At 45.5% G+C, this 112,735-nt stretch overlaps 36 protein-coding genes across 36 annotated transcripts in view; 20 read left to right on the top strand and 16 right to left on the bottom strand.

Annotated features, from left to right (window-relative positions):
• The window catches only part of F4813DRAFT_381069 (uncharacterized protein), a gene marked incomplete at both ends in the record, with an annotated part of 4,370 nt that extends 3,501 nt beyond the window's left edge, over nt 1-869 (top strand). The window contains one exon of the mRNA XM_049245633.1: nt 33-869. Within this exon, the coding sequence (XP_049098960.1) occupies nt 33-869 (837 nt within the window). The remainder of the gene's footprint in view (nt 1-32) is intronic.
• Nucleotides 870-2,580: 1,711 nt separating this feature from the next.
• On the bottom strand, nt 2,581-6,943 carry F4813DRAFT_87755 (SNF2 family N-terminal domain-containing protein). Its single transcript, XM_049248990.1, has 2 exons — nt 4,396-6,943; nt 2,581-4,343 (listed from the first exon to the last, which is right to left on the bottom strand). The coding sequence occupies exons 1-2, from the start codon at nt 6,850-6,852 to the stop codon at nt 3,030-3,032; spliced, it is 3,771 nt and encodes a 1,256-aa protein (XP_049098961.1). The 5' UTR covers nt 6,853-6,943; the 3' UTR covers nt 2,581-3,029.
• Nucleotides 6,944-7,333: 390 nt separating this feature from the next.
• On the top strand, nt 7,334-8,468 carry F4813DRAFT_361236 (uncharacterized protein). Its single transcript, XM_049243510.1, has 3 exons — nt 7,334-7,664; nt 7,805-7,896; nt 8,038-8,468. Exons 1-3 carry the CDS (start codon nt 7,558-7,560, stop codon nt 8,169-8,171), a joined length of 333 nt encoding a protein of 110 aa, XP_049098962.1. The 5' UTR covers nt 7,334-7,557; the 3' UTR covers nt 8,172-8,468.
• A 719-nt stretch (nt 8,469-9,187) lies between these two features.
• On the bottom strand, nt 9,188-10,565 carry F4813DRAFT_389967 (uncharacterized protein; the record flags this gene model as incomplete). Its single annotated transcript, XM_049246936.1, has 3 exons — nt 9,188-9,990; nt 10,046-10,129; nt 10,199-10,565. The coding sequence occupies 3 exons, from the start codon at nt 10,563-10,565 to the stop codon at nt 9,188-9,190; spliced, it is 1,254 nt and encodes a 417-aa protein (XP_049098963.1).
• A 1,277-nt stretch (nt 10,566-11,842) lies between these two features.
• On the bottom strand, nt 11,843-12,403 carry F4813DRAFT_87864 (uncharacterized protein). Its single transcript, XM_049248991.1, has 2 exons — nt 12,140-12,403; nt 11,843-12,048 (listed from the first exon to the last, which is right to left on the bottom strand). Exons 1-2 carry the CDS (start codon nt 12,220-12,222, stop codon nt 11,880-11,882), a joined length of 252 nt encoding a protein of 83 aa, XP_049098964.1. The 5' UTR covers nt 12,223-12,403; the 3' UTR covers nt 11,843-11,879.
• A 1,354-nt stretch (nt 12,404-13,757) lies between these two features.
• Nucleotides 13,758-16,478, top strand: F4813DRAFT_87904 (HSF-type DNA-binding-domain-containing protein). The gene is made up of 7 exons (XM_049248992.1): nt 13,758-14,201; nt 14,288-14,304; nt 14,389-14,461; nt 14,522-14,662; nt 14,722-15,609; nt 15,671-15,866; nt 15,928-16,478. The coding sequence occupies exons 1-7, from the start codon at nt 14,142-14,144 to the stop codon at nt 16,440-16,442; spliced, it is 1,890 nt and encodes a 629-aa protein (XP_049098965.1). The 5' UTR covers nt 13,758-14,141; the 3' UTR covers nt 16,443-16,478.
• Nucleotides 16,479-19,570: 3,092 nt separating this feature from the next.
• F4813DRAFT_88035 (nucleotide-diphospho-sugar transferase) lies at nt 19,571-22,103 on the top strand. Its single transcript, XM_049248993.1, has 3 exons — nt 19,571-19,766; nt 19,848-19,904; nt 19,964-22,103. The coding sequence occupies exons 1-3, from the start codon at nt 19,665-19,667 to the stop codon at nt 21,992-21,994; spliced, it is 2,190 nt and encodes a 729-aa protein (XP_049098966.1). The 5' UTR covers nt 19,571-19,664; the 3' UTR covers nt 21,995-22,103.
• Nucleotides 22,104-22,604: 501 nt separating this feature from the next.
• F4813DRAFT_361258 (prim-pol domain-containing protein) lies at nt 22,605-24,912 on the top strand. Its single transcript, XM_049243511.1, has 4 exons — nt 22,605-22,988; nt 23,045-23,242; nt 23,308-23,754; nt 23,831-24,912. The coding sequence occupies exons 1-4, from the start codon at nt 22,711-22,713 to the stop codon at nt 24,462-24,464; spliced, it is 1,557 nt and encodes a 518-aa protein (XP_049098967.1). The 5' UTR covers nt 22,605-22,710; the 3' UTR covers nt 24,465-24,912.
• F4813DRAFT_389971 (YggU-like protein) lies at nt 24,679-25,256 on the bottom strand (the record flags this gene model as incomplete). The annotated part of the gene is made up of 2 exons (XM_049246937.1): nt 24,679-24,846; nt 25,050-25,256. 2 exons carry the CDS (start codon nt 25,254-25,256, stop codon nt 24,679-24,681), a joined length of 375 nt encoding a protein of 124 aa, XP_049098968.1.
• Nucleotides 25,257-25,815: 559 nt separating this feature from the next.
• Nucleotides 25,816-27,711, top strand: F4813DRAFT_389972 (uncharacterized protein; the record flags this gene model as incomplete). Its single annotated transcript, XM_049246938.1, has 3 exons — nt 25,816-25,903; nt 25,973-26,020; nt 26,081-27,711. The coding sequence occupies 3 exons, from the start codon at nt 25,816-25,818 to the stop codon at nt 27,709-27,711; spliced, it is 1,767 nt and encodes a 588-aa protein (XP_049098969.1).
• A 901-nt stretch (nt 27,712-28,612) lies between these two features.
• Nucleotides 28,613-29,473, bottom strand: F4813DRAFT_381079 (uncharacterized protein; the record flags this gene model as incomplete). Its single annotated transcript, XM_049245634.1, has 4 exons — nt 28,613-28,707; nt 28,801-29,001; nt 29,074-29,193; nt 29,272-29,473. 4 exons carry the CDS (start codon nt 29,471-29,473, stop codon nt 28,613-28,615), a joined length of 618 nt encoding a protein of 205 aa, XP_049098970.1.
• A 1,197-nt stretch (nt 29,474-30,670) lies between these two features.
• F4813DRAFT_389974 (Metallo-dependent phosphatase) lies at nt 30,671-31,636 on the bottom strand (the record flags this gene model as incomplete). Its single annotated transcript, XM_049246939.1, has 1 exon — nt 30,671-31,636. One exon carries the CDS (start codon nt 31,634-31,636, stop codon nt 30,671-30,673), a length of 966 nt encoding a protein of 321 aa, XP_049098971.1.
• Nucleotides 31,637-34,193: 2,557 nt separating this feature from the next.
• F4813DRAFT_389975 (cysteine proteinase) lies at nt 34,194-38,105 on the top strand (the record flags this gene model as incomplete). Its single annotated transcript, XM_049246940.1, has 5 exons — nt 34,194-34,287; nt 34,352-35,769; nt 35,828-36,221; nt 36,275-37,383; nt 37,443-38,105. 5 exons carry the CDS (start codon nt 34,194-34,196, stop codon nt 38,103-38,105), a joined length of 3,678 nt encoding a protein of 1,225 aa, XP_049098972.1.
• A 396-nt stretch (nt 38,106-38,501) lies between these two features.
• On the bottom strand, nt 38,502-39,399 carry F4813DRAFT_389976 (uncharacterized protein; the record flags this gene model as incomplete). The annotated part of the gene is made up of 2 exons (XM_049246941.1): nt 38,502-39,103; nt 39,195-39,399. 2 exons carry the CDS (start codon nt 39,397-39,399, stop codon nt 38,502-38,504), a joined length of 807 nt encoding a protein of 268 aa, XP_049098973.1.
• A 1,057-nt stretch (nt 39,400-40,456) lies between these two features.
• F4813DRAFT_361275 (kinase-like protein) lies at nt 40,457-44,505 on the top strand. The gene is made up of 4 exons (XM_049243512.1): nt 40,457-42,922; nt 42,976-43,250; nt 43,306-44,003; nt 44,060-44,505. Exons 1-3 carry the CDS (start codon nt 40,680-40,682, stop codon nt 43,905-43,907), a joined length of 3,120 nt encoding a protein of 1,039 aa, XP_049098974.1. The 5' UTR covers nt 40,457-40,679; the 3' UTR covers nt 43,908-44,003; nt 44,060-44,505.
• A 411-nt stretch (nt 44,506-44,916) lies between these two features.
• On the bottom strand, nt 44,917-47,040 carry F4813DRAFT_88267 (uncharacterized protein). Its single transcript, XM_049248994.1, has 4 exons — nt 46,594-47,040; nt 45,894-46,545; nt 45,188-45,845; nt 44,917-45,135 (listed from the first exon to the last, which is right to left on the bottom strand). The coding sequence occupies exons 1-4, from the start codon at nt 46,874-46,876 to the stop codon at nt 45,031-45,033; spliced, it is 1,698 nt and encodes a 565-aa protein (XP_049098975.1). The 5' UTR covers nt 46,877-47,040; the 3' UTR covers nt 44,917-45,030.
• Nucleotides 47,041-47,100: 60 nt separating this feature from the next.
• On the top strand, nt 47,101-49,370 carry F4813DRAFT_88289 (uncharacterized protein). Its single transcript, XM_049248995.1, has 3 exons — nt 47,101-47,568; nt 47,638-48,200; nt 48,263-49,370. The coding sequence occupies exons 1-3, from the start codon at nt 47,167-47,169 to the stop codon at nt 49,047-49,049; spliced, it is 1,752 nt and encodes a 583-aa protein (XP_049098976.1). The 5' UTR covers nt 47,101-47,166; the 3' UTR covers nt 49,050-49,370.
• Nucleotides 49,371-49,688: 318 nt separating this feature from the next.
• F4813DRAFT_361284 (uncharacterized protein) lies at nt 49,689-50,871 on the top strand. Its single transcript, XM_049243513.1, has one exon. The coding sequence runs from the start codon at nt 49,967-49,969 to the stop codon at nt 50,588-50,590; it is 624 nt and encodes a 207-aa protein (XP_049098977.1). The 5' UTR covers nt 49,689-49,966; the 3' UTR covers nt 50,591-50,871.
• A 949-nt stretch (nt 50,872-51,820) lies between these two features.
• F4813DRAFT_88294 (ferric reductase NAD binding domain-containing protein) lies at nt 51,821-54,038 on the bottom strand. The gene is made up of 3 exons (XM_049248996.1): nt 53,735-54,038; nt 52,163-53,680; nt 51,821-52,092 (listed from the first exon to the last, which is right to left on the bottom strand). Exons 1-3 carry the CDS (start codon nt 53,893-53,895, stop codon nt 52,059-52,061), a joined length of 1,713 nt encoding a protein of 570 aa, XP_049098978.1. The 5' UTR covers nt 53,896-54,038; the 3' UTR covers nt 51,821-52,058.
• A 3,181-nt stretch (nt 54,039-57,219) lies between these two features.
• F4813DRAFT_389982 (putative glutaryl-CoA dehydrogenase) lies at nt 57,220-60,789 on the bottom strand (the record flags this gene model as incomplete). Its single annotated transcript, XM_049246942.1, has 8 exons — nt 57,220-57,359; nt 57,412-57,595; nt 57,750-57,779; nt 57,941-57,986; nt 58,221-58,339; nt 59,396-59,436; nt 59,484-60,509; nt 60,576-60,789. The coding sequence occupies 8 exons, from the start codon at nt 60,787-60,789 to the stop codon at nt 57,220-57,222; spliced, it is 1,800 nt and encodes a 599-aa protein (XP_049098979.1).
• A 756-nt stretch (nt 60,790-61,545) lies between these two features.
• Nucleotides 61,546-62,273, top strand: F4813DRAFT_389983 (uncharacterized protein; the record flags this gene model as incomplete). Its single annotated transcript, XM_049246943.1, has 2 exons — nt 61,546-61,844; nt 61,898-62,273. 2 exons carry the CDS (start codon nt 61,546-61,548, stop codon nt 62,271-62,273), a joined length of 675 nt encoding a protein of 224 aa, XP_049098980.1.
• F4813DRAFT_88580 (uncharacterized protein) lies at nt 62,128-64,418 on the top strand. The gene is made up of 2 exons (XM_049248997.1): nt 62,128-62,555; nt 62,609-64,418. Exons 1-2 carry the CDS (start codon nt 62,340-62,342, stop codon nt 63,872-63,874), a joined length of 1,482 nt encoding a protein of 493 aa, XP_049098981.1. The 5' UTR covers nt 62,128-62,339; the 3' UTR covers nt 63,875-64,418.
• On the bottom strand, nt 64,379-66,588 carry F4813DRAFT_361314 (Adenylosuccinate synthetase). Its single transcript, XM_049243514.1, has 6 exons — nt 66,358-66,588; nt 66,275-66,285; nt 66,119-66,193; nt 66,021-66,051; nt 65,555-65,969; nt 64,379-65,511 (listed from the first exon to the last, which is right to left on the bottom strand). The coding sequence occupies exons 1-6, from the start codon at nt 66,390-66,392 to the stop codon at nt 64,804-64,806; spliced, it is 1,275 nt and encodes a 424-aa protein (XP_049098982.1). The 5' UTR covers nt 66,393-66,588; the 3' UTR covers nt 64,379-64,803.
• A 409-nt stretch (nt 66,589-66,997) lies between these two features.
• On the bottom strand, nt 66,998-68,364 carry F4813DRAFT_88656 (integral membrane protein S linking to the trans Golgi network-domain-containing protein). The gene is made up of 3 exons (XM_049248998.1): nt 68,307-68,364; nt 67,680-68,229; nt 66,998-67,620 (listed from the first exon to the last, which is right to left on the bottom strand). Exons 2-3 carry the CDS (start codon nt 67,925-67,927, stop codon nt 67,227-67,229), a joined length of 642 nt encoding a protein of 213 aa, XP_049098983.1. The 5' UTR covers nt 67,928-68,229; nt 68,307-68,364; the 3' UTR covers nt 66,998-67,226.
• Nucleotides 68,327-69,818, top strand: F4813DRAFT_88732 (cytochrome oxidase c subunit VIb-domain-containing protein). Its single transcript, XM_049248999.1, has 2 exons — nt 68,327-68,964; nt 69,052-69,818. Exons 1-2 carry the CDS (start codon nt 68,725-68,727, stop codon nt 69,163-69,165), a joined length of 354 nt encoding a protein of 117 aa, XP_049098984.1. The 5' UTR covers nt 68,327-68,724; the 3' UTR covers nt 69,166-69,818.
• A 1,290-nt stretch (nt 69,819-71,108) lies between these two features.
• F4813DRAFT_361328 (SAICAR synthase-like protein) lies at nt 71,109-75,215 on the top strand. Its single transcript, XM_049243515.1, has 3 exons — nt 71,109-72,652; nt 72,703-73,675; nt 73,742-75,215. Exons 1-3 carry the CDS (start codon nt 71,475-71,477, stop codon nt 74,486-74,488), a joined length of 2,898 nt encoding a protein of 965 aa, XP_049098985.1. The 5' UTR covers nt 71,109-71,474; the 3' UTR covers nt 74,489-75,215.
• A 2,743-nt stretch (nt 75,216-77,958) lies between these two features.
• F4813DRAFT_88767 (uncharacterized protein) lies at nt 77,959-78,808 on the bottom strand. The gene is made up of 2 exons (XM_049249000.1): nt 78,502-78,808; nt 77,959-78,412 (listed from the first exon to the last, which is right to left on the bottom strand). Exons 1-2 carry the CDS (start codon nt 78,659-78,661, stop codon nt 78,048-78,050), a joined length of 525 nt encoding a protein of 174 aa, XP_049098986.1. The 5' UTR covers nt 78,662-78,808; the 3' UTR covers nt 77,959-78,047.
• A 298-nt stretch (nt 78,809-79,106) lies between these two features.
• F4813DRAFT_88770 (uncharacterized protein) lies at nt 79,107-81,246 on the bottom strand. Its single transcript, XM_049249001.1, has 3 exons — nt 80,759-81,246; nt 80,301-80,707; nt 79,107-80,252 (listed from the first exon to the last, which is right to left on the bottom strand). Exons 1-3 carry the CDS (start codon nt 81,170-81,172, stop codon nt 79,451-79,453), a joined length of 1,623 nt encoding a protein of 540 aa, XP_049098987.1. The 5' UTR covers nt 81,173-81,246; the 3' UTR covers nt 79,107-79,450.
• Nucleotides 81,247-81,341: 95 nt separating this feature from the next.
• F4813DRAFT_88792 (uncharacterized protein) lies at nt 81,342-83,113 on the top strand. Its single transcript, XM_049249002.1, has 4 exons — nt 81,342-81,719; nt 81,772-82,173; nt 82,222-82,384; nt 82,438-83,113. Exons 1-4 carry the CDS (start codon nt 81,428-81,430, stop codon nt 83,075-83,077), a joined length of 1,497 nt encoding a protein of 498 aa, XP_049098988.1. The 5' UTR covers nt 81,342-81,427; the 3' UTR covers nt 83,078-83,113.
• A 588-nt stretch (nt 83,114-83,701) lies between these two features.
• On the top strand, nt 83,702-84,942 carry F4813DRAFT_88799 (L-xylulose reductase). Its single transcript, XM_049249003.1, has 2 exons — nt 83,702; nt 83,791-84,942. The coding sequence occupies exon 2, from the start codon at nt 84,014-84,016 to the stop codon at nt 84,812-84,814; it is 801 nt and encodes a 266-aa protein (XP_049098989.1). The 5' UTR covers nt 83,702; nt 83,791-84,013; the 3' UTR covers nt 84,815-84,942.
• An 824-nt stretch (nt 84,943-85,766) lies between these two features.
• On the top strand, nt 85,767-86,508 carry F4813DRAFT_361337 (uncharacterized protein). The gene has a single exon (XM_049243516.1). It carries the CDS (start codon nt 85,837-85,839, stop codon nt 86,395-86,397), a length of 561 nt encoding a protein of 186 aa, XP_049098990.1. The 5' UTR covers nt 85,767-85,836; the 3' UTR covers nt 86,398-86,508.
• Nucleotides 86,509-86,638: 130 nt separating this feature from the next.
• On the top strand, nt 86,639-87,176 carry F4813DRAFT_361338 (uncharacterized protein). Its single transcript, XM_049243517.1, has one exon. It carries the CDS (start codon nt 86,763-86,765, stop codon nt 87,114-87,116), a length of 354 nt encoding a protein of 117 aa, XP_049098991.1. The 5' UTR covers nt 86,639-86,762; the 3' UTR covers nt 87,117-87,176.
• A 1,290-nt stretch (nt 87,177-88,466) lies between these two features.
• Nucleotides 88,467-92,274, top strand: F4813DRAFT_381100 (DNA-repair protein rad2; the record flags this gene model as incomplete). The annotated part of the gene is made up of 10 exons (XM_049245635.1): nt 88,467-88,596; nt 88,704-88,725; nt 88,783-88,880; nt 88,976-89,569; nt 89,632-89,866; nt 89,919-89,973; nt 90,031-90,128; nt 90,185-90,388; nt 91,137-91,698; nt 91,759-92,274. 10 exons carry the CDS (start codon nt 88,467-88,469, stop codon nt 92,272-92,274), a joined length of 2,514 nt encoding a protein of 837 aa, XP_049098992.1.
• Nucleotides 92,275-94,307: 2,033 nt separating this feature from the next.
• Nucleotides 94,308-98,303, top strand: F4813DRAFT_396556 (S-adenosyl-L-methionine-dependent methyltransferase; the record flags this gene model as incomplete). Its single annotated transcript, XM_049247836.1, has 1 exon — nt 94,308-98,303. One exon carries the CDS (start codon nt 94,308-94,310, stop codon nt 98,169-98,171), a length of 3,864 nt encoding a protein of 1,287 aa, XP_049098993.1. The 3' UTR covers nt 98,172-98,303.
• F4813DRAFT_88869 (uncharacterized protein) lies at nt 98,304-100,824 on the bottom strand. Its single transcript, XM_049249004.1, has one exon. It carries the CDS (start codon nt 100,669-100,671, stop codon nt 98,437-98,439), a length of 2,235 nt encoding a protein of 744 aa, XP_049098994.1. The 5' UTR covers nt 100,672-100,824; the 3' UTR covers nt 98,304-98,436.
• Nucleotides 100,825-106,666: 5,842 nt separating this feature from the next.
• F4813DRAFT_389998 (glycerate dehydrogenase) lies at nt 106,667-107,791 on the bottom strand (the record flags this gene model as incomplete). The annotated part of the gene is made up of 1 exon (XM_049246944.1): nt 106,667-107,791. The coding sequence occupies one exon, from the start codon at nt 107,789-107,791 to the stop codon at nt 106,667-106,669; it is 1,125 nt and encodes a 374-aa protein (XP_049098995.1).
• Nucleotides 107,792-112,735: the final 4,944 nt, after the last annotated feature.

Raw genomic sequence — 112,735 nt, forward strand, 5'->3', positions numbered from 1 at the left:
GGTAAGCATGCTCTGATACTGAACTTTTATAGGTAACTGCAACGACGACTACGGCGAACAAAGAACAGCGGGAACAAACGAGGCAATACGACCAAGTGATCAGCACCATTTTCTCCAAGCATCTTGCCGGACTGGTTAAACCTAAGGATAGCCTCCCCTCACTGGAAGATACTCATGCCGTAACCATCATGGTCGTCAATCTTTGGTTCCCGAATCCAGATCTGCTCGCAGGCAAGCGCGGCTTCGGCTACCTTGTACCAACATCGACACCTGACAACGACGAGTGCATACTAGGCGTGCTTTTCGATTCGGAAATCGAGATGTGCGACGAGCCTCCGAACACGAAGCTCACCGTCATGATGGGCGGCCACTACTGGGACGGCTGGACTCATTACCCGACGGAGGATGTGGCGCGCGCGATGGCTCTACAAGCCGTCCAGCGCCATCTCGACATCCCCGTGGATCAAGAGTCCATCTCGTACGCGCGTCTGTGCCGCGAATGTCTGCCACAGCACTACGTCGGGCACCGCGAGCGCATGAGCGCCGCGCACTACGAACTACTCTCCACCTTCAAGGGCCAACTCACCGTCGCCGGCCCCAGCTACACGAGCATCGGAGTGATGCCAGCCATGCGCGCCGGCTTCGAAGCCGCCATGCGCGTCGCACGCGGCCGCGGTCCCCCCTGGTTCGAGCTCGAGGACGACGCCCTCCGCGCCGATGAGCGGAACCCCGTCATCAAGGTGTCCGAAATATTCCCCAGCGGCATCCCGGACCACGTCGGCGCTACGGGGCTCGAGAGCTTCACCGAGCCTTATCATAAAACTCTAGTCCGCGTGAGCCGAGTTCCCTTGAAAGATAAGATGTCCTAGAAACATGATGGCAATTAGATGCGGGGCTAGGCTAGGGCCTTGAGATGGATGGGTAGATCGACACGCGGATACTATTTATGCATGAGTTGAATAGCTTTGGAAATGGGGCCGGGGATTAGTGGTGTGTTATACGTGGAGAAATGGTGGTATATTGGGAGATGAGAATACCATATGTGCCCACGGGCTATGATATGAATATCAACAGTAGCATCATACCATAGCGAATGGGAAAACTCGGTCAAACGAGGAGTTTGGCCTACATACCTACCCCCCCGAAGTAGTTCATTTCTATGCGGTTTTGTACGATCTCTGGTTCTATTTCGTAGCTAAATCACCTTGGGTTGGGCGATGTAGATATAACCACCCACATATGCCTCTAGTCACTTTTGCAATTACATGTTACAGACGTCACGACTTAAGATACACGTCACAAGCCTGATGAAGATAGAAGATTGATGGAATTGATTTTTTCAATTCAGAAATTTGCTCAGTGGCAATTTAACCCTGCCCTCAACGCCTAAGCTAATGCTGTATGTATGCACAATGCCGCACGGCATGGCCGTTGCCCTCTATGTCTATGATCTATATGTATGGGGTATCATTGTACAATCCTATGCGCCTCCTTTTTGTTTCTTTCTTTCTGTAACGCTGGCAAAACCGCAATTCTTACGCTGATTGTTTCTCGCGCTGGATGTGTATGTGTCCGTATTCCGGCTTTAAAGGTGGGCTCATTATGTCGGTGCCCCTTTATCCGCTGTATTATATATGCCCAAGTGTCGTGGCGTTAACAATGAGAGACCGTGGTATCTCGTATGGCACGAGAATAAGGTGGTGGTTCTCGATATGATTTAGGTAGGCCGTGTTGTATTGCCGAGTATAGGTATATATTCAGTCCTAAACTCATCCAGAAAAATTGCCCTTTACCAAAAGATCTGGGCGGGAACTCGGAGTATCTTCTCCGGCTTCGTGACGCCGTGGCGATATGCGGCTATTCGTGGTATTAGGGTAAGGTAGGTGTGTTCTGTATCATAAATGGGTCGGTATTAACTTAGAGTATCATACTCTCTTCTCGCTCATAAGGCCAGTGCAAGTATATACTGCAAAGACAAACAATGGTCTGGAATATAGACATAGCTCATCCGGGAAAGTAGGCCCCCCAACCTAAAATCCTGACAAAGGTAGCACTCTTCGCTACCGTGGTGGATAGGTATTCCCTCGTGGAATATTGGTAAGTAAAAGTACACTGCACTGTTGAAAAACATTCTGAACAGTGATATGTGTTGATGGATGTGGTCAGGGCAGGTGTATGCTGTGATGACGGACGACGATGCTAGGCTGCGCTATGACATGGCGCGTCGGGTATTGGTATAGGATATCTTGGGTATCAAAGTATGTAATAGGCCCATCAGGAAACATATACTTGGACTAAACATAGGCGAATCGTGTATCATCGCAATCTGAGTAAGTGCGTATCGTAATGAGAAAAGATGCGGTTGTTCGGGAGAGGAACGGCGCTATGATATGATGTTTGAGTATCAAGGTATCCATTTGTAGGCCTTCAGATAACAGAGGCCCCCTAGCCAGTGTATCTTGATGGAAAATAGCGGATGTGCTTCGTATGCTCGAATGACATGTTGGGTATGTGTGCGAAATACTCTTTATCGCGGGATCTGAGTAGGTACGTGTTGTGAAGACAAATAATGTTCTTCCGATATATCGGGTATCTCTGATCAATAGGGTCAATACAGGCACGGTACTGTAGAGACAAAGTTGCTCTTTGAGGTATCGATCCTCTTAGACAATGGTGTCTGCTCAGGTATATGCTGCTGAAGCCAAGAAAAAAAGTTTCTCGGCTAGTAAGGTAAGAAAGATGAGGGTATGTCGTGTACTATGCCTCGACATGCGCGTCGCAGGAAAGCTTTTTTTTTTTTGCCCTTTTTCTTTTTTCCGGGGCTTTCTTCTTCTTTCTTACTAGTTGGAAAGAAGTGAGTTGTCAGATAAGCCGACAATCATATCGACGAGGAGACATAATGACAAGAGTCAATTTCGAGAGCTAATGGTGTGTATGCATATCATGCATCGTATGATCTAGCAAAGGCCTTTCTAAGAAGGTAAGTCTGCCGCTCAGATGAGTGTGGTGGTGGGCCCGAACTGGGACTGCTAAGTAGCCTCGGATGCTCCAGGTGCCTCAAGTGCTTCAAGTACTTCAGGTAGGTCGATCGGCTTATATTCTTCGTCTCCCAGGAGCATACGCTTCTTGCACTGCTCTTCCACAGATTCTTCCTCCTCTTCTTCTACGCCCCATACTCTTTCGACGCGGGCAGCAAGAACTAACTTCTTAACGCACGAGTTGTAGATGAGGCACTCTACCGACTTCTCTGTGATGAAACGGATTATCTCTACTGGCCTCGTCTGTCCGATCCTGTGCGCACGGTTGGATGCCTGAACGTCTTCTTGCGGATTCTCCGATTGATCGAAGAGGATGATCTTGTTCGCCGCGGTAAGGTTCAGTCCAGTGCCGCCGGCCACAGTGGTAATGAGGAAAACGGGGATACCCGGGTCGTTCGTGAAGCGCTGAATCTCCGGGAACCGATCTGCCGTATCGGTGGCTCCTGTGATACAGCAATATGGGATATCTGCATAGTGTAGAGCCTCTCGTAGGATATCCACTACAATTTCGAAACGGCTGAATACCAATACACGATCTCCGTTCTTCATATAGCCGCGTACAAGTTCTAAGAGCTTTTGAACCTTGGGGCTGTCCTCCCATGATCGATCAGGAACATCAAAATGTCGGATTCGCTTGAAATATTTGCAATCGAGATGCAGTTGGAAGTCGGTCTTGTCCAAGAGAGTATCTGCGAAACGTGTCTTGTAGCGTTCGTCCTTACTCTCGACACCGAGTTCATTAGCAGGGTAGTGCTTCCACAAAATCTCTACCATCTCCGAGATCATTTTATCGGTAAAATGATGGCGGAATAATTGGTGATGGATTGCCGCCTTTCGGAGTGACATCCATTGATGTGCATCCTTCTTAGCTTTCTTGACGCCGTTCGGTAGTACGTATTTGCCTTTAATCGAATCATAGATCTCTTTCTGTGTTTCATGCATCCCCACGATTTCAAGGCGCTCCGTCTTAGGAGGTAAAGCGAGCACTTCTTCCTTTCGCCTCTGAAGAATGAATGGAGCCATGACCACGCGGGCACGTTCGACACGTTCTGATGCAAGCGCTGCAAAGTTTAGGACATCTTTGCTGGGGACCTTGGCTTCGAAGATTGTATTGAGCGCATTGAACTTGTCCTTGTCGAACATACCGGGTTCGATAAAACGAAGGATGGTTAGGAGCTCTTTCAAATTGTTCTGTACAGGCGTACCGCTGAGGATAAGGCGCCATTCAGTCGGTACCCGCATCATCTGCTTATAAATGAGGGTACTCTGGTTCTTGAGCTTATGGCCCTCGTCGAATATGGCGGCCTAAATACTAGTTAGTCAAGCTCGTGTATATAAATAGAATGAGTTCACAAACATATGGCTCTATAGCTTGGAGGAACTTAAGATCCTCGCGCTGTCTTTCAATTTGCGGATAGGTTGTTAAAACGACGTGGTGCTGCTTTGCGGTTCTAGGAGAGATCCCTCTACGGCTTGAGCCTGTGTACGCCAATACCGAGACACCGGGAGCAAAGGTTTCGAATTCCTTTATCCAGTTCTCGAAGGTACTCGACGGCACAACTATCAGGTTCGGCCAAGGCGGCCTGGAATCAGGCTCACGCTCCGACTTGACTAGGTGAGAGATGAATGAGATGACCTGGCAAGTCTTGCCAAGGCCCATGTCGTCAGCGAGAATGCCGCCGTAACCTTTCCTGCGCAGCAAGTCCATCCAGTTGAGCCCAACCATCTGATAGGGCTTGAGTTTGATGCTCTCGCCCATCAGCTCGGGCTTCTCTTCAATCGGTAGTCGAGCTAGAGTGGCTGCGTCATCCTTAGACTCGCCATTCTTATCAAGATTCCAGGTGGACATGATACTATTGATCTCTGCTCCTCTTCTATCACACTCGTCGATGACGGCCGTTGCTGCCTCGCATGCCTGTAACCAGGACTTTAGCTTCTCTACGATGTTCTCGCCGATATTGATCATTCTAATCTTCTTCTTTGATTTGGCCTTGTCTTGTCGCGAGACTTTCTCGGCGTCGGCAATGGAGTTAAAAGGGCGGGATCTGTTCATCAGCTGGGCATCCGCTGTAGAACCAATCATGCGGCCCAAATTCTCAACGGTGCAAGTGTTGAGATACTCGAGGACATTAGAGAGATCTTCAACAAGTTCATCGGGGTCAGAGCCCTCGTCAGAGTCCTCGTCAGAGATTTCATAAACCTCATCCTCTTTAAACTCATCACGCTCAAGTTCATCATCAGCCTTACGCTTCTTGGGTGTTTCAACTTTTGTCTTCTTGTTAGGAGGGGTAGGAAGGTCGGAAGCTTCAGGCTCTAATTGATCCGAATCTCTCTTTCGCGATTGAATCTCGCTCTTGTCGACCTTAGACTTCTTCATCGGGAGCAGGTCTTCTGCACCCGGTTGTCTGTTACGAGATTGAGCAAGTCGGGCTACGGAGGGGAGTGAATCTGACTCGGAATTTGAATCAGGATCGGGAGTCTTCTTGCGACGACCCTGCATGAGTCGACGACCACGAGGCATTGCCTTAGACGCGGCCGCCTGAGCAGCGGATGACCTGGTCTTCATATCGAGACTGTCGTTTGGCGATGGCTCTCTTGACTGTGTTAGACTAGTAATAGTTGAAGTAGGTGAAGATGATATAGAAAAGATTGCAGATGGTGTTGAAGAATGTTTTCGCCCTTGTACAAGACGTCTGCGCGGTGGGTTGTTGTTAGATGTATTCGATGTAATTGAATTGCTTGAAAGAATTGAGTTGCTCGAACTTTGTGTGCGAGAAAGTTGTACTGAAGTTTGAGAAGAAGACTTGGTTGAATTTGCAGAGGGCGGAAGCTTTTTCAAAAAAGTTTGCAAATTATTTCGAGGGGCATCGCACCCTGAGGTATCTAAAGAGGTTGAGGTCGATTCGAGATATTCACTATCGTCAGGTGCACGTTTAGTGTTTGCAGTGCTACTACAGGTGTTGTTGGACAATGCACCTGTAGCTTTCGGCAGCGAGAGAGCTTTTGTTGGCCTTCCCGTCAATGAATCCACCGCTTTCGAAACTTGCCAGCCAACATCCTTCTGCAATGCTTCCTTGCAGGCTCGAATGGTAATTCCAGGTACAGCCCTTTGGACGATCTTGTAAACTTGGCCGGTCAGGTGCCGTAGTCTGATATCACGAATATCGTTAAGAGAGATGTCTGCATTCTCAAACCACGCAGCTCCTGTTCTTGACGCCGGGAACGATGGGTTCTTCGCAAAAGATGAAGGGCGTATATCCCCTCTAGTAGGCGTATCGTCATCTGAGCTATCCTGCTTTTTATAGTCCTCTAATAGATCATCATCGGAGATATCTATATAGTCTCGTCGGCCCGCAGGACCGCCAGCTTTCTGTGGTGGTTTCTGCATCGTAGGTGGCCTAAATGACGTTCCCGCTGGTGCGATTAATGATCCTACTCTACTTGCTACGCCAGACTTCTTAATTAGCAGATCCGAGGGCTTTGCCCGGCTCTCGGCCCGGAATGGAGACGAAGCAGGCACTTCAATAGTCGCACGTGGCGTATCAGGCACTAAAGGAGAGGATGGCAGTTGCGGAGCTCGGTTTACTATTTGAGTAGGTTGGGTAGCTCTGTTAACTATTTGCGTTGGCTGAGTGAAGTATGGCGAAACTCCGTCAATAGCAAGCTCGTCGATATCATCACCGTCATCTATCTCAATATACGCCGCGCTGGAGCTCCGAGCTCGACAGCTGGGCTGGCCTTTCCGACTCAATCCTGGAGTGCCAGGGATTGGAGTAGAGCCTTTGCCCGAGATGGACGGAGATGGCCGTCCCATTTTAAAGAATGGATACCTAGAAGCAATAGATCGCACTGGGGAACGGTAATATCAATGCAGATATCTGGCTTGAGGTTTGAGATAAGAGAGTATAGGTTTGATTGGGTATCGTGAAGGAAGGATGATTCTATGAAGAAGAATGGGCAAGTGCAGTCAGGCGAGGACTCATAACAAGAGCTATATTAGGTATTGTTAGGATGAACAGTCTTTATGTGGCCGATACGAGCCTGCAAACTGGAGGAAGTTGGCACAAAGGATATTAAATCGAAATCAAAGCAACTTTTCTTTTCGTTTTTCTTTTTCAACGTTATGGAAACGCACAGGAGATAAAGTGGGTTCACGCGCCTCGACGCGGTAAATTGTGGGTTTGAAAGCACTAAGGGCGCGCTATCAGCTGACGGGAAAAAAAGTTTAATTAATTCCGTACTCAAGTTAGCTATAACAATATACATACGTAACAGCTACCTTAGGTACCTAAATACATTGAGGACCCCACTTATATCCATCAATTGCTTAAGCCTCTTTGATGCCAAGGCCCGTGTCCAGATGAGCCTCAGTACCTACCTACCTACAACAAATAAACGAACCACAATAAGATTGTTGATTTTACATACAACTAATAATCCTAGCACCAGTTAAGCCACTGCCAGTGTTAATTATCAAGTCAACTCCAAGAAAAGGAAGAGGAAACGGAAGACGAAGACAATGGCTACTCGTCGTATTATTTCCACAGAGAAGACTCTCCTCGACAAAGATGACGACGGTACCTCCGGACAGGAGCAGTCGAGCAGTACCGCGCCAGCCGTCCCGATGTAAGTAGGGAAGTACAGTCCATCGAAGGCCTAACCACCTCATAACATCAACCCTCTTGTCTTCTAGACTTACTCCTTACTCTCCGCTCCCTCCCTACTACCAAAGTGAAACAGCTTAGCCAATCTAACACTGCCAATAGCGGTGTAATTATTAAGTTGCTAGCCTTCACCTTTGCCATGGTAGTCGTACCAATCGGGTCTTATTTCTTAACGGTGAACACCATCTTCAGAGGTAAAGCCGAAGCGCCCATATTCTCCTCTATTATAATATTGCTATTTTCCTCACAAGTTTGCAATCACTGCATATTACGTGGCCACGTGACGCATCATCTACCCTATTACTCATTCCAAGCACGCTAACAAGTATGACTAGGAAATTCCACGTACGCGGGAGCCCTTGCAGCTATCATGGCAAACGTTGTCCTTCTAGGCTACGTGATTGTTGCCATGAATGAAGACCAGTCAGAACAGCTGGCAGCCAAGAAGAAAGAGGGAAAGAAGGACTAATCAAAGACATATATATGGGAAGTTGTTCTCACTGTAGGTTGTTATATTTGGAGGCCTAGGTTTATTAACTAGCTGCGTAAACATGCCAGGAAAGTAACGGCGGTCTGTGTATTTCCCAAAACCATATCTCAGCCCGGGGAAATCGAGGGAATCATGCCTGAGGTACATATATATATATATCTTAGGTTACAAGTATTTGGCATATAACATGCTAGTATCACTACGGGCGATACTACTTCAGAAATGAAAGCACTTTTGTTCGGAATTCCTCCTTAGTATTACATGTTCATTACGTGATCTATCTCGTAAGCATTGTTCTCCCATAGATTTGATAAGCATTCACGTCTAAATGAGAGTACACCATACCATATTATGAAGTTGACATTGAGTCAAATGTGTCATTTGTATTCTAGCAGATGGCTCCTGGTAGGCCACTAAGTGCGCTACACCCTTGCCTGTCCGACCCCTTTTTCACATACCACATACCACATACCACATACCACATACCACATAGGCCTCGCATATATCCGCCCGTAATGGGGCCATGAAGAATAGGGTCATTAAGGATAAGCAATGGACTATGAGACAAGGAAGCTCGCCCGGTCCTCCAAATATTCCTAACATCGTGAACATAACCTTCCTCCAACTCCAACTCCACTTTCTGATGCTACCTTATTATATTTCACCACAGCCTCCTCCCATGCCCACAAATGCGACGTTTCAATATGAAACACCATACCAGATGCTGAATGTCGCAAAATTCGTCCCTATGAACTTCATCTTCGAACCCTGCTGAACATTCAGGGGACACATATCCGGGTCAATTCATGACCTCTGGTCCATTATGGATCGTCAAAACTGTATCTTCTAGAATTGCATCCCGATCGGGGCTATTAACATAAAAAATGATTAATGGAAATGTCGGATGTCGTAGGGACAAGGGGTATCTCAAAGAGGTATTAAGATGTGCGAGTACTTCCATCGCAGAAGCAATATCGACTCGTTCGTTAATAGGCCTAGGCTTTACTCAATCGTTTAAACCAACTCTTTCGCTTCTCCACCTGCGGCCGCTCTTCCGAGTACCCGCTAGGTACTGCAACTTTTGAAGGCTTCCTCAATATTCCATTCTCTTTACGTGGATTAGGTGGTGCGAGCCCCAGGTTTGGGGTTTGCGTTGCCTGGCCAAAGCTGATGCCGTAGTCGTTCACTGGTTCCTGTCGTTTTGGTGGCGAACGGCGATCGATTGAGCTATTATCGCTACTAGTGGGATCAGTCTGATATCCCGCCGGTTCACCCAAACTTCCACTACCAGAACCGGACGCGACCGTCTCATACGAGCGGTGATTGTTCGGCATGGGGTAGACGTTCTTATCGACAACCCCGCGGTGGTTCACGTACGGATCGGTCTGTATTCTCGAAAATCTATTTCTCGGACCCGGATTGCTATGGCTATACGGAGCGTTTTCATATCCTTCGTGGTAGCTTTCTCGGTGATTGATCACGGCCTGTCTAGGATCGTACATAGTACTTTCTGGTCGGAACCCAGAATTTGGTCGACCTCCGTAGTAGCTGTCTTGGGGAAAACGCGGGCCGTTGTCTAATGATGTCTTCTGTGAGATGGTGCACACGTGATTAAGTGATAGTGATGGAGAGATGTATTGCTTACTTCCGTAGTAGCTTCCTCGTCTGCTAAAATTGGCTACAGACGCGGTATCTGATTGGCGGCCATATGCGCCATCAATGGCAGCTTCGAAAGCTCGAATGGTATCAAGAGGCCGTTCCAATCGGCTTCGAGTAGGGTTCGATCGGTCGGGGTCGGCTTAAACGACGGTTAGCATTGTAAATAGATATATATATATAGACACTATACTGACTAATTGGGTTGCCATAAACATCCTTGTGTTGGAAAGAGCGTAGGGAAGCTGGATTAATACCCCCTTTGGATTGCGCTTCCATAGCTATACTTCAGGTCAGTATACGCCATCAAATGTTTAACTATACGGTTCGGGTAAGATATAGTAACGTACATGGTTCTAGTTCGGTCATAGCTAGTGTAGGATCAGTTTTGCCGTGAAGTCGGTTGGCTTGCTTCTCGGCCGATGTCTCATGAGAGTTGTTCTTATTATGAGAGTTCGAGCTCCTGTGAGATTTCTCGGACCGAAAACTAAACGCTCTTGACTTTGGTCGGGCCCGCTCTGGTTTCTGCGGCTCGGAAGGCTTTGTGGGTACTACTGGCTGCTGTCGTGGCTGCTGCCTTTGTTGCTGCTGCCGTTGCTGCTGCTGATAGAAATGATGTGGTGGAACGGGAGCTTGTTGTTGGTAAGATTCGTCGCGGTATTGCCCTTGCTGCGGCGGCGTGGGCAGAGGGTGATGGCTGTAACTTGTAGACGCCATTGTTTCGGACGGGCAAAGGCCAAATGTTTTATCGCTCTGGATCCCTGAAAAGGATAGTCCACTGGTGGGGACGGAGAAGCTAGAAACGATAGCAAGTGGATCGGCGCTCGATTGTGATATGCAAGGAAGCGATCGTGGAGAGCGTAATCTTGAATTTGACCGTCTTGTCTTATCGCAGACGGCGCAAGTGGGCTTAGGAAGGGTCGGGAATAGATAATTCTGGGCTGCTCAGCTGCTGTGGCCGGCTGATGTAGGTACTTCTTTTTGTGGTTGCGATAAGAGCAACGACCCTTGCAGGCTCAAAGTGCGGTAACTTGTGCGGGTCTCTCAGGGTATCTGCCAGTTAAAAGACCAAGATCTTCTCAGACTTTAATCGACACTGTGCTAAGAAAACGAAAGTGGTTTGATATCTGGAAAGAATATCGGGGCCCGGAACCTCGGGTTTTGGCTGTTTTTTTTTGTCTTATCAGAAATATTGATGCAGGAGTCCTGATTTACAATATGTATGGCGTCTCTGTAATGGCTGTGCGTAGTGTCGTGCGACCTTCGCATTGACAAAGTAGAGTACTTGTATGCAGGATCAGGCGGTGGTTGCTATGTTTTCTAGGCGGATTGCAAGTTCTTAATGTCAACAGGACTTGGTGGTGGTGGGTGGTGGTGGGCGGTAGGTGATGGATCAGGTACCTCTAAGCTTATTAGTCGTCTCAGGAGGGGCCAAATTCAAGGAAGTGCGGTTTCGCGTGGCTGGGATACAAAGTCCAGGACAAGGGTGATTAATGGCGTTTCTGGGCAGTGCCAGCAATTACGTTGCCTCGCCAGACGCCAGTGACTTTGACCAATAAAATATGATCAGAACCTGACCGAACAACAATTTGACTACCAACCAAATTCACTCGTTATTCGACTGTCGTATTGCACACAATACGTAGGTATGTATCAACTCCGGCTCCTTGGCGATCTCTCTTCTCTTTGTGTGGGCGGGTATGTACCCGTATGTGGTATTCAAACGACCAGATGTAGTATGTAAGTGAATCCCCAGTGGCACGACGGAGGTCACTTAACTAAATGACAAGCCGAATGATTGGATGATTTATTGGATGATTTTAACGATTGAATTTTATAGATTGAGATCTCCTTTGAAGAGAGTTTGCATCCGTGGTACCCGTTGCTGCCGCTGCCGAACTTCAACTGAGTTAGATCAGACGATTCTTCTTGCACGGCTTACACGTGCGTGCGATTGAGAATGGCGATGAGGATGTAGTGACGTCAATTTGCGATTTCCCGCTCTCATCAGTTCTTAAATAATGGATTGTTTCAGAAACGATCGCCAAAGGTAAGGATTCGCTCTGTCCTTCCGCCAGTTATGCGACCTGGGGAGGAGGGCTGAGAGGAAAATCGAACAGTGGATCGAGCGGCTGCTGTCGAGTTGTCACAACTGACGCTTACGAGTTGGCTTGTTAACTTGTCTATCTGTTTCGTAGCTCTGCAAGCCTCGAGTAAGATAGATCGCCGATTGGGTATTGTAGATATTGTAGGTATTGTACTGAAATTCACATAAGCATTAGACGACGTACTGGGGTACTTTGCAGAAGCCTTGAAGCCTTGATAAGTGAGTGAATACTAGGTAGAGATAAAGCGAGTGTAATAGACAACACATTTGCTAATTGCCATGCAGCAAGTGAAAGGCGTAAATGTGTGGTAAAGAAAGAAGTAGTGTAAGTTGAAGTAGGACGGGAAGGTATTGCATTAAACGACCGATCTCGTCCCAGTCTCACGGAATCTTCCAATACCTGATGTCTTTTTTGATGTGGCCCTAAAGAGGCAAAGATGCATGTCAGTGTCAGCTTTGGGTGGCCTGACAAGGGTAGACGAATGTTTCGAGTTCAATTCCCATATATGGTACGTATCTCGTAAATCTCAGCCTAGGATAGGTCAAGGTACATAGACTATGTACCTACCTAATGTACCTATGTATCGATAGCGGAGACAGTGGACTTCCATAGGTACATAAACAGGGATAATGGCTGGGCAGATATCATCATCACTCCACCAACCAGTTTATTCAAAAAGAAACTACTTCGCTTCCTGCAACAACTTTATGGTCTTTAAATTTGATTATCTATTTACACGTAGAAAGCGCTTAAATCTTTTATCATCTGCCTACCCCGTTACTACCTAGGTAAAACATACCCAAGATCAACTTCGCCTCACAATATAAAATTCAGATCAGGAATCTCTTTTGGAACTCGTATTCAGGCGAAAGGTGATTGTTGTTTTTTTCGTCATAACAATCCTCAAGTGCACCATTGGCTATATGAGGGAGCTCTGTCACCTATAGAAAGAAAGCGTGCATGCAGATAGATACGGTTTCTACAGCAGTAACAGTGGACACATGCAGTAAGATGATGTAGCTTATCTGTACCGACATTTCTTTGTCATCAAAAGCGGGAGCTTCGACAAATTCAATTAGTTGCAGTCCTGCCCCCCCCCCCCCCAAAAAAAAAAAAAAAAAAAAAAAAAAACAAAAAAAAAAAAACAAAAAAAAAAAAAAAAAAAAAAAAAAAAGAGCTATCCCTTGGCTCACACCCCCGAGCTGCCGTCAGCCATACCATCTTATTATCTTTCTCTTGGTATGTGGTATGTGGTATGTGCACTTACACCACGAAATACCTAACCTGGTGAGGTCCACTATCCACCCATTATCCACTACATACCTATCCACCAAGTCCACCTCTTCTCCGCTGCCAGGATTTCTGCTAGGACACCCCCATATTATGTATGAATTGAAGCATTCTCTTTTTTTATAATAATAATAATAATTATTATTATTACTGTAACCTCGCACAGCTAGCCTAGCCAGGCAGCCCCCAAAAAAGAGAGAGGTGTACCCAAATTCCGCCCACCCACCTTATCCATTCAATTCATTCTCCATTTAGGTAGTCTTCAAACATTTCCCAGTTCGGGTCAGCTCGTCATGGTTTTTTTTGGGTTTTTATTTTTTGTATTTCATATCGAGTCCTAGAAACCTTTCCTGCCAATTGAGTGACACAACCTAGTTCTATAGGCGGACACCATCATCAGTGCTTGTTCAGCACCAAAGGAAGACACTGACAATTAGCTGGTCGCCTGCTGCATTGTCCTTGGCGTAGTCTATTGCCGGAATATCAACACCCGCGGAAAAGGTGACCGACTGCAAAGAGTCGGCTATTGTTATCGTGTGGATTGCGTGTCTGTACGGTACTTGGAGATACAGATATAACGGACAGCGCATACCATCACAACCTCCAACAGCTCGACACAACCAACCCCAGAGGGGAAGTATTCCAACATCACGAATCACGAACCACGAACCACGAGCCACGAACACGAAAGCCAGTACGTAAAGCGTAGAGCAGCTGTCGTTCCAGATCAGGTTGCACCGTCGTCAACGTCGTCCTCGTCTTCCTCGTCGTGCCACCGTCCGAGCTTCTTCCTAACCTCAATACGGGACTACCCATCTTAACGCGCGCCCAGACATATATTTTACCAGCTGAAGACGGCATCATTGCCAACTGGGCTTTAGGCCAATCGCCCAACATGCCCGAACCCGACATGGCCGCTGTGGCCCAGGGCGCAGGTAATAACTCGAGCGACTTTGTGAGTTTTGATAATCATGGTCTCATATTCGAGTCTGCAGTTGCCGGCTTGTCGCATATGCAACCCGCTAACCTACCCAACTCCAGGTTCGCAAATTATACAAGTAACTCGCGTCTTTTTCTACATGATTACCGGGCGGCCTCGACCTTCTGCTACTCCGTACTGACCGTGTATATTTTTATTGTAGGATGCTAGAGGATCCGGCCTACAGTGAGGTAGTCAGGTGGGGCAACGAAGGCGACAGCTTTGTCGTTCTCGAGGTAAATACGCGGTTTTTAATTCATGTCGTTTGTTGTCGAATGTTAACTTCTAGCTTGTAGAATGAAAAATTTACCAAAACTATATTACCAAAACATTTCAAGCATAGCAACTTTGCGAGTTTTGTTCGACAACTTAATAAATACGACTTCCATAAAGTGCGGCATAATGAAGAGAATGGACAATCCCCATATGGCGCATCTGTAATACTTGCCTCCCTCGGTGTAGATACTAGCTCGGGACATACTAACGGCGTATATAGGCGTGGGAATTCAAACATCCCGAGTTTCGGGCTGATAGGAAAGACAACCTCGATAATATCCGACGAAAAGCCCCGGCACCTAGGAAGGCTCAGGCCGCGGAGGAGCAGTTCGGGGTTTCTAACCAACAGGTCCTTGTTCTTAGCGAGACGCTGGCCGCGACACAGCAGCAGGTCCAGCAACTTCAGGAATCGTATCACGAGATTGTGAATGCGAATAAGATCTTCGTAGATGAAATACTTCACCTACAGAAGCTAGTCCGTGCGCAGAACCAGGTTCACAACGAACTCATCAACCATTTAAACAAGGCCGAACAGGAAAGGAAAGACTCTCGAAATCCAGGTCACTCAGCAGGCGGATATTCTTCTAACACCTCTAATCTCTTGTCAGACGGCTCCGAGTCGCCTCTCGAGCTACGCCGAGCCCGCGATATTCTAAACAGCCTCCAGGTAGATCATGTTGCAGACCGGGATCTGAATCGAATGTCTGTCCAATTACACCAAGTAGGCGGTTCTCCTGAATCTGCTGGATCTTCGGGGATGATGGGACCGCCTGGCGTAGGTGGTGTAAATCCATTCCTGCATGACCCTCTGAATGACATGCGGCATCTTGTATACCCCGTTGGTCAAACAGTAGGTATAGACCCCTTCGCCGCCGAGCATATTAACAACCTTCCGTATAATCGGCCGGTACAGGACAATGCGATGGGTCCTGGCCACGAATTTAACGGCCCGTCTATACACTCACAAACCCCTCCGGGAGCTGCATCGCAAAATGGTTCGCCTTGGGGGTCTAAAAAACCGGTCGTCCTTCTCGTGGAAGATGATAGAACATGTTCTCGAATCGGCTCTAAATTCCTTGCCCAGTATGACTGTGGTGTAGAGATTGCAGTACGTAGTTGTAGCTTTCGACTCGTGTAGTAGTACGTGTTTGGCTAACAGTTCGATGCAGCGCGATGGTCTCGAGGCTGTGAACAAAGTTAATGCGAAACAGCATTACTACGACCTCATTTTTATGGATATCATCATGCCGCAACTGGACGGTGTCTCGGCAACTGCCATGATCCGCGAAGCACAACCCAATACGCCAATTATTGCCATGACTTCCAACATCAACCAGCAAGACCTCGAAACGTACTTTCATTGGGGTGAGTAGAATCTACTTTTGACCGTATGTTTTCGTTGCTGGGATACTAACTTCATGCCCAGGTATGCGAGACGTACTTGCCAAACCATTCACTAAGGAGGGAATGATCGGTAAGCTCAGGAAGCATCTTGCTAATTTCCTGCGGAATCCCCCTCCGGAGAGTATGATGGACTCGATGTATCCAAACGGAGCTCCAGGCCAGCCACCGACACCTGGTCCGTATTCAAACCAGGGCATGGGAATGGCGCCGTTATCGGCAGCGTCATCTGGCCCCGTTGGGAAGTTTGATACTACCCCGATACAGTCGCCGGCCACGAGTGCTTCGTGGCATTCCCCGGGTCAGATACCGCATGCTTCGCCGACGATGGCCCAGGACCAAGGGTACCTCGGCGCAGGTAGCGGTTCGCAGATGGTATTAACGCCAGGCGGGACTCAGAAACCGCAATATGCGAATACGATGATACCCCAGATGGGCGTGCCCCCTCCGCAAAGGATGCCTGACGGTATGCAGCGCTCGGACGGCCCACCGGAGAAGCGACAGCGATTATACGCGTCACAGACGAATTATAACCAATAACTGCTTTGGTAATTTCCCATCGGTATCGTGATTCCAACTTGTATATATTCCCAGCATATTTTGGTCATTCTGTTACCAGGCCCACTGAAATACGGTCGTCGGTGCGTCAAAGAAACGAGGTGCCATTAGCGTCGGTATCGCTGCATATCTTATGCATGGGAAGCATCTGGCTGGTTGCTGTGTCAAGTCTGTTTGTCGCAATCGGAGTGGAATAAAGCTCCGTGATAGATCATGGAATACCCCTTGAATGTTTCTAGAACGTGGTTGCATGTGTATTAGTAGCAGGCTGCCAAGAGATGGCTCCTGGAAAAAGATGGAGGAGGATGTTGGAGAGTGGTTTGTTTGAGGCTAGATTGGGCATGTCGGGGGGTTCCGTGATGTTTGATGTTTGGGTAGCATGAGTCCATGCCTTTTTCTGTACGAAAGTCATGTGAGAACTGAGAACTGATCATGTTCAGCATCTCAAATTTGCTTGGGCCCTAGCGTCCAAAGGAAAAGTTACATGTATCTCTGAGCCTGGGTACCTTTTTACCTGGATGACGGGGGGGGGATCGTGGATGAGGGTTTCTACCTTTTGAAAGGTAGCGAAGTCCGATGAACGACTCAAGGATAAAGTGTAGAAGAATAATGAAACATTCTTTGATCGATAAGCATCAGTATCTGCATAGGCAAACGCCTATAATATCGCTAGCATCATCATGTAAGTAAGGTCTTTCTTTTTTCTTTTTTCTTTCTTTTTCTGTGAGATGAGAGATGAATGCTGAAATAAAAAGTGGCGTTCAGGTTGTTGAGTGAGCGAAGGAATAAGACGGCGCAAATCCAATGTAGGTGAAACACATTGAACTGGGATCATTTGTACCTGCCTCCTTATCCTTTCCAGGGCCAGAGTGCTTTCCGTTTGTGTTTGTTTAAATTTTGCACTTGCAGTCTGCTAAGATCTAACGGCAGGAACCCGCAAATAATACCGGAGGAGTGGCACATACAGGAATGGAAAGAACGAAATGTCAAAGGAACATTATATACATACCTAGGTAATTATAGACGTGCTGTTCCTCATGTACTTATGTATCAAGATAAGAAAACAAACGGGATTTAAACTTTAGAGAATTAAACATTAAAAAGTACGGAAAGCAAACCTTAGGTAGATTAGGTATTGAGTCATCCCGGGCTTCCGCTAGATGTATTAACCTTTTTACATATGTGAACTCATATGTGATAGTATCTTAGGTGAGTTTTTAGTATTCCCATATGTACCTTATATGTATGTACGCCGGCAAACTTGATTAACTTGTGACAGCAAACAATCGAACGTTGCGAGAAGAAGAAAAGAAAACTAGCCGATCTTCAAAAAATATATTATGATAGGCAGCCCCTAGGTCAGCCTACATAGAATGCCATCGAATCCACGTATGTAAATATTCGTTGGCTTTAGAAGGGCCCCGTCCCTATTTCCCTGCACGTGGTGACATGATCTGCTGATCTAGACGCTCGATCTTAAGGAACGAGACCCCTATGGACTAATAGGAAGATCTTATTAATACTACTTTTGCGGTTTAGCCTCTGGGAAACATGGGGAGAGCCCCTGAAAGTACATACCTAACACTATACACTACTATGTATATACTACACACTACACACTACGAAAGCTTTGGTACAGATCGACTCCCTGAACCTTGTTCTTTACATACATACATACATTGTATGTGTTTGCGTTACAGTTTTTCCAGATTAATGCACCGTACTCTAGTTGACGACGAGACTCTCAACGGGTTTAACGCCGGACTGGAGTAGATCACATACGGCTAGACCTACTCGAAGATATAAAACGTGATTTATGGGCACGACCCCATACTTGGGCTTACAAGGGGTCAGCAGTTGCGATTTGCTTTTAGATCTAACCGGGTTCCATGGAAGACCATAGGGCTGATGGAGATATATGTACATACATTAGGTACATACATACGTCGGTATGCTCGGTATGCTCGGTAGGAATGGTTCGATACGAAACAGATGAGGCTACTCATTCATAAGCTGGCAGCAAGAACGCGGGCAAATCCCAAGCCGGGTAGCTTAACTATATTTCCTATCTAAGCTAGGTCTACAAGATCGAGACCCTAATCGAGACCTTAAAACATGCTGGTACCCTACGTACATACATACATACATGCCCATACATACACGACACACATCACATGCGCCTACATACACTATGTATGTATGTAGGCATGCAAGCCGCATGAAGTAACGGTCCGAGCTGCGTCTGCGGCCAGGGGGTTAGCTGACGAAGTCTGATTTGAGGTCTGGATTCTACATAGAATTCTACATAGCCTAGACCGTTGTCTGTTACACGGCAGTCATTCTACCCTGGCCCACTCTTACTGTTGTCCCCTGCGTCGCCTGGCCTAGACCGTCCCTGATCCATGGTGGACTATACACCCGGACATATATGTATGCCAGGTATGCATACATAATCACGCTGATCAGCAACACATGTAGCCTTTTCGTATCCTAACTCAGAAGTTGGCTATTGGAAGGTAAACCTCCAACATCTACAAAGGAACGTATTGGTTAACAGATCGGCCTAGAGATGCCGGGCTGATAGCTAGGATCCAATATCATCGTACTTCGTACCTTAATATTGTTTGCTATTGCTAGGTATTTAAGTAACCATCAGGTTATACTGCTTCCATTGCTATTAAACCTCGAGCGTTCCTGGGTATGGGTGATATCTTAATGATTGATTCGAGGGCGAGTCATAGTTCTTTGGTGTATATACCCGATTATGCGGCCTGCTCTTCAGCTTATTGATAAAGGTGCATGGATATGACTAATTTGCAGTAGGAAATTTTAATTATGAGATAGGTTCCCTAACATACCTGTATACCTTATCTTCAATGTTATGTATTTGTTAGATTTCAGGTTGTAATTATTAATTATATTCAAGATGACAGTCAAACGGGACTAGCAAAACGTAAAAATGCATTATAACGATTGTACTGAAGATCCGCATGGTCCCGCATTTATGAAAAATCATAACCCGATATTGCTATATGATTAGATATCATAATAACCAGTATAACAGTACAAGCGTAGCTGCCCCTCTGCCCCTCCATCGATCAACCGGCCTTTGACTCATTTTCCATTTCCAAAAATTAAAACCGAAATGAGCACTTTCGAGTTCACCATCACAACACCGCCAACAACAGTGCGAATTGGGCCGCTATGTCGCAAAATAAAGCCGCACGAGGCGGTGCCGCGACAAAAGGGAAAAAAGCAAGCAAGCCAGGAGCTGAAGACAAGAGAGAAGATGTTCTTCAAGCCGTGGTATGTATTTCCCAAGCATCGCGGGGCATCGATGAGAGCTATCATAGGGCTAACGCGGTATATGCGCTTCTGTCTGTCTAGCTCATAGCAGATTCCTTTCAGACCCGGTTCCTCCCGTTCTCTGTAGAGAGGCCAAGAGTATGTACATTTTACTAGGTTAGTTTTGCTTGTTTTTGATCATTAACTGAGCCCGGCAGTGTCTCCTCCCACTCGCCAATACGCCTCTCATTGAGTACACCCTCGAGTTCCTTGCTATGAACGGCGTGCAGGAAGTCTTTATATACTGTGGAGCCCATCATGACCAGATCGAGCGATACGTCCACGACTCGAGATGGTCCCCTAACTCAAGGTCCTGTCCGTTCTCCAGCCTTGAATTTATCCGTGTTGCCGATGCTAGGTCTATTGGCGATTTTCTTAGAGATCTAGACAAGCGCAACATCATTGGAGGGGATTTCATACTGGTACATGGGGATCTTGTTTCCAATATTTCCCTTGATGCAGCTTTGGAGGCGCACAGGGCTCGCCGGGAAGCGAATCGAGACTCGTGTATGACTCTGGTGCTGCGCGAAGCTGGTGAAGGGGAGCACAATACTAAGACCAAGGGGCTAACGCCGGCATTTATAATCGACCCGAACGCCAAGCGATGCTTACACTACGAAGAGATACACCCGTTACAGACTGATCGCTACGTTACCCTCGATCCTAGCATACTTGAGAACCGTGAAGCAGAAGTCCGGACGGACCTGATTGATGCCGAGATTGACATATGTACACCAGATGTGCTCGCCTTATGGTCTGAAAGTTTCGACTACGAACTCCCCCGGGCCAACTTTCTCCACGGTGTACTGAAGGACTGGGAGCTGAACGGGAAGATGATCCACACCGAAATTGTTAATGAGGGCTACAGCGCGCGTGTCAGGAACCTTCAGATGTACGATGCGATCAGTCGAGATGTATTGAGTGGCTGGACCTATCCGTTCACACCTGAATGTAATCTCCTACCAGGACACTCCTATCAATCGCAAGGTAATAATGTGTATCGGGAGGATGACGTCGAAATTGAGTCTGGAAGCAAAGTGTTCGATTCAGTCCTAGGAAAGGATACCCATGTTGGGCCCGGGAGCGCTATACAAAATAGCATCGTTGGCCGGAATTGCAAAATTGGTAGCAACGTTCGAATTACCAACAGCTTCATATGGGATGATACTACGGTTAATGATGGGGCTATAGTGGACCATGCGATTGTAGCTGAGAGAGGAGTGTTGGGTAAGAATACCTCCGTCCACGAAGGCGCGCTGGTATCGTTTGGGGTACACTTGGGGGATGGTACGGACGTCAAGCCTGCTACTATGTTATCCCTTCTTTCTCGTGGTGGACAGCTCGTATCAGCACAGCCCGAATTTGTCGGTTCTGGTGGCAAGGGGGCACTCTTTGAGGATTTCGAAGATGACGAGACGGACCTTGATGACCCATCGAGATTGCAAAAATCACTTATATACTCTCTCGAAGATCTTGACCTCTCCGATTCTTCTATCTCGACGCTCGCGGATGACGATGATTTGTCTGACGATGAGTTGGGCCCAATATCGCCCAGTGCTAGTCATCCTACCTCGAGATCGCGACTTTCCTCCTTCGCTTCCGATGATTCAGGAGGCCAATCATTTTCCTCTTTTCATTCGGACGCTGTTCATGGGCTGCTGGATGTTCTCCGCGGGATATCGGGCAACTTCGAATCAGAGAAACTTGAGTTCATGTCACTGCGACTTGCCAACAACGCGTCTGATACCGCTATGAGGAAGGCGGTTGCGACGGCCTTTGTTCGTCGCGCGGTTGAGCTTATAAATTCCGAGAATGACGCTTTGGAACCGTCAAAAGCTGCTAAGCAAGTGCTTACTTCACGAGAAGGTGCTACAAGCTTCGTCTTGGAGGTTGGCGTTGGTGATCATTCCGTATCAGAACAAGTCGAATTCGCGCTAGCAGTGCAGAAAGCGTGCGTGAGTAGTTCCAGATTCGTTGAAGTTTCTAAAACTGGCAATCTCCTTGCTGCTATGCTGCAGCAGATGTACGATCTTGATATCCTTGAAGAAGAGGGTATCCTAGGTTGGTGGGAAGATGATAGGGGTAAGGAGGACGGCTTGATGTCGGAGGTACGGGGAAAATGCCAGGCACTAGTTGAGTGGCTTGAAAACGCCGACGAGGAAAGCGAGGAGGATGACGACGATGAATGATGCACATAATTGTAATGCCATCATAATATCATGTGAGGTGAACTGGACCGACGCTCTTTTTATCGGCACGCTGAAATACCTTAGGGCGCCAACAGTATGCTATACTAAGCAACGGGGTTATGGCCTGGGACTGCGCGCCGCCTCTAATATTAACCCATTAGCTTTGGGGGTGATCATGAATCCTACGAGGATATGGTTTAGGGTCATCCGGGGCAATGCTAGGGGGTTCGTAAGGGATTTAGGATTGCGTTGAAATATATGTATGGGATGATTAGCAGCGAGCTGCTATCGGTAGTCATAGCAAGAAGTTGATATATGGTTCTTCTATTCTGAACATAGATTGAGCCATGATGAGAATAGAACAGTAAAATTGCAAACTTATCACCGTAGGGATAGCAGGTACATAACTTGGGTGACATATACATTGTGGTTTTTGAGCTTGAATGTTCTGGGTTTGGATGTTTTGAGCTTGGAAAGGTTCTATGCTATTGGCGGGGTTTAGATGTTAGCACTATAAGTTGGTACGCGTTATGCGATTAACGCGAAGACGCGTCTTAACGCGCTTACATCCCAATCTTTCAATTAAACAATTAAACAATTAAACTTGCCCCTCCATCTATCAATTTATATCCATCCTTATTAGACAACAATGCTGATTGGAATAATGACCGCGTTGAATTAAATTTATAAAGTGTCGTCAAGTTAATTCTACCGAAATGCCTCACTCAATATCGCCTGAGACCGATAACCAAAATCCCACCGCCGAAGAGACCATGGCCGACGCCCCTACTGGAATTGACGAGAGTCAAGACACTGACAATGATATTACTATGGCGGAAACAAATGCATTGCCAGTTCCCGTAAAGGAGGAGGACAAAAAAGACGTCAAGCTAGATGAACTATTTGCGGACGTAGACTCGGACGATGAATTCCCCAGTTCACGGCCAGCCGAAAATAAGTTCTCGAGCTCCCCAGAGGCTCCAGCATCGCCCATGTGAGATAATCGAATCGCCCCGACTAGAGGAGCACGTACGTTAACAGATAATGTAGCGATAGGGTCGTATCTATGAAGGCTTCAGACCCTGAGATCATGCGCATGTTCTACCAACGATTCTTCCCTTGGCGTTATTTATTCCAGTGGCTTAATCATAGCCCGACTCCTACCAACGATTTCGGTCATCGCGAATTTGCCTTCACTTTACAGAATGATATATATTCGCGATATAACTCCTTTCCTAGTGCCGACTTGTGAGTAGCTTTCGATATCGATTTATCTCCATCTCCTACACTGCGGCTCATCGTGTCTGCTGTAGACTTCGAAAAGACGTACTACGTCTGTTACCGTCCCGTTTCGAAATCGGACCTGTATACACTACAAACCCTCGTGAGCGCAAGACGTTGCGGAATTCGAACGCGTTTAAGCCGCTGTCTAAAGAGCTGTGCTTCGATATCGATTTAACAGACTACGATGACATCCGAACGTGCTGCGATAAGGCGAACATATGCAATCGCTGCTGGCAGTTCATCACCATGGCTATCAAAGTAGTGGATGTGGCCCTACGCGACGACTTTGGATTCAAACACATCATGTGGGTTTACTCAGGACGAAGAGGCGCGCACGCTTGGGTATGCGATAAGAAGGCGCGGACGATGGACGACCAGAAGCGTAGGGCTATTGCGGGATATCTCGAAGTAATCCGTGGTGGCGCGCAGAGTGGGAAGAAGGTTAATATATGGCGGCCACTACACCCGCATCTAAGGTACGTCTACTTCTGTCCTTTTTCAAACCCATACTGAGAGTGAGAGTGAGAGCATCTACTAACACTTTCTCTGCAGTCGGAGTTTAAATATTCTAGCCCCCCATTTCCAAGAAGACGTCCTAGAGGCACAAGACCCATGGGCATCGCCGGAACGGGCAGAGCATCTCCTTTCCTTGCTCCCCGATAAAGCATTAAACGACAGCTTACGCAAGAAATGGGACTCTTCGCCTGGCCGTGCGAGCACTTCGAAATGGGCTGATATCGACTCGCTCGCCCGTTCAGGGAGCGGTGGTAAGAACCTTGATACGAAAGCGCTGCTAGATGCCAAGCAAGACATAGTTCTCGAGTACACATACCCGCGCCTCGATATCGAGGTTAGCAAGAAACTAAACCATTTACTGAAATCACCATTCGTTGTACACCCGGGCACGGGTCGAGTGTGTGTGCCGATAGACACGCGGAAGCTGGAGGACTTCGACCCGCTCGGAGTGCCGACGGTGCAGGGACTACTAGAGGAGATCGACACGTGGAAGACTGATGACGGGGAGGATGGCTCTGAAGACAAGGTGAAGAACCTTCAAGACTGGGAGAAGACGAGCTTGCGGCCTTATGTCGAGTATTTCCGGAGCTTCGTGTTGGCGCTCATGAAAGACGAGCGGGACCCAAAGATTAAGCGCGAGAGGGAGGAGAGCGAAGCGATGGAATTCTAATTAGGTACCTAGGTAGGTACCTAAGATAGATGCCTGTTATAGGAGAGATTATAAACTTGATATTCTCAGCTATTTTGGTTGTTATGGTTTGTTGGTAAACACTCGGCACTATGACATAGGCATGGAGTTTGGGCATTTTACATTATTTGAGGCTGGGGCATGAATCATACCATCAAACTGTTGGTCTTTTTGACGCCCTTGTCGCAACTTGCGTTTACGATGCTTCCTGGCCGAGGAGCTTCTGCTTTACCATAGCTATTAGGTCCTCATCGCTCTCCCCGTCCTTGTCCCGCCGGAAGCAGGCGCTTGCGATGCTAATGGTCTTATCCTTGTTCTTCATCCCATGGGTGATCTGCAAGTCCGACTTTGCGACGCCTAGGATCTGGAGACGTGTTGTTAGATGAAGTCTTACCTATCAAGTATAATTAATACGTTCTATATTGATACAACAAGAAAATCTTATACTACAGCCTAGAGAACACAACAGCCCAAGAAGGCTTATAAGCTACCTACCTACACTGCGTATATACAGGAAAGAGATATGATATTTACACCATGTGGAAAGTTGTTCTTGATATCGCTTACCTCGCTTAACATCTCAATAACGGCCTTGTTTGCCTTGCCGTCCTGCGGCGGAGCGGCTACGCACAGCTCGACGGATTCATCTGTGACGGCGGCAACTCCCTCCCGTACTTTGCTTGCGCCGGGCCGTATGTGGCACCGCAGCTGTAGTATCTCGGGCGAGGAAGGCTTGGACTTCTGGATCAGGGTTATGGCGTTGCGGGCGGCCATGTTTTCATTGTAGCTTTGTAGCTGTGTTCTGATTGATATTGTTTTATTTTTTTATTTATTTTTTTTGTTGCTTGGTTAGAAAAGGTCCAAGTTGAATAGGTAAATAATGTTGTATCACAGGTTTGACGAGAGATGGGAACTGCTAGTGGACCTATCACATGTGTTTATGCAAGTAACCAAGTATATTTAAGGAGCTTAGGCCATTCGATTTATGTACGGATTATTGTATGTACAGCTTGACAGCTGCAAGGGTGCTTTTAAAAGTCTGAGATAAGAATGCGATAAGGCTAGGTACCTCCTAAGGTACATGCATGTACTTTGTAGTCCTTGACATATGTAATTGCGACAGGTCAAATATCATTTCAAGACTTGCAACCGGCAACAACTTCGGTTCATTGCATTCAAGTACCTAATCGAAGCATCTCGCTTCGAGATTTTTTCCTTCTTTTTTTTCCGAGTACATCTTTAATTGTAAAACTCGAAATGCAATCATCACTTTAATTAATTGTGTATGCCGCGCAGCGTCCGACTACCCACGCGCCTACTATTACGCTTCAACATGGCGCTCGAGCAAGCTGGCCGCGCTGGTCACGGCTATACCCTTACATCTCTTAGTCGGTGGTCTATTCAGAATAAGAAGCTGCCTCGTACGTCTCCAATATATACCATGTTTATATACCGTGTTCATAGTGTTTCCTGCTAACAGTAAACCCCAGCCGTTAATGAAATTAATACTGTCCACGTTTACGACTTTGATAATACCCGTTCGCCTTCCCATACATTCACCTCCTTGCCCTTCTACAACTAACTATGAGCGACTCCAGTATTCCAAACCCCACTACCAAACCCCAAGATATGGAACGGCTCGACTCTAGGCCTATTAGGCACCCCTGATGTTTTTGTCAACGGCGGCTGGTGGCACGATTCGAGAATATTAGCTGCGACTGGCGAAGGCGTAGAGCATGAAGAGAAGCGAGCTTGGGATGGTTGGTGGAACGAGAAGATTGTGGAGCTGGTCCGTCTGAGCATGAAGCAGAGCGATGCTCTCTGTGTCCTGTTGACGGGACGTTCTGAGCATGGGTTCTCCCAACTCATAAAGCGAATCGTTGCGAGTAAAGGTCTGGAATTCGACTTGATTGGTCTGAAGCCCTCCGTTGGACCCAACAACGAGCGATTTTCGAATACCATGAACTTCAAACAGACCTTCCTTAGGGCGGTAATGGGAACTTACAAAGCAGCGATGGAGATACGCATTTACGAGGATCGCCCAAAACACGTTACCGGCTTTCGCGACTTCCTGGCCGATTACAATGCACAGCGAATCAGTCTTGGTCAACCTTCAATGATCGCCGAGGTCATCCCAGTTACCGAGCTGTCTACTACTCTCGACCCCGTTGTCGAGGTAGCCGAAGTCCAACATCTTATCAATGTTCACAACGAACTGGTCAAAGCCCGAGCGGGAAGTGGGCGCAGTGGGCGTCTAGCCATCAAGAAGACCGTATTCTTCACGAGTTATATGATTGCGCCAGCCGACACGAAACGGCTTATCGGGCTTCTAAATTTGCAGGTGCCGGAGGTTACAGATTTGAAGTATCTTGCTAACACCATTCTTATCACTCCACGTCCCTGCCCGAAACCCATCCTCGACAAGATAGGCGGCATGAACTCCAAGATGAAGTGGGAAGTTGTTGATATTGGTTCCATCCAGGGTAACATCTGGGCGGCGCGCGTGAGGCCTGTGCCTGCCAATGCTACTTACCACACGGACAACCCATCGCCCTCTGTCGTCCTAGGCTTGAGAAGAGGGGCCCGCCCACCAGACGTTAATAAAATCCGGAACTGGCAGCCAATACCGCCCGAGAAATCCTTCGTCTTCGAGACAACGGTGGGCGAGAAATACATGCTTCGCATCGAGCGCGAAGACCAAGACAGAGATCAGTACGACAGCCAACAGGAGAGATTCTCACACAGGGGCTCGAAGCGCAAGTTCCCGGGTGACGATGACCGCCATTCACGTCAACACGGTGGGAACTTCAGTAATAATTCTCGTGATTATCATACTTCAACCCATCAAGGACGAGGCGGAGGAGGTGAGAACCGTGGTCGTGGCGGCTACAGGGGTGGCGGTGCCCCTAGAGGTAACCGCGGCGGTGGTCGAGGAGGGTTTAAGGGACCCGGAAGAGGTGGTAGAGGTGGAGCACATGGTTATCGCTCCTTGGACGACGTGGAGACACGTGAGAACCCCCAGAGTGGTTTCAACTCGTCGACAGTCTCGTACGATGACACTTTTCCCTCGTTACAAGGCGGCCCGCCTCAACTTCAACCTCCTCTGCCGATTGCTCCGCAGTACGGCCAGCCATTCCCGCAGCAAGGACAATGGTCGGCTCAAGGAGGACCCCCGACGCAGTCGCGGCCTGTGGGCGGCCCCGGACCAGATTTACAAAGTTTCTATTGAGTATATCTCCAACCCTCGTTACAATGTGTTTACTTCATATGCTTTGGAAGAACTGCTTCCGAGGATTGGTCCAAGTTGGGCCGTATGGAATAGTTACGATAATTTTACTGATTTTTGGGAGTTTAATAAGTCGCAGGACCAAGTGGTTCCAAAAGGTTCGCATGACATGCAGCTACGTGCAGAAATGCATAACGGAATAGGGTTTTTGGTTTCTCTACAGAGTAGCTTGTATATAGAATTGCATACCCTCTTGGAATTATTTTACGAGGACGATGGGCTAGCTAGCATTTAAGCGTTTGTTGTTTTGGCAGGGATTCCCTAAAGTCGGAATGTGAACAAACCAGCCAAGAGGCATTAATGAAAATTACTATTTTTTGGTACCGATATACAAGCACAAAAGGCATAAGTGATCTGGAAACGTGCCCGTTAGCCTCAGTTCCACATAGCAGCTTCGAGTAACAAGAATTTTGCGTGCCAGACAATAATCAGGAAAGATAGAACAATGGTGTGTTGGATGAATCATATTCGTGAAACACGAGTCATAAACAGCCTCTTAAAGAGAAATTCATCATAGAAAGGCGGCATAGTAAGAGAAAATGAGAGGATGGTTGACTTACCACAGGGTCAAGGGCTGTGTCTTAGCCGAAGACTAGTTCACCAATGTACCATTTGTAGTATGGAAGCGGAAGTTGGTTAGAACACATGAGGATATGCGATTCTATATGTACAGGTATCCCTCTTGTTTGTGGTCTTCTATACTTACCTTAGAGCCCGTATAATAGCTGTCGCTTTAATAATAGGAGCGACTTGTCAGCAGTGTTTTCAGGTGAGCTCCTCAGTACATAGGTAATGTCTGCTCCTAGGCGTTTGGCCTGAATATATGATTGCAGGATGTATCTGCTTATTGCGTGTTTGCTGAAACGGGGTTGATATCAACGCCGTACTTCTCCTTTAGACGCTGTCGCCTGCGCTCCTCGTAGCCCGGAGGGTTGATGCCTATGAGGGTTGATTTTGTTAGTGTGCTTCTTCAGTGATAGCCGTACTATGATAATATAGCAAGGCGTGGCATAGTTTGGTGCAAGTAGGTACCTCTTCCTTCTCCAATATTAGAAATAGTCTCCTCGATTGGCCGCCGTCGGTTCTTCCGCAGGTACTCCTTGCGGTCGTACTCATCCATACTGGAGACCTCGGTGCGGGGCCTGCCGCGTAGGCTACCGCCTGTATATTCGAAGGCGGACATGATGATAGAGAAGGCAGCACCAAAGCCGAGGATTTGTGGCATGCGGCCGGCTAATTATTTCAGCGAAATTAGTATGGCGAAGAGGACAATTGCAAAACATGATTAGGTGGTGAAAAACGCACTCCTAAGACCGATCGTGGCACCACCGAGGAAAGAAGCGATCGTCACGTTCAGTGTATCATCCTTCTCTCTCAAGTTTGCAGCAGCATCTTTAGAGAATGTGTATACGGTACCGAGGGCAGCTATGGGGGTTTACAAGTCAGCTTCCTATTCGCGACAACAGCTCTCTACTAAGCAATCGGGCCAGAAAAAAGACGTACTAAACATAGCAACAGTGCTACCAGTCCTGCTAAAGACGCCCCAGACGCCGACGTTGCGCTTCGCGAGGGAATTCTGCACGGCCGAGGTAACAAAACCGGCACCTCCGCCGATCAAAGCGCCTTTTATGCCCGACTTGATGGCATCGCGCTGGTGGAAGTGGTGCTCCTTCGGTTCGGCCTGGACGGAATGCGGATTCGCCATCTTGACTCAAGCCCGAAGGAGGCTGGTTTCGGGATGGGACTCGAGGTTGTAGGAATGGTTGATGTAATTATGTAACTATGTGAGGGAGAAGACCTCAGGTTATGTGATGCAGCTTAGGTCGTTGACTAGCGGCTCTTAAGCTTTGAGCTTGATCGGATTGGAATCTTCCAATTGTTCCGGGCCTTTTCCCCCGCCAAGTGGGCCGCACGTGATTACTTCTGCTAATTCGATAACCGATCCACGACAAATGGAGCGCTTACAAATGTACTCCGAATCTTCTTCACTACATGTACAAAAGCTCTGGCAATACTTGACCCTCTCTCGCTACACTTATATACCTAACCGACGTAATCTTGCATAAACTGCGAATAAAGTATGTACTTGTATCTACCTTTTCATCTTGTTAGAGCACGGGGATTCGAATGGCTAAGTGGCTGGTGATGATGACGATAATGTTAATGTCAATTGCTGTTATAAGCTAGGTAGCTACAGCGAGCGTATCTAGCGCCTTAAGACGTCTAGAGTACTTCTTTCAAGGGAGATAGAACTATAGCTTCGCTTGTCATAAGAGACCCTCCACTTCTTACCTCGGTATTCCATCTCCTCCTGCTTATAGCATCCCACAGCCCCTACCTACCCATAGCATTACTATATCTGGTTTAGTGCCGGCACCGACGCCAGGTAGCCAACTTGTTTCGAAAGTGTAGTTCATTCTCAAAGAGGTGTTTGTTGGGGGCCTGAGTTTGTAAGTGTGGGTTGTTGTAAAAACTAATCGAAACCTCAAATGGTTCGATGGCCGGTGTCATGTAGGATGCGGGAGATTCGTGAGTCTTCGCTGAAGAGCTTTGCTAATGATGGTGTAATAGTCCCGAACCAAATGATAATGTAGAGTTATCGAGATCGAAGGGCTATATGAAGTAATTGTAGACTAGACGTCGTAGTCGTATTGCTGACGAAGAGGTAGATATATGTCGTCTCAGTTTACTAGTGCCTCACGGCACCATCCCGTTTGCTCCCTGATGAGTTAGGGCCCTTTGGCGTCTGTGACGTAGGGCCGGTGTTCTTCGGTCTCTGCCAGATTGATTCGTTGTCCTCGTTGTCCGGTGGGATGTGTCTGGGATGCCTACCACTTCTCCGAGATTCCAAACCAAAACGTGTGCAATATACACGCTCTTATAATTTCTGTGTACCCAATCCTTATAAGAATGACTCTGGTATTTCAAGGTCGACCAACCAGGGTACATGCATAGGGTATTCTTCAGTCTCTCCTTGGATTGTCGCATTAACAAAGAGTGTCTGTGAGCCGGCCCTAAGGGGATTCTCATCGCCGGTACAGTGGCTGGTCTTGATGCATCCTTCGCGGCTAAGAACCGCCCTCTCCTTCAATTTTTCCTCCACTATTTCGGGGGTATCGAACTTGGAGCTGGTTAGATTTGATAGCTTCCCGATTACTGCCGATTGTTCGTTGTCGATGTCGGTAAAATGCGATGGTACCTCGCTGGTTTTCTCTCTCCAGGTGACCAGCTTCGCCCCCCATCCTTCGTGAATATGACCAAAGCAGTGTAGCTTTGGGCGGGCTCGAGCAACAGCACCGAAAAGTTGGGGACACCCTGCCCTGCGTCGCGAGTCGGTGAGATCCATTATCCCATGGGGTGGGCCGTGTGTTATTGATATATCAACCCCTTTCTCGATAGAAAAGTTATGTCCTTCTTGAGGACTGTATTGGAAACCCCAGTCACTTAGCGACGGTGTATAGGGGCTGGCGTAGACTGTTAACTTTGCTCCATTTCCTAATTCGAAGCGATGTGTGCCTTCTTCCAAGAAAACCACCCCGTCGCTTTTTGCGTCCTCGAAAAGCTGATGTATCTCGCCAAAGCCCCCATAAAACCTTTTTACTTCCTCTGGCTGTAAGTCTGGATTTGAGGCGACCTTGTTCTTAAATAATGGTATATCGGTAGTGAAGTCGTGGTTTCCTGCAATTACTAGCTTTAATGGCGCGTTGATGCTTCTGAGAAGTTGAAGAGTAGTTTTGAATTCGTCGATTTTTGATTCTTCGGTAAGGTCGCCGCAGTGGATAGCCACATCGGCACCAATGTGTTGTATGTTGGACACGTTCTCTCCGTGCGTGTCAGAGAGTATTAGGAAGCGAGTTTGGATAGCCATGATGATCTTAGAGTAGTAACAGGTATTTAACGTGTTTTCGAATTGAACAAGTAAACGTTTAGTGATTAATTATAGTAGCAAATTAACCAGTTGAAGTTGATGTGATAGATAGTCGATACAATGTCTTAGGCTAAAATCTGTCGCGTTTTTGAGTTGAATAGATGAATGAATACCTAGAAGGTACTTATATAGTTGTGATTTACGGTAAAAAAGTGATATTGATAGTTGATGGTTAATAATTTGTGTAGGTGGTGGTTTACAAAAGTTCTTCATACAATCGGGGATGTGGCTTCTATTTTATAATTTATAGGTTCATACGTAAGTACCTAGGCAAGCTTCTAACCTAAGTTGTTGGGAAATATATAAATATTAAGCTACGCGCCACGCAGGCTTTGGTAACTGAGTCACCAACAAGACAACTACGTATTTAACTCCCTTGGCTCTCTTTACTCTTTCCGCTTATTTTACTTCCAAAACTCAAATATACATGTACACTAAAACATGTATCTACCTAGGTGTATATTACTCGTTGCCGGAGCTTTGTCTCTACTACATACCCCTTTATGAAGGTTAGCTACGTTAGGTAGACTATTTGGTTATGTTATCTTTTCGGCCGTACAGTACTGATATATAATAAGTTTTTTTATGGTCGAATAAAATTATCTATTAGTAGATATGTAGCCAAGTACTTCCAATATTATAAACCGTAAAGCCTCAAATGTATGTAGATAGCTGTAAGAAGAACGTATAAGATTCTGGTTAGGTTTTCACCTGTATGTAGGTAGTATTGATTGTCCTAGGGGAGATTTATACATTAAATGTATACGTACACATATATCCAGTGTATACTGGCTCTGAGTAACTAGGCTTGAGTGTAAAAGAATTCATATCATATCGAAGTTGACAGCTCCGTATTACCGGAGATTTACCGATTGGTTTAATGTTTTATGCGGTACAAGGGTGAAACAAAGGTGGACGTCAGGTAGACCCGCCTGATTGATTGTTTTGGTGGCGGAAGATTCTGGTACCCGAGATAAGCGATAAGCCCCTCCAAACCCCAAGCAAAACCCCAAAGCAACATAATGCACGGTCTTCTGGTACATAGGTACCTCCTACCTACCTTGGAGCTGCTTTGGTAATCCTCAGAAAGCTTACTGCCCAGATGATGATCCTAACCTAATAACTAGCGCATTACTCAGTTGCCTCCAAAATCGAGGACTACGCATCTTTCCTTATGGAGTTTCCTCAGCTTTTTCTGAATAATCACTAAAGCTAAAACCTCTCTCTATCTTACGCGCGCCTTCCCTGTTAAGGACTGCCTGGAGCATCGTTTACGTGCGTTTTGCGCTTTGCGTCGCAATTATTTCTTTGGTTTTCTTTTTTTATCCCCCCCGATTCTTTTTTTAGGCCCCTGTCTTGATTTGACTTAACACCATTGATCGTTGATCGAGTGCACTGGGATGCAACTGTGAGCTCATGCTTCTATTATTCCATGCCTCTATTCTTCTTGTCTCATCCTAATTCTAACGCCATCTTTGTGACCAGTTGGACCATACCCCTTTAGTTATGAGAACACCGAATCCTTCTGTTCAAGGTAAAGATATTCTTGTTTTTTTCTTCTTTTTTTAATTTTCTTTTTGTGTTCGTTACTTTTGTGAGGAGGCATAGATCCCCTAACCTAGAGCATTGTCTATTTCAACTCTTAGTCACAGCTCAGTTCAATACCTTCGGTTGGAAACTGGAGACTGTAGGTCTACTTTTAACTAGGATGGCTTTATCTCCAGGTTGTGCTCTTACAGCTGCCTAGTGAGTTTGACTTCGGCATGAGCTCATGATGGTCGTCCGGAGGTGTTAAACGGTTGGCACCTATCCTGAGATCTCGGTATCGGACGTTGGCCTATCATAGACGAACTCCATAGATCAGTATTGAGTTTGGTCTATCTGTTGGAAGGAAAAGGAGACATAGTCGAACTTAACCCCTTTCTGTCATGAAAGCGGCCATATACCCCAGACTCCAGATCCTAGATAAGGGCTAAGGGAACTATGTATGGAGCTTGAGCGTACAAGTGTACTCGAGGCAAGGAGGGAGTACTTGGACCTGGACTCGCTTTTACTTTAATCTGTTACCATATATATAGCTATGTCCTATGCTAATGTACATGTTCTAGGGACTGCGACCAGCCCTACTCGCCTCCGATAGCTATACCAACAGGCTAGGGTGACGGCGCTCTAAGCTAGAGATAAACTTTGCGTTGCAAGTAGAGCACTCATGTCGACTCTATTCTAGATTTGCCTATATTTACGAGGTTGGTCTACGCTTTTGATATTTCTGCATCTCCTCATGCCTGCACTTCAGTCGCTGCTTGCTACCTAAATTCCCAACGCTCTCTACTCTTTTATAGCAATTACTCTCAAGATGCCTTTTCTGACATCCAAAAGTAAAAGGCGCCCACGGCGTAAAATCTTGTTCAGCAACGCGCTTAGATTAGACCAAGCCGTTCATTTTAATCAACACCCGCCTGTTAGATTACATGCCTTCGAGGGATTAGTTGATACCATGGCCCCCATCAACGAGCTAGATGATGCGGTAGAGCTCCGCCAACTCCAGTCGGTAGCGATACGTAGTCTACAACATCTACCGAATCCTCAACGTGAGTTTTTATACGTGCCCGTAAAGCTATTTAGATTTGATGAAGCACTGCTGATAAGTCTCAGCCCTCACATCTCCTCGCTTATTTCGTCAGTTCCTCGGTTCTCAGCTACCGGATCTTGACTTCAACTTTCATTGTACAAGTCATGAAATGCAGTTGGTTGCAACCCAGTCGTTCCAAGGCCAAAAAACCTGCTTTGTTTCTATTGTTTGTTGTCGATGCCGCTACCATTTCCACGTTCAGAGCAATTTCAAGCCTGTTCAGCCGTATAATGACCAGCATCGCCATCATATGCTCGTTCTTTGTTGCCGAAAATCTGCGGATGACCTTGGGGAAAACCGGGTAATTTACGATGATACGGTTGGTTATGCTCGCTACATCTGTGTGGCTGATCGATGCCTATTCAACGTGGAGATATCCGTCCTACCTTGTAGGATTCCGCCGGAAGATGTAGCTAAGTTCTATGACAATGACCGAACTACACGAAATCTGATCCTTGCAAAAGAGGGGGATCCAGAACGATACTCGGACTTCAACGAAGTACCAACCATGAAATCAGAGACTATACTCCGCAGATACCTTTCAGACTCACTCCAGTCTACCAGTGATCAGCCGTTGAGGATTAACAAGCGCAACAAGAAGTTCTCTGTGTGTATGGGTAGTGATTTCGATGATCTCCTGAAATATTTAGGGTTTTGCGAGGGAGAAGACGCAGAGACCGGCGAGCCATGTTGGCTCATTACCCCCCCTAACAAGGAACAGAACCCGACCCCAGTCCGAACGCTACGAGCCCGAATGGAGGATGCGCAGATAGAGCTCGACATTATTAATAGCGAGGCAACAGTCCCTGCATGGGATAAGCTGCTGCAGGTATTCCAAGGAGACTTTCCTAACGGGCCTGTCGACGCCAATATCTCCACAGTCACAGAACCAGACTTGGCCCTACTAGGCTGTTTAGCAATGTACCCGCCTTTATATTTCAGCTGGGCTGCTATTCTCCTAGCTGGACTGCGCCCCAGGTACCGTGACGAATATCTAGATGCCGCTCTGCGTTGCATTCAGAATCGTAGTGATGATGCATCGACTGAGATCATCATGTACAGGTCCCGATTCGACGAGACATCCCCTATTGACATGAGGGTGCAGGAAGCTTTCGCGTTCTTCCATACCTCTCCCCACGATGACACGACGTCGGATTGGTTTTTGGACAAGTACTATGAGATGGCTAAATATGACAGGACTGATGAGTTTAAAGCCCAAGCCCAACAACACCTCGAGGCCATTGGTAGCTACCTGGGAAGGGATCTTGTGAGGGCAATCGACCTGAAAGCTTCGGGGGCAACAGGGGAGTCGGGACTTATGACATCGCTTCCTAATGTTTTAGGGAGAAGAATGAGCATTTCCTCAGCAACAAATCTCCTGGGTGTGGAGTCAGACTGGACGGCGGAGATCATTAGGGGCTTTGTCCAACAGCGGGTGCAGGTAAGTGCCTTAGGTATTTTTGATGCTTCTACCTAGTGTCTTTCTAATATCACACCAGGACGAAAACGCAGACAAAACTAAGATCGTTGAAGCTATCGATGTCCTATCTGAACTTAAGCGACAGCAAGATAAACCTGAAGAAGCCGCAGAGCTGCAGCAGATTGCCGAATTTGTCAAGATGACTGGGTATGCACCGATGCTAACATCCCAACTTCATGCATCACCGATACTAGGAAACTCCGTTAATACACCTCCTGGTCTAAAAAACATCGGCAACACGTGCTACTTAAATAGTCTTTTACAATATTTCTACAACGTCAAGATCATACGCGACATAGTCTTGAATTTCGACTCGGTAAAGCTTGACCTTGACGAGGAGACGGTTGGACAACGTCGGACGGGAGGAAACGGCACTAGCGTTAATATCGAAGAAGCCATCGTCGCTAGACAATGTGAGCGACTCCTCGTTTGCTATATTTGTTAGGAGATGCTGACCTATAGACAGTTGTCGAGATGCTTCAGGTGTTATTTACCGATTTACAAACAACTGCCGAAGCCGCCGCGCAGCCTTCGCAGAAACTTGCGAACACTGCACTATCGTCAGCTAGAGACATTCTAGACCAGCGATCCCAGAATATACCTCCGCCACTGCCAGCACGCCCGTCGCCAGCACCCCCGGTGTTCTCCAAGGATAATCCCGATGCAGCAAACGGAGTGACTAACGACACGGTGAGCATCACAGTGGAGTCGGTAAATGATAAACTCGAAATGGCTAGTTCCCGGAGTTCCCAAACGCTTGTTGACGACGGGGGAGATGCACCGATGTCGTACGCTCAGTTGGAAACCCCGGATGACAATGCCCCCGTTCTGCAGCCACAAGACGATGTCATGATGCAAGATTCAATCGAATCCTGGACCCTCGATGATAGAATGGCAGAAGTTTCGCGTCAGCTAGAACGCTCGGATAGATCAGGGACAGAGCAGCAGGATGTCGGGGAAATTATCGGCAATATACTTGAGCATTTCATGCGGGCAATTCGTCCGGACGGCCCCATGCCGGAAAAGCCGGAATTACAAGCAGACAAGATTACGGAGACGTTCTTTACTACAATAGTTAATTATACTGTTAAGACTAGGAAGGGAAACCCGGCTAGCGATCTGGTCTCTCACCTAGAAGAGGATCCGTTGAACGTCGAGATTGTTCCGGAGCGGTGGATCACGGCATATCCCGAGGAAGCCATTCAAGCGCCAGAGGGGACAGCTGGTAACACGGGCGGAGCAAACAATGTGCGATGTACATTGTTTGCCGCTTTGGATCGGTACTTCGCTTATGAGCCAATCGACAGCGGGGATCGCGCACGTTATAGTAGCATCAGATCCCTCCCTCCCATTCTGCACATCTGCATCCAAAGAAGCACACCGAAGGGCAAGAATAAGAACCCTGTTATCATACCGGAGACTTTATGCCTCGATCGTTATATGGAGGCTGAGAAGGGATCGCCGGTGTGGCTTGCTCGCAAAAGGTCGTGGGCGTTTAAGGAGCGCATAAAGGAGCTTGAGGCGAAACCCTCGCAGGATGTTCGAGATGTCCCTACACAGTCTCAACAGTATAATGTTCGTGATATTCCCAACATATAGTTTAAAGCGTGATGAGAGTGCTAACACGGACTAAGCAATTTAAGGAAGCGGATATTGAGGATATAACGACTATGGTAACATCGGCCCTCGACAACGCCGAGGACGCACATGTGCAACAAGCATTCTCCGATGACTTGAGACTGAAACATAAGCTACCTGAACTACTGGAATATGGAATATCCAAGAAGATAGCTACCCCGGCGTCATTTACTGATTATTCGTTCTGCGACAGAGTCGCTGATATGTCCTGGGAGGCCACTGAGCCTTTTGATGAGATGACTAGAAACGAACTTCTCTACCTGCGTCAGAAAGAGGAGACGATTTTCGACGCCATGCAGAAGGAGAAATACAGTATCCACGCTGTAATCTGTCATCGCGGTGGTACATCCGCGGGGCATTATTGGGTCTGGATTCGAGACTTTAAACGCAATGTCTGGTATCGATACAACGACGAGACGGTGACGGAAGATAACCGCGGCACAGAGGCTGTGCTAAGCGACCTGAACGAGACGGGTGATCCATATTATGTTGCGTACGTTCGAGATGAGATAAAAGATGACCTGGTTGATGTGCCGCAGCGTCATAAACTTGAGGCCAACAATTCCCGGAGCGCGAGTCAGGATTTTGAGATGATCGAGGGTGTAGCGTTCGACTCGGCCGAAGCGTCTCCTATTAACGGTGGGCAAGCTTCACATTAGTACTGATGGGTACCTACCATACGATCCTGATATACCCCGATTTCTTGCGTCGTGGATTATGAGACATGGTTGCATTGGCGGGGAGTTTATTGCGAATTAGTTGGGTTTACAATACCTCAAGGTAGACTAGGACCTAGGTAGGCCGGCAAGGCATATATCTGCTAGACGAGCTCACAATTGATTTTGATTGGCTTGGTAGTATTTGCATGCACGCAAAATAATAAAGTGCCGTTGATATTAGTACCTGTGTAGGCAAATCTATACGCGTTTCTGTAAGTCATTATGATGCTTCACGACCCGAACAAAGAATTATTTCACAGTTGCAACGTAGTAGTAACCCCCTCTAGTAAGCATGGGGAAAAGTGACAGGAAACAGATCAAGACAGTACCTTGCGCTCACCCTTGGATACTGCCACCGCTGCCATGATTACTATTACTATCAGCAGGGCCAGTAGGCGAACGGCTCAAATCCGGTAGCACAGCAGCTCGAGACTTATCCAATAAATCCGGCAGAGCGGCAGCGTTGTCCTTGCAGTAGATCTTGTCGTGCCGCGGGTCGATCCATAGGAACTTAACGGTGGACCCTAACATCTTGAGCCCGGCCTCAGACCACACGGGCACAAAGGTATCGAGAACAACCTGCCGCGCCTCCCGGTTTAGGCGGCACAGCAGCCGCGCCGCAGGCTGTCGGTGCTCGAGGTACTCGCGCCAGTGCGTCTCCCAGTGCTCTGGGAATACCCCCGTGACTAGCCACGGATATTGCGGGAGCTTCTCGACCCACCATACGCAGGACAGCGGACGTGTCGCGGGAGCACACGTCAGGACGAGCTGCCAGATGTAGCGCCGCAGCGCGGGCGGCAACCGGTCTAGAGACGATGCGGTCTGCGGCTGGAGCGTCTCCTGAGGACTGTTGCTCCGGGGCACCAGGGCCGAGTCCTCCGACGCGAAGCCTTCCGAGGAGGGGCCGGCGTCGTCGGTTGCGGAGTGGTCTTTGCCTCCTGTGATTGGTCAGTACCTAACTGCCTAGGTAGGTATATAACATAACTACCTAATCTACATAACCTAAGATATCTAAGGGGAGGGGGTTACCTTTTTTGGGACGGCCGGAACGCGGTGGGATGGCGGAGGACTTGGCGCGGATGGCGGTGCGGATCTGGCTGAGGGAGTAGCCGGTTACTTCCTCGATGCGCTTCTTGCTCATGGAGGCGTCGTAGTAGAGGGTCCGGACGCGGAAGCGCTCGCGCTCGGTGAGGTGTTTGGTGTGGATCTCTCTTGGCCGGTTTCCTGGGCGCATATTTTTATTCTTTTTTTTTTTTTTCCTTCTCTTCTTTATTTGTCTTTTTCCCCTTTTTTTCTTTTTATTCTTTTTATGTCTTATTTGGTATCTGATGTTATACAATCGACTGATGAAGATGGCTGATGAAGATGACGACGACGACGACGGGCGTAAGCTCGGGATGAACTGGGGGAAAGAAGGTGGAATGAAAGTTTTCCCGCGGTAGGCAGTCGCTGATCGGCGGACTTCTGGGCGGAGATGCGAGACAGCAGCGCTTCGATGCCCGTGCGACGTTCCGTATCGGGTTAGCGTGTCTTGGTGATACTCGACAGGGGTGTAAAACTTTCTGCGCGTTATTGCGATATCGACTTAAACGGCCTCAGATTCAGGGGGGAATATAAACGAATATAAACTCATACGTCGGATACGTATCATGCTTCCTATCACGTTTGTGGTTTTAATATGAGTATTACCATATTGTCCTATTTTCTATAGATATCTAGGTAAATAAAAATGTAGAATTAGGCATACTTCGCATTAGATATTAATAGGTGCCTACTAAAGTCTAACTTAGATGTTACAGTCCTACATAGAAGTAAATCCTCATCGTGAGACTAAATATATTTAATTTTAGCCCTAGGAACCAACATATTGTCATCGAGTAACGCCGAGCCGCATATATCTTCCTCAAACGAGGGCGTGTACTATCAAATAGGACATAATACATGTAATAATTAATCTAGACCGCTTTCTGCGTCAGAGGAAGCCACAAAATCATATTAGTGCTCCCGTGTTGAACACAGTGGTATGACATAAAGGTGAGACGTGAGATGCTCGTCTAACTAATTTATCAAAAATAGAATATCAACTGATCCGCTAAATGATCCAATAAATAATACCTCGGGTTAGGGATCGGGAAGAAGTGTATGCTTAAGGGTGATGTTATAATCATGATACGGGACTAAAAGCCACACGAACAACGAATTTCCGCACGTTTTATGTAATAGGGCGTTGTACTACACACATGTTGGGTTGCATTGCATAACGCCATAACTCGCGAATGAGAGTTATAACATGCATGAATGCATGTTATGGTCCGCGTTGTCCCGGAGAGGTATATTGGAAGGCTGTGAAAAACGACAGAGAAATAAAAGGGGGTTTAAATGCTGTTTAGTATCGCTCTTGCGATTATACTATATATGGTTGACATGGGATTCGGAGAATTTCTTTTACTTGATCCAAACCAGCTTAGCACCGATCTTTTGGTGATATAGCATTTCTCAAACACTAAGCTGGGAATGGAATCATGGGTTTACAAGGCTGTTACAGAGGGTACAGCTATGGGTAGATCCTATGGGAAATATACCGACCCGAGAAAAACCTTGACACAACCTGTGAAGCCTAGCCTCATCCGCGATATCTTTTTAGCTTCATATTCGAGGGCGACGGTCTTTGGTAGTCTACCATGGGAGGATTCACGTCATGCCATTCCCATCCCCGATTTACCCAACAATATACAAGACAACATCGAGGACCCTGAGAGCGATATAGAGTCCGCTCCGGGTCACAGTTTCACTTCAACACCCCTTTCATGTTCACCGTCGTCCTCTCTAGACAGGTTAGTCGAGGTAGACTGTCCTCCTACTGCTACCGAGTCTTTTTCCGAGAGGGTCAGTAATACGCCATACACCTCACAAATGAGGATGTACCGATTTCTGCAGAAAGTGAATTTCATAAACTGGAATCCCCTAATCGACAGTTTGAAGCAGGGTGTTCCAGGTGATCTACGACATCAAAATGACAGATGTCAACTAATCGACTACGGTGGTTCGAGTTCCGTTTGGGGTGCCGCATTTAGTGTAAAAGGGGATTTCCTAGTAGACGCCTTGGCTATCAAACTGTTTCGGGCGGATAGGCAGGAAGACTCTAGCGAGCTCCCAACGGAGTTGCAAATCATGAAGGGGTTAGAACACAACCACATTGTCGCTTTCGTTGGCCATTTCCAACGATCGAATCACTTTGGCGTCATCATATACCCGCTTGCGATCTGTAATCTTGGTCAGCTCCTAAAGAGCGCATCAGGAGCAGAGCCAAGACTGACGATGGAACTCCATCAGATGCTATTGACTGCTATCGGCTGCCTTTCGTCCGCGGTTATGTATTTGCATACCTCGAAAATAGTCAAGCACAAAGATATCAAGCCGGAAAACATACTGGTCGATAAATTTGGATCTGTTCACTTGGCCGATTTCGGTATATCGAAGCAATATGAGGACGAGACTGTCACAGGAGGCCACACACCATTCACCGAGAGATATGCGCCTCCAGAAGTCGTGAGCCAATGCGATCGCGATCTTTCTTCTGATATCTTCTCCTTGGGCTGTGTCTTCCTCGAAATGGTCACTATTATCCTTGGGAAAAGCCTGAAGGTAATGCATGGGGCTATTTTCGACCGACAGCCAAAAGGTTACTATCAGTCCCTTTACAAGGTTAGAGGCTGGGTTGGCGATCTCAAAGAATCACTTCGCAGTGACACAAGTTTGGTACCATTATCGCACGGCTCTTCTGGCATTGCTGAAGATCAACACCTCTCTACCGAGCACTTGGATCTCATTCTTAGCATGATGGCCGAGAGCCCAAAGGAGCGGCCTGCTATCGATGATGTCTATGAACTATTCAAACGTTTCACGTGGAACTGTCTTGATTGCAGGAATAGCCGTGACATCGATTTACCTGCCTCCCAGAAGTTAAAAGATAATAAGGGAGAGCTCCCGGCTAATTACTACGTCGCTCTGCCGGCCCCCCTGAGAGACTTACCTTGCCCACAATATGGCCGTAATGTTCATACAACACGAGATCCTCTATCTCCCGGGGGCAGTGGTAAGAACTGCGCAGCGTCAAACCCATCAATTGGACCTGTATTGATGGAAGATGCATGTAGAAAACAGTCACAGGAAAACCTTGAGGAGATATACTGTCAAATGAAGCGGGCTGTAGAGCAAGTGATCCGGGAATTTTCACCATCCATCCGATCATTCGGATATGAGCAAGACAGTATTACTCTAGAGGGTGTTCAATCTAATACCGCCACCGCAAGGCTTCCTAATTGTACACACATCCAAGACCAGCAGTACGAAATGCTTGATAAATTGAAGTTGCGGATCACCGAAGTGGTTCGTGAAGTACTCACCAAGTATCCAACTCCAAATCCCCCTGTCGACCTATCGAGATTAATTCAATACTGCGGCCCAGACCATTCTGCTTCACACAATTGCCACCGAGGCTCCTCGTCACAGGGCCAGCCAGCTAAGAGAGGTCGAAACGGGCATGGAAACCGCGTTATACGTAATGAGGATGATCACGACAGTGAATTAGAGGATGAGCCTGCCGATGGTAATGGGGGTAACGGCCATGGGACACAGGCAGGGTCATTGGAACAGCCTTTGAGCTTCGCCTGTCCATTTTACCGACGGAACCCGGAACGGTTTGCATCGACTGTTTCATGCTGCTTCAGAAGCTATAGGAAAATTTCTAGACTGAAGTACGTTGAATGGAATGTGCTATCTATATTGATCCTACTAATGCTAGAGTAAGAGAGCACCTTGAACGCGTGCACAGAATATTTCGGTGCCCAAGATGCCAGCAAATTTGTGAAAAAGAAAAGGCAGTCGACGAACACCTACAACAGGACGATATCTGCACTAGACAGGACCCTGTTGTCTTTAACGAGTCGTACGATTGGAGCCAAGGGTATGGTCAAAAGCAGGCAAGTGACCTTAAGTCTCGATGGAGAAACCTCTCAGATCATGAAAAATGGAGAAATATTTACAGAATTCTCTTCCCCTATGATAGGAATATTCCATTCCCTTGTAAGCTAATCAACCAACCATTTCAATCCTACAATGCTAATATCACCCATGGCAGACGCTATGCAATCCGGATCATCGTATTTACTAAGCGAACCTGACAGTACCCCGGAGCAAGCAACGTCTCCAAATGACCCAAGCAGTCTGATATACAGAGCTATCTGGGGTGGGTTCGTTGAAGGCGTCAACGTAGGGTTCAGCGGGGGAGCTGAGACCGGTGTCAATAACAGTGACCTACCTTCGAATGAGCCCCGAACAGGGCTTCCAGGATACTATTCCACGCTGCCAGATTTACAAATTTACACAGATTTACCTAGCTCGAACATGGATAACCTAGCTCAACCAGACTATTCGATTTATGGACACAGGGCTCCTTATTTGCCTAATTCATACCCTACGGAGTTGTCGCCGCGATCACTAGAGTCGTCAAACCTCACGAGCGACTCGACATATTACACAAACTTTGATGTATCTAATGCATCATCGCAACAAGTAACAGCATTCGATACAACGAGAGGGCAGGCTGCGAATGGCGATGAACTCGAATGCCTGACCTTTGACCCACTGGTTGGTTCCTGGGACATTACCGGGAATGGATACCCGCGAGGAGAGGAATACGCAGAAAATAATGGCATGTTTGATATCCCTCAGAGTCATTGAGGATAGCAACTGGGGACGAGTATATTCTTCAGCAACGATTATCTTAAGGGTGTCTCCTTGGTTTATTTTATGATATATTTTCTCACTTACCATGTAGTCAGTAACACCTTCTTTCCCAACATCTCAATATAAAAACTTACCATATAATGGAGAGTTATCCACAAATATTGTAGAGTGATAACTTAGGTACTTACTTGGAAGTGACAAATGTTGGAATTAGTATCTTATACGAGGTACTCTAGAGTAATGTCGTATTCCCCATGGAGGCTACTCGGTTTGGTAGATATTGCACCGGTATTTCCCTTTGGAACCATTCGTCCAGCATGTCCAAATCAAAGACTAAAGAGATCGAGGAGATGAAAGTTGTCCGAAATACGTAGACCGTACTTAAAGCCTTTAGGGGCTAGAATGTTTATTGTAGCACACTTGGCGTTGGATGAAACTGGTAATTCATAATGTATCGACTACCTATATGTATATATCATATAAAGATGTACGACTAGGGAGTGGTGGGTGGTACATATGGTCGCCTACATTATAAAAATCCCGATTCGATAGGGGTCTACAGTTGATAGTGGCCAAATCCAAATTTCAACCCGTCTCCTGGCGATTCCGTAACATGACGAATGAGGACATCACCTGACGCGACCCCCCTACCGGGTTCTGTTGTCAACGTCGCCGTTCGTAGCAGCGCGATAAAGTGCTCGTGCTTCATTTTCAGCGCCAGGATCCGCTCCTGGTTTCCGTCCTTATATGAATATCCGGCGCGGCACATCATCTAGCACCAACTGGGTTTAATCCATGTCATACAGGTAAGTCGGAACTCTGGTGAGGCACATATCTTTTGCTTATTGACGGCTGTAGAAGCGATTTCATTGTTTCATGGTGAGAGTCAATGTTGATAGGAAGTAAGCTTGAACAAGATATAAACCCCTACAAACGTAATTTTAACTCCTCTAACATCACTTCCGAATAATTGCAAGTCACAGTGATTACCTAGGTAAATATAGGATATCTTTATTAAATAGCACACTTCTCGTTATATACGAAATTTAGGTATCGTTTGGAAGTCAATGGGTAGATTAAGCTCATGGTATTTCATTGTTGTGCCTTAGGCAGTCACTTATCTCGGCCGCCAGGTGTTACAACTTGAACATCTCAAATGCCCACAATGTAAACAAAATTCGTTGTATACAGTTGAGTTCATGCCTGTAAAAGCACATTCGCACTTTGTCGACGTTAGTTAAAAGATCAGAACATTGCGAGGGTTACCAACTTACGCATTTCCAGCGCAACTCTGAGATTCCTCCACCTCCACCTCCACCCCCTTCCCATCCCGTCCTAATATCGATGCTACGTCCGTATGAGGTATGGGTTCCTTCGGTTACAGGTAAAGCTAAATCCTCTGACACCTCAGATACAATGTCAGTTGGGGCTTCTGGGGCGACCAGCTCATCTCTCTTTGAACTTGAAGTACTACTTTGGTCCACCCCTTCATCGGACCGCGGTATAACGAAAATCGCAAGTTGTTCTTGATGAGTAGCGATATGCCTTTTGAAGCGAGACATTGAAACAAGCGAGTTGTCATCAATTTGAGAATTAGACCTGTTCTTTATACGGCCTTTCTCTTTTAAGCCCTCAGCCCACTCGTCGCAAAAGGGGCAATCTTGGGCTTTGAAGCGAGTCGGTGTCTGCCTACCTGCCTCGGTCAATCTGGAGATTTGCTCGGCAGAAAAGTTGCAATGAATCGATTCCAGGTGCGATTTTAAAGACGCTACGCCATCAACCTCCGTTCTACACACAGGGCAGGTATACTTTGACCGATGGTTTTTTAATTCGTGTTCGAACCACGTATTTCGACTGCTAAACAACTCGTCCTCACAGCTTGATCTTCCAACTGTGCAAACGTACCCTTTAAGGTCACTAAACGCATGAGCCCTATAGGATATTAGTCATGAACAGTTAACATGGAGTAGAAATATTTACTTCCAGGCTGTCTCAGCTGTGAATGATTGGAGAGTGAAGCAAATAGGACATTCAAAAGACTCTAATTCAGGTGATAACTTGTCTAATGTCGGTAACTTAAGACAGTTTTTTGAGTCAAACATCGTTGATGCAGTCGTCAACGATATAGTTTCTTCCTCTAATTCGGGTCCTTCGATTGGAAACATAGTAGTGGCTTTGCTTTCCGCATCTTCGCGGTTAGTATCTGATCCTCTATCCGTTTCGTCCGGTATATTGCCTAGTCGTGTTCTATGATCACGACAATATTGAATATATTGTCTCCTTTGGGCATTCGCTTTTCCGATCCGCTCCGCTAGCCATTCCATATCATTCTTACACAGCTTAGGATGCTTGTTTTTTGCATAATCAATGTCAAAAGCAGGTGGGAACATAGAGTCTGACCGCCGGAGAGCCTCCTGAAATCGATCCCGTGGGACTGCTTTTCGAATTAATACTCCAACCCTAAAAAGTGACCGGATGCATTGAGATATTTCCTCGAGAAGACTTTGAGCTTCGTATGATGAAACTTGTTTAAGTGTGTATGATGTTGCATCCTTTGAACCAAGTTCAGTCGTATCATCGCTCAAGCCCAGAGACTCTAGATTGAGAGTGCTGAGAATACTTGCTTCCGTCACTATAGTATTAATTAGCAGCGAGGGTAAAAAAGAGTATCTCTCCTTACACTCTTCAATGGATAACCGAAGGTCATCGAGGAATTCACATATCTGGTCTCGGATCTCTGGCGCCGCCCTTACGCGGTAGTCAAGAGAAAGCTTGTTCTCCGGTAAATGGAGAGCGCCCAAATTCCCGGACCATAGTAGAAATCGATCTAAAGCATCTTCAATGGCTTCTGGACACACTTGAGACGGCACACCACTAGTATCGTCCTCTAGTCGACTTTTAAGGTCAATAAAAAGTATCTTCACCTTACGACTCCGCTCCAAGATGTTATCATTTTGCGACATTTCGACTCGATTATCAAGGAGCACTTTGCATAGTAGCTGTATAGGCTACCAATGTTAATATGCTGCCAGATAATTGCTCACGGTAGCCGGCTATCTTTCTCGGCCCCTCCCCCAAATCCTTTGATAGGTACCAAAGATTGCATATCGGCAGTATGTGATTGGGCCTATATGCATCTGTACTTATGAGGGGTGAGTTTGCACACAAAACCCCTCACAGTTTCCAGGCCCGATAATGGCTGCAATCCCCATCTACTCAGCCTTAAAGGGAAGATAAGGTTCATAACAACTCAATGTCTGGCTTTGAGATCGCCGGTGCCGTACTTGGCGCTCTCCCGATTGCTTTTGCCGCCTTCGGGAAGTTCCAAGAAGTCGAGGACAGTTTCCATGTCAGAAGAGAGTATAAAGAATGCGAATATAACCTTAGATGTTGCAAAACATTTTTCAGGGCCCGTCTCAGGCTATTATTATCAGATTTAACTGAAGATCAAGAGAGGATAGGAGAGTTGTTATCAGACCCGGGGGGTCACGGTTGGCACGACAAGGATATTACAGATGTCCTCATGCATCGATTGGGTGAAGACTCATACAAACCTTTCATGGATTGTATAGAGCATACCAGAAAGACCCTGAATGATTTTGACGACGAGCTAGCTTTGGAAGCGGGCGTAATACAAGAATTTCTCCAAAAGCGAGTAAGTCACTGAAGAGGTTATGGATACTCAATAGGTACCTACCTAGTTATTAGAACTAATCGTGACCAGAAAACTCAAACGTCGAAGACTCGCTTGAGAGAATTAGCTACGAAAAATAACCTTCGATTCCAGGCGTATAAACTAAAATTCAGTAGCAGGAGGAGCATTCGCTCGAGACTGTTTGAAAAGCTGAAGCTGTATGATTCTCAACTAGAAGGATTGCTGAAAATGGGTGAAAAGGAGCCAGCTGCCGTTAAAGATCGAAAGATGGCCTTGAAAATTGATGGTTCAGCCTTATGCAACTTTTGGATACAAGCCAATGTGTTTTTCAAAGCTCTTGCATCTGCATGGTGTTGCAATTGTCACGATCCACACATTGTAAAGTTGCTGTTAGAACATCGAACTAGCAAAGAAAAGAAGTTCAGTGTCCTATTTGCGACACAGCTACACTCATGCTGGGATATACAGAAGGTGCTAATGGTTGAAGGTAATGATAATCGAGCCCAATCATTGCCCGCAAGTCGTTCTGTCGTCACAAGTCTTACTGTACACGAGCCGCATCATAAAGCTAGCATTCCTATAAGACCAGCAATGGGAAATAGTGACCCGCATGGCAAAGAAAAGCAAGGACGGTATGTTGGAACTACGCGGTAGTAATACATATCGCCTAGACTAAAGACTAACTTGTCATCAGATCAAAGGCAGTTCGAATGCTTCCTACGTCCGAGGTCCATATTGATCATGGAAATCCAATCTTGAGCCTCTGTGAATCCCTAGTCCAGGGAACTGGCGATGTTTGTGGCTATCTCTCTGAGGATGACAACCGATACTACGTGTACAAGGTATCTCAACAGCAAACCGACAGTTTTGTCACGATAGATCAAATACTTCGGAGGGAAGTATCACCATTTCCTAGCCGTCGAAAGCGATACGAACTCTCCTTCATTTTAGCATCTTCGTTTCTACAGCTTGTTGGCACCCCTTGGCTCCCCGAGGCATGGAAAAAGTCGGACATTGTCTTTATCGGTAATGACAAGAGCGCCCGCACGATTGTCCTCGACCAGCCTCATCTCAAACGCGACTTTATGGACAATGTTAGATCTAAGGATGATCAGAATCTACAGAAATTATCATCCAACATAAATACGAATGGCAGAAGTATAAAGGCTTCCCGATCACTGGAACTACTAGGCATCATTCTCCTAGAGCTATGTTTCGGTAAATTACTCGAAGACCAACCGTATCGCAAGGATGATTGGCCCGTTGGAGAGAATGACACACAGAAAGACTTATTCGATGTCATTGCCGCCCAGAAATGGAACGACGAAGTCAACGAGGAAGCGGGAAACGACTTTGACCAAGCAATCAGATGGTGTCTCGAGGGACATCACAGCACCCCGCCTGAGAAATGGAGGCATGAGATGCTGAGACGGGTCGTCCAACCACTTGAGAAATGTCACAAGTACCTTTCTCAAGGATGATACTTTTCCAAGGTTATTCGAGAAGAAGCGGTTATATACGCAGTTTAACTGGCTCCTCGATGCCCTTTTGATGAGATTATAGTGTATAAGAGGGGAAAATATATCTTGTATGATATTAACTATGTCATCTCAAATATATAGCTGCCTAGCAGGAGAGTACTCAAGTATCAAGTCTCAAGTGTAGCGAAGACCTAAGTTGCCAAACCTACATCCTAGTGAAGCTACCGAGATATAGCCGTCTACCTTACTAGAGTAAAGAAAAAAGAAAGAGGAGAAAGAGAAAGATGAGCACCTAACTATAAGGAGATGAGATAAGTTTCGTCGACTGGTTTTCATGTCTAGAGTTCGACGACTTGCATTATATTTATAAGATCTGATATCAAAACAAGATGTAACGGAGGCTCTCGATAGCCCTGGTATTACGATAGAGAGCAGCAGGGAGGTAAAGCGTTGGGAACTGTCCCTCATTGGCAAAGGATTCGGGCTTAAAAACTAAACTCCCTAGCCCGCATTCACCACATAGGGGTCAGTGCTAAGAAATAAGCGCGTAGATTCAAGACTAGAAACCTATCAAATCAATAGCGAGTAACTAATACCAGATGAACGAATGTGATGCAACGCATATACATCGTGTGCTTAGCATGGATTGTCTTTATAGGATATCATCTGATATTGAGCGAACATGATCCGCAACTTCAGGAAATCCAATATACGCCAATAACTAAAGTGCCTGAGATGCTACCGCAGCCCACCAGTAATATTTCCAAGTCTTATTTGAAATCCCTCCTTGGGATAGGTTCACCAATTAGGGCGCTCAAACCGCCACCTATCAGCCGCTATTCCGCCAACCAACTGATCACCATCCGTGTCAGACCTTCATCCATACGTTTCATCATCGTAACACCCCATCTAATCCCATGTGCCAGCGAAGACGTATTTACTGGGCTTGTCTACACGAGGACGTCAATGTTACTCCGCCGTCGCCCCTGCTCTATTGCGCTAAAGCTACGCTACGAACGGACGGTGGCAGCAGCGACAGCGACAGCGACGGAAATAGTTACCGCCATAACGATCTTAAGCCATGCGCCCCCGTCGATACACTTCCGCTCACTGCAAAGCACGATCTATTTAACGCGCTTATGCATGTGGAAAGCTGCGATGTCTGTACCGCTGATAGCACTAATACCGACCTATCCGGCCAAGAGACAATAACGGTTGACGATGAACTGTCGATGAGCGATGGCGGAGCTAATGATATAGAAAATGCCCACCAGGATGTGCTAGGATTCTCTGACGAAGATCTAATCGATTTAGATTGGATCATGAACGATCATCTGGTTCAAGAATCTCAAAGGGCATCTAGGGAGGTGGTGGTCGGGGAAGAACAGCCTTTCGGCTCCACCGACGGAGCCTGGTTCCCGGATGCGGGGCCTGTGTCGGAGGGAGATTTCCAACTTTATGATGATGATGATGATAGATTCGTAGAAGACGATATGAAGGATATTGGTAGCAAGGACGGACATGTGACACCGTTGTTATAGCATTACGCGTCCGTGGTGTTGTTATGGTATCAAAGTTTGGCATTACCAAAATACTAGTGCCTCTTTTTGCGTACTCCTTGAATAAAGGTCTCGCCTAGCTAGCTATGGCACGATGTGGCCTTATCTACAAAAGTCGGGCAAGGGGGAAGTAAATAGTCCAAAGGATCTCACCGACACTACCTCCTGAGTAGGAGACGAAGTTACTAAATATTAGCAGGATATGCCTTCAACTTGAAGGCTTCAAATGCGTATTTACAGAAATAGTTATTTCCTAAATATCAACGTTAAGTCAAAGCACATAGCAACTATATTTCCGCAATTATTAAATTTGCCTTGCCATGTCTCCTTATTATATCCGAGGAACTCCTTTAGCAACGGAAATCGCAATTTCCACCCAAGCAGAAATGAAGTAACAACAAGCCATCAAGAACAAGCGAAAAGGAACGAAAAAAAAAAAGGCTTACGTATGTCTTCTTAAGTATCCCACACCTCGAAACGACATCCAGACCACGCGCGTTTCACCGCAGCGCGTCCTGCTGGCTTGTTGCTTGCGCGCATGTCAGACCCACCGGCTCTCAGGGGCCAGCCAGACCCAGATGCCGGGATCATTTACCAGGAGTCTAGGGACGAGGTCAGAGCCTCATATGTATGTAGTACATAGGGACGGGCGGTAGTCGATCAGGTGCCGAGTCCCGAATAGGAGTGCCGAGTTAGACTTCTAGGGCAACCTGAAGCGAGGAATGATATTTGAGTCAGTCCTGCCCTGAACATTTCCCTTAGTAATTCTCAGTAATTCTTGGCATTATTGACTAATCGTAAAGCATATCTTGCCCACGCGGTGCGGCTGGAGTTGTCATTACAAGGTTATCTTTCGTTTCGTCTTGACTTTATTGTTTGCAATAAACTATGTGAAAGAGCCGCGCATCGAATCGTCGTTTAAATTATGCTGTGCATGTGTTGGATGAGTAGAGAAGTCAATATCATCATTCATCGAAGAATCACCATCAATGGAACCATAGACAGCAAGTATAAATCTAACTGTAAAAAGATATTGCAAGTTTGGCTAAAATAGATACAAATGTATATATGGTATCAACGTCTACTGTAGCTCCGAGTCTCCAACTTCATCTCCGTATATCGTAGACACATCGCCGGCAGCCGGAATCTAAAGAGGTATCCACCGAGCCCAAGAGTTTAAGTAGCTATATATTAATTTATCTCATCATGGTTGGTCCGGCCAGGTCATAGAGTATGGTTTGCTTGTCGAGCTAATTAAGAGTCCTGGCCACCTTTAAGTCTAAGTGACCAGTCCAGCAAAGAACGCACTCTACCCCGAGCGAAGGAAAACCAGAAATTGCCTCCGATTAATACACAAATACAGCGGCCATCTGCGTCCGGCGCCGGTGATAGGGTGATGCTTTCGAGGTTTATTGGCACAGTGTCGGCCAAGTCTTGTATGGACACAAGTTTAGAAGTTTTCTTTGCCCCAGACGAAGGAGAAGCTATCGAACTAGGTTAGCTGGCTGTCCGCAGAAGAAGCATTTATCAAATTATAATCACGAAATTACGTACCCAGGTTCACTATACTTATTACAGAAGACGTGGAGTGAACTACCAAGACCCTTAGGTCCACAGAAGAATACACCCGCCTCAGCCGGCGAATGTAGCTTCCTGATACCTCGGAAGATCATATCCCAGTTAGGACGTCCGAAGTTGGTCGGGCTGCGCAGTCCAGTAATTGTGTCCTTGTCGGCGTTGGCGTCGTTGATCATGATATTTGTCGCATCGTCGGCCTTGATCCTGGCTGTGAGATAGGTATGGATCTCGATTCTGTTGTCAACATCCTGGGCTTCGATGGCCATCAGTAACGAACGGAACCATTCGAAAGAACCGAAATCTCTGCAGATCCAGAAGAAGTATACCTTCGCAAGGCGGGTCTTCTTCTGCGGGTAGTTCATCCGATACCAGATCGACTTGAGGATGGACGCGAACGGCGTGACACCAATACCGGCGCCGACTAGCATAGAAACCTCGTACTTGAACACATCTTCTGAGGCAGAACCGAACGGACCGTCGACATATACCCGGGGAAGAACTCTCTTTAAGGCAGGATCAACCTCGTTGTTCTGACGGTCAACACCTACAACTGTCGATGCGTCCTTCTCCTTCCTCTCGAAGTCACATCCAAGCGCTTTAGCCACACCCTTCGTGAAATCACCAACCATACGGATATGGATCGAGATGTAATCCTCTTCGGGAGCGCTTGTTAAGGTGAACGGGTGGTACTGCCAAAGAGATACTTCTGGGCAACAGAAGAAGATATACTGTCCAGCCTTGGTCTTGGTGTTTTCCTTCTTAATTTGGATTTCGCAAACGTTGCTCGGGTGCTGGATAACCTTGGAGATGTAAGTTTTGTGGCGTCCACGTAGTTCACGGGCAACTCGTTCGGCCAGATAGGTAAATCCTCCGACCATCCAGTACTGCCAGAAGACACCAATAGCGGAGGTACCGACCGAGATACAGAACGGCGCGATATCGGGTTGAATCATACAGAAGGCACCATGGAAAGACCAGAAAAGGAAGAAGACGATGAACATGTGGTGAGTGTACCAAAATCGTTCGTAGTTTGCTCGTCTCGGCTTCTCATACGATGTCAACACCATGCCTGTGAGCGCTACCAACATGATATAACCCGTCCAACCCGGACCAGATACTAAGTTGGCGACCAAAAACCCGTAGATTCCCAGGTTGTTCTTAGCAGCGATTTGCGCCAAGTTGTTCCAATGAGCGATCGTGTGGACCCAGGAAAAGAAGAAGATGGACCAGGCAGTAGTGATATGGAACGTAATGTTCTTATCGAACTGGATAATTCCGTTGAGAGGTGTCTGTCGCGCCATGGAGATAAATGTCCTACAGACCGGCAGCAGAATCATGGCCACATCCACGTGGAGAACCAACGCCGACGATCTAGCAATCATGTAAGTCGGCCCAAAAGTATCTCTCGCTACTTGTAAGTTGTCCTTGACGGCGTAGTTGACGAAACCGAACGCGAAGACTAGGGCATGGAGAACCATGAAAACGAAGACAAAACTAGCTGATGGTTAGTAAAGAATTATATCAAGGAGACTCACGGTTGGTACAAACAATCTTCGGTAGCCTTCGTTGATCATCCACTTATCGAACTTTTCTCGCATCGTCAACTCCTTTTGCCGCTCCTGCGTCATCTCTCCCGACAGCAACATTCTTGTTAACGGCGTCCATCTTGACCTCTCCGAGGGCTTCTCGCCCATATCGTAGTACGACATCTTGGTCGGAGGGCGTTTATACGAATTAATTCTTTCGCGGTCGTTTGTGGAAAGTCGCTTTTCGAACAATATCTCTTCACCTTCCGAGTCCACTTGTATCTCCAAATACAATCACCAACCCGACACCACTAATGCCTCCTCTTCTCTATTAGATTTTTTAATTATATATCGGAATCGCTTCGCTAGGTGCGAAAAAAAAAAGACAGGTAATACTAATTCAGAACCTGCTGAACGGTCAAGAAGCCATAGAAGGAAAGAATCGGCAAGGTGACGGATGAAAAGGACGGTCAAAAAGAAGGTAAGGTTGGCCTGAAAGCCTGCTATAGCAGTTGCCGGTTAGCCAACGCAAGAATCGAATAGCGCACCTACGAGAAGGAAGACGGAGGGGAAAGCGTTTGTGAGTAAACGAAGGGAAAGGAGAGAAGGGTTCCGAAGATCTCATGCAAGAGACAGGAAGGCGGTGGATATTATGGAAGACTGCCAAGAATAAGAAACATCAGGCCATTCTCGTAGATCATACCTGGGTACAGCGCCGCAACGAGGTTTTACTTAACGTCGATTTTGTTATAGCCCCATCTGGTATGTACATATGTAGGCCACGAAATTGTCTAGAAAGCTTAGGTACGAGAGAGACCCTGGGAGGGTTTATTAAAGAGAGGATAAGGGGAAGACAAGTATGAAACTATGTACTGGTAACTTGTGATGGTAGCATATCCAGGCATATGCAACCAGGTACATGTAACATTCATCAGGGGTTCTTAGACAGATGGGTCCTAGATCTGGCCGACGAGTGACAAGCGGTTACAGCCTTACCGCAAACGGTTTCGAGGCATTTGAAGTACGAAGGAGGCTCAGGACGTCCACGTTTCTAGGTTGAATTGGACTAACGGATTTGGGTGCAAGATCCGAGAATTTTGCATCTTTATGATGCTAGAATGATGGCGAATGAACATAAGTGCTGAGATAAGTGCTGAGATAATAGAAAATACCTGCCTGGCAGAAAAAGAACAACACTTGCTGCAGTTATCAAAAGTATTCATCAAAGAATCTTCGTCCATGACATAGTCTGGCTCGGCAGACTGTCTGATGTTCGGATCCTCGTCTAGGTCCAGGATAGGGAGGTGGGTAATGGCACCACTTCCATCGCGGCAACACGTCTCGATACAAGAGACACACAAAAGGGCCTGCACAACCCTCGGCCAGGCTAGAACTAGTGTATCTATCGTAGCTGGGGGCGGAGGTCACTTGGTGGAAGGGTGAGGAAGTAGGAGGTACAAGATGAAAAGGAAAAGAATATGAGGGGAATCGAGCTTGGACTGGTTTGGAATGTGGATAAGTCGATGAAGATATCCGCCTTCTTATTGGTCAGTATTCGTAATAACCCCCGGCGCCTGTGCCTCAGATTGTTTCGTCAGGGGTCCTTAGACAGCATTCGAGACTTGAATTGCCAAGGGCCCCGTAGCAAAAGGAGCAAAGCGCCAGCAGAATATTATGCCCAACCCACCTTGAGTATGTACTTGTCACGAAGCGGATGAATCAAATACATAGAAGCTATAGAAGCTTCACTTTTTCTTCTTTAGGACCTTGCAAGTCGCTAGGTTAGAGTATTAAAATTCACTTTTACATCCTTTACATAGTAAACAAGGTTGATTTTCTCTATAAAATCCTTGACTACCTAGGTAGACATTTTACAACACAACTTACATAGTAGTAATTGTTAAAAATACGTAATTTAGGGGGAACACCAAGGAAGCGCTATGCAATTTTGGTATTACTAGATAACATCAGCTAAGCTTAAATATATTAAAAATTCCAGGAATAGTCTCATCAGCCGCTTGACGCCAGCGAAAGCCGCTTACAGCCAGACAGCGTAGGTCAAAAATGTAACCACCAGATTATTTCTCTAAAAGCAAACGGGCAACCCGATAAATGATCACATCACCAACCTAGTGACGATTTAATTCAACTCGAGCCAACCTAGTCTACAAATAAACATCCTTACCGTCACACGATGCGGCTAGATCCTGGAGTAGATCTCATCAAATAGTAAAAAGATCGCACATCTATGTATGTATAATACCTACCTATGTATGTACATAGACCATTATATCCCGCGTATCGGATCGATATTCTTTCACATCCCCAAAATTATCTATATATCTTAATACCATCCGTCTTTCGCCCTACATCGATATCCTCGTGACTTAACGCCGCACGAATCCAAGTTAGAAAAGACTGAGCGAATCCCTCCAGATCCTACAACCCGGAAGCATCTAGATCCGGATATCAAAATATCCCCTTAACGTCTATATTTGTACCCTCCTCACTTGACGAAGGATCGTGTATGTAGGTATGTAGATGCAACGATATACCCGAATAAGTGTCTTACTATTTAAACCAATACATCAACACACCATCACCGTACGACCGGCGGTGAAAACATAAGTTAGATAGAAGATATAAGACCATTGTTTATACGTAATCCGTATTTTAGAGAGGTTAGGTACCCAATGTACCTGGATTCGGCGGCTAAAACAAGGGGTGCATGTGGGTAAATGCATACGCCACGTTTTCATATATCTCACTTCCTCTATTACATGCACCTAAACCAAAAATCGAAACGCCGTAGTTGTTCTAAAATATCTTTACTAGGTAGGTACCTAAGGTATTCAAGAAAAAAAGGCCCCCAAAAAGTTGGCTCGGGCTGATCCTAGCAACTTGGACTGGTCAGCTTTTCGTTAACGTTAACGTTACAGATGACTTGACTTATAATGGCAAACCCTAATAATCCTTCTCAAGGCTTGACATTAACTACAATTCATAACCGTATGGGCTGTCAGCTGTCACCAGTTTGGATAACTACCTAGGTAGCATTTATAGGAACCTGGAGGGTTCTGCAGACTATCCAGGCCATAGCAAGCCCCAGAGCTTATTAATAGATGTCACAAGTAGTATACGAGAAAGGGGAAATGGGAAACGTGAATGCATTAAAACAAATCTGGGATGAATGTAAAGGAGGACTAAAATGTAAAGCCAGAGAGTTCCTCCAGATCACTCCAACATATCATGTCTTTCGTAAAACTTCATCCTCCTTAGCAAGTCATTCTCATTCCACTTCTGAAAGCATGTGCTCTCATGTTCACCGAAGAGGCACACTAAACCATAACGACGGATGGACAGACACTGGTGAATGCAGATCGTATTGCCTAGGTTGGAAGAAAAAAAATCCATGTCCCTTCCAGTATCACTACCGATAAGTGCTATGCTCACTACTTCCGGTGCCAAGCGTCATTCTCCGCCAGCGAATTCTCCTTACTTGTTATCTTAGATAGCATACTTGCGAGTCCACTCGCGAGCCGTAGCTTCATATCTTGCCCGGTCGGTCTTGTAAACGTGGGCGATCTCGGGGACAAGAGGGTCATCGGGGTTAGGGTCGGTAAGCATGGAGCAGATTGACAGGAGCACTGTGCAAGGTTAGAACTAGAATATGTCACAAAATTGGTATACGATATTTACCTTTGGAGATGGTCAACGCCGGGCTCCATTGGTCCCTCAGGATGTCCAAGCAGATGCTGCCATTAGAGTTGATATTCGGGTGGTAGATGCGAGTTGTAAAGTTGACCTTAGGAGGCTTGAACGGGTAGTCTGTCGGGAAGTGGATGGCGAGGAAGAAGACACCTCCAGAGTATGGCGAGTCACCCTACGACCTTCAGTTAGTACTGTGAACTGATTTACAATATATACCAAGTTTGGCTTGAAGAGCCACCACTAGCAAAGTACCAGTCCATAGCATGCACGGCAGCATGCGCGCGCAAAGGAATAGGAAAGGCGAGGAGATTGGAGGAATGGCTTACTGGTCCCATAATCGTCGCTTGCCAGTGGAACTACACAGAAAAACAAGAAGTTAGCAATAGTTAATGACGTGAGGCTTCCTAACAGAAAAAGGGATCCGAAGGTATAATTGCTCGTGCCCGACCAAGTCACGCAGCGGGTAGATAGTATCGACGCTTATTATTTTTTTGGTGGTGGGGAAGATGATGCCTACCAAATCTTCACCAACAGGACCAGCAGAGCATGATGAAGGGGGGTCACTGAGAGAGAGAACATTAGCAAAATGATCAAGGTATATCCTCCTAGTAAAAAATCATCCCTAGAGATGGTGAACGAGTATGAAGTTCTCCTTGACGAGGCTGTATTGTATCAAGATCCCCGCCCTGCCTTTCCATGGCAGCCCCACCTTGGGCACGTTAAGGATACAAACCAAGTACCATCGCCAAACAAACATTCAGTATGATAAGATCCAAACAAAAAAAAAATCGACATACCGGCCCAGGTCTGTGAGTTCCTTGTTGATTCGCTTCAACGCCATTTCGTAAAGGTGTAGGTTGTGAGTTTGCGGTTTCTTGTTTTGGCCGGCAGCGGTATCTCCTCCTGAAGAGATCAACTACTTATACTTGCGGTCAGTATGGAATGCGGGAGAAATGGATAGAGTTATAAAAGGCTAAGGTTTGTAGCCGTAAGGAAAAGGGAAAAGGGGGTTTATAAAGGACAAATATAAACTTACTAGAGTGTGGAAGTCTGAATGACTACGGCCAGTGTTGAGGATATGAATGAGGTCAGGATGTGGTGTCGTTGTTATTATGATTATGGTTGTCGGAATGATTGTTTGATGGTGACTGTAGATACGAAAGGGTTTGGTACGAAAAGGTTTGGTAGCGGGGGAAAAGGGAAAGTCAGGCAAGTCTTTCAGGTGACGGAATGAATGGAAATGGAATAATTAGGTCAGCACAGACCAGTCGTAAAGAAACGGACAGGGCGGGTAGGCGCTAACACCTTTTTTTTCTTCAGTCCAATCAGTTTTGCAGTCCTCTTGCTAGGTGGTCTTACATACTGGTCTTGCTGTACTTGCTGTAGCTAAGGTTCTCTAAAAAGGAGTGGCTTAGCTTGCACTGCTACCTAGGTACCTAGGTACGCGGTTCCAACTGGTACCTGGTTTTGTACTGGATGTGTACTGGGCTGACTGGTACCTACCTGATCTAATGAGTCTGACACAAATCACAAAACCGGCAAGACAAACCATGTTCGAACCAATTGGAAGGAACCGTTTTGCTTCCTTTGAGTCCGAAAAGACGGCACCTTAGGCTTGTCTGGTTACACCGAAGCACACAGTTCCCCACACCGCCACCGTACCGCCCAATCCTAACCTATCAGGCCAACTAACCGCGCCTGCACTTCCCTATCTCTACCACTTACAGCTCGTTTTTGCCTCAGCTGTCAGCAATTGTCACGCTTCACTGCATTATCCACTGCATTATGACTTGTATGGGTCTGTTCGGATGCCTTGACTCTCTGCCTTGACTCTATCGTCTAATAAACAACATCTTCCCCGTGAGGACCGTGGCTAATATTTACGACTGCTTCATATTGGAAACGCTCAAATACTTCCCAAGTCAGCTTCATAAGATAACTCGCTAAATATCCAATAGCTACGCTGCTATACAAAAGCCTGAAGCCCAGTTATGGCTCTTCCGAGAATAAGACCTGTACCAGGTTAGCAAACGTTATCAGTTTTATGGCGGCTAACTCACTGTGAATATCGCTCTGTCCTTCATAAGTCTGGGTCACAAATAGGTTGGCTACATGCCTTCCGATTCCGTACTCGTCGCTAACCGCATTACCCCCGAAGATTTCTTGTAACGCCCTCGCATTCACAAGCGCACGGTCACAATTTTGTCTTTTCACCATGCTAATCATCTCTGGTGTAACTTTCCCTTCATCCTTAAGCCTACCAACCTGTATCGATGCGAGCACGCCATACGCAGCATCCGTCGCAGCGTCCGCCAGTTTTTTTTGCACCAACTGATACTTGGCAATAGGGTTACTCTTGAACTGCTTCCGCTCTAGAGCATATTCCCGCGCCCGAGCAATACAGTCTTCCAAGGCGCCCATGGTGCCAAAGGAGATACCATACCGAGCGCTATTCAAGCATGTAAAGGGGCCAGTCAAGCCCTCAACATCGGGGAACATGTTTTCTTCCGGTACTGGGCAGTCGTCCATATGAATCATACCCGTAATACTAGCCCTAAGTCCGGTCTTATTCTTGATAGCCGGTGTCTCCAGGGTGCCGGGAGGGCAATCCTTTCTATCTATAAGGAATCCCTTGATTTTGCCAGTCTCCTGTAACTTTGCCCACACCAGAAGTACATCGGAAATAGGCGAGTTGGTGATCCAAGTTTTGGAACCACTTAAAAGTAAATAGTCCTTTTTTGTTGGATGCGGTCGCGCCGTCGATTCCATTGATCCCGGGTCGCTACCGTGATTGGGTTCTGTGAGTCCAAACGCTCCAAGAAGTTTACCCTTTGCCATATTGGGCAGATATTTCTCTTTCTGCTCCTTAGTCCCAAATTCATAAATCCCACCCATAACTAGCGAGGATTGCACCGACATGCCAGATCGGTACCCGCTATCGACTCGTTCGACGGCCCGAGTAATTAGGCCTGACGCTACGGTCGATGCGCCAGCACAACCGTAGCCATGAAGATTCGCGCCGAGAAGGCCGAGTTCACCCATTTCGAGCAAGATAGCCGGATCATAGTATTCGTCACGATACGCCTCTGAGCAGTATAGTCAGCGGCTAAGCTATTAGAGTATAAAGACGAATTGTCACTAGAATAACTCACGTAAAACCCGCGGCAGTAATCGCTCTTGGCAGTATCGCTCTGCGGTCTCCGAGATAGCTAATTCCTCCTCGGTGAATAAGCTCTTACTCGCTAACGGGTCTTCCCAATCAAACGAAGACTTCGGGGTAGAAGCATAGCTTCTGCTAAAGACCCGACATTGCCTTGTAGGCCCGGCTAATGGCCTCGAAACGCGAGATATTACCGGACGAAACATGACTACACTCTCAATTAGGAAGAATTGAGGTGAGCGCAATGGGGATTCCCTACCTGAAGCTACCTATCCATGGCGAGAATGGAGGCGGTTGCGGAGCCAAGATCGAAAGCAAATGAATCCAAACAAAAATTAGTGGAATGGCGCTCCGTTCGGCGGCCCTCGGCATTCCCAGAGCGGCGGGAATACTCGGTAGTGACTTCGGCTAACGGCGGATTCTTACGCTAATGATTACCTAAACTCAACACCGGAAAATGCACAACCTTAACATTACCTCATATACCTACCTAGGTTAGGTACATAATGTTATGTATCTGCATTAGACTTCATGATATGTACATATCTGAAGTACATAAAGGAGTAAGCAGAAAGATCGTTTCAAGGACCGAACCTTCTATACTCTGAGGTCCTTGAAGAGGAAAGTAGTACAGATACCGTCTTCATGCCATGGAAGCGACTGGAGAATATCATTTCAGTTTTATTCCTTCAATTAGATAACTCATCATGTCATCTACATTTTCACTTATACGAAATCATTCCTAATCCTTCTCTCATATTTCCTTATCAACTTAACGACCCTATACCTAAACCGACACCTAGAATCATGCCCTTCGTTTTTACCAAGTGGCGATACATTTTTAAAGCCTTTTGGTTCCGTATTCGCCATCGCCTATCGTCTCTCTCCAAGTATATCAGCTCCTATTTCGTGAAGCAAACTCCTGAAGAGTCATGATACCCTCGTTATGCAAGCTATAGATTATGGGTATTCACTGCTCACCGCAGAGCAACATCTATTGTCCCCCAACTCGACAGGACATTCCCATAGCGGCCAATGTCATCCTCATAGATGTCACTCTCATAGATGTCACTCTCATAGCTGCAAATCGGCCCCCGCCGAACAACGATGGGATGAGAACAATCGAGAATTCGAAGATGGGCATTGGCTATTCTCTCCTAGACCGCATACACTCCATTTATGCCCAAACATCACCGGGGCATCTTCCTCTTGCCAGGCGCGTCGGGCCCCCGAAGCTTGTAAAGATCGGCCCCTTACGCCAGTCAGCCCGAACTCGGTCGGCTCTGAGGACCTTAATAACCAATGGGAACATAGCGCGGACGATGAATTAATTTCAAATTGGCTGTCGGGTGTTTCTTATTCCAACTGTCCAAATGAAGAGACCAGCTTGACCGGGCAAACTACCCCGGTTTCTTCTCCAGATGCGCCGGACTCGGGGGGTAAAGTCGACGTAGGTCCAAGCTTCACGTGTCCAAGCATCGTACTACAGCCTCCCAAGCAAACCCGATCGATCGCGCAGTCCGGGACTGGCCTTGATGGTCCACTTAGTTCTGAAGGCGATAAGCTTTCAAAACTACTCAGGGGTGGGCTTAATGATCTAAAAGAGTCTAGTCGAAGTGCACATCTATCCGGCGGCTCTCAGAAGCTCGAGTCTAATACATCTGGATCTATAGACTGGGAGAAAAGCTAGGGAAAAAGAAAACCCCGTCGGAAACATGATGTATCAGAAGTGTCAAACTCCGGGTTTCCTCATCGTATGCGTCAGGTCGATCCTTCTCCGGTTGACAATAACCACAATGAGGACAGCAGCAGTGGTAGCAGTGGTAGCAAGGATGTTTCTGGTGAGAAGCCATGTTTATACCTTTCACGGCCTAATGCTCAGCTCTACGTTATTCAAAGACATGCTCATAACTCATGCCCTGAGTTTTGTCGACAATTGGATGATTTTCAGGCACCGCCATCAAGGCTAGAGGTATACATCCCTATCTATCGTCAACTCTACCTGCTGACTAGTTATCAATCTAGGGTCAAGACTCCCAAGCGCGGGTTAATAACTTCCGTCCCAATGTTGACAAAAGTCGATATCGGCGTCATTTACGTGTCCGTAATATTGTCACAAATCAATTCCGGTCTCTTGGACAGAGGATTAGGCGCTCAGGCTCTTCAACATTTTCTATTCGATCTGAGTTTCCTGCTCCACGGCATAGTAAAGAACGCCGGCTCTTGGCTCGAGACCCCGTGGGTACCTGGCCGCCATCTGGCGAGGAAAGTCCATTGTTTAATACTCCCGAGTCTAATGCTACTAACACCAAACGCATTTCTCAAGATATTGGGCGTTACATCGACCCATTGGCTATAGCTAGTGTGATGATTGCCACGGCGGAACTCGACCGGCTCTCGTCGAGGACGAGTCTTGACTTAGTCTCTAGAACGTCTGGCTCATCAACTGGCGTATCGGGGAATTCTCCTACTTCACATACACTGTTCTATAGTGGTGCCGCGAGTCCCAATGAGATATCTGCATCAAACCCTACAGCTCTTGATATGCCTCCAACTATTCCATTCAATACGCCCTTGTCGTCGGGTCCACAATCTGGCGTTATAAGCCCAGTGTCTAAATCGTCACAGCGGCGCGGAAAGCGACGAAGGGCACAGCACAGTCGTTTATCGGAAGTTACAACACCAGATAATATTGTGTCACCGGCGGAGTCTACCGAAGAATACAACGAAGGTCTTCCAATTTCAGTTACTCATATTGAAACTCTACTAGAATGTTCAAGTGTTCCTAGTAAGGGAACAGAGGAAAGTCTCTATCCTAAGCCGTTATTCACCAGCCACAGCGGTCAAGAAGAGACTGATTCACGCATTGATGATACTTCAAAATATGCGCAAGAATATTTCCCCAGGTTCGAACCTCTTGAGCCTGTCCTTCCCACAGCTGCCTCGGGGAATAAACTCAGTACCTTGCAGCGACTCTCGAGTTCTTTGGTTTCAGATGTAGAAGACGTGATTCCGGCTCGCGTCTCATCAATTGGTGAAGTGTCTAAGACTGGTGGCAAACCATTACTATCAAATATGCCCCTTGGGCTTGGATATACTTTTCCAATGCCGACTACAGCCTCCAACCTAACAATACCAATAACGTCAAGAGAAACATATAATATCGACTCAACCTCTATCGCCAATATAGAAGGAGATATCTCGGTTGTAGGGGCGGTAATTGACTATACGTTGGAGACAGGTCAGCTAGATAAAGTAGCGGAACCCGATTCCTGCCACCCAGATACCTAGTCGGAGTCTCAAGGCGAACCTGGAAATTCGGATCCATTTTGTCCTGTTGATTGCCTTGAAACTAGGCGGAGCAGCCAAGATAGTCTTCCGCGACCGCTGACGCTAGCGAGATAGAACACGGATGAGACTGTACACAAACTGAAGACAAACGAAGATGCGGCATCTACTGGAGAAAGTAGCTTATAGGATACGGAATAGTGCTAGGATAAGGTAAGAAACTTGCGGGGATGGAGAGAAGGGCAATAATTAGAGGCTGGTTTAGATTGATGGTAGGGCTTGACTTTGCGGTTGCGGATACATAGACCTAGACACTATATCACCTTAAATAGGGTAGAATAATATGTTATGTTGAACTTTGTGTACCTACCTAGGTACCTAAGTGAATAGCCGTTCTAATGAAAGTTTTCATAGAATGTCGGATCTTACACTATCTTATATGGAACTAAGTCTCTAAGTTAGTCGTTTGCTCAGGGATTTGATTCTACCTAGTCGATATCGTTCATAGGCTTTATTGCTCACACATACATTTAGGGTAAAGAAGGGGACAAAAAACTAGAAACACGGAGACATCTTCTCTTTTATCTAAATAAGTAAGAATTCTCTCTAAGATTGCTAATCTCAAGTTGCTCCGACCAAGTCAAACGGTCTCCTCACCAACTATAGAGGCTGTTCCACTACCCCAATTTTCGTACATTTACCATTTCGTCAACAGGCTTAGATCTATGCTATGATCTGGCACGAGTTTAGCTGCTTAGCCAATCTGCAAGAAAAATATTTTTTTATAAACCTTTAAGTTAGATAAAGAAACAGCTGGTTTTGTTAGGGGATGCCTGATACTTCCTCCTAACTCTCTATCAACCACAGTATATCGGGTTACGCGTGTAGGGAACAGAAAGAGATTTATGTAAGAAAATAGAATTACTGCACAATCAACGAGTTAGGATGTCTTCTCGCTTGGGTCCGCATCCAATCCACTTGATCTTGACGCCGAGGAAGTCTTCGATGAATGTGACATAGTTCTGGGCCTCCTTGGGCAGGTCTTCAAACTTCTTGGTGCAGGTTGTCGTGGTATTCCAGCCTTTCATGGTCTTATACACAACCTTGACTCTAGATAGGAGCTTCGCGCTGGCGGGGAAACCTTTGATCAGCTCACCGGTATCGGGATGCTTGTAGGCTACTGCTACCTGGATCTCTTCAAAGGTGTCGAGGACGTCGAGTTTGGTGAGATTCAAAGAGTCGTAGTGATTAACGCTATTGGAGTACTTTGCCGAGACTAGATCCAGCCAGCCGCAACGACGCCTGCGTCCCGTAGTAACACCGAACTCGTGTCCTATTTCCTGGAGCTTGATGCCGACGTCGCCGAAATCTTCCGTCGGGAATGGACCGGATCCGACTCGCGTGCAGTACGCCTTCAGGACGCCGATAACGGAATCTACCTTTCGGTAGTTGAGATTCAGTCCGGCCATTACACCACCGAAAGTAGTGGTTGTCGATGTTACATAGGGCCAGGTTCCGTACGTGTTGTCTAGCAGGGCTGATTGCGCGCCTTCGACGAGGAACTTTTGTCCTTTTTCTTGGGCCTCCTCGAGAAACTCGACATCGTCCACGGGAAAGGGGCGGAGTTTTTCACGGAAGTTCTAGGGGGTTAGAAGAGTACAGTTGAAGGGGCAGTATCTTTACCTCGAGCTCTTTGATTTCCGCCTCGACGTCGTATCCGGCCAAGTCCCCGCCGAATCTCAGTTTATAATCTCGTTCCATTGTCCTGATTCGGTCTCCGAATTCATCGTCGTCAAGAAGATCGGCGAGAAGTACGGTGCTTCTCTCGGCCTTGGAGCTGTAAGCAGGGCCTATGCCTTTATCTGTGGTGCCTATGTTCTTCTTGCCAAGATGCTCTTCACAAAGACGATCCACGGCTGCATGAAGATCAAGGTTTAGTGCGCAACGCGTTGATACCTTTAGTCTCTGTTGAGCATTTACAACTCCTTTCGCTTCGATGCTAGCAAGCTCGGCGAAGAAAGTAGGCACGTGAAGAACAACACCGGGCCCAATTATATTTATAGTTGACGGATGAATGAGTCCCGGTGGTAGCATGTGGCTTTAAAAAAGTCAGTGGTGTTAAGCAGGTAGAGCGAAATGTGACACTTACAAGTCGTATGATACACCTGCAGCCACAACAGCTATAAGAGGCCATATACGGATTAGTATACCCGTTTATATCTGAAAAGACGAATAGGGGCATCTTACTGTGACCACAGTTTCGCCCGCCGGTGGCTCTAGCGCAAATCTGAATATCAGAGCTGAGGATATCGCAAAGTTTGCCTTAAGAGAGACGTATGACGAAGGTCATCTTGTTAGGTAATTTCTTGTGGATATTAAATCAATAACTAATAGCAGACCTACCCTTTCCTTCACTAGACGTATAAGACAGGTCAGTAAGAAAGGATATAAACAAATAATTAAAAGTCAGAACGCGGAATTCTTACTCTCCCCATTGAACACCTAACACGATTGTAGCCATGGCGGGAAATTTTCTTTAACTATGTAAATATAGCGTGTGAACGAAGACAAACGATAATAGGCAGACGAAATGGACTTTGCATCTCGAGTATTTATGTTTTTATAATAGATAGCAATAGAAATTGATTTTTAATGGAGGGACAGTGGGATAAAACTAGGACTTCAACTAAACGATACAAATAACCCAAATATACAACGCCGTCGGTTATAGGCGGGCTCCGGTCACCTTTCCGTTTATGACCCGGAACCTATTGAATGCTTTTACGGTAACGAAATTCTCGACTCGTAGAAAACAGCTTATTTTGACAGCGGCATTTATTGGACTTGAGCTAAGAGGAAAGTTTTTTCGTTTCGTTTATTTTTGCTGGGCTACTTGAAAACATGTCTCTTCAAATCCGAGTGAACGGAGAATAGACCGGAGACAAGTGGATACTTCATAGACTTACGGACCCGTTGCTCTGGGTTGACATTTAAGCACCCGTCTTATTTCTAGGTTTCTATAGGTTCGGTTCTGCTTCTAGTTAATTTCAGATCCTCGAACTGGCCACTGATAGTATCACGAGCGAACCCGGGCTTGGTCTTGTAAGTTGAGACGGCTAAAGTCAAGTATTCAAAGATACCGTACTTATAAGCCCCTGTGTATATACTGTATATACTTCATGTCTTCGTCTATAATATCCAACGCAATTAGACATAATACCATGGCACGGAACATAAGTAGTTCCAAGCCTTGAGGCTTTTATTTACTCTTCGAAGAAACCCAACGCCGTGCATGCAGTATTCATACAAGTCCTACTGATTATGGACCGATATCTCCCACAAGAGGGTAAAAACATTATCGACTCCCATCGCCACTCATGCCAACCATTTCGTACTCTCCAACTCCATCTCTCCCTCTACCCCTTCCACGGCCCCTAGAGAAGCCCATCTCTTCATCGCCTTGATTTCCTGCAGCCCCGTTCTGCGCTGTAGCCGCGACGCCGCCCTCCGCATTATTATTCTTCGCGTTGCCTCCAAAACTGATGGGCCGCAATTCCCTCCACTGGCAGCCATAAGTACCTCCCACGACGGTTATGGCACTCGAAACTATTGCTGTAGCCCACCAGGCAACGTTTCGCGGCAACAGGCCCGTATAAAAGGTCACGATGACGAGGTGGATGAAGTGGAGGGTAAGCGCAAAATCGACTACGAGTTTCGACCGGCCGACGAAAGCTATCATAGCTACTACGCTATATTATCATATATCAGTATCATTCCGCCTAGATCCGGGGGGACGAGGGGCACCAACGCAGCGCCCGCGCAGCATAGCCAGATAAATCCCATCAACCACCCCTGCGTCGTGTCGCCACGCAGGTCCGCCCAGCCGAAAACTAGGTCCAAGCTAAACCGAGTACCGGCGACTAGAGATGTGAAGAGCATTAGGACAAGCGCGGCGGCATAGTATATGCTCTGCAGCGCCGCGATCTGGCCGAGGATCCGTAGAGGGGGTAGTTCGTTGACGGCGCCAGCCCGCGGAGGTCTCCTCCGTCTAGCCATTTTCGAGGCCTGGAATAAAGGAAAATCGGAAGGAGAGGAATCGGGATTCGGGACTCGGCGCGTAAAGTTCGTCTGATAGTGATAGTAGTGAAAAAAGTAGTTGAATGAGTGGATGGAAAGGAAGTTGGATATTATTCGCTTCGACGTCGCGCTATGAGGCTACCATTTCTAGATGCGGGTTTCGATGGTTCGATCTGTTGTATTAGGCACGTACGTAATGTAATGTTGCTAGGTGGGAAGCAAGGCGCGAAGTGTTGAGTCGTAGAGAGGATGGTATTGTCGAAAATCTTAAATCATCTGGGCTTTTGGCTATTATTAATTTGACGAAGGTTAGGTGAGGTAGGCGGTAGGCTAGTCATGCGCCTCGTCTGGCGATTACCTATTCATAAATCAATCAATCGGCGGGCCGTACATAGAAAGGTACCTAACCTAGGTACCTAACATAATGATGGGGAAAAGGGTGATGCAGGGGCTGAGGTCCTCATCTAACTTTAATTCTGAGCCGCTATGCACTGAGTGGGTACTTGAATGTATTACATAATTAGAAGGCTTCACCTATCGGCATTCAGCTTAATAGCTTCAATATGATAGCCGTTGATAGCGTCGATAAGTCGATAAGTCGATAAATCGATAAGTCGAGCTCGTCCCGCAGAACTTTATTTTCACAAATCCAAAAATGCCAAAAAGACGACGTCATTCGGCAAATACGACTGGCTAATCCGTGTTAACAAACAAACCTCTTAACCCCATATCAAACTACCAAACTCTCTATTCCTCGGCATTAAATAACTACTACCATGGGCGTCTTCGGTTTCTTCACTTCTGCCGACGAGAAGCGCAAAGAGGAGGTACGCACCGGTGCGCGCGCGCCAGATAGAACGGAGCGGCAGCTATGCTGGGATGCGCGCGACAAATTCTACAAATGTCTAGACAAGCACGATGTTATCGACTCGCTAAACGGCGACGGCAAGAAAATTGCCGAGAAGCAATGTGGGCAGGAGAATAAGGGGTTCGAACAGAACTGCGCCAGCGCCTGGGTGTGTGTTCCTACCTCTTAATAGAGCATTGCGATGTATAAGTTAGGTCATGGCTAACCTACTAATACTCTCGTTGCGTATTTGTAGGTAACTTACTTCAAGCGATATCGAGTTGCTGAGCACCAAAAGAAGAAGACGCTGGAGAAATTACAACGAGAGGGCGCGAATAGGATGGCAGTCGAAGGATCTACGAGGACATAAGGCGATGGCACTTATCCCTTATCTGATAGATATTGGATATAACTTGTATTATCTTGTACATAATCCAAAGGCATTAAGAGGAGTTATGGCTTGGGAAAAGGTTAGGTATAATATTGATATTCTCCCTTCTGCTGGGTTAGGTACACCTATTATACATAATAGTCGAGGGCCAGGTTTGCGGCAGTTAACTCGTGCTTTGCCGGTACATGAGGCCGCCGATGAGTTTGTAAGATTTCGCAATCTCTAATCCGTAATCTCTACAAAGCCTTGGTCTGAAATTTGCGTAGTCCCGGCTATGGCAAACGCTTAAGCCAATCGTGGAGTTATGCATGTGTTAATCTCTCTAGAATGCGATGATCTAAGCTGTGACATACATGCGCTGTTGAGACGTGTATCAACTTATTCGCTGTGGGCTACTTGTTCGGAGCTTTAGTGAGCCTTTTGATTGTGACCTTGGGTTCCCCAATTGCGGGCTACGTTGAGGAGGCATCCAACGTTACTCGATATGGGGTTCGGGGCAATGACAACGGAGTCTCCATACCGTACTATGTAATACTATGTTTATGCATGACCGACATGATCTACAAGAAAACTATATAACAATAGCGACGCTGTTTTGATAGGTCGGTTCCGTGGTAAGATTGAGTAGAGTTTTGCCGCTCAACCCGAAGAAGAAAAAAAAGGATAGGTAGGTATGTATCTTCTTTTTAAAGTGTCAGCAGTACAGACGGTGGCTTACACGCACAGAAGATCCTATCGTGTAAATATTATGAATAACTCCCCTAACATCAGAAGCATATGTCTTAAATACGGTTGATATGTAAGTCTCGGTATATTCATCAGCTTTAATATTCTCTTTGACGACACATCATATCACAGTTGAAGATCGTTGGAGAAGTTGGTGACTTGTCTCGGAGAGTCGGCAAAGAGATTGGCGAGAAGTAGGGAACCCGAGCGTGCCGGCGAGCGTGCCGGGTTATACCTAGTCGAGCTGAATATTTGATTAAAATTCTTAGGAATCGTGGCTAGAGTCGCATTAAACTTGATTGTCTCAATATTCCTAGGTTACTAGGTTAGGTATGTACAGTACTGTGTGAACAGGGTCCGGTCGGCAGGTCGGCAAGTTAAATCCTTGGTATTCTCGGGTTTTTGAGATTGCATGAAAAGGAGATTGAGACTTTAAGAACTGACGCTGAGACGCATTTATAAACTAGAGGTAATACAAGACAAGAAGAAAAAAAAAAGAGATTGACGACTTGATGATATTCGTTACCTCATATGGGCAGGCAGGCAGATAGAGAAATAAATTAGAGGAAGAGAAAATCATAGAAACGAGCGTCAGTTCCGTTGAATATGACATAATGCCGTATACCGAAATGGATAAGAATCGCTGTGATTATCGTCCATCTATCCTCCTTTTTGGCTCAGGGTCCACTAGCCCAATTATGCGGGATAGCTATGGATCCCAATTACTGCATATCCACATCGCGTCTTCCGGGCCTTTTTTTTCTTCTTCTTCTTCTTCTTCTTCTTCTTCTTCTTTGTACGTCTGCATGCTTAATGCAATAATACAGAAAGAGCGTAGCATGCTTGTGAATACCTGAGAGCAAGCTAACCCTATCAGGTATGATTTGGAAGGGATGTTTTAAAATACTTGTAGCCTGCATATTAATATTTAAAATAAATGTAAATATTATCTGACAGGTCGAATTGCATTTGCATTAAGAAATAAGACTTATCTATTTTAATAAAGGTTTCAGTTCTATAGTGTAGCATAGATACTACGTACGTATTTGGGTACAATACCGTATTCCAACGACTTATATTTATAATCGACGCTAGGCCTTATTAAGGTATTAATGTTCTCTCCGTTAACTTGGTTGCTTGGTTGTGGCTGAGTCGATGCAATTAAGATGCAATTAAGGACGTACCCACTAGCAGTTATCCACGTTAATCTAGCCAATTATAGGATCGCATGGTGCCCAACCTCCGTATCCACCCATTCAGCTGCCAACTTTGTCGGTTTACACGACAACACAATCTTGCACTTGCACTTGCACTCGCATCTTCAATCCACCCCCTATCCTCAGGTGTCACCAATACCAATTACGGCGACGACGACATCAACCCAGAGGAATCCCGCCAAATAATATCTGTTTTGATTCTTCCTTATATCGTCTTCCGCGTATCCCTCGTATCCCTCGCCCGACCAGCATATCCATCGTCCATCGTCTTAAGACATCAGGTCGTGGGTGAGGGTTTCAGGTGCATCGGTTCGGAATCCCACTCGAACGACACCCAATCTGCGGATGCGAAATATGCCTACGTTCGTAAACGACGAAAACTCGCCCATTTATTATCAAAGCTCCGGCGTCGTCCATCTCAGAAACAATCACGAACCCGATTTCCACAAGTTGACTGATCCTAAGGAAGCTTTTCATCCGAGACCGTTGTCTACGGCAATTGACACGAATGAGAGCTTCGACGACAATTCATCTTCTCATTCGTCATACAGCTCTGGCCCGCAGGTACGAATGAACGCGGATGGGCTACCCCCTTCCAGCATGACACCTCTGCCCAATGGCAGATCAGGTAGAGACATGAACGGTGTGGCTTCGGCTGGCCAAGACTCCAAGTATTATTCAAACATGAAAGGACCTTTGTCTGGAAGGAGCTCGTCAGAGCGCCAACCTACTACTAATGGCATGTCGCCGGCCTCTGAAAACCAGCGTAAAAATATGTCCGAATCCCAAGTAAAGCGGTCTTCGGTGGAATCTCGCACTTCTTCACAATATCCCACCGAACTGCCACGGAGGTCGTCAAACAACGGTGAATTTCAAAGCACGGACGGTGTCTACGGCAACAATACTGGTTCTACATCACTGGAGAATTCGGCTTCGAATTATTTGCTACCTAACCCTTCGTTTTCTAATCTCGATCAAGCTCAACGCACTTCTCCGTCGCCTCAGAGATTTTCTTCACCTCCGCATTATCCGCCGATTGGTGCCTCCGCATCGACTTCGGCACTGCAACCGCCTGCGACTGGTCTAAAACATCGACACACGTTGGAGGTACCTAGGCCTCAACCAAGCCGAGGTTCGAGGGATAGTAGCGATACGGTATATGCTACTGGCAGATTTTCTCCTACTGCTGCTGGGTCATCGCAGCGTCGAGGGTCTCTTAATTTGGGAAGACGGAATACGCGCTCCCTGCACTCCGATCTGCCTCGCGACGAAATACTACCAGATGACGACGCGTTGAGGTGGGCTGAAGCATACCGACAGAAACGGGCAAAGAAAAAGAAGCAAGAAGAGGACGATGACAGAGTTCTGGTTGGAACCAAGGTCGACGAGAACCACGCAAATTGGACAACAGCATACAATATGTTAACTGGTATTCGAGTGTCTGTCTCGCGTACAAACGCCAAACTCGACCGCCCCTTGACCGATGCCGACTTTGAAACTAAGCAGAAATCGACGTTCGACATGTATGTTTCCGCCAAAGTTAAGCTTGTGTTCCTTATACTAACTAGAGCAGTGCGGGTAACGAGTTGGTTCCCTCGGCAAAATACGACTTTAAGTTTAAGGATTATGCGCCCTGGGTTTTCCGACATCTTCGTGCGCTCTTTAGGTTGGACCCCGCCGATTATCTGATGTCGCTGACAGGTAAATATATACTATCCGAACTCGGTTCTCCGGGAAAGAGTGGCAGTTTCTTTTATTTCTCAAGAGACTACAAGTATATCATCAAGACTATCCACCATGGAGAGCATAAATTTCTACGGAAGGTGTTGAAAGATTACTATGAGCATGTTACAGAGAACCCGAACACCCTCTTATCTCAGTTCTATGGCTTGCACCGCGTCAAGATGCCATATGGGAAAAAGATTCACTTTGTTGTCATGAACAATCTCTTCCCTCCTCACCGCGACATTCACACTACGTTTGACCTCAAGGGTTCGACTGTAGGACGAGATTATCGAGAGGAAGAGCTCGAGAAAAATCCACGCGCCACATTGAAGGACCTGAACTGGCTTCGACGGAAACGGCACCTCGAGCTAGGAATACAGAAGAAGCAGCTGTTCTTGCAACAGTTGGAGCGTGACGTCCGGCTCCTGCAAAAGCTGAAGATAATGGATTATTCGCTTTTAATAGGCATCCACGATTTGCGAAAGGGAAATGAGGAAAACCTTAGAGATAAAACTCTACAGGTATTTAATCCTGGTGGGGATAGCCCTTCGGATGAAGGATTTGATCCTAGCTCGGTCCTCATGAGAACGCCATCGAAGCTGGAAAACGCACGCAAAGCGAGAGAGCTACGGCAAATGATTAAGGCTGAGCGGCCCGTACCCGTAGGCCAAACCAGCAGTAGAATGCCAGACGAGCTAGCTGAGGGGCATACTCGAGGTGGAATGTTCTACAGCGATGATGGTGGTTTACGGGCAACACACGAAGACAACACTGCGGGCGAAGAAGTTTACTACCTTGGAGTCATCGACTGCTTGACCCATGTGAGTTGCAATGCTCATCCATATTTATTACCACGCTCTTGTAATTCATAACTAACTTCTCTACAGTACGGAGTTATCAAGAAGATAGAGCACTTTTGGAAAGGCCTATCCAGTGATCGTACCCAAATCTCTGCTCTCCCGCCCGAGGAGTATGGCGAGCGGTTCATCAAGTTTATGTCTGGTATCACAATGTCTCCAGAAGAGGCCGCAAGGGATGCGCATGATCGCGAAGCTGCCGCAGCGCTTGCTGCAGCTGAAATGGAGCGCACCAAACAAGAAGCCTTACAGGTACCTGGATCCAGTAGCGCACCGCCTGCACCGTCATATTTACCTCCAGCACCGCCAGGTATGAGAAGCCCGAATTCGCCCGAGCCAAATCCTACCATAGAAAAGGCCCTGAAAAGCGCTACAAAGAATGAAAAGGATGTTGCTAAAGAGGAACAAGTCCCGGAACGTAAAATTACAACTGCTGTATCATCAGGAGCGAGATCCAGCTCGCATGCTGTTCTACCTGTTGTTGAGGAGACGGCGGAAGCAGGCTCGGTTGGGGAGCGGAGTCGGGGCGATAGCGCTAGTGAATCCCGACCCTACACGCCATCGATAACGGAGAGGCAAGATGGATTTACTACTTTGGGTCCTCATGGTATTGGAGGTAGGGGCCCACCAACACCGCCGAAGACTAGTTACTTGGAGCCTGAACCCGGATACGAGGACGAGCGAAAGAGGGGCGGCGTAAGTGGTGGATTTAGGTTTCTAAGGAGCAAGATCAGTCGCGAAAGCCTTGGGAAAACCTTACCGCCAGTTCCCAGGTAAAAATCTGGGATGTCGAAGAATGTTGGGTGTGTGTTGGCGTTTTGGTGTTGGGCGCCAGAGGATTGCTAACCAAATTTACTGGAAACATGAATATCGAAGACCAGAAGCAAAGTAATATTGGAAGGACGAGAGACCTAATGAGAAATCCAACTTTGGGTCGATATCGAAAATGAGGGCTCGAAGCAGAAGAGGAATACGAACAAGCCGAGCAACCATCGTCAGCCTTGCTGAAGTGATGGTCTATAGACTAAGAAACTAGGGCCGGTCTTTTCATGCTATTATCACTGTTTCAGGCGAAAAAAACGTCAACTGATTAGCCTTTCTACATCTGGTGGACTTCCTTTTTTGAGCACGGGAGAGCGATCCTTCCCCCCTATTTCCTTTGTTTGCTTCTGAGCATATCATTGTGTTTGTACAGAAAGACATGATACCACCATTGCATAAACTGCATGAATCTGACGAGCCTGCTGTTTCAATTCGCCTATTACTTATTTTTTGTCGTCGGGTGTTTTTTCTCCCGCGTGTTGGGATTCAATATGTATAATACCATAGACCTCGACGGCTCTGACGCGTTCGTCCGCCGTCGGTGAATGCTTAGTATTTCTTTAGAAGGTTTATAGAAATGAAAGGGAGTTGCTCCATCTATTGGGGGTTGTGATCTGTTTATTGTAATATAATTTTTACCTGGAGTTCGATCCATCAATACCAGATATTCCAGTTGTCCAAAGCCCTTATAATCCCGTTACCCAAATCCTATTATCACCATCCATTTGCTCACACGCCAGACTTAACTATCTCAGCCGCCATCTCCGCGACCCCGTAAACCGTAGCCTGTGGGCTTGTCCGCGGGGTGATGGGTATGACGCTGGCGTCGCAGACTCTTAGGTTTCGACAACCGTAAAGCCGCAGTTGGGGATCGACTACACCGCCCATGTTTTGGGGCGTCATGGAACAGGTGCCTGTGAAGTGCATGGCGCCTACAGCCATCTCACGCGCATACTTTCTGGCGTTTCTCCAGGTTCGCGAAACTTGCCGTCTGCGGTGCGGTCGGATTACGTTTCCCGCCGGGTTTCAAGTGCCTGGCTAATGGATCCGTGGCTGCTATGGCCTCGGCTGCGTATTGGAGGTGGTTTGCTAGGACTTCGATGTCGAGCGGGTGGGTGAGGTATTTGGGGTCGATTGAGAGGTTGTGGGACTGGGTGGATGTAGATGTAGATGTAGGTGTGGATGTAAGTGTGATGTGGACGGAGCCGCGGGATAAAGGGTGGGCGAGGAGAATCACGATGGTGAAGTATTGCTCGTCGCCGTCGAGTTGAAGTGCAGATGCTCGTGATCCGTCGCTGTTGAATGTGGTGAAGACGGCGGCCGAGAGATAGCTGGCGGAAGCTTCTGTGGGGGATTTAAGGACTGAATGTACGAATGATTCATGTGCCTCTGCGAATACCTCCGTTGTCTTCTCGCCATCGACGTAAGGGGTTGTTGCAACCTGAAGAATACTTCGGAGTCTCCGTCTGCCATCCTCGCTTGCAATCCCAGGAAATGGGAGCTGTGCCGCATGATTAGCACCGCTGCTGGAGAATGGTCCGGTTTGCCTCGATTTACATATAATTATCCATAGCTGCGGCGACGGTATCGGGATCTCCTCGCGAGAGCTTTTCCATCGTCTCGAATCCCTTTTCGCCCCCTCGGACTTCGAAACTCAAGCCAACCATAGGGTGGTTCTGGAGATTCTCGCCAACGAACGGGTTGTGTATGACGGTGTGGATGCCTAATGCGTCGAGACGGGCCTTGTTACCGACCCCTGAGAGCTCAAGGATCCTGGGCGAGTTGATTGCTCCGGCTGTGAGTATCACCTCTTTGCGAGCTTGTACAATGTTTATTTCACCATTGTTGGTGGTATACTCGATGCCAGTTGCAACTGTATTATCGGGCGTGCCATCGGTCTCGAGGTTATTAAACAGTATTCTGCTCACCGATGTCTGTGTCCATAAAGTGAAGCTTGGCCGGTCTATCGCTGCGTTGAGGTACGCATTACCCGAGTAACATCTCTGCTTGGTAGAAGGATACGATTTTGCCGTCGCTTTCGAAAAGTTTCCCCAGTTCCAGCCTGGATTTCCGAGGGCTTTCCACGAATCGATGTTAACCTTAGAGGTGGCGCTGAATGAAAGTCCATTTAAGGCGCTGGAACCTCCGAGAAGATAGCCCTGTGCAAACCTGATCTTGCGGCCTCCTAGGCCTTCCTAGTGGGCATGATATCAGCAAGTCTGTGTTGACGAACTCAGTTAGTATTGGTGTTGTGCATATACTTGAGGAACTGTCTTGAATTGCCAAGAAGCGTTGGGGTCGTTTATTAGTGACGGCCACATGGCGGGAATATTAACCCTAGGGTCGTCTCTAAGATCTCGGCCGGACTCAACTATCAAGACAGAAGTATCCGGGTCCTCCGAAAGACGGGCACCTATTACAAGGCCTGCCAGGCCTCCGCCCACGATGACGAAGTCAAAGGCCGGAGATGCCAGATGCCATAGCACGTTTTAAATGTAGGTTTAAGGGAAATAAAACACAAAGGCGTAAGCTGAAACGGCAGCTCTAAAATGAAAATTAAATCGGTATCTCTTGTTTGATTGGACCTATTTGCATATCCCATCTATATTACATTTTGTATTTAGGCACCTAAGGTATTATAAGTATTATGAAAAAAGGGGGGATGGAAAAAAGTAATGCGAAATATGCTCTCTTCTCTTTGGCTCTCGGACCTTTGTAAATTCCGTATAAGTGGTCGGTAAGAGATGTATTAGCTATATAGAGGATTCTTGGATGAGTAGAATGAAATCACGAAATGTAAAGGAGAAGTGAGGTTGCAGTGAAAATAAGGAAATTATAGTTGCAGAGCCACGGTGTTACCTGTAAATATGAAACTGGATATAGATGGAAGTTATATCAGGCATCATATATTGACGCTGCCATATTAAAATAGATAGACCAACGTAAAGTTGCAAATGTGGAAGCCCATCAGGGGCGCCGAAAGGTATCACGTGATTTAACAGACCCCTTGTTCCCTTTCTGTATATGTCTTCTCTCTGTATGGCTTAAATTTTACATCGTCGTCGTCGTTTCCTTTCATTTCAGTGAGTATATTTCGATACTTGAAATCGTTTGATGATATGGCAAACACTATTCTTAGTCCATGTGACTTCACCGTCTTCGGTTTCGTGACAACCCTCTCTCTTATCCAATTTCTAGCAAGTCATTCCTACAATAGTTGTTATTACTAAGGCTCAACTATGCAATCGGTTTATGGTCACTGAAATTTACCATCATTTGGTTCACCCCCCGGGAAGAATATTGGTTAAAGGAGTCTTCGATAGAATCATGATACTAGTTTGTCACTTGAAGGATTCCTTGTGGGACCAAAGAATATTTATGAGTATGCGAAGCTGTTCCTTTGGGAAGCATTTAAATTCATAAATTTCTCGACTCGGTCTGCCGTAACTGAAATCTAACTATTCTGCAAGTCTTCCAATCCTTACCCAATTAACCCTTACAATGTACAAGTCTATTAATAGAACCATGTGCGCTCAGGAAAACTCGACATCAAAGTAAACCGGCGTATTATCTCGTTAAGCGGAACCATATCTAAGTCGATCATGTATTTTCTAGGATTGTAGTTTCTAGACGCATGAATAAAGTACTCCACAAGGTTGGCTACGCGTCGGGGACCGTCTTCCTCCAAGTGGTCATGGGCGAGGCAGTGGTCGCTTAGATGAGCATAGACAAGGGAGAAGAAGTCTCGCACTTCACTCTTCTTGAGTGGACCCTCTTTGAACTTGGGATATAAGAGTTCACATGTGGCGAAGATGCGGTATAAATTGGTCGCTATGGTAAGCCTCGGAGTCGTCTGCCAGGTTCCTTCAGAGAGAAGCACTGTAAAATTAGATCAGCGTAAGGCTCTTAGCCTAGGCTACCTAAATAACCTAAAGAACTAGCAAATAAAAATGTAAAGTAGTACATACAGGCGTTGAAAGCAACCAAGTCACAATGATCCAAGGGCCATACGCCGCCAAAGTCCATCGTAGGAAACCAGGTATATGCTTCCTCATTTGTTTTTGGTTGGGATTCGTCAGAGAGGGAATGAATGAAATAGGTAGAAGGCATTTCGTAATTAGAATCCATCTTGACCTGTTGTTGCCTTGCTGAGAAGCTATAATTATATGGGGAAGATCCTAGAAGTCGTCAATATGAGACTCAGCAAACATCCTCATTCACGGCTCATTTAAGTGTAAGAGCAACTTGATTAAGGGGATAATAGGGAGTATTAATATACCTTTAAAGTATGAAAAGTGTTTGTACTCAGTAGAGGCTGAGTTGGCAATGAAGAGGGTGTAAAGAAACAGGGCTGTGTTATGTTGGTCCTAGGACAACAACATTCAAACGGGGTGTACATTGTAGTGCGGGACGGGATTTCGATACCACCGAATGTGCACAAATGAATGTATGCATTAAGGAATAAAGTAAGAATGGTTGTTTTTATGTGCATGTATTATTAGCACATGTTACTACAGTCGCTCACATTATCTAGCTTCTCCATATTGACTCAAATATCATTACACGAACCATCCTGGTTTATTATTATTCACATACTAAGTAGAATATATAACCTTGAAGATCAGATGGCACTGTTAGAACCCCCGTATGATACTCTTATGTTGCAAAGAGCCTTTTTCCACTTTGTGTTCCGGAGTTAGTGAGATATATATCCTTGATAGATAGGGCGAAACCTCTGAATAAATGTATTAAATTACACAAGAGTTTAATGAAATCCCGTACTGGCCCAAGATGACCTAGTGTTCTGTATGCCTTAAGTTAGGTACCTAGGTAGTCAGGCTTTTTATATGAACCAAGGTAGATTTCTGATTTCTCCTGTACATGTATTAGTAGCCATGTAGAAGGCTATGTTTTCCCTCACACTTGCTGTCTCTCGAAAAGATACTTGTGGCATCTTTCAAGAGGCCAGATGACCCGTCGTAACATTTCTCGTCTCAAATCCTCCGGCGGGGTAATGCGGCACCCATCGAGACACCATCTGACTGCCTCATTAAAATCAGGCCCTGCCTCGTCCTTCACTTGACTGCTCCACTGCCGGGCGGCAGCAGCATCAAATGCATACTTCTGTATTTCAGTGAGTCCAGGGGTTTCATATGCCTGACGAAATTTCTGTTCTTCAAGAAGTTGGCCAAAGCATAGCTCTAAAAGGACTATGCCTAGAAGCTCCAAAGACCGGTATGCCTTTTCAACTTTCCCATTACCAGTTGCGGCCAGCGAAGACATTTGATGGTATTCCTTACCCTTAGCCGGAGCGGTGGCCACGAGCTCGCGTTCCAGACAAGGTTGATCTAGGAAACCCACACCGGAGTTCTCATCAGCGATGAAAACGATATCTGATTTTTTCCAGGACGCTGGAAGCCACGGCGTCTCATGTAGCTGGACAAAGGAAGATGCTAATACAAGAGAAAGGACGTATCGTTGTCGCCGACTGGGCGTTGGTCCCGCTCCTCTGCGAAGGATATCGTCTATGGTCATATTTTTGAGATCTTGTCCTTGACGCTGTGATTCCTTATACATGTAGTACGGGCCGTTTTTGCTTGCAAGATAACCACAATACTCGCTGTTCTCGTGCCTGAGCGAAGTACAGATACAGGAAATTAGGTTGTCACGACTGAACGAGACATTCGATGATCTATTAACTACAGGTGCTGTATCATGCCTGTCACCATATTAGTTCGTATAAATTGAGCACATGGCGATAACATACTGTTGTTGTATTTTACGTCTATTGTGCGTGATTCGAGCTTCTTGCGATAGCCAAGATGAAGGTGACTGCTTAATGAAAAACATACTGAAATCGGTATCCTGGCTAGTTCTGTGCTGCAGTAATAACCTGGCTAGATGCTCCTTTTTGCAGCACTCATCCCATACCAACGTGATGGTCTTGAAGAGCGTATCTGCATTTACCCAAAACCCGCATATGTCCGGGTTATTAGTTAGTAGTCGCTCATACTCTGTCTCAACGTCTATTTCGCTTAACAGTTCCCCTAACCGAGTATTGAGCTGTTCAAGCTCCTCAAATAGTTCTGCTCGGGAAGTTCCTCCATTGCAAAAGCTAACCGTATATATCTGTGCATCGATCCACTCTCTAGATAAATACGGAGCCGAAGAGTTCTAATAAAAGTTATCAGCAGCAAGCCTTTACGAAAATTTCCCATAACATACGCGGTTTATGAGATAATCATGTAATGATGCCGAGTCTAATCTTAGTATCTCCCTGAGTATTTCTATAACATAGTGGAACTTTTGAATATGGTGCATAACTAGCTCATATTTTTCCTTACCCAAGCGACTTTCGATGTGGTCTGCAACTGTCCTGTCTTTCCAAATACTCCCTCCAGGATCCGATAATAGGTCATTTATTTGTATATCATCTCTAGGTAGGGGTAGCAATAGTCGTCTGAGACGTCCTAGGAATGCTGCCTTCTGGCATTTCAGGGTTTGTTCACAATCTGTATATTCAATGCGAATTCTGCGGGCAATCTGGATACGCCTGTAGGCCTCTCGTAACAACCTGCAGGCTTCAATTGCCCCCGAGAAAGCACCCAAAACAAGTCCAACGACTTCGAAGGTAGACATTAGGGAATAATTTTCTCTAGGTTAGATGCTTGAAGAAGATAAAGGGAGGAGATCCCAGCGTACCGAAAGATGAGGGGTTTCGGATGCAGATTGTGTTTGTGCTCCCTCGGAGTAATTTAAAAGTAAATACATGGCCCAATCATGTTTCTTTAATTCTACAATGGCGGTCAGATATCCAAGAAACTCACGCCAGGAAATTTGATGATGCTAATACATCTTTCTACAAATTCTCGTGTTGATAGGTCTTAGCAAAAAATGGCACTCCCTACGCACCGCGCAAGTATCTTTGAACGGTGCTGCGATGTGAAGCAAAGACTAGAAATTTTGAAAGATGAAGTCGAAAATGAGACCCAGAGCGATCGGCTACTTACACAACCGAATGCTGTTGATGATATCTTGGACCGATACTTACTGTGGGCTGGAAATCTAGGTGTTCTTTATCCGCCAACGGACCAGTTTTCGCTTGAACGTCTTCTCTCTATTATTCCAGAAGCCCGAGACCAGATGTATGACTTCCTGGACGACATTCTTAACGCTATTAATGAATGTATGATATATGTACACCTACCCTCACCAGCAATATCTCACAGACCCCTTAGGGAGAGATAAACTACCTGTTAATCGGCTTGACCAAACTGATATGACTGCGGGGAATCTGCAAGGCGAGCTGAAACCGGCGCTTGATCATCATTCAGCTTATGAAGAGACTCAGACTATGATTGAAGTTGTATCTCTATGCGTCAGATCGCTATTCAGAATGAGCGATCTAGTCCAAGAGGAGATTCACAAGAGTCAGTCCCTACTGGGCTTCCAGGAATGGGATGTCGTAGAGGCATCAAATGAAACGACATGTGTCCAACAACAATATAAGTTGCTAAGTCTAGAAAAGACAAGATGGTTAGCTGAACGATTAGGGACTGCCAATGCAAGAAGGAGGCGACAAATAGTATACTGGCATGATCGTAAAGCACAATCAGAAGTGTATAGAAAAAACACACCAGGTAAAGCCAGATTTCCTGTTGAATGAACGCGGCTAAAACCCAATGCAGTACAAGAAAGAGCCGAAACATCGTCAACAGATACACCTATGGATGTAGAATCTGCGGCAAGTCTTGGATTACCAAGTTTGAAGGTACTGGCTTTAGATGGAATGCCGTTTGAGTGTCCCATATGCGCTATCAGCCAGTCTTTTCAGAGCGAGGGGGATTGGGTGTAAGTTACAAGTGGTTTAGTTCTTTTCATAAGCCGAATCTAATATGCCATAGGTTCCATGCGCTTAGCGACCTTAGGGCATATGTATGCACTGCGGCAGAATCAGAATGCATGGGTAAGATGTTTAGTAGCCGTGATGCATGGGTTGATCATGAGTTACTATTTCATCGGTCCAGATATACTTGCGTATTATGTGGCGAGTATATTGGCAGCAGGGCCATTGCCGAATCCCATATTAGTTCTGTCCATGGTGCATTCCAGACTGAGCAGATTAAAGCACTCGTCGACACAGGGCGAGTAGTGCCAACTTACTTTGAAGCCCGCGATTGTCCCTTCTGTTTTGAATGGGCTAAATCACTCAGATCTAAGGCACACACAGAGGACAAGTCTGTAGTTATAACAGATGGAAAACTGCTGGTGGCAAGGATACAGTTTATGAAACACATTGCTACCCACCAGGAACGACTTGCGGCCTCTGTCGTGTCACACCCACGTAGGTCGGCTTTTCGCGTTACTACAAGACACGAAACGGGCGAGAGTTCGACTATTCATACTACTCCAACTGCTGCCACTTCTTCAACTGCGCTTACTGGAACCACAACGAGTGAAAGCTCAGCCAGGCCAGATAAGCAGACAGCTCCTGTAGTTGGCATTTCACGAGCAGATAACCGGAGCACGACTAGGAGAGGTTGAGGCGGATGTAGGGATATAGGGATATAGGGATATAGGGGATGAGCGCCAGGCATGCTCAAGCTGAGAACCATCTCAATATGAAGTGCAATTATAACTAGGGGAACAATAATTCATACTGGTATGATGACAAACCCCCCTCGCTGATCGGAGGACGTCGAACTTCGGAGTTGCCATAATTAGCGTGCAGGTATTTTTGAACCGGCACCGGTGCGGCAATTTGGGGTTAAGTATATCCGGGGACGTGGGGGAGATAATCGGCCCCTGCGCTGCTCCCCTGTGGGGTGACAACGGTGATCGTGCCGAAGTTGGCCGATGCATGTACCTAGGACCTAGGCAAACTTTGGAAGTTACATGCTTTATGTAAGTCTGAAGCTTCGATGTCACAATCAGAAGCCGCATCTACCGGGAAAGGAAAGACCATTAGTAACTCGGCAGTCGAGGCTTACACACCAAATTGCACAGGAAAGGTCATCCGGGTCCTTCGAGCTCCCGACCGCGGCAGTCGCCGTAAAACTCGGGAGACACAAGGCCCAATTTTGATGCTTTTTTACTTACTCACGCCACATTATCCCCTGTCTAATGAGATCAACATATGCATTACGCTGAGTATGAACCCGGGAAAAGTATACCCGCCTCCTTCAATCTAAGTGGCTTAAATTTGTCATATCTGGGCATGAATGATATTATGACATCATCTAACATTTCTGACGGACTTGACTTTAGTATACCATATCCACTTATACCCACTTATACCCACCTTACTCCTACCAGACATGTTGTTACTCGAGAATATATAAGAGTCCAGATAATCTTGGTAGTGCTTCTACTCCTCTAACTTCATTCCACTATTTAGAGCTTCTCGGTCTCTTCTCCTCATACACATTATTCCGCTATACTAGCACCCCCTTTAAACATCTAACATATTCCACCGTAAACATGCCTCAGCCAATCCCCAAGTCGGACAGCTTAATCGACCTCTTTAGCCTCAAGGGCAAGGTCATCGTTATCACTGGTGCCTCCGGCCCTCGAGGAATGGGCATTGAAGCCGCTCGTGGCTGCGCTGAGATGGGAGCTGAACTTGCTATCACGTACTCCTCGCGCAAGGAGGGAGCTGACAAGAACGTGGAGGAGTTAACCAAGGCCTATGGAGTCAAAGTCAAGGCTTACCAATGCGACATAGCTGAATTCGCCAACTGCGAGCAGCTCGTCCGCGACGTTGTGAAGGACTTCGGCCATATCGACGGCTTTATCGCCAATGCCGGTGCTACCGCTGATGGCGGCGTCATTGATGCCTCGAGAGAGGATTGGGACAAGGTCATTCAGGTCGACCTGAACGGAACAGCATACTGCGCCAAGGCCGTCGGTCCTCACTTCAAGAAGCAGGGCCACGGCTCCTTCATCATCACCGCCTCTATGTCCGGCCACATCGCCAACTTCCCGCAGGAGCAGACCTCCTACAACGTCGCCAAGGCCGGCTGCATCCACATGGCCCGATCCCTGGCTAACGAATGGCGCGACTTCGCTCGGGTCAACTCCATCTCGCCCGGATACATCGATACCGGCCTGTCGGACTTCATTGAGAAGAAGACACAGGAATTGTGGTACTCCATGGTTCCCATGGGCCGTCCTGGCCTGGCGAAAGAGTTGAAGGCGGCCTATGTGTACTTGATTAGCGACGCTAGCACGTACACGACCGGCGCTGATATTGTTATCGATGGTGGATACACTTGCCGATAAATGTGGGAGAGTATCATGTTTCTAGATAGATTGATACCTTGAGCATAGACATGGCGTCTGGAGTCGATCAATCATATCATTTAGTACCTTCTATAGAAAATAATAGGTATTAATTTTGTAGGGTTCTTATGTTTATCTATATATGTACACCTAGGTATGTAATTATATCTATTCCTTTACACAGCCTTGGGAATATCTCTACCGTCTCACGTAGGCATGAGTGCAAATGAAGGACGTCATTATTAAAAATGAAACATCAACAAACGCCGATCCCAATGCAATTACCGGTAGAAACATCTACTTTATAGTATGTAACAGTCAATGTAAGAGAGCGTAGCTCATTCATAATTAATAAAGGAGATCCAAGAAAACATAAGCATAGGAAATTTATACTTTTTAAGATGCAACAGTTAGGTCTGCTAGTAGGTTGAGACCGGTTAGGCTGATGCTGCTAAGATTCTAGAAAAGCCACCTGGGACAAAGGATACTTTCAGAAGGTGGTAACATCAAGCTTGCGTCATTTGGGTTTGAAATTTCCCGCCGAACAACTTCGTAAGTTCCATACCTTCTAGATCTTCTTCGTGATATATCTTCATTTTTCCTTTTTCTTTTTTGACATTATGGGAGCGTCTATGATTTCCCTTTCTAAACTTGGGTAGTTAGAAATTTTGATGGTTTTATATCTTCAATTTTACTATGAACCATATTTTAGATAGGTAGACTCCTCTTGTCACGATATAGGGGTTAGGGAAAGTTAAGTGACGTAGTATGAATTTACATTAAACCTTACTACCGACCGGCTAGATACAGGGTAGGAATATATATAGGGAACTGAAGTTCCCTCTGATTTATATAGAAGCTAGTTAGAGTTAAAATGTCTTTCAATATCCTGCATGCTTGGGCTATATACCAGCTACGTACCCGTCACTCCGTGGGTAATATAACATCAAGTGTGATCTCTGGCACTTCTCTTCAAGAAAGCAGCAGGCTATCGATTAATATACTATTTGAAACAAAGCAAAATGATGGACTTGGATGAGAAATACCATTGCAGCCTCCAGGATAACGCAATTAAGGTGAAATTTGTGCCTCACGCCGACAGTCCGTTCCATCCCCAATGCCTTCGCATCACGTTCCATCGGACCATTCGCGTTCCCGAAAATCATAAGTCAGTTAAACTACCACCTGATCTAGGCACTTTTTCTCTATTTGGAATCCGTGATCATGCCCATAAGCTTCCCCCAAGCATGGTAGCTAAGGGCGGGTTGTTTCTGTCCATGTACCAAAGAGAAGCCATGTGGGTTGATTTCAACGCGGATTGGCCTTTCATGATAAAAATCTACGCTGATGGCGTGAATGTCGTTTCCGGTGAACATGCCGCTGATGATAATGGGACTAAAGATCGTCGTCGATTGGCATCCAGGGGCAAGATTCAAGACTACGTTGTAGCCCCTCCACAGATTTGGCTCGACGGTATTGCCACGTCTCCCGGTGTTGTAAGACAGTTGATCGCCATGCCAACGGGACAAGGCTACAGTGTCGAGTCACAGTTTACTGGGGAAGATACCATCGGCGGCCTATAATTTGAGATCACGCCATCGGCTTCCGGAAACTTCATAAAGTTAGGCAGATCGTTTCTGATCATGTGTTCGTCCCCAGTTACGGTCAGTGCTATTAAGAATGCGATATATAATATAGAGGGAACCCCGCCTGGCGAACAAAGTATTTCTTTTGGTGGAACAAGACGTGATGACCGTACGTAAACTCGTTACTACTTGTCTGAGGGTTCGTGCTAACATCTATATAGATGAATCACTTATTAGGCGCGGATTCAACCAGTAAGTAACACCTTTATAAATCTTTAGTAATAAGACCTACAGCATGAATGCAATTCAAGACACGTAAATTTAAATGCATTTAATTCTAGTTTTAGAATTCCGTGGTTTATATGAGCCCAGTTATCCGTGGCGGCGGAACAAACCCTCATCCTACGCCTATGCGTTTTCGTTCTGATAGTTCTATGCGTATAGCGGCTGGAGGCAAAGTTGATCAGGGTATTAAAAAAGACGACCAATCACGCGGCATCGCTACAACTAGCGAGGCAACAATACACCCATATCTCATTAGCCTCGACGAGCGTGGGAGGCAGATCACGGTTCCGAGCCGTCATACTCTTCAAGTACGCGATCCGAACGCCTTGTTGGATCCGGCCGGTTCGCTTCGTCCTGTTCGTACCATCGCCGAGCTAAAAGGGGAAAACTATGAAGGGATGTCTTGTCGGACCTACTCCCGTAATATATAGGCTTCGTATCGTCTAGTAGCGGTGATGTTATTATTAATATAAGGGCCAAAATCCATTGTGCTACCTCTGCGACAGCCCTATGGAAGGCTTACGGACTTAGTATCTATTTAAATTATACCTAAGTACCTAGTTACACGGCGTTATCGCCGAGAATATCGGTGATTAGGATACCCCCTGATAGAATCGATGCCGCAGCCCCTTACCCCCATTTTAACATTGGAGAGAGCTTGTCTTCTTCCTAAAGGTTTAAAAGTTTCTCGAGGGACTTGAATAAATACATAGTTAGGTAGATAGACTCCCCATTCCATAACTCATACTTGGGGGTTAACTTTGGTCATCGTGATAATCAGCCCATCCAAGAAACGATATCTAGGTACCTAGGTAGGTTCGGTCAAAGATATTGAGCTTTACTTGGAACCTTTCGTAGAAGTGCAACCCCCACTTCTCACATTTATCTTATCTGACCCCGGCTTCAGCCCTTGTCTTCAGGTCGTCTTGGCAGAGATACAGGGGCATTTGCGAGGGCCTAAAATCCTATCGGCTCTTCCCTCTGGTCCGGGCTACCACCACTTGTGTCATAATCCACGAGCCGGCATAGTCAATCGATGGTTATGGTTTACGTGAGAGCCGGCCCTCGGATGGAACCCTCATTTCCAATATCCAACATTGTCTTGCACCTGATTCCCTGACACCATGTTCAGCTCGGTTGTTTACCTGCTTAATGATTTCGGGTCCTAAGTTATCAGCAGGCTCGGGTTTGGGATGCAGCTCAGCTTCCCTGCTTGCTGGGGAGTAAGCAAAGTAATAAGCCCGAATCAAGGGTCCGGGAAGCTCGATAATAGTAAAGAGTAACATTTTCCTTTAATAATTCTAGATAGTTTACGTATATACATGCCTACCGACCCCAAGGCTGTATTCCATGTTATTTTCTTTCTTGTTACTTTACTCTACTCTATTCTACTCTACCACACGTGATGGATACGATATCTTCATACTCGCCGTCAGATACTTGAGAGTATTAGTATGAGATAACCAGGAGATAGCTTATCTCTAGCTCAGGCGCCCAGGAACGGTGGATAAGACAGGACTGACGTAAAACAAGACTAGCTCGTAGTCCGCAAGAGGCGATTCTGGTGGAACCTTTTGGTCTCAAACATATCGTCACAGTCCGATCCGATATATCTACCTCGAGACTCAATCGACTCAATCGACTCAATCAATTATTCCGACTTTCCTCTGGACTGGACCGGCTGAGTATTGTTATCGAGTATTGTTACTTTTCAGCCCTAGGTATACGACTCTATCGAAACCGTCGTTTCTTATTGCTCGATGGCAGACGACATTCCGAATATGTCCGACTCAAATATCAAGGCGCAGGACGGCGTGGCCGAGACGGCGATAGATCCGACATTTGTTGTAGATGAGAAAAAGCTTTTGCGCAAGCTTGATTTACACATAATACCTCTTGTTATGCTCCTTTGTAAGTAATGCCTGTAACTAACTACTAATTTTATTGAACTTCCCATCCTCAGGTCTGTTTGGGTTATTGTTATTCGCTATTATGGTAACTAACATCAGATTGCACAGACACATTTAGTTTCTTGGACCGGTATATACTCCGCCAATCATTCATCTAGCTTAGGGATTAGTTTCTAACCGGCTCCAGTGTGAACATTGGTAATGCACGTCTTTACAGTTTGGAGGCAGACCTTGGGCTGGTAGGGAATCAGTTCCAAGTAGCTGTCTCTATCTTCTTCGTCACGTGTTAGTCACCCTTCTTTATTAAAACGAAAGCTACAACGTCTTGAGATATAGAGGGCTTTCTAGTCCGTTCAGTTCTAACTGTTCAAGTCTTCTAGACCTATTCTTTGAAGTGCCTTCAAACTTGGTACTGAAACCCTTGACGCCTTCTCGATATATCGCCTTCATCGCTTGCGGCTGGGGAATTATTGCGACGTGTACGGGCTTTGTTCACAGTTATGGCGCACTCATTGCTGTGCGCGTGATCCTTGGTGTTGTCGAGGCTGGGCTATTCCCGGGGCTGAACGTTTATCTGACCTTCTTCTACACGAAGCAAGAGCTCGCTCTTCGTGTCGGCTACCTCTTCGTTAGCGCCGCTATTGCAGGTGCTTTGGGCGGGTTGTTAGCTTATGGCATTGGCGAGATGGATGGAATTTCTGGGTATAGGGGGTGGAGATGGATATTTATCATCGAGGGTCTCCCGAGTATCGTCCTAGGTGTCGTTGCCTTCTTCTTCCTCCCTAACGATATCGACCATGCCTACTTCTTGACCCCCGAGGAGAAGAAACTAGCCAACGAGCGACACTTCCGCCACTACGGGTCCACCGAGAGCGCCCTAACGTTTAGCAAGAACGACATGTTGGCTGCATTCAAGGATTGGAAGGTTTGGATGTTCTGTCTCGGCCAGTTCGGCGTGGACACTTTACTATATGGTAAGCCTTTGGTCTTGGAATTTATAAATTTTATAAACACAATCCTAACGCAGTTAATCCAGGCTACTCTACGTTCTTGCCAACGATTATCCGTGGTTTAGGACATTGGTCGGCTGCGGAGATCCAGTTGCTCACTATTCCGTGCTATTTCGTTGGTGCTATGACTTACATGGGAATCGCGTTTTTGTCGGATCGAATGCAGATGCGCGGCCTCTTCACAGTGACCTTTGGTGCCGTTAGTGTTGTTGGATATGGTGTGCTACTCTCGAACTCATCAGCCGGGGTGCATTATTTTGGGTATGTCTGGTTGTCGATTCGGTTCTTGGAGGTTTAACTAATAATCTTCAAGTTGTTTCCTAGTTGCTACTGGACTTTATGTCACTGTTGGTTTACCACTGGCTTGGGTAAGTTCTTGGTGTTGATTCAAATTATACTTCGGATTGCTAACAACTTGAATCTAGCTACCAAGCAATACGCCGCGATATGGCAAGCGCACGACAGCCAATGGCATGCAACTCACTTCGGGTAATGTTGCTGGCATCATGGCATCATTTATCTAGTAAGTCTGATAACTTGCAGCATGTTAAAGTTACTTATTGCCTAACAACTCTCTAGTCCTAGTGCCGATGGACCGCGTTACATCGTGGGAAATGCCGTCTCTCTATCTTTGGTAGGCATGGCCGCTTGCATTTTCGGGTTCATGTGGTTTTGGTTCGCTAGAGAGAACAAGAGGCGTAGCGAGGGACCTCTTGCGCCGGCACATGAGAACTTATCCGAAGACGAACTCGCCGAACTAGGTGATGAAAGTCCAAGATATAAGTATACTATTTGAGATAAGTTGACTGAATATATGAGTTAATTGGATTTAAAATTGAGAAATATTCTTATAAGTGCCCACGTGGCTTTAGAGTTAATAAGAGTTAATACTTGATGCTTGAGATGCTTAAAATATGGTGAATATCTCATTCGTCCTATTTCTGGCTTATGATAAGATGAATGCTGATTAATGCAAATGTAACTACCTAGGTACCTAGGTTAGGTTACATTCAACGACCTAACAAAGTTTGCTACAAATATAAGAGGCAAGCACTGACCACCTCACTCACTCACTCTTGCTTCCAGAACTACCCCACTTTTCGCGATTAGAAGGCGCGTCAAGCTTCAGTTAGTTAGGTTAATTGATTTAGGGCGCGTCGGTTTCGCATTTCTCGTGACATCACGCACTATAATCTTCCTTACCACTTCATCTTCTTTCACGCATAACAAAATACCCATCTACCTTCATTTCTTTCCAGTCTTCAATTCTTCTCACGACTATTTACACCAGGCTGCTTCAGAAATACCTTAATTATGGGTATTAAAGGCCTATTCCCCATCATTAAAGATGAGGCTCCTGCCGCCATTAAAGAGGGTGACATCAAAAGTCAATTCGGTCGCAAAGTTGCTATAGTGAGTATTCCCTGAGAAAGGCATCTAATTGTTGGTATGCTAATCCTTAGATGATAGGATGCGTATGTATAACTTCATTTTCATCTAATACGGGAAGCAGAACCTAATTCACAATCAGTTCCATGAGTATCTACAGCTTCCTGATCGCAGTCCGCTCCGATGGCCAGCAACTGACGAACGAATCGGGCGACACCACCTCCCATCTCATGGGAATGTTCTATCGAACTCTACGAATGGTCGATAACGGCATCAAACCTCTCTATGTATTCGATGGCGCACCCCCCAAACTGAAGTCGGGTGAACTTGCTCGCCGTTTCCAGCGTAAGGCTGAGGCCAAAGAGGGACTGGAAGAGGCCAAAGAAACTGGTACAGCCGAAGAAGTGGAAAAGTTCTCTCGCCGAACAGTCCGAGTCACTAAGGAGCACAATGCCGAGTGCCAGCAGTTGTTGAAGTTCATGGGTATACCCTACATTATTGCGCCAACTGAAGCCGAAGCACAGTGCGCCGCTCTTGCTAGAGCTGGAAAGGTTTTTGCAGCGGCCAGCGAGGATATGGACACGCTATGCTTCGATAGCCCAGTCTTACTACGTCACCTGACCTTTAGTGAGCAGAGAAAAGAGCCAATCCAGGAAATTTACGTTGATAAGGTGCTCGAGGGATTGGATATGGATCGCAAACAAGTCAGTCAAGCCTTTCCTCCGACCACATTCACATACTAGGCAAAGTACTAATCGAAACAGTTTGTCGATCTCTGCATTTTACTTGGCTGTGACTATCTTGATCCTATTCCCAAGGTCGGACCTAGCACTGCTTTGAAGCTGATACGTCAGTACGGTACACTTGAGAAAGTGGTTGAATACATCAAGAGCGACTCCAAGTATACACTACCTGAAGATTGGCCCTTTGAGGATGCGCGAGCTTTGTTCTTTGAGCCAGACGTTCGCAAGGCAGATGATCCCCTTTGTGACTTCAAATGGGATAAGCCAGATATTGAAGGACTGGTCAAGTTTCTAGTAACCGATAAGGGCTTTAACGAAGACAGAGTCCGCGCGGGCGGTGCAAGATTGGAAAAAGCCACCAAGAGTTCGCAACAGGCTCGGCTAGAGGGCTTTTTCAAGGTGATCCCTAAAACAGATGAAGAAAAGGCCGTGCACAAGCGAAAACTCGAGGAGCAGAATGAAGCTAAAAAGAAGAAGCTGAAGGAAGAGAAGAAAGAGAAGGCTAAGGCGAAGGCGAAGCCTCGCGGTGGTGCGTAGTGATTCAGTCACCCCGGGACTATAGTAAACGCACTATCTTCGGAGCTGGTTCAATCAACTATTTCGTGTTTATCATCTGGGTGGGGATTATGTTTAAAAACTGGCGTCGTTGGCTTTGCAGGCTTTGCAAAAACCGGAGTTTACGGTAATGAGCGGGTTAGAGTTGATACCAACAGCTATGAAAATATTGGTGCTTCTAGAGCTTGCTAATGAGGAACGCTAAGTACTACTAGTATTTTAATGAAGCTAGATGAATTGATCATTGCTTTCAATTGACTCTCACCTTTACGACCAAGGCAGTCGGATGAATTTGCTGTGGAGCGTCAACCGGTGTGGATTCCGGTCGGGTCCGGAAGGGAAAATGGCACCCGGGATCTTGACCGATATTGCCTAAATGACTCGCTAATATTCAGATTCCCATGAAAGAAAATAAGATAACCCTTGCATCGTCTATAAAGTCCTTCTTAAATCAACACCCGCAACTGCAAAGATTGCGAAGATCTTCACATAGAGTGAAGACGCCACCTCGAAGTCTTTGGCTTCCGAAGCGTGCCCTATTAATTAACACGTTCCATATGGCGTAATGGTTTAACGCCTGGATGTGTGTTGATCTGTGCTTATATGCCGTAATATAAGTAGGTTCGAATCCTACTATAATTAAATTAAATAGTTCGACTTTAGGTTTTTCTTTAAATATTGTTAAGCGTTGAAGGTAATTCTATTTCTGTTATAAAAAAGCGTATTCGACGGTTTTTCCCTAATTAAAAATTGGCTACTTAGCGCCGGCGCTAACCAGGTAAAATAATGCTATAAGCAGGTTAGGGCTGGGGATAGGAAGTGGAAGATCTCTTATATCAGGCGAAACTTTAGTTTTATTTCTTTCTATAAAGGAGGAGGTACTCTAAACGTCTAAAGCGCTATAGATGCGCCTGTTGTAGCTACCTAGTTTATAGCTACTAATAGACGTTAACGTTCTTATCATCATCATATTAATCAATACGTTGGTCACAACATTAGATCTGCAAATGAATATATAATAAGTTAGGTACCTACCTACCTAGGTAGGTAATGGTGTGTTGTCAGACTAAATATCTAAGCACTTTGATGTAACTATAAGAAAGATGAGGGCTTGCCCTTGGTTACAATAGATATAAATCGAATTACACAGTATGCGGGGGCTGATCAGATAGGCTTAAGCGTCGCCCATAAGTCTATAGGTTAACATAGTTAACAGCTTTCTAGAAACTAAGAATATCTCTGAAAATCAGTAAGTTTAAAGACAAGGTTACATTATAATAAAGTGTTCTATAAAAGTAACGATAAATATTTACAGATTATATAAATTAGTTTATAAAAGTGAATCAATTTGACCATACAAACGACACTTCCAATATGGCTTGACGCAAACAGTAAGGCCAAGAACAAGCTGACCCACCTACACGTAACTGTTGCGTTTAATTGGTTAATTCTTCTGATTTAACAATTCTAGTGCATGTTCATTTCTTCGTCGCGTCCAAGGTACGCGGCTATTTTGCAAACGGCAAAGATGTCTAAGGTAGCCTCATTCCAGTGTGATACTCCTAGTTCTCCTAGTTTAGCACGATGTTCGATGGTATCTAAATCCATTTCCTTGGTTCCCATACCCTTCGACCCGTTTTATTCACTATTAGATAGAGCACTTTGCGTTTATCTTCGCAGGCTCAACCCACGATCGTTGCCAAGAACTATTACAAGCTTTCTCTTCAGGTGTTCGCGGATGCGAACTATTTCTAATTAATTATCTTCTCTTGGTAGACATATATAGTGGCTATTGGAATGTTGAGCCTTTCTTTTAGTTCAATATTCCTGTTTCAGCAGAATTATACGCAGACTTGCCCGCGCTTCCGATACTAATACGTTTATACCCCCTTTCCCTTTGGTACAATTTCATTTATATCGTCATTCGGTATAATGACATTGTAAATGGATCCCGTTCGATATTTAAATTTACGGATTGTGCTGTCAAGGCACAGACTCTGCAGGTTAGAACAAGAATGGATATAGACGAGCAAGACCTTTACAATTGGCAACGCCTCACAGTTCCTGACCAGCCCGCTGATTTATTTTCAACGCCTGACTTGGGCCATGGTCAAACGTTACTTAAGCCCCAGGCGCCACCTTTATATCATGCGGTTATCTTAAGCATCGAAGAAGATGACGCAAGTGGCTTGAGAGACGACTTATCCAATACATACAATCATAGATCCGGATCAGATAAAATCGACAATAATTATTCATACCAACAACTGCAGGCTGGTACTACGAGGTTAGATACGTCCTCTAGCGAGTTGGAGGCAAACCCTTACGAAGGCTGGGAAACAGCTCCGGATTTACCAATTACAAATACGCCCAGAGAGAGACCTATTACCGTAGAAATTCCCCAGTCGACCTTAACCCAACCAAAATCTCTCTTCCAGGGTTATATTCCACCTGCCACCCCGATTAAGGAACCAGACGCATTGACAATACTATTTGAAGCCACAAAGGCTCGTCAGCCTCTCGAAGGCTACGTCGAGTTCGATCTGCATGGTTTTTCCATATACCTCGACTCTGAGCTCTACCCTTATGAGCTGAGGTCTCTGCAACACCTCGCAACTCGACAATTTTCTGATCATTTCTATTTTGATGGAGTCCTTGGATGTGGCGAACATCGTTTTTTTCTTAAGAAGATACCCTTCCGGCAACTCCCTATTGGGAATTATGGGAACGAGGAACCTACCGTGGGCGACCAAATCTGGATACGCTCGGAACATAATGAAAAGAGAAACCACGAAATTTATTACAAGTTAAGAGCCCCATCAATCGAGTACGTAAGATTCCACCAGCCATTCCTCTGGATCGTTGACCTTACTAAGCATGTGCTTGACTATTGCGACTACTTGAAGCAGAACGGCCGTAGGGCTGTTTTGTATGACTTTGAATCGGACTTCAGCATATGGGCCCTACAAAACCATGGGAAATCGGCAGCGTTTAAACGATGGCATGCCGCTAACCGGAGTAGCGACTTTCGGGGAGCCATCATCGCCAATGTGGAATTTATCTGGAAAGAAGCCCATGGTTTAGATTCAAAAATTGTTTCGTGGCATGGATTTTGGGCTGAGATCAAAACGTTAAACCGGTATAAACCGAATCTCGAGATAGGCCAAGCAACATCGGACGATAGTAATATAGTGGACTGCAGACCTCCCTTTGCAAAGCTGAGAAAAAACGGCCCAGTGTCTCCGACAATTGTGACACCGTACGTCCATGATCTTTTCTCTCATATGACATTTGGTAACGTGCTTAAAGAAGTAAGCCCGTCGGCTTCAATCGAGAGAAAGCGAGCAGCTTTCGTAGAGACCAGTCGTCCGAACGAGAAGACGAGCCTACCTGCGGTCAAGCGGAACGCGTATGATCATGCCTCATTTATTGCTTCGATTAGGGAGGGAGATGTCATATCTACCAGGCCAGATGATGAGAACACTGATACAGAATGGAAGCAACAAAAATCAAAGCATTGCGAAGGGGAACATTTGTGGTTTGGTCTAGTGCAGAAAATCCACCGATCGCCAAAAGGGGGGTGTTCTTTTGATGTAATCTGGCTGTATCAACCGATCGACACCCCCTGCGGCATCATGAAGTATCCCTGGAATAATGAACTCTTCTTATCGAACAATTGCACGTGTCATCACGGTACAGCAAGGGTACAAGAAGATCAGATTCTCTCCACGCATGGTGTCGAATGGTTTGGGAATCCCTCCACGACGGCGGAGTTCTTCGTTCGTCAGACCTATCTCTCTGATGATTGCCGATGGACTACTCTGAAGACAGAACACCTTACGTGTGAGGAGGATAGGTTTCATAAGAAGATATCTTACAATATTGGAGATGCCGTCCTCGTTGAAACCGACCCGAAAGCACTGCTGCTAGAGACATTCATCGTGGAAGGATTCTTCGACGAGGGCAAGAAGCATTACGTTAGATTAAGGAGACTTCTGCGAAGGAGAGATGTCGATAAAGTAGCTTCTAACTCGCCCCCTAATGAACTCGTTTACACGAACCAACTTGTGGAGATTTCTTCTCGTAGGATCTTTCGACATTGCCTAGTCAGGGCATTCCGGTCCGAGGAAAACATACCCAGACCCTACGATTTTAATGGGACTGGCGACCTCTTCTTTATGACACATCAAGAAATCGAGACTGAAAAGGGCCAATTGGCTTATGTTCCCCTCGATATGAACCTAGTGCACGGTTTACGGATGGGGTTCGACCCCTCTCAGGGACATAAATCACAGAAACTACAAGGTCTTGATCTGTTCTGCGGCGGCGGGAATTTCGGGCGCGGCCTGGAAGACGGCGGCGCTATTGAAATGCGCTGGGTTAACGATATCTGGCATGAGGCTATTCATACGTATATGGCGAACTGCAAGCCAGACACATGCACCCCCTTTTTGGGATCTGTTGATGACCTCCTACTTCAAGCAATGCAGGGTAACAACAGCAAAGTGCCTCAGCCTGGAGATGTCCAGTTCATTTCAGCCGGCTCACCTTGCCCGGGATTTTCTATGTTAACGCCGGATAGGACCACCAATGACCAACGAAAAAACCAGTCTCTTGTTGCGTCTTTCGCATCTTATGTTGACTTGTACCGCCCGTACTACGGAATCCTGGAGAATGTACCGCAAATGGTAAATTCGAGGAATTTCCGTGACACGTGCGTCTTCTCCCAACTTGTCTGCGCGCTTGTCGGCCTGGGTTATCAGGTCCAAGTTATGTTCCTAGACGCGTGGTCGTTTGGTGCGCCGCAGTCTCGTAGCCGGGTATTTCTTGTCTTCAGCGCCCCTGGTTTCCGAATGCCCAAAGTCCCGGCGCCGTCGCATTCGCATCCACCGGGTACGCATCTAACAAAGCTGGGCGAAATGTCTTGCGGGCGACCCTTCGATAGTAGGATACTATTGTCAACCCCGTTTAGATACGTGAATGCTAGGGAGTCCACTGCAGATTTGCCTGATATTCGAGACGCAAAACCGGATTTCTGTGTCGGCTTTCCGGACCATCGGCTTTCAATTGGCTTTACGCCTCCTATGAGAAAACAGCTATCCCTTATTCCCATTCACCCGTGGGGCATGAACTTCAGCAAAGCCTGGCATGGTCGACCCGATATGCCTCCCGTGATGAGTGAGTCGGATCGCTATCACCTATATCCTCCTGCGCCTTCAGACAGGGTAATGAGGCCGTCTAGGGGCTGGGGCCGTATTCATCCAAACGGCTTATTTGGTACTATCGCTACAAGATGTCCACCGACGGATGCTCGCATAGGCACTATAAATCACTGGGAACAAAGCCGTCCGCTGACCGTTCTAGAAATCAGGCGCGCGCAGGGCTTCCCTGATGATGAGCTAATTGTTGGTCCGCCAGTTACTCAATGGCGCATTGTCGGCAACAGTGTCGCTCGGCAGGTATCGGTGGCTCTTGGCCTCGCCGTCCGAGAGGCTTGGTACGGAACCCTCTTCGATGAGCCGCATATCCCACAGACCGGAATAGCTTCAGTTATAGAAAGACCGTTGTCTATGGTCGAGGATAAATCATCGCTCGACTTTTCCACGTTCAAGGACAATTTAGAAGAAGTCAGGGAACCCGGGATAGACTCGCCAGGCTCCACTATACCCTCCGAGGATCTTCTGCTGGCATCTATCTCTCTTCAGAACTCTCTCCCACCAACCCCTATAACAACGGGGTCGGTTGGGTTTTCTGACAGTGAAGGAAGTAGTCGAAAGAGACCGTCGCTACCTGTTAAGATTCTGGCTAAGAGACAGCGGCTCTGCACTGGCTATAGAGAGGTAGTAGAGAAATCCCTCGCAATTAAATATTTAGAATGATATTAACATCATTTCCCATGGCTACTTACTTAGCTTTAGAGACACTGTTGTGCGGACTACCGAGTCGTATTCTTATATCTAATTTAAGCATGTAGTAGCATACCTTGGGAGTGAGACGCCTATTTTACAATATTACACCAAATCTTTCTCAAGAAGGCTTCAGTTGGATGATGTTTTGGATTCTCGTACATAGAAACTACCTAAGGTATGAAAACCAACGGCACAACAAACGTCATAAAGCCTTATCAACACTGCCAATATACATTTAAGTCCTGCCAATTTTGAAAACCTCGTTCTCTCCTGGTTTGAAGAACAAAGAGTGTCCCTCCCTCATTTCCACAAGACCTTCCCATCGCCAGACGCCATCCTTTTGACCCGTTCCTTGCGTAATCAAGATTGCCCGATTACACTCCATGACAATACTAGTTCGGAAAAAGCCCTTCACTGGTGGTGATGCCCATTCTCCCCTGGGAACTTCTATCGGGTCTCCCTTCAAAATTGGGCAGATGAGTGCAAAACGATCGACTTCCTCATGCTGTAGCCGCTTGACTTCGGGACTCGCTGATTCCCAGTTGATGGAGTTCCAATTTTCGCGTTGAGTCTTTGCCCACCACTTACACACTAGAATCTTCTTATGCTTGATGTGAATAACCTCTCCTTTGATACCACCATACGCTGTGCGGACCCAAGAACTGGCATTGGTTCTGCCGGGCCTCCAGGATCCTGGGCCATCATAGGGGTTGAACCGGGTCGCGTTAGAGCTAATGAATGCAACGTCAACCTTCTTAGCATACATGTACGGATCATCATAATCAAAATGGTCAGCTCTGTCAATTGCTTCAATAGGACGAAGTAGACCCCAAATTGATTCAGAGTCACCAGGTCGACTAGCATGACGTCCGGATAGCAGTAATCCCGCTGCATCCACTGGCAGTGGTGTATCACTATACGGCAGAAGCTCAACTAATGTCGACCGAATCCATAGTGGAACATGGGGTTTATCGAAAACATCGTCAAGCATTTTGCTCAGATGGAATAGTTCATATGAATCACCCTTACTCGTCCAATACGAACCATCCTCACCCGTCCATTTGAGAAATGTTATCTTATTTTGTCGGCCCCTATTGGCTTCAAGGAGGGTCCACGCTCGTCGATGCCAAGGGGAGATGATTAGAGACAATAAGGTTGTTTCGATATCCGAATCTAAGGTGCTGAGTCCTCTATCCCAGCAGAGCACAAGATGTGCTTGCATGAATGTCTGGTTGATTCTCATAATCATCTTCTTTCGTGTCGCTTCCTCTTCTGGAATTGTGGCACAGTCTATCCAATAACTAGTACAATCGTTCTCCCTGGCAATTCTAACAAGGTGGTCGTGGACACAGTTGTTTATCCCACGGTCTCTTGTACCCCATATGCCATCCCTCCAAACATGAGACACAACTAGAGTCTTGTCGCCGGCCTCTACCCACCATTTATTTGGATTGGAGATGTTCACCGCAGGCATGCCACGGTTAGATATAGCTATGAAGTCATCCTCGCTGTTTGGTGGAGGCCTTGACTCCCCGCACGATCTGGAGCAGCCCGGGATGTGATATTCTTTGTTCGGGAGTACGATATCGAATTGGCAATTATCCTCTGTGCAAGCTTGATGGCTGAAGCTATTGTTAGGATCCTGAATTTCCTCTGTGTACTGGAGCGCATCGATCAAGCGAATTGGTTGGACGAAAGGTTCGATTTCCTCTCGTATAAGGAACTTCAAGGCCTTTTGACAAATTCGCCCTCTTCCACTTCGGTTGTTCCTGTCTAACGCGAGCCTGGCGGCCCTTTGGTAGTGGGTGTCATGGACAATTGGTATATCGCCAACACGAATTCGCCGTTGGAAACCAGACCGGGCTTTGATAGCGCCTAGTAAACAAACACAGATATCCCAAACGCGGTCCAATTTGAACCGTTCAGCTTTGGACAATTTCACCGGGCCTGACAGTCTTCTCGTTTTATCCAATTGTGTTTGAAGGAAATAAGTAAGGAAATTGATGGCACGGACGCAATTCTCATAAGTATTAGAAATTTCCTCGTCCTTAAGACGAGGGAGGACGTTGTAGAAGTGCGCGATGGCAAGAACACAATTGAACGAATAAATCTCTTCAAAGTTCTGGACACCCCTCTGGACCGACCAATTGTCCATGATACCATGGTTGCGAGCCAGACGTTGAGCATTATCGGTCTCTTCGTCGGTGAGTTCCGACAGAGACAGGACGAAGTCCGCGATCTGCTTTGCCGTATAAATTCCAGGCTCGGCTCTGTCCGTGACGGTATCGAAGGGACTTTCAGTAGCGTGTGAAAGTTTTATTGAGACTGCAACTCTTTGATGGCCATTGCGTTCGTGAGCTTGTAGAAATAGGGGACGTGATATGGAACGTCGAATAGCAAAGGCCAATGGGATAGCCAAGCAAACCAGCGTGGCATAAATAGAGTATAATGGGGAATATATCGAAGACATGTCTGCGTTGAAATAGATCTGGTTGGTAGGATTGTAGTTTACGTAGATATTTCCAAGGATAATCTAAAGCTAGGGCAGATTGATAAGTATATTGCTGTAACAAGGGCTATATGGGCTTGGAACGTATATTAGATTTACTGATAAATCTCAAAGGTCTCAAGGTTCTTGATTCCCTTCCTTATTCAAGGGGTGGGCTCAGGACCTATTTGTAGACAGTCTTGACTACATATCCTGGGACCTGACCTTGGTACTATAATACATGTTGGTTGTCTTGCACTCTACTTGCATGTCCTCGTGATGTATTTCATCCAATGATTCTCATAATAGTTATCCCAACCGGTTGGCCATCTTGTAACACGGCCAACACCCTCTTAGAAGTGTTATCCGTGTGACAATTGTTCTTAGTATCATAGATTGATCAGTCAAGTATCCCTCCCCAACCACACCAACCTTTACTTGGTTTCATCATTTAGGTACCAAGGCAGGTATAGTATTATGAAGATAAATAGATACGACAGAGAAAGAATGAGGTGACGCTGTTGGGGTGTACAAAGTCTTCTTTGGGTTTGAGAAGTTCGCAAAAAGAAAATCTTCATCACTTAACCGGCGTCACACTATCGTTGCATATCTCCGAGTTTCCATTTGCCTAATTGTAAAATCCATAAGAAAAGCAAGATAAATATGGCTTAACTATGCAGAAAGGCGCTACTGAAGATGAAAGCCGTACGGGTTAGCACCGCACCGATTCTTTTTCAGCTTGGTAAACACGCTGTCCTGCTGTAGATTGCATAGTATCTAGGTACCTTAGGCACTCTGAATAGCCTCGTGGTGGTATTTCTTGCATACAAGGGCTCAGACTGTCGACCAACTGTCTCCAGTAAGATACTAATCGCTTATCATAGTTGTTGGTATTGTTGTCTCCCGCAGCCGGAAAAAATTCGGCGCATATCCCTGTGTGTGAGGATCCCTCACCGACATAGATGTGTATGGTGGGGGGCATGTGGTAGAATAAGGCTTTCTACAACTCTCATTATCTTGTTAGCAGCAGCTGGTAAGTTGGCTGGAACCAACAATGAAATGAAAAGCGGGAGTGACAAAGGATCAGTCCATCATATTGCAGAAAGCAGCATGAGCTTGACAAATCGGTTCTTTCCACGTTTTTAAGATCAAGTAGCACTGAGTACATAATAACCATAAGAAAAAAAGAAATGTTGAGGCTCTTCCGGCAATAACCCACTCGCGAACTACTCAGTTCATACTTATGATTACGAGATATCCATACATCTAAAGATGAAAATCGCATGGCCGTCTAGCCAATCTTCTACGGTATTCTCCCTAGCCTACCTACGGTAGCACTCGCTAAGCAAGGGTGATATTTAAGCGATGGCCATCGAGCCTGGCATGCATTGTTTGATAACCATAACTGCTTTCCCAGCCGTTGCAACGTCTCTTTCGACTTTCTTTTTGTCATGCTCGCTAAATCTCGCAGGATATTGCAGGGTCTTGTCTTCTGGTAGTATTAATGACTCCAGCCAAAAATTACGGCGAGGATGGGACTAAGATATCATCCATCCAATTGTTGATCTTTGTTCCGCTCAATAACTGAATTGCCCCAATAATACCATGTCGGCTAGAGAATTCAAACCTCCTAACCTCGGCTTCAGCATGCTCTTACTCCATCCAATTACTTGCTAGAGCCTCCTTTATATAGCGTCTAGGTGGACAGTAGCCTCTATGGCAATAGTGATCGTCACGGTGCACAACCCAACCATGGCAAGCTGAGTAATTCAAATATCCGGAGAAATCGTACGCTATCCGAAGCCAAGGCACTGCGAAAGGAATGAATTCTGGGGCGAGCATCTTCAAACGAATAGTGATTCTACATAATCCGTAATTTGAGTAGATCTAATTCGTATGTATATCCCAGCTATACCAGCTATACTTTCACGATGAAGATGTTTCTATAAGTCATTGAATAATCATTGATGGCTTTCGAAAATGAGAGCCTCTCATCAACCCAATCCAATATGTAACCCAATGTGGAGTAACGGTCTGACACGGTCTTTCTCACTGTGCATTCTGAAATTTCATACCCTCACTAAAACGCCATTGTGCTTCATCTGACATTTAGTAGACATGCCTCAACGCGAGTAGCTACTTTGAGAAAGGCATTTACAAATAGTTATCGATATCCTTGGGAATCTCTTGGAAAGAGCTTTGGGACGAATTTAGCTATAATTGTGACGTTCAACTCAGTTATTTTCAAGGCCGCGATGAAAGGGGAGAACGGCTGGGTAATACCTGTACGTTAATTAATAATAACGCGGTACCTTCATTTGTGTATAATTTCCACTCAGAATCATGTACCTTACTAACACTCGGTTTTAGAAGACATCTCAACAGCAAAGGTCTATAAAATATTATTTCTTATGTATAGTTTAATCCAGGATACCGCGATATATTACAGTATTAGCGCTCACTACTATAATAACTAATGGCGATAAATAGGTACGCTTATAGTCATCGGCACGAGACTGCGGTTGCGGTGGCGATAATCAAAACTATGGTAATTTCAGTAACTTCTAAGTGCGAAAATCCTGTTTACAGCCACAGTCACTATTTGAAAGGTGGTGGATACTCGAGTCTCTTCTCTGATAATGGCTTCCACTCCTGCTGTTGGAGTATTTGCTCTTCCAACCCCATTTATGGCGTCTGTAATGGCTAGTTCCAAGTGTCGTTGTGCTCCGCCCACGAAAACCAGTTGCCGAGACTAGTTGATGTATATGCACCGCCAGGTCTGGTGGTGTGTATAAAATTGTATAGATAGGGGAGTTGAAAGATTACACACCAGGCAGGTGCTTTGCCGTATGTTCTATAGCCTTCGTTGGTATTGATAAAATCATGTAACTGATCGATATACCAGAGTTGTTGATCCCTAGGTAGGGTTAGGAAATCAGCATGGACTTTTAATATCAAATCCAAATCCGTTTCCAAGTTTATTACCTCCGTGCTACTCTCCTCCATAACTCGGCGCCAATCAGCTAGTTGCTGGGCTCTCGTGCTCCGACGGAAGCGTGGTATTCTGTGAAGTAAATGTTCGAGGTATTCCCGAGATGTAGCCGTAGGCGTTGGATACCAATCCATTTTATTCGTATGGTAGAAACCTCGGGGTGTTTATTCAGTAAGGAAGACAGGAAATATATATCGATACTTGAGTCCGGTATGCGACGTGTGCTTTGCGGAGAGAAGAATGTTGGTTCAGGAGTAGCAAAGGAGTGTTTCCGGAAGATGGTTAACGTTTTATAACCACTTGCCTCTCAGGTAGATGTGATTGCAAGTGACGTATGTCCTTTCATATTGTGATTCATGGATTATTCATTTCTTGAAGCAAGATGTAACATCGCTGCAGCTAATTAGTGTCATATACGTTTTTAGTGACTGGTGTTGGAACATCAACGTGTCAGGGCTTATCTTCAGATGGTTATCCGAATTAGAAGTAATTCCCGTCTAGAAAATCGATAGTTAAATGAACTTGAACTTATTAGGGGTCTAGAACAAGAGGATGGATTCAAGAGACTAAAACTCGCTTCTTAACTCAGAAACCAGGCTACAGAGTCAATTGAATTATTTTGGTTGTAATACTTAGAGAAATGCTGGATATTATGTGCTGCTTTCTTTGCAGGTGTTTGAATAGTCTCATGATATCTAGTGTTGGTTTAAAAAATGAAAACCGCCAACATGTGATGTTGGAATAGCCCAACTCTCGTATCTTACGTTATTAAATGCAGTAATAAAGTTTATATGTTGAAGAACATCTCGTAATCACAAAAGCTGATATGCGAGGTACGTTTTAGATCAACTATATGTCTCACTACCTAGGAAGCGCAAAGGAGTCGAGATAAATATGTACAAGAATACAATTTTCAAAATATCTCATCCTCGCTTCATGTTTCATAAATCAACGTAAGCTATATTAGAGATAACATATCTAAAAACCGGCATATATCTCATACGACTAACCAGTGCTCTTGATAGGTCATGTTCCAGGTATCGAAATTCCCTTAAGGGAGCGCTACGAAGAACCACCTATCCAAATCCAGAACCCCTGCCAACTTGAACCTTAACGGGCAATATAATATGGCATACTAGTGGTTATGATGATGGTGGTATTGGTGATGACTATGCTGGCCATTACAACCGCCGATACACTGGTTGTGATAGTTGTAACTGATCCTCCAATCGGGGCAATGGAGTTTGTCCTAGTGGATATTGTTGCATGGGCGGAAATTGTACCAGTTGGTCTTGTGGTAGTGGCCGCAAGTTTTGATATTGAAATAAATGATTTTGAAGAATAAACTATTCTTCTTGTGTCATATACGAGGTAGAGCGTTCATAATTTTCTACAAACCACTGAAACCAGTTGTTCGTACCTGTTTTCATAAACTGCCTACAACGAGTAGTCTGGATATATTGGGTTACGAGTGAACGAAAAAAATAGCACATTTCTATTGCAATAGTCTCTGAGTCCTACAGAATAGCGGAACTCATACAAATACCAGGCATACTGGATCTGTTCATCTCGCGATAACCCCAGAAAAAGATTTTGTCGATTGATGATCGACGGCAGGTCGCATTCCGGGCTAACATTAGACAATCTACATCGACGTATCTTATCTACTTGCTCCGCTTGTGTTTGTTGATGGAAGCTTCGCAATCTATCGAGTAGATATATGACGTCCCTCCTGGCCCTATCACCAATAGTTCCTTGAGATGCCATATCGTGCCGATGAATATTATGCGACGGGATTACCAACAGTTGATGCACCAAAGACGATGAGACAGACTGATAGATTTGTTGATAAATATTTTGCTGACGAAACCTATTAGGGAAGGAAAATGCGGGTTGGCTGCTGGTAAAAAGAGTTTTTTTTCCCTGGGTAAGTAACTAATAGATGCTTATAAATACTTTTCCCTCAATCCCAAATTGTAAGAGCCCGACGTATCCTAGAATTGGGATTCATTCACTGTTTTGCCTGATTAAGACATTGAGTCGCTATGAAGCTTCGAGCCATTACTGTCGTAATGTCTGGAGATTTGTTACCCTCTCATGTCCCTACTTGAATATATACCATACATGCAGTGATTCACATACAAATCAGGATCTAGTGCGTTAAATCATCCCGGAAACATAGAGAAGGTGATTCAGAGATGGACAAAATACCATGAATACCGAACTTAGAGTTAAGAAGACTAAAAGCATACCTGGTATGTTCCAAGTGACGTGTGAAATATATTGGAAGTGATGACTCCGAAGACAAATTATCCACGCTTTACTATGAAAACCGCATTAGAAAGATGGATATAAATGGTCTTGTGGAAATAACAAGGTTGATGATTTCTTTCTATACGGATTTTCGTCCTAGAAATTATATTGGCGATCTTATCAGCGCCAAGCTGCCAACAACCCATCACACATTCAAAGCAATTGATTACTATTATTGAGAAGTAAGTGATATGTTATTTGTGAAACAATAAAATGGTTATACTAGTTGATTTTATCTTTGGATATCTTTCCTGGCTTATAATCCCAAGTAACATCGCCAGTGGTTGTATGCAAATCAAAGCTTACACTTAAAAATGTGATTTTATTAAAAATCTGGAGTACACCATTGTAAGAATCGTCACCAAACAGTTGTAGATATTTCATCTGGTATTAACCAGTGTTATGTTGTGTTAAGTACCTCTTAGGTACCTCTTAATCAATCGCTCCCCTTTCTCCTTTTTACAGGTAATATGTCTCACATTCAGCACTTTGTTGCTAGAGATTAACATATGATTTCCACGTGGCCTTTAGATAAAACCACAAAATGTGATTAATTCGTACCATATCAGAAGTCATGGGAGTTTGAATACCGTTCATGCTGCCGATTTTGTACTTAAATACTATGATTCAAGCCCGGATATATACAATCATGGGCTCTAGAGAGGAGTCTACTTAGTTGAGACGATGAAGAAGTGGTTCTCCCCGAAGCCACCGCTCTAAATTCTCCGCAGTTTCTTCGTACCAGGTATGCATGATTCCGTCTTCAACATATCCCATATGCGGAGTAATAATCAAGTTGCTTCTCCCCTTGGTGCCCCATTCAGTTGACCGCCAAGGACTGTCGGCAGGTAAAGGCTCAATATCAAAGGTATCCAGCCCGGCGCCGCGGATGCGACCCGTCTGCAGCGCGTCATATAACGCCGTATCATCAATCAATGGCCCTCTCGAGGTATTGACCAACAGCGCCGACTCCTTCATGCGGGCTAACTCGGCCTTTCCGACGATCCCCCGGGAACGGTCGCTAAGGACGTAATGCAGGCTGACTACATCCGCCGTCGCGAACAGCTCGTCCTTGCTCACGGCCGTAAATGTCGGCGCGTCAGGATCTAGGGCGTAACCACCGTAGACCGAAAGTCCCATCTCCTCGGCCTTCCGGTTAGCCTTCTCCTGCGTCAAGTTTTCGCTCCAGCACACCACGCGCATGCCCCACGCCAAGCTGCCGATCCGTGCCACCGCAGCGCCAAGACGTCCGAGGCCAACAACGCCGAGCGTCGCGCCCGTCAGTCCGATCGCAAGCTGGGACTGCCAGCTTTTTGTCGGGCCTTTCATAGCTGCATCGTCAGCAGCTACGTTCCGCGCGAGAGCCAAGATTAGCGCCCACGCGTGCTGCGTTGTCGGATGGCTGCCGCCTTTTTTAATATCGAGCTTAGGTCGCGCTGGACGGCTCGTCAGTTTACCGTCCGTGCGGCCCCTGCCGGGTGCCGCGGCAATGCTGATGCCAAGATTGGAGGCTGTGGCTAGGTCGAACGTTTCGAACTGCGTGCCGGTCGCTAGAAGAAGCTTCAGATTGGGTAGTTGCCTGAGTAGTTCTCCTGGGAATGGTGTGCGCTCTCGCATTGACGAGATGATGGTGTACGGCTTTAGCCTGTCAACGATGGCCTGCCGATCGGAGGCGGTAGTCCGCGGATGGTTGAAAGAAGGAAGGCTATCGTTGAAAGCGGTTACTGAGAGCTCCGACTTGGGGATATGACTGAAGTGTGATCGGGCTATGTCCAAGTAATCGTCGAGGATAGCCATTGAGGGCGGTGGCCCTGATTGAGTTGTCAGCCATCTCACCTGTGCACCTCGACCACCTCGACATGGCGTTCGAATAAGTAAATTACGGTAAGCCATTCCCGTTAATGTACAGTTGAGCATGAAAACTATTTTGTTGTTTCTCCTTCGTCTTTTCTATTATATTCTTATTTTCATTCCTATTTGACTGACGGATGTAAGTACTAGATCCGGTTTGATACTTCACTCTTAATAATATTATCAAATATTCGCAAGAGTTGGAGACAGAGGGATAGGTTAATAATGCTTAGTCACGCAGGTCTCAGTTTAAACCGAACGGAAATAAATAACTGGCCAATGAATACCTCCTTATAATCAATTGGCTGCTTTTCCTTATTTAATGTATTAATTACCGCTAATCCTTTATATGCCCTCAACGCTATCTTCATTACATATTATACTTCGTCTCATATTCATACCTTTTCTTCATCCTTAAATAAGAATACAGCATTAGTGTCGGTCGTGTAAGTAAGTACAGAACGGTGTGTTTATGCAACTGCAAGCATTGACGGCGAAGGAAGGTTGCGATCACTGTGTGCCTTAGATGGCCATCATAGATTACATCCCGATACCTTGGATAGATAGGTAGGTAGAGATCAAACGACTCAGTGGTTTTCATATACCTATTTGATATTAAGCTCATACGTTTGTACGTTTGTACGTTTGTCCATATGACTATCATTAGCGAGTTCCAGCCTTAATAAATTCCTGGACCTTTAGCTATCTTTTATCCGCAGACCGGTCTAGACTGGGCGTGGCTTAAGCCAAAGATACAAACCGCACGCTAGAGGTGGGCTTCCTCTCAGCTTCTCATTCTTAAGGGATTGGTGGGTTAATTCCGAAATCCTAGGTCAGTATGAACAAGGCAAAAACGGCACTGCTGTCTTGTGATATGTCTTGTGGTACGATACTATGGTGTCACTGCCTTGAGTGGGATTCAATCGGATTAGCAACCGATTAGTACCTATCATGTAGGTACATCTATCGTCCCATAATCATCGCTCTCGTTGGCGCTTATAGGAAGTCGAGACGGCCCAAACGAGCTTTGCAAGATATATTTACGCCCTGCTCGGGTAAATATCATAACCCAACCTGGTTAACAAATCAAGGCAAAGCGCTTATGTTCGGCACCGGCTTACGTTCTTGTAGAACTTTGTATATATCCGGAAATGCATCTCCTGCCCTCGTGGTACAAACTGATATTGATCCGCGAATGATAGGTACCTAATTTGATATTACGCAGGATATCACCCACAAAGAAATCCTATCACTTGTACCTGACTACTAGCAAAGATTTCCTGGCCCCCGGGACTGGTGAGAGTTTATTATTTTAGGCAGTAAGACATTGTAACTGTGCAACTAAGTACTTACGTGTATTTTTTATTTCGTTCTGGGTATCATCACCTCCTTTGGTATTATATTGGCTCGCTTCCTTCTACCTAATTCTTCAATACATTAATATACCTACCTAGGTTAAATAGCATACCTATACCGAACTTTCATTTTGATGGTATGCATGGGGTTACTGACATGAACCATGATCTATCTAGGTTACTTATTTTACCTGCATCCTATCCCGGTAGCCGGAAGCATTAATTCAACCCTCCAGCCTACCGATTTGATGAAACATTCAAATTTGCACGCTTGTCCTAGTTTACTCAACCTGCATAAAAGCCTGCTCAAATTACAACATATTGACTTACAGGGTTTTTTACTCTACGATCACCGCCTTGACCTTGGCATGATAGGGTAACATTGGGTGACCACCGAGACGCTACGTGTGTTGGCATCGGTACAACACAGACTCAAGCGACAAGAGACACCCAATGTTCGGTCACGCCCGAAGTCCAGAGCAGTGCTCCGACGGGAATTTACGGCTTGGTTTCTTAAGACCATTAGCGAATTAGCAAACTCTTTAATATCATTCGCACATCATTTATCAAATAGAAGGGTATTAACAAGGATATAAGCCGCCGATCCTGTAGGCATGGTAAGCTAACAAGGCTTCGGTACCTACGTATTATAATATTTTCACCGAGGCTGCCATGACAAAATACTCTGAAGTAGATTCTAGTTACAGTAAAGTGGTATCATAAAATAGGCCACATTACCACTGGAAGGATAAATCAGGCAAAAATAGGGGAAAGCTAAAGTCGGGGCTACCGATAGCTGTCCAATTTCTGTTTCTGATATAAGACATCGGTGTGAGATGAATTATGCGGGCGTTGATATACTTCCCAGGTCAGTGGTGGTCGTCTACGTCCTCGAGATACTTGGTTGTTCTTCTGGTTTTCCTTTTTTAGATAGCCGAAGGAGAACCGGTGAACTGATGATTGGGTACCTAATTTATCTTACTTGCAGCCGGAGCTTTTCCCAATTCAACGAAAGAATCCCATTTTTATCAATGAAGATTCCCAACAGCCGAGCGAAAATGCCGTTGAAGATCGGCTCATTAGTTGGAATATTGGGATTAGGATGATTGTGTAACTGTCGGTTGACAAGGTAGGTGGTGGTGGTGTACACCGAATAAGGAAAGAAAAGGAAATAAGTAAGGAAATGAAGCTATCACGATCTGTTGTTGTAATTGGTAAGACTGTGTGCGTGTGGGCTATCCAGAAAGATTGGGGGTTTAGGCTTGGCTCCAGACACGTGATAATACGTGACTATGCTACATACCTACCTACAATCATCCTAATCCCAATATCCCAGCATTATTTCTAAATCAATTGTTTCTAAGTCAATAATGACCTGCAACATTTCGAAGGTAGTAGGGAACAACAATACTGTATAAGTCAAAGCACCCTTACAGGGGCCACCCTAGTAAGGGCTATTTTAAATTTTTAAATTTTTAAAATAAATATTTTAATTTTAATTTAATATTATTTAATTAAATTAAATTTAATTAATTTATAATTTATTATATTTTAACGATAATATAATCTTTTATTATTAATTTAATTAATAAAATTTTATTTTTTAAATTAGTATTAAAATTATTAATTATAATTATATTACCTAATTTTTAGGCTTTTAATTACTCCTTTTTTTTTATAATAATTTTAATATTTATAAATATTAAATTTAGGTTAGGTAATACTTTATACCATTTTTATAATTTTATATTTACTAATATCTTTTTTAAATATTTGGCGTAAATCTTTATTATAATTAATTTTACAATAATTTTATTAAAAATCTTACCAATTTTATTAAATAAAAATTTTGTTGTGGGTTTAATAAACATTATATTAATTTTAAATAATTTTTTAATTAAAATATTAATATTTTGTAAATTTAAAAATATTATTAAAAGGATTAAGGTTATATTTTTAATAAAATTAAGCTTTTTTAAGTTAGAAATAAGGTTTGGAAAGATTGGGATAATATTGAAAGCTTTTTAAAATATAAACCAATAATTTAATAATTTATTTTAATTTTTAAAATAAATTTCTATAACTTTTTAACCAATTAATATATTATATTTAATTAAACGTTTTTTTTATATTATTTAATAAATTATAATAAATTTTTTTTTATTAGGATTAAAAATATAATATAATTAATATATTTTAATAAATTTATAATAATAGTTTTATTTTATTAATAAAAATATATTTATATTAATAATTTATAAAACGTATAATGAATATACTGGGATAAAAATAATATAAATCTTATTTATAAAATATTCTTAAAAGAATTCTATTATAATATAATTATTGTAATTATTAAAAATTAATAATTGTTATTATTAATAATTTAATGGTTTATTTCTTTTAAAAAAACCTTATAAAATCATTTAAATATAATATTATTATTAATTTAATTATTAAAAAATGTAATAAACTTTTAATTTTTAAATCTAACATTTTTATTGTTAAGAAATTATTATTATTATATATATTTACTTATATATATAATAAAAGAATTTAAAAATCAACCGTTACTATTAATATATTTAATAATTAACGTTTAAGTTTTATTATTACAATCTTTAATTATAATATATTTTTTATAGACTTTACTAATAATTATTTTATTATTCTTAACTTTTTTTACAATTTTTATTTTATTAACGCTATATATATACTTAACCGGGATATTCTTAATCTTAAAAATTTTAAATTAATTAAAAAAATATTAATATTATTAATTATAACCTTATTAACTTATTTATAATTAATTAAATAAATTTTAATCAATTTAATATTAAAATAATAAAATAAAAATTATATATATTAATATTTACCAAAAATATTAAGTTAATAATTATAAGTTAATAATCTTCTTGTAATATCTTTAAATTAATATAAAAAAAATATATAATTAATATAATTTAATATAACAATTTAATCGGTTAATTCCTTTTTTTAATATTTTAATAATTTTTAACGTTTTTTTAAATAATTGTTTTATATTTTATAGCTTAATATTTGGTTCGTAAAATAATATCGTAATATAAAATATTTTTTAAACGCCTATCGTAAAAATACGCCGTTAAAAACGTTATTTATTATTATAACATAACGCAATTAAATTAAAAAAATAAACATTTTAAAATTGTAAAAAAATAAAAATTTAAATAATAAATTTTATTTTTTAATTAATTAAAAACTAATAAAATTATATAATAATTTGTATATAGACCTTATCGCAAACGCGTCGCGTTTTTGAAGTGGCCCCCATTAAGGTGGCCCCCGTAAGGGTGCTTTGACTTATGTACTGAAGGGGATGTGAGGATTATTAGGGCTACGGTCCGAATCCTTGATTCGCGGCTCACTTTTAGAAGTCAGGCTGGTCTCCATTGGTATTCATTGGTTCCAATTATACTAACGAGTACGCATATATACCGACAACTGTCTCCTAGATACCCCATGCCAAGTGGCCATAATATGATCCTCGCGGAGA

The sequence above is a fragment of the Daldinia decipiens genome (genome assembly GCF_022478715.1).
Source record: "Daldinia decipiens strain CBS 113046 unplaced genomic scaffold F4813scaffold_19, whole genome shotgun sequence".
Taxonomy (NCBI): Eukaryota; Fungi; Ascomycota; class Sordariomycetes; order Xylariales; family Hypoxylaceae; genus Daldinia; species Daldinia decipiens.

Excerpts from the sequence above, each read along its gene's own strand:
- F4813DRAFT_361338 (XM_049243517.1), top strand. The coding sequence starts at position 86,763 with ATGAGCCCAGTTATCCGTGGCGGCGGAACAAACCCTCATCCTACGCCT.
- F4813DRAFT_88267 (XM_049248994.1), bottom strand. The coding sequence starts at position 46,876 with ATGTCGCAAAATGATAACATCTTGGAGCGGAGTCGTAAGGTGAAGATA. Across the intron at positions 45,846-45,893 it reads ACAGCTGAGACAGCCTGGAA|GGCTCATGCGTTTAGTGACC; the intron begins GTAAATATTTCT and ends AATATCCTATAG. Across the intron at positions 45,136-45,187 it reads CAGAGTTGCGCTGGAAATGC|TGCGAATGTGCTTTTACAGG; the intron begins GTAAGTTGGTAA and ends ACGTCGACAAAG.
- F4813DRAFT_361314 (XM_049243514.1), bottom strand. The coding sequence starts at position 66,392 with ATGGCTACAATCGTGTTAGGTGTTCAATGGGGAGA. Across the intron at positions 66,052-66,118 it reads CGGGCGAAACTGTGGTCACA|CTGTTGTGGCTGCAGGTGTA; the intron begins GTAAGATGCCCC and ends GGCCTCTTATAG. Across the intron at positions 65,970-66,020 it reads GCAGGTGTATCATACGACTT|CCACATGCTACCACCGGGAC; the intron begins GTAAGTGTCACA and ends ACTTTTTTAAAG.
- F4813DRAFT_361275 (XM_049243512.1), top strand. The coding sequence starts at position 40,680 with ATGGAATCATGGGTTTACAAGGCTGTTACAGAGGGTACAGCTATGGGT. Across the intron at positions 42,923-42,975 it reads AGGAAAATTTCTAGACTGAA|AGAGCACCTTGAACGCGTGC; the intron begins GTACGTTGAATG and ends TGCTAGAGTAAG. Across the intron at positions 43,251-43,305 it reads TAGGAATATTCCATTCCCTT|ACGCTATGCAATCCGGATCA; the intron begins GTAAGCTAATCA and ends CACCCATGGCAG.
- F4813DRAFT_87904 (XM_049248992.1), top strand. The coding sequence starts at position 14,142 with ATGCCCGAACCCGACATGGCCGCTGTGGCCCAGGGCGCAGGTAATAAC. Across the intron at positions 14,462-14,521 it reads ACAGCTTTGTCGTTCTCGAG|AATGAAAAATTTACCAAAAC; the intron begins GTAAATACGCGG and ends TCTAGCTTGTAG. Across the intron at positions 14,663-14,721 it reads AATCCCCATATGGCGCATCT|GCGTGGGAATTCAAACATCC; the intron begins GTAATACTTGCC and ends CGGCGTATATAG.
- F4813DRAFT_361328 (XM_049243515.1), top strand. The coding sequence starts at position 71,475 with ATGCGAAATATGCCTACGTTCGTAAACGACGAAAACTCGCCCATTTAT. Across the intron at positions 72,653-72,702 it reads CAGAAATCGACGTTCGACAT|TGCGGGTAACGAGTTGGTTC; the intron begins GTATGTTTCCGC and ends TAACTAGAGCAG. Across the intron at positions 73,676-73,741 it reads TCATCGACTGCTTGACCCAT|TACGGAGTTATCAAGAAGAT; the intron begins GTGAGTTGCAAT and ends ACTTCTCTACAG.
- F4813DRAFT_88770 (XM_049249001.1), bottom strand. The coding sequence starts at position 81,172 with ATGTCTACCTTCGAAGTCGTTGGACTTGTTTTGGGTGCTTTCTCGGGG. Across the intron at positions 80,708-80,758 it reads ATGATTATCTCATAAACCGC|AACTCTTCGGCTCCGTATTT; the intron begins GTATGTTATGGG and ends AACTTTTATTAG. Across the intron at positions 80,253-80,300 it reads AGACGTAAAATACAACAACA|GCATGATACAGCACCTGTAG; the intron begins GTATGTTATCGC and ends ATATGGTGACAG.
- F4813DRAFT_88035 (XM_049248993.1), top strand. The coding sequence starts at position 19,665 with ATGTCGCAAAATAAAGCCGCACGAGGCGGTGCCGCGACAAAAGGGAAA. Across the intron at positions 19,767-19,847 it reads AAGATGTTCTTCAAGCCGTG|CTCATAGCAGATTCCTTTCA; the intron begins GTATGTATTTCC and ends CTGTCTGTCTAG. Across the intron at positions 19,905-19,963 it reads TCTCTGTAGAGAGGCCAAGA|TGTCTCCTCCCACTCGCCAA; the intron begins GTATGTACATTT and ends TGAGCCCGGCAG.
- F4813DRAFT_88580 (XM_049248997.1), top strand. The coding sequence starts at position 62,340 with ATGCGTCAGGTCGATCCTTCTCCGGTTGACAATAACCACAATGAGGAC. Across the intron at positions 62,556-62,608 it reads CACCGCCATCAAGGCTAGAG|GGTCAAGACTCCCAAGCGCG; the intron begins GTATACATCCCT and ends TTATCAATCTAG.
- F4813DRAFT_88869 (XM_049249004.1), bottom strand. The coding sequence starts at position 100,671 with ATGTCTTCGATATATTCCCCATTATACTCTATTTATGCCACGCTGGTT.
- F4813DRAFT_88294 (XM_049248996.1), bottom strand. The coding sequence starts at position 53,895 with ATGTCGTACTACGATATGGGCGAGAAGCCCTCGGAGAGGTCAAGATGG. Across the intron at positions 53,681-53,734 it reads AACGAAGGCTACCGAAGATT|TTTTGTCTTCGTTTTCATGG; the intron begins GTTTGTACCAAC and ends ACCATCAGCTAG. Across the intron at positions 52,093-52,162 it reads AATAAGTATAGTGAACCTGG|CTTCTCCTTCGTCTGGGGCA; the intron begins GTACGTAATTTC and ends CTAGTTCGATAG.
- F4813DRAFT_361236 (XM_049243510.1), top strand. The coding sequence starts at position 7,558 with ATGGCTACTCGTCGTATTATTTCCACAGAGAAGACTCTCCTCGACAAA. Across the intron at positions 7,665-7,804 it reads ACCGCGCCAGCCGTCCCGAT|CGGTGTAATTATTAAGTTGC; the intron begins GTAAGTAGGGAA and ends CACTGCCAATAG. Across the intron at positions 7,897-8,037 it reads GGTGAACACCATCTTCAGAG|GAAATTCCACGTACGCGGGA; the intron begins GTAAAGCCGAAG and ends AAGTATGACTAG.
- F4813DRAFT_361284 (XM_049243513.1), top strand. The coding sequence starts at position 49,967 with ATGTGCCAGCGAAGACGTATTTACTGGGCTTGTCTACACGAGGACGTC.
- F4813DRAFT_88792 (XM_049249002.1), top strand. The coding sequence starts at position 81,428 with ATGGCACTCCCTACGCACCGCGCAAGTATCTTTGAACGGTGCTGCGAT. Across the intron at positions 81,720-81,771 it reads TCTTAACGCTATTAATGAAT|GGAGAGATAAACTACCTGTT; the intron begins GTATGATATATG and ends CAGACCCCTTAG. Across the intron at positions 82,174-82,221 it reads GTATAGAAAAAACACACCAG|TACAAGAAAGAGCCGAAACA; the intron begins GTAAAGCCAGAT and ends AACCCAATGCAG.
- F4813DRAFT_88799 (XM_049249003.1), top strand. The coding sequence starts at position 84,014 with ATGCCTCAGCCAATCCCCAAGTCGGACAGCTTAATCGACCTCTTTAGC.
- F4813DRAFT_87755 (XM_049248990.1), bottom strand. The coding sequence starts at position 6,852 with ATGGGACGGCCATCTCCGTCCATCTCGGGCAAAGGCTCTACTCCAATC. Across the intron at positions 4,344-4,395 it reads TCCAAGCTATAGAGCCATAT|GCCGCCATATTCGACGAGGG; the intron begins GTTTGTGAACTC and ends ACTAGTATTTAG.
- F4813DRAFT_88656 (XM_049248998.1), bottom strand. The coding sequence starts at position 67,927 with ATGGCTAGACGGAGGAGACCTCCGCGGGCTGGCGCCGTCAACGAACTA. Across the intron at positions 67,621-67,679 it reads CTATGCTGCGCGGGCGCTGC|CGTAGTAGCTATGATAGCTT; the intron begins GTTGGTGCCCCT and ends ATGATAATATAG.
- F4813DRAFT_88767 (XM_049249000.1), bottom strand. The coding sequence starts at position 78,661 with ATGGATTCTAATTACGAAATGCCTTCTACCTATTTCATTCATTCCCTC. Across the intron at positions 78,413-78,501 it reads CTTGGTTGCTTTCAACGCCT|TGCTTCTCTCTGAAGGAACC; the intron begins GTATGTACTACT and ends CTAATTTTACAG.
- F4813DRAFT_361258 (XM_049243511.1), top strand. The coding sequence starts at position 22,711 with ATGCCTCACTCAATATCGCCTGAGACCGATAACCAAAATCCCACCGCC. Across the intron at positions 22,989-23,044 it reads GAGGCTCCAGCATCGCCCAT|CGATAGGGTCGTATCTATGA; the intron begins GTGAGATAATCG and ends CAGATAATGTAG. Across the intron at positions 23,243-23,307 it reads TCCTTTCCTAGTGCCGACTT|ACTTCGAAAAGACGTACTAC; the intron begins GTGAGTAGCTTT and ends TGTCTGCTGTAG.
- F4813DRAFT_361337 (XM_049243516.1), top strand. The coding sequence starts at position 85,837 with ATGATGGACTTGGATGAGAAATACCATTGCAGCCTCCAGGATAACGCA.
- F4813DRAFT_87864 (XM_049248991.1), bottom strand. The coding sequence starts at position 12,222 with ATGTGTTGTCTATTACACTCGCTTTATCTCTACCTAGTATTCACTCAC. Across the intron at positions 12,049-12,139 it reads GGCTTCTGCAAAGTACCCCA|AGCTACGAAACAGATAGACA; the intron begins GTACGTCGTCTA and ends CGAGGCTTGCAG.
- F4813DRAFT_88289 (XM_049248995.1), top strand. The coding sequence starts at position 47,167 with ATGTCTGGCTTTGAGATCGCCGGTGCCGTACTTGGCGCTCTCCCGATT. Across the intron at positions 47,569-47,637 it reads AAGAATTTCTCCAAAAGCGA|AAAACTCAAACGTCGAAGAC; the intron begins GTAAGTCACTGA and ends AATCGTGACCAG. Across the intron at positions 48,201-48,262 it reads GGCAAAGAAAAGCAAGGACG|ATCAAAGGCAGTTCGAATGC; the intron begins GTATGTTGGAAC and ends ACTTGTCATCAG.
- F4813DRAFT_88732 (XM_049248999.1), top strand. The coding sequence starts at position 68,725 with ATGGGCGTCTTCGGTTTCTTCACTTCTGCCGACGAGAAGCGCAAAGAG. Across the intron at positions 68,965-69,051 it reads AGAACTGCGCCAGCGCCTGG|GTAACTTACTTCAAGCGATA; the intron begins GTGTGTGTTCCT and ends GCGTATTTGTAG.